Genomic DNA, 144,179 nt, shown 5'->3' on the forward strand with positions numbered 1-144,179 from the left:
GTCTGGAATATTATGGCCAGGTGTGTTGCCTGGATAAAGCATGCAAAGGCAGGATATGACATAAATTCTGCTTTGGAAATCATGTATTTTTGTTTTTAGCACATTTACAAAGTCAGGTGCCTCTATCACAAAAAGCTTTATTTTTTCATAGATCATCATCATCATATCTGTATTTTTTTTCTTTTGTCCTTTTTGTTACAATTGCATGTTAGAATTGTCCTGCTACGTTATTATTATGATTACACATGGACTAACTCTAACATCATCGGGAGCAACTGACTTGGACATTCTCACATACTGCCCCTCTGGAAAATTCTAGGAAGATGTCCAGAGATCAGTGAATGAAGGCAGCTTCAATGATGTTATCAAAAGAGAGAAAGGAAAAGAGGGAGAGAGCACATAATTACTCTTTTTATTTTTGGCATCTGGTGGCAGCTAATTAGCTAGTTCACTGAGGCACGATTAGCAGGATAATAATGTAAGAGAGCTTTTTCCAAAAGACAAAGCATGAAGGCAGCAGGTGCAGGTGAAGCTGGAGGAGGTAGAGGAAGAGTCACCTCCTGGAGGAGGTAGAGGAAGAGGCACCTCCTGGAGGAGGTAGAGGAAGAGTCAACTCCTGGAGGAGGTAGAGGAAGAGGCACCTTTGTGCCTAACATTTAACTGATGTGTCTATGGGCACATGGTGTTAACACCTGTCCTGAGAGATCCAATCACAAGTGGCCAGTGTTAAAGGGATAGTTCACCTAAAAATGAAAATTCATTCATTATCTACTCACCACTATGCTGATGGAGGGGTGAGTGAAGTGTTTGAGTCCACAAAATACTTTTGGAGGTTTAGGGGTAAACAGTGTTGCAGCCAAATCCATATTCTCATATCCACATTTTTACGTTTGAAGAATTGTTCTCCATTTACTTCCATCATATTGAATTTGGCTTACTTACAGTAAGATGGAGAATTGTGGTGATTCTGGTGTTGGTGTGTTGTCTCTGTCTCCCCCTTCTGTTCTGTTCTGATCCTGCAGGTGGTGTGTGTGGCAGGGGGTGTGGCTGGCTTCCTCACTGCAGCTAACAAAGCATACCTGCAATCATTCACCCATCATCCCCTCCATAAAAGCCTGGTCCTGACTCCACTACTCTGCCAGTTAATTCTGTCTAGTCCGACTCCTCGGTGTGCCTTGTTGCTGCTCCTCGGTTTTTGTTTTCCCTCGTGCTTGTTGTCCTGTGGATTGTTTGGCCAGCCAGCACCCTGCCTCCACAGCCTGCCTACTTTTGTTCTGGTGACAATTAAACTTTTCATTAACATTAAAACTACTCTCAGTGTCTGCTTTGGGGTCCAACAAAGAACCAACCCTAACAGAGAATGTCCCTTGTACCGTTCTAACACACTAATTAATGCCTACCGCCAGGTGATTTTAGCGGATGTTAGTGACCACCAGCGGATGTTAGTGACCACCAGCGGATGTTAGGGACATGTCTTCAGTTGTGTAGCTTAGCGTCATCCGGTGTTTCGGCCTTTAAAACACAAGACCCCCTCTTCTATGGCAGGCCCATATTATGCTAAGCTTTCAGTCACCTGGCTAAAGCCTCATACCTAATGTAGAGATGAGAATGGTGTAAGTGTCTCATGTAAGACAAGGATGACTGTCTTTCTATCATTATTTATCTTCTATACACTGTAATCTCATTGTGGTATTTTGGAGTATTTTGTTGTGACACCTCCACTGTCAGATGTTATGTCTTTACTGGGTGGGATTTTCTGTCCTGACTGGCTGCTTTGTTGCATAGGGTGAGATGGATGATGGACAGTCTCTGGGGGGCTTGTAAGCTCACAACATTTTATCGCTGTTGCTGTCCTCTTGCAACCAGTCCGAATCCTCCGGTGGGACTAAAACTTGATCCCAGTCTCCTAAATAGTTCAGAGCAGCACATCTGGTCAAGGCCGATGATGCTACCAGAGTAGTAACCAAATGACTGACTGGCCTTTGGCTTAATGAAAACATCAATAATTATACAAAGTCATAATAACCTACATACAGCGTACAGTATGCTGTATATGTTGAAATATTGATACTGGAACTGTTTTCAGTCTAATCCTATTTTCAGCCAGGACCAGCCAGGACTGAAAGATGCTGTGTGTTGGGTGACTGTTTACTGTTGCAGTGCAGAAAGTTATTACTTACATTGTGTTGGACTGAGCCAACATGATCGTATCATCTCTTCTCGGCTGGAGAATGCCCGCTCATTCAGGGCTCACTGATCCTTCCTAGGCCTGTCCACTCCTATTACATCTCCTCCAGTGAGATGGGGGCACACTGTCTGATGAGCGCATAATCACACAGATCTCCCCTCATCATATGTCTCGGTCTTACCGCTCATGCAACATATGCAAAAGCCTGCAGTGTACTTAAGGACAGCTGCTGAAGCCAAGATGTGCATGTTCCGTTTTTGCTTCACTACAGCTGCCAATTCATAGATCAATGTAAAACTCATAGATGTACTTAATACGTAAATGGTTTGTATTTATATAGAGCTTTTAAAGTCTTTCTGACCACTCAAAGCACTTTTACAGTACAGTTTGCCATTCACTCATTCACACACATTCATACAGTGCATCTCTTAGCAGCACTTTTTTTTTTCCCTATGAGGGCAATTCGGGGTTCAGCGTCTTGCCCAAGGACACTTCAACATGCAGATAGAGAAGACTGGGATTGAACTGCTGACCTGCTGGTTGGAGGACGAGCACTCTACCCCTCAGCCACAGCCACCCCGAAATGAAAATATTCACAGCATATATATGCCACAGGCACTGTGTGTATAATACAACCAGTTACAGTGTCATCACTATGAATCCACCAGATGTTTTGGTCAGAACCTGTTTGGTGAAATCACCACTTCTCCACTTCACTTTTCTCACGTCATGTCAGTGAGGCCAGATGATGCCTGTCAATGAGATATAAGTCTATATATATTTATTTACCTGCAGTAGCTTAGCTGTTATGAGCCTTGATGACTTTCAGGGACAGCAGATTTCATATTGAGCCAGTGATGATGCCGGAGGGTATGTTTTGCTGCATGGATTCAAACTTGTCTGTAGCTGTCCAGTGAAACTCCACTTGCTCTTTTTGTATTAAAACTACAATAGGACATAAGTACGTGTAACAAAGTACAACGATCACTTCTGCTCACTCTGCCTGGCATCTTGTGCATATGTTGTTAATAGCATTTAACACTTTTTTTTGCAGAGCTCTGTGGAGTTGTGTGTTTTGCATCAGGGGAGCAACAGAAAGTTCCATTTCTCACCAAGTTATTATTGGTATTGTGCATTTTTCATATGTTCCTGCAGTTCGATCTTTGACACAAAAACATCACCTTAAATTGCTTTTCGTTAGATTTATATTCAGAGAGAGAACTCTATAAAACAGCCCTGTCTCTTTCTGCCACTGTTTTCTTTCTGTCTGTTTTTCTTGAAAAGAAAAATCTCATTTTGGATATATGAACATTTGCTGCAGTTTAACCACTTTGCTGAAATGGCTTGTGCAATTTTCTCTGCAGAACAATGTTTGCAGATAAAGTGAAGCGATAGCTAAAAGTCATTACGGCCACATCAGACCACAAGATCAGCCCTTGTTTTCTCAGTGCAGGAAGCTACAATCATTGGTAACTTGTTTTGTCATTTCAAAGTGGCGTTTGACACATCTAGGGTGACCTTTTCAAATTCAGTCTGAGATGTCTCAGACTTTTGGACCTCACTGTGTGGAGGAAATCCACAGCACGTTTAGTTCAAAGTAAACTTGGATATGTTCAGAGATCAAAGATAGATCGATGTAGATTCAATCTAATCCAATTACAGTCATATGTTTATCAAGCAATTAGATTCATGTTCAATTCAAGGGAAATTAATATTAGCACTGTTTCAGTATTTGGATGGAGGAGAGTTGAATTTTATGATGTAAGGCCAAAGCAAGCTTCTTCTTTTAGCGTGCATCTTCTTGCAGCTCATCATCCCTCATATATTGGTAGTCATGGTGTCTCAAGTGTTTCCCAGGCCTTCATGCTTTCAAACCACAGAATGCACTTTATCTGTAGCGTATCTCTGAACCCTCTGCACTGCCTCCTCTCAGTATGGAGAAGCTGAGCAGCAGCAGGAATACAGACATCCTTTTTTAAATCGTGATGTTTTTCTGTATGTGTGAGATTTAATGTTCCACTATTTACACCTTCTGTAAAGTTCACATAATTGTGAGACAATTATTGAAGACAATTTTTAATCATCATTTACTCTTAATCATATGTTAATTTGATGGTAGTACAATCTTAAAGTGTTATTGCTCTGCATTTTTGACAGCCATTTTACTGGTTACTTTGCAGATACAGATAACAGAATAGATATAAAATGTTACCTTTGCCTAATAGGTTATGTTTTCTGTTTAAGCAAGATTGCATAAAAACAACTGGAAACTTGGCAAAAGGATCTGGTATGGGTCAAGGACGAGAGCACAGTTTGTTTATTTTTTCCATGCTCAGACCGCTCTGTTGGCAGCATTGTTTGTGGAAATCAGTGATGAGAGTGGTTAACTATGAAGGACACAACATGCTTGACATGTAATTGATCTTTTTCCAATGAGGATGATAAATGTGTGACTGACGTGGGGATTTATAGCAGTGAATCACTCTGCAGCACTGAAAACAACCCATAACAAGTAACTATAGTTTTTTAAATAAGACCCAAAACCTGCTATCCAAGTTGTTCCCAAGCAACTTCCAAAAACAAAAAAGGCCAAAGTCAAGTGAAGCGGACCTGGCAACTCTGATGCTGATGGTTCACTTCTAATAATTATAGGCAGAGTTGTAAAATACTGGTTGAGGAGGGAGTTACATAAATCCCACAGGTAGACGATATAACTGCATCCAGAGTTGTCTCACTGCATCTGTATGTTTTTTGTCACGATTCTGCGCCCTGTTGAAGAACTTCTGGAAGACTTTTGTGGACGTTTGATTTATATTTTTGACAGATCTTTCCTTTTTTTTACTTCCTCTCTTTTCCTCCTTCTTTTAATTTGTTTTTAATCAGAGGAGTCATGGCAGAGGGGTCTTGTGGTGTCCTAGGTTTTGGATTGTCTTTGGTCCTCTTGTTATATCCTTGTTTTTAGTTTCTTTCAACTTAGTTATTCCAGTCATTCAATTTTTTTGTGCTTTATAATTTAGAGCTTTTCCATCCTCAGCCACCCCCAGGCCTAACCCTCACCCCAACCCTAACCCAGAGAGGCTGCCTCTCTGGGTTGTGCCCCATCGTCATTTATCCATCCTCCATGTTTCAGGAATTCATAATGAATAAGTAACTGTGACTGTGACTATTTTACATCATGGTTCATTCTCTACAAACCAGGGTTTTCTTGGATTGGGAATTATTTTCTGTTATCATTGACTTGCAAAAAAACGTACACAACAAGAATTGAATGCATAAACAAACTGATGGTAACTGCTGTGGTCCACCACAGTGTTTTCCTCCTGTGAATGGAGAATATCACTTGAGAACATTGGATTTTTTAAATCCCTCCTTTCTCTCATCTCTGTCCCTGTGAAAAACTGGTGAAAATGTCAAAAGGATTTTTCCAGGGGAGAACGGAGCATGAACTCAACGACTGTCCTCGTCTCGGTTACTATGGATTGTTCATTTCATGGTTAATCAGGCAGACTGTTTTTTCCCGACTGCACACTGGGGACACATTTAATAACTTTAACATGACTTTTCCAATATAAATTTAATTTCAATCTTTCTGTTGAAATAGAAAGTAGATACCATATCACCAGCTTTCATTTAATTTACTCCACAAAAAATCTAATAGAGCACAGGACTTTAGACTTTATATTATTCTTTATATTATATGACAAATTACCATTTAGTCACATGACGTGACAAGAAAACTTCTTCCAAAAACAAAATCTTGCAGTTCAGTCCTTGATAACGCACTGATATGATTTTCAAGCAAAGTCGTTGCCATGGCGACACATTATTTGATGACACACAGAGCTGTTTCAATGCTTAGCATGCTTAGAAATTCACATTTGCACTTAGTTCACAGGACCTAAATGTGGAAATTGATTGAGTTGTTTAGCATTTGGGTCAAGCAAGGTTCTCTGCTCATTCCCAGTAAAAACCTTCAGTAGCTTCTGCTATAGGTTTCACCTAGATTCTTGAAATATGGCAGAGTGACAGTGTCATGTACTTCTGGCTCTTAGCAGCCAGCAGAGTTGCTGTGTGTGTCAGTCTGTCTGTAAAGATAGAGGATATGGCTACTCCCCAAAAATGAAGCCTAGTGGCTGGCTGCACTATATCTCATAAATCTTTGCTTCTGTGGGAGGAAGTAGTACTTTGTGCTGTCCATCTTTTTACAGAGATGGAGTGTGTGTGTGTGTGTGTGTGTGTGTGTGTGTGTGTATGTGTGTGTGTGAGAGAGAGAGAGATACTGACAGCAGGGGAGAAGATACCAGAAGGATGGAGGTTATCAGTTCAAAGTCTTTGCCCTGCTGTCTATTTGTATTCATCCCTAATTAAAGAAAACTAAAATTTAGTGTCTTTCATATGAATCATATATCACAAGTTCATATGTGTGTAAAAACACAGTCAGCACTACATGTGACTTCTGTTATTGTTACTTCATTTCACTCAGGAGCATTTTAGTCTCTTTCTCTTATAGTTGTCAGTCCAGTAGAAATATTACAGCATCTTTCATTTTTCTCTCCAACTTTTGAAAGTTCAGTTTTGTGGTAAAAACGCTACATTGATGTTAAGTTAATGACAAAGGATTAGTTATATCCCACAAAATCATTGTAAGATGTTTGTCAGTGCAGACGCCTGGGACTGGAAGTATTATGTTCAGTGACAAAGGCAGCACTGTTTGACTTCATGTCAGGAGCAAAACTAGAATGGCACTCAGTAAAGCCAGTATCTCCATCAAGGCCTAACAAGAGTGTGTGATTCTTATAGTAAGAAAGGAAAAAATGAAGTGGTTATAAGTTATAAAATATTTATTTGTTATAATACATATCATTTCTTATACTACAAATAATTCATATAAATTTGTATATTACATATAATACATTGTGGCCGACGCCTGCCGCCCCTGCTTCTACGGGTAGTTCCCCCGGACGGCGGCGCACTACTGCTCCAGGGTCCCAGGTGCCCGTGCGGTGGCGCCCACCTTCCAGGCCTCCCGAGAGACGCCGCATCCTGCGACATCCACCTGCTCGACCTCCAGAATTACAGTATAAATATAAATATAAGTATAAATATAAAGTCAGGATTAAGAGTATAATAGTGCAAACAGTATTGTAAACAGTTGGTGTACAGCAGTTGACTGTACACAGTGCAAATGGTTTGTAGAGTTTATATATATAATATATATATATATATATTTAGTTTATAAAGTGGCTTGTGCCATTTGGTTTGTGCATGGTGGGTGGGTGGGGGAGAGGAAGGGCAGAGGGTGGGGGGGGAGAGGAAGGGTGGGGGGGGGGGGGCAGAGGGCAGAGAAGGAAGGGGGGGAAAGGAAGGTTAAGGTTTAAGTTAAGTGTTGTGTGAGTGAACAAACAAAAAAGCAGCATCATGTGAACCATGGATGTCGCTGGAGCTTCTGCAGCGTAGCTCGGTTCTTTGGGCTGATAGCCAAACACATGTTCAGCAGCAGCCGACACTCTGAGAAGAGAGATGACAGAGGACAAAGAAAACATTAGATAGACATTAAATCTAATGATTGTTTTTTATTTCTCCATTGATATATTAATGAATTTATCAAAAATAAAATGAGGAAATTGTAATTTATATTCATTTAATCATCTCCTATTAAAAATAAACAAATCTGACAGAAAACAAAGTATGCACTGCACTGCATTATTATTCCACAACAAAAAAATAGCCCAGTCTGAACTGCTAATCAGCTTTTTACAGTCCCATACAAAATCTCTCCAAAAGAAAATGAGTGTAAGAGCTTGTTCCACTAAAGTAAAAGGAATAGATTGATGCAAATCAGAATCGATGAAGTAAATATGCTCTTCTCAGGTACTCAATTACTTACCATGGGATAGCTCACTGCTGATTCGAATGTTTCTGTGGGTGAAGTCACTGGTGGTAAATGAAGTGCCTCCATCCACCATGTTGAAGAGCAGGGCACCCAGCTGCCATACTGTGGATGGCCCGGCCTCATACATCTGATGTATGAAGTACTCTGGAGGGGCAAACGCAAAGGTTCCTACAGTATGCAGAAGGAGACAGAAAGAAACAAAGGATGAGGAACAGGCTGCAATTTAAATGAAAGTCATCAACCAGAGATGAACAGATGAATGACGAGCAGGAGAGGAAGTACTGTACCAGAGAAGGAGCTGCAAGGCCTGTTTGCAAAGCAGGAACAGCCAAAGTCTATGATCCGTACACGTGGACCATCTGAGGTGTTTTGGATCAGCACATTGTTGAGCTTGATGTCCCGATGGAAAACGCCCTTTGAGTGCATCTCGATGGCTGCCTCCACCAGCTGCTTTATGATGATCTGAAACAGAGATAAAGAGACAGAGGAGTTAGAGCGGTGAACAAGAGACAGCTTTTCAACAGACAAGCCACGTAGTAACCGTTCTGTAGCTATCCCTTACCATCATGTCAATTTTTTCTCAACCAATAATGAAGCTATATAAGTTACAACTTCAGAATGAAGGGAATATTTCCATAAAGAAATAAGGCAATAAATTAAAATATTTAACTTTGGTTGGAAACAGATAAACTAGTGTGGGGCAGCTTGAACAATCAACACCAGCTGGGAAACCCGTCACACACAGCCACATGTTGGTTTTAGTACCTTTGCCTCCCCTTCGTCCAGTTGGCCACCTCTACACTGGACGTAAGTTGATAAATCAACAGCAGGGACTGGCCTCTCCATGATGATGATAATTCCCTTGTCCAGATTGTACCATTCTATAAATGATACTGCTGCAGATTTGACCCGTGATCCTGGTGCGCCTGCTACTCTGACCATGACGAGCACCTCAAGAGGGATCATGAATTTCCCCTCATTTGAGACCTGAAGGAAAACAAAATACAACATCAGTGTTTGAGTGAATGAGGTTGTGTTTTCCTCATCAACAAAAGAAATACAAGGAACAAAAACATGAAAGTATTTCAACAGTTGCGAATGAGACATCAGATTCAGTCACTTACCAGTGTTACAGCCTTCACATGTGATTTGGGAATGTATTTGATCGCCACCTACAGGACAGAAACATGTGTGCTTAGGTCAGTACAGGTGATAGGGACTGTGTATATGGGCTGTAGGAGAATAGATTATTTTTACTTACTGGTAATTTATCACTCTCTCTTATTCCAGCATAAACTGACCCGAAGCCTCCTTGTCCAAGCTTCCCAAGCTGCTGGTACTTTGCCTTGAAATCAGCTATAAACACACACAAACACATGTTTAACAATAGTTACAACATTTGTGGATCACGCCCTCTATCCATAACCTCTGTATGTTTAAACTAAGGTTGGCCTCTGTGCTTTAGGATATTATTATTTTTTCCTGCTCTGACACTAACATATGAATCTAACACTGATCTCATTACTTTCATGCAAACTGCAGCAGTGTCAGTCTCTTTCACACCATTACCTTACCTCTACTGGTGCGGCCGATGAGGAGCGTGCTCCAGTTTTCCTCATTGGAAGATGAAGGGTCTCCGGAGTTCAGGGAGAGGTCGGGGTCATCGTCCCCACTCCTCCGCCTCTTACCACGAGGTTCTATGTCGGTGGAGGCCTTTCTCTTCTGGGCCTTTGGTCCCTCACTCTCCACCGACACCTCACTGTCAGTGAAATGCCAACTCCCCTCAGTGATGTCCACTGAGTTGCTAAGGCAGCAAAAGCTCTCTACAAAAGACACATGAAGAAATCTTGAGTCCTTTCAACAGACAGTATCTGAACATGGAAACATTTTCTGAACATGGGAACTGCAGTTTGAATAAAACATTCACGAGCAACTCATTGCTAACCTCCATGGTTTTCCTGCAAAATCTATCACAACACTATAGTGTACCCCAGATGATCAAGTCATTCTTAGTGTAATTTTAATGTTGAAAATCTTGTTTTATTAAAGCTAATGGCAAAATTTTACACTTAAGTAGGAATATTCAAATTTCCCATACAAATCAATGTGTTACAAGAGTTTACCTGATAAACTGTCAGAAAGAAATTGCTGCACAAACCTACAGTGCATGGAAAATAGCTGCAGCTGCAGACCAGGACTTACCAGAGAAATCACAAGAGGGAACAGTATAAAGTGAGCTTGAGATGGAAGACATGCTGTGGTTTGATCCTGCTCCAAACAAATCTTTAAGAAATGGTTTCTGACAAGATGCCAAACGTGTGTCTTCACTCTGCTGACTTGCTGAATGTGACTGAGTTTTAGTATGTGCTTGAACTAACTAACTGTCCATTGAAGTACAAATCAATGGATTAAAGGATGTTATGTTTCAAAAACACATTTTGGAACGCGCCAGGAGCGCGCGCGGAGCAGCTCGCGCAGCGCCGCGCTCCTGCTCCTCGCGCCGCGCTCCTCGCTTCCTGAGGGGGAGGAGAGCTACGGTGGCCCTCATGCGTCTGACCACCGGTTGACCTCACCGAGCTGACTTCTCTGCAGTGATGAAGATCCATGTATTTACTCATGTAGCCTGTGTATTTCCTATGTAAACAGTAGTTGATAGTTTATGTAGAAAATATGTCACCGCGCTGTGCTAGTGATTTATTACTGACGTTAGGTAGCAGAATTAGCTGAAAGCTAACTCGGGCTAACAATGCTAACGCGAGCTAACGTTTGTAAACAGACTCGTGCCGCCTGGTAACCGGAAGAAGGCGACACGTGTCTTCTCTGTTTACACACTGAAACAGCTGAGAGCTGTACTGAGGTGAGGAGAGAAGAGGAGGAGATCCTGGAGCTGCAGCAGTGAGGAGGAGAGACTGAACCACGGGGAGCAAGAGGAGAGACTGAACCACGGGGAGCAGGAGGAGAGACTGAACCACGGGGAGCAGGAGGAGAAACTGAACCACTGGGAGCAGGAGGAGAGACTGAACCACGGGGAGCAGGAGGAGAAACTGGACCACTGGGAGCAGGAGGAGAAACTGGACCACTGGGAGCAGGAGGAGAAACTGAACCATGGGGAGCAGGAGGAGAAACTGGACCACTGGGAGCAGGAGGAGAAACTGAACCATGGGGAGCAGGAGGAGAAACTGGACCACTGGGAGCAGGAGGAGAAACTGGACCACTGGGAGCAGGAGGAGAAATTGAACCATGGGGAGCAGGAGGACAGACTGAACCACTGGGAGCAGGAGGACAGACTGAACCACTGGGAGCAGGAGGAGAGACTGAACTACGGGGAGCAGGAGGAGAAACTGGACCACGGGGAGCAGGAGGAGAAATTGAACCACTGGGAGCAGGAGGAGAGACTGAACCACGGGGAGCAGGAGGAGAAACTGGACCACGGGGAGCAGGAGGAGAGACTGAACCACGGGAAGCAGGAGGAGAGACTGGACCACGGGGAGCAGGAGGAGAAATTGAACCACTGGGAGCAGGAGGAGAGACTGGACCACTGGGAGCAGGAGGAGAAATTGAACCACTGGGAGCAGGAGGAGAAACTGAACCACGGGGAGCAGGAGGAGAAACTGAACCATGGGGAGCAGGAGGAGAAACTGAACCACTGGGAGCAGGAGGAGAGACTGGACCATGGGGAGCAGGAGGAGAAATTGAACCATGGGGAGCAGGAGGAGAGACTGAACACGGGGAGCAGAAGGAGAGACTGGACCACTGGGAGCATGAGGAGAGACTGAACCACAGGGAGCAGGAGGAGAGACTGGACCACGGGGAGCAGGAGGAGAGACTGAACCACAGGGAGCAGAAGGAGAGACTGGACCACTGGGAGCATGAGGAGAGACTGAACACGGGGAGCAGAAGGAGAGACTGGACCACTGGGAGCAGGAGGAGAGACTGAACCACAGGGGGCAGGAGGAGAGACTGGACCACTGGGAGCAGGAGGAGAGACTGGACCATAGGGAGCAGGAGGAGAAATTGAACCATGGGGAGCAGGAGGAGAGACTGGACCACTGGGAGCATGAGGAGAGACTGAACCACAGGGAGCAGGAGGAGAGACTGGACCACGGGGAGCAGGAGGAGAGACTGAACCACAGGGAGCAGGAGGAGAGACTGAACCACAGGGAGCAGGAGGAGCAGCAGGAAGCTACAGGTTTGTGTTTTTATTCCATTGATATCAACAAGAACAGCACAACACAAAGTGTTTTCATAGCACAGCTCTGTGTTCACATCTCACTGAGTAATGACTGTAACATTAGCTGTGCAGTGCACATCAGTAATAATTCTATCAGCGCTGTATAGCGACAGCATGTTACAGGAATATGTTGTTATTGTTTTATATCTGTGGGATCAAAAACATTACAGCCTACAACCCCTAATAACTGGCATGATCATATAAGCAACGTAATAAAGAGCTAATAATAAAGCCTTATCTGAGTTTCTCCTGTTTATGTGTTCAGACAAGAGATGAGTGTGGAGCAGCACAGGAGCTGACAGCTGCAGACATGGTGACCCACCTTCTGCTGGAGTGTCATGGTGTTCTTATGAACTGTAGGGACACACCTTTCACTTCTCCCAGCACTGCTTAGAAGGTTTTTATGGATATATTCACAGGCAGTATGATGTTACTGTGTAAGACCATATTAGATAGTGTGGAGATGAAAACACTGTTACCACAGCATATCAACATTTTATTTATTGGCAACATGGCTCTTTAGGCCAGGGAACCTGTCTTGTCATCCCCGGCTGCAGTATTTGTCCCTCTGAAGGCTTCATACAGTTCCACAAGTACTCACACACCTGCATATAGGTGTATACGGATATAATTATGGTTTTTATTATTACTTCTATTGAATCTTTTTAATTTAATTGTTTTTCTATATCTATTTTCACACATTTGCTGTGCAGTTATTTTTTAATGAATATATTCGTGAATATTTGTTCAACTGATATAAAGCCGGATCTGAAAAAGGTCTGTTCCGTTCCTTTGGATTTTTGGTGGTTGATTTGTAAGTGCACTCCTCAGATGTTGATGAACGAATTATTCAAGTTGAAAATCTTTACTGATGTACATTCTATAATTTGTTAGACCAAAATGATGTAACAACAGTCAATGGAAACCAAAATCATTAACCCATTCAGGGCTGCATTCAAAATCATACAGAAAATCAAAGAAAAAAAAATGAAATCACAAGGCGATCCAACTTGCGTGACTTTTATCACAGCAACTCATAATGTTACTCAGTACTGTGTAAGACCCCCACGTGCCTGTGTGCACTCCCGACAATGTCTGGGCATGATGCTCCTGATGAGTGGGTGGATGGTGTCCTGGGGGATCAAACCTGATCAGGCTGCAGGTACCGCCTCATGCTACCAGTAGTGACAAGGACACTAGCAGAACATAAGACTAAAGAAGAATTAGTCAGGAAGGATAAAAGGGAGCAGCTGTCTGTGGCCAGCTCATGTCAAACCATTCTCTCATTAAGGGTTGTCTTAAATTTGGGTCTCCATTGCACCTGTTGTCACTTTAATTTGCACCAAAGCAGGTGAATCTGATTCGTTATCACTTGTGCTTCCTAATGGACAGATCTATATTCCTGAAATCAACTGACTTGCTGTTATACTGTTATGATTAAGTGTTTCCTTCATTTTTTTGAGCAGTGTATTTTCCTCCATTCAACGTCTTTTCTACAATAAATCTAAAAGTCCAGATACATGGACAATTAATAGTAGAGTAAAAGAATGATTGCACTTTGTTACATCCCACCATTAACTTCAGTGTCACAGATTAGTTTCTGAGGTAGGATGAGAGAAGGGAGAGAGCAGAGCCTGAGACACCCAGATCCTGAAGGGAACCACACACACACACACTAAATGGTTTATGCTTCTTCAATATTCAGCATAACAAGTGGTATTGTGAAACTGGATTAGAACACACACACACACACACACACACCTTTAAAAGGTGAAGGCTTGTTTTATAGTTATAAAGGAAAGCTTTAGGTTATCAATCAATCGATCAATCAAATTTTATTTGTATGGCCTGTATTCACAGATCACAATTTGCCTCATGGGCTTAACAAGGTGTGACATCCTCTGCTGTTCAACCTCGACAAGAGTAAAGTAGAACTACAAAAAAACTACTTTTCTCTCAGAGAGAGTCACGTGTGAGGAATCCTCTCCCAGGACAGAAGTGAAATGGGGAGGGAGCAGCAGAAACGTATTTACAATCAAATCAAATTGCTGTCGCTTGAAACAACTGATCATTGCAAACAACCTGCTCACAGTTGAATATGGACACTTCCTCTTTAGGCAACAGCCTGGCTTTGAAAAGTTGCTTTGTGTATTTAACATCCATGCTTCTGGAGACAGTTGGTTATCTGAGTGTATGTACAATATGCAGCCAGTTCAACATACCCAGGACAGCTTTCATTGTTCGGCTTCACTTAACATTTAATCACTCGTCCTGATAACCTGTAACTGTTTCAGTTAACTCTGGGTTTTCTTATCCAGCTACATGTGCGTTCAAGTTACAGAGGTGGATTAGTTCATTACGAGCGACTTCATCAAGATCATGAAAAAAGTTCCTGATGTGATATGCGAGGAAACGCTGATATCTGCTGCTACAATCAGAATCCAAAAGTGACTTTTAACAAAGTGAAATATGAGAATCTAGAGAAATATTTAACTGTGAGTGGATACATTTTTAATAAAAGACGTCAGAGGCTTTAGATTTTATTTATCTTAATATTGATCTTATCTGCAGCAATAAAATAAAACCGTAAAAGCATCAGCACTGTCTGGTCTGAAGTCAGAATCAAATGATTTTATCAAATTAAAATTGTGAATGAATCCTCCATCTGTTGATTTTAAACCATCCCAGTCTGTGAACATTTCTGCTACTCTACTATTTCTAACTTTACTATAAACTCTCTTATCATTGACTATGATCGATGGTTTTTCAGTGATCTGATTGGCCAGTAGTTGGGCCGTTGACAGGTTTTAATCTGTTATCATGAATTGAACCTGGTCCGGAGCAGGTTAGCGGATCAGCATAAGTTACAATGGTGATTTTCCCAAGTGAACCAGCTTCGTAGGACTGAAAACTCGTTACCTTGATAACTGCAAATCCTTCTTCGTAGTACAGGCCCTCGGTCTCTGCTCAGTAAAACCAGCCTCCTGTATCAGTGAAGGCAATGTATATACCCTATTACAAACAATTGCAATATAATATAGAGTAGTATATGTTGAGGGATGAGAGGGATGAGTTTCTCATTTCCTCCCAACTCTCTCAGGCAACTTGGATTTGTGGCCTGCATATGACCAGAACACAATTGAACTTTAATAACCTCAGTGGGGCCAAAGCAGAGGCATAGCTGTAAACAACATAAGGAAATGAGACATTAAAAACAATGCAGGTTCAAAACATGAATGAAATGACAACCAGATAGATACCAGTGAAAGGTTGAGGCAACACAGAGATCAAGCACAGTCAGTGAACCCACTTTGCTGCCATCTAGTGCAACAAAGTCCACATGCAGCACAAGAATGAAATAGTCTTAATGTGGTAGTTTGCTGCAGCAGTAGTAAATATAGTGGTTGTCTCTTCCTTAGAGGCTGTAGAGGACTGACTGATAAGTCCAACTCAGTCCAGAGATTTGAGAAATATTAAAATGTTTTTTATAATTTATTACCTGCTAGATCATTTAAACTCGTGATGTTTGGGAATGCTCTTTAACTATCATGATTTCATTTGTGCATTCAACCTGCTTTTGTGGTTAGAAAGTTTTATTTGCCTCAGTTCAATCAATATTTTCTGTCACTATGTAATTGCAAACCAAAATTGTAAACTGCATACCATTAGTCCTAATTTGGTGGTCGACTGTCAAAGGTTGACTTTGTAAAACCCTAACCTTTTTGTTTTGTTTTGCGCCTCCCTTTTGGCACAAATCTTCACTAAGATACATTGATTCACTATCAGATATAGTGTTTGGGCTATTTAATACCTAGAAATTAACAAAAGGATTGTTATTATTGTGTGGCTGGCTGTAAGACACTGTTTTCACACTCAAAGCTGTAATTTAAATGACCCACTTCATATATTAAATCAAATAATATTGTGGCCCATAATTAACTTGAGTATTTCAATTGTATGCTACTTTATGATGCAATGTTAAATATGACATGACTGATGATTGGATTGAATTTTGGTTATTAAATTCAGTAACCTCCAGAGGGAGCTACATGAACACTGTATCTGCATGTGACAACGGTGCATGTTGCTACATGTAAACTAGATCTTACTCTGAGAGCATTATCATTTGTAAGGTGTTACGATGGCCACATGCTTCAGTGTATCAGAGAGAGAAAATATTCTAAAAAGAAGCCTTTTGTCTTCAGTTAGTCAGATATCTATTCTTATTCACAGAGCACATGATGATTAACCTCCATGTTATCCTGCCAATCAAACAGTCCCAGCAAATCATTCCTTGATTGATAATGTGGATGTGCAGTGCAGACTGTAGTGTTATTTCAGAAAAAATGTCCTTTTCATTGTGTGGACTTTGCTGCAGTTAATTATATATTGATATTAATTGCATGGCATGCCACAAAATACTGCTGGTTTACAAATCGTTCCTGTGAAGGGCATCATTTGCTGTACAGTGTTACAGGCGGCCTTCTGTCTTCTGTTTATTGGACGAGGGTTGTCCATATACGATGCAGAGCCTGTAGGAAATGTTCTCCTATCTCAATATTGATCTTATCTGCAGCAATAAAATAAAACCGTAAAAGCATCAACACTGTCTGGTCTGAAGTCAGAATCAAATGATTTTATCAAATTAAAATTGTGAATGAATCCTCCATCTGTTGATTTTAAACCATCCCAGTCTGTGAACATTTCTGCTACTCTACTATTTCTAACTTTACTATAAACTCTCCTATCATTGCCTATGATCAATGGTTTTTCAGGGATCTGATTGGCCAGTAGTTGGGCCGTTGACAGGTTTTAATCTGTTATCATGAATTGAACCTGGTCCGGAGCAGGTTAGCGGATCAGCATAAGTTACAATAGTGATTTTCCCAAGTGAACCAGCTTCGTAGGACTGAAAACTCGTTACCTTGATAACTGCAAATCCTTCTTCGTAGTACAGGCCCTCGGTCTCTGCTCAGTAAAACCAGCCTCCTGTATCAGTGAAGGCAATGTATATACCCTATTACAAACAATTGCAATATAATATAGAGTAGCATATGTTGAGGGATGAGAGGGATGAGTTTCTCATTTCCTCCCAACTCTCTCAGGCAACTTGGATTTGTGGCCTGCATATGACCAGAACACAATTGAACTTTAATAACCTCAGTGGGGCCAAAGCAGAGGCATAGCTGTAAACAACATAAGGAAATGAGACATTAAAAACAATGCAGGTTCAAAACATGAATGAAATGACAACCAGATAGATACCAGTGAAAGGTTGAGGCAACACAGAGATCAAGCACAGTCAGTGAACCCACTTTGCTGCCATCTAGTGCAACAAAGTCCACATGCAGCACAAGAATGAAATAGTCTTAATGTGGTAGTTTGCTGCAGCAGTAGTAAATATAGTGGTTGTCTCTTCCTTAGAGGCTGTAGAGGACTGACTGATAAGTCTAACTCAGTCCATAGATTTGAGAAATATTAAAATGTTTTTTATAATTTATTACCTGCTAGATCATTTAAACTTGTGATGTTTGGGAACACTCTTTAACTATCATGATTTCATTTGTGCATTCAACCTGCTTTTGTGGTTGGAAAGTTTTATTTGCCTCAGTTCAATCAATATTTTCTGTCACTATGTAATTGTAGTTGTGGTAAATACTGCATACCATTAGTCCTAATTTGGTGGTCGACTGTCAAAGGTTGACTTTGTAAAACCCTAACCTTTTTGTTTTGTTTTGTGCCTCCCTTTTGGCACAAATCTTCACTAAGATACATTGATTCACTATCAGATATAGTGTTTGGGCTATTTAATACCTAGAAATTAACAAAAGGATTGTTATTATTGTGTGGCTGGCTGTAAGACACTGTTTTCACACTCAAAGCTGTAATTTAAATGACCCACTTCATATATTAAATCAAATAATATTGTGGCCCATAATTAACTTGAGTATTTCAATTGTATGCTACTTTATGATGCAATGTTAAATATGACATGACTGATGATTGGATTGAATTTTGGTTATTAAATTCAGTAACCTCCAGAGGGAGCTACATGAACACTGTATCTGCATGTGACAACGGTGCATGTTGCTACATGTAAACTAGATCTTACTCTGAGAGCATTATCATTTGTAAGGTGTTACGATGGCCACATGCTTCAGTGTATCAGAGAGAGAAAATATTCTAAAAAGAAGCCTTTTGTCTTCAGTTAGTCAGATATCTATTCTTATTCACAGAGCACATGATGATTAACCTCCATGTTATCCTGCCAATCAAACAGTCCCAGCAAATCATTCCTTGATTGATAATGTGGATGTGCAGTGCAGACTGTAGTGTTATTTCAGAAAAAATGTCCTTTTCATTGTGTGGACTTTGCTGCAGTTAATTATATATTGATATTAATTGCATGACATTGCCACAAAATACTGCTGGTTTACAAATCGTTCCTGTGAAGGGCATCATTTGCTGTACAGTGTTACAGGCAGCCTTCTGTCTTCTGTTTATTGGACGAGGGTTGTCCATATACGATGCAGAGCCTGTAGGAAATGTTCTCCTATCTCAGAGATAGTTGGCAGGCACACAGCCGTGGTGAGAGATACCACAGGAAGGGGAAAACAGATGGGATGAACATGCAAAGGCTGGGGTAAAGTGTGAAAACATATGGTTTCAACCCCACAGTTCATCCAAGTGGCACAATTCAAAAAATGAAATTAATTAAAGTGAGTGATAAGTCATTCATCCAATTAACCGTATAAACCATATGAAATTCCGATTAAGATTATCTTTAGATCTGTTATCTACTGTCACTTGAATTAATACAGCAGATGATCTCACCCCTGCTGGCCTATAAGAACTGGGCACCTGCTTCTTTGTGGAGCTAAGTTAAACAGACTGGCTCTTGATATTTGTGACTCTGAGAAGCTCTTAATGTTCCTGTAACTTTACTGTGGTTTATAGCATTAGACTGTGGGAGCTGGTGGATTTGTGTTCTTTGTGTGTGTGTGTGGGTATGTGTGGGAGGGGGGGTGTCTTGTCGACACCTGCTAACGTGTGTGTATAAATGTAACTTTTACGAGACTAGGATCAGTCATTTTTGCTCTTGTGTTATTGTTTCTGAACATTTGAAGGAATATGGGAATAGACCCCAAAATTGCATTGATACAATATACTTATACATTTTTCATTGATAAATACATTGTGATTTGTTACCATTGGTCATCATAACTTTAATCAGAGGCACTGTTGTTAGCAGCCATAGAGCCTGTTGATCCTCATGATGTCCTGCCTCTGGCCGATCTGGACGTTGGGGTCTGGGTGGGGGTGATGCCGTCCCTCCATTTTAACAATCAAACACTGACTGATAAAAAAGAATGACACCACAGTAATCATGTTGCTTTACCTTTATTAAAGACATTTTACACTTGTTGATGATGTCACATATTCTGTTGTCTGTCTGTTTGACAGAATGTGGACAAAGGAAATGTAACCTTCATCATTGGTACTTATAAATAATAGCTGCTTTATCAGTAACACAAATCTCAAAAAGGAAACTGTGAATTTGTTGTATCTGGTATCAGCATTGTTGTTAGCAGCCATAGAGCCTGTTGATCCTCATGATGTCCCAGTAGGACATGCCCTGCCTCTGGCCGATCTGGACGTTGGGGTTGGGGATGGGGGTGATGCTGTCCCTCCCGTACTGGATGGAGAAGGCTGTTTTTCCATAGTGCATGATGGAGGAGTAGTCGTAGGGAGTGTTCAGGTTGTTGGTGGCCTGCTTGTGGAAGTTGTAGGCCATCCGCTGGTTGATGTTCCCCCAGTTGATCCTGACGTAGTTGTCGCGGTCGCTCCTGGTCTGCTCGTGCTGGAAGCCCAGAGCGTGGTTGATCTCGTGCTGGATGATGCCGTGGTAGACGCAGCCCTGCCTGTTGAGAGAGAGCACCTGTCTGCCTCCCACTCTGCCCAGAGAGGAGAAACATCCGACTTTGTTCTCGATGCTGATGTAGTCGTACTGGTTCTGACGGGGGACGAAGCGGATGCAGGTCCGGCTGTGGAAGGCCTTCATGGCGCGGTCGATCTTCTGCCTCTCCCAGCTGGTGAACTCACTGCTCACGGTGAAGGGGATCATCACCTGACCGTTGGAGGCTTTCTTCCACTGGCAGCTCTGGGACCAGCACATCATGGCGTTTCTGGTTCTGGGAGCGAGCAGGTCTCCTTCCAGCAGGATCTCATCGGTGGCGTTGTTGGAGGTCAGAATCCTGGTGGTGATGTCCATGGTGTCATCGGGGACGTCTTCTTCAATCACTTCCTCCTGGAGAGGCTGAGCCTGAGAGAGGCCGAGCAGGAGCAGCAGCAGCAGGCTGACAGTGGGAGTCATCTTCAGGGTGGGTGTGCAGGCTGTGGAGCTTCTGTGGAGAGGAGAGACTCCTGATGCTTAATGTTTGACTCAGTGCTGCAGGGTCTTTATACTCTCCTCTACAGGTGTGTCTGCAGGATTATTACGGGCTGTGGTCCACACTGCTAGGCCTAAACAAACCTTTGGAGGGAGGACTCCACTGACAAACCCAGTGTTTCAACATGGTTTGTTATCTCTGGTCAGTAGTTGGATCAACACAGATTTACGTGTTGGGATTTTTAAACTGAACATATGTGGTCTTCAACCTTCACATCTCTTTAACTCAGTCAATTCAAAAACACTCAAACACTCCACACTCTTAAAATCAAGATGCTGTTCATTTGGCACAAAGGTTCATAATTTCATACTAATGGAGAAAAGTCCCTTTTCATCAGCATTCAGAATATTTATCTGATAATACAGTAACCCAGTTGATCACTGTGAGAAAAAGAAGCACTTGAAGTAAAAGCAGCATAAATTAAATTATTTCATCAGGATATAAATACACAAGCTATACAACACATGGAGTTAGCTAGCCTCAGATTGAGCTTCTCATTGATTATAATTACATTTGAGTCACTAACCTAAACGTCTGAGTTTCAGAAGAGTGACAGCAACACATCCATGTCTGTGAATGGGTCTTTGACCAAAATATAAGGTGAAAAGCCCCATCAAATATATTTTTCAAGAATGCTCTCTCATAACCACTGTACAGACTCTCGCTCCACGTCTACAAGATGGCAGTGTTTGTAGCCGGGATATTCTGGCTTCATTTCTAGGAGACACGTTGTCCATCTTTAATCTATAATCACATACTACAAATTTTTACAGAGGCAAACATTTTATTTCTAAACCTTATATGTCTAATGGAAGAATTCTCTTTACTTACATTTTCAGATATTTTATTTTTGTTTTACCTAGAATTTCGTACATATTTTGCTTTTATATTGCTTTACACTGAGTGTAGTCTTGTTGAGGGTTAAGGACAGAGGATTTCACACCTTGTTAAAGTCCTATGAGACAAATTGTGATTTGTGAATATGGGCTATACAAATAAAATTTGAATGACTCCGATTGTTGGAGGGTATGTTTCTTGTTCTTCAGATAAAGTTTGGAATAGTTTGCTTCTTACCGTGTAACTCAGATATTCATAAGCATTTTATATTTAAACACAGTGAATTATATATTTATTAATTGAGACATTCTTTGTCATTTGTCAAAAATGTTGCCTTTTCCTAATAATAACTTGGTCCAATCAAAAACAAACACCATCCAGAATCTGTTACAGAGTCTTTCCAAGAAAATACATGAATAAATCGTTTTTTTTAAGTGTGATTCTTGAAACACTGGGTTTGTCAGTGGAGTCCTCCCTCCAAAGGTTTGTTTAGGCCTAGCAGTGTGGACCCCAGCCCATAATAATCCTGCAGACACACCTGTAGAGGAGAGTATAAAGACCCTGGACAGCACTGAGTCAAACATTAAGCATCAGGAGTCTCTCCTCTCCACAGAAGCTCCACAGCCTCCACACCCACCCTGAAGATGACTCCCACTGTCAGCCTGCTGCTGCTGCTCCTGCTCGGCCTCTCTCAGGCTCAGCCTCTCCAGGAGGAAGTGATTGAAGAAGACGTCCCCGATGACACCATGGACATCACCACCAGGATTCTGACCTCCAACAACGCCACCGATGAGATCCTGCTGGAAGGAGACCTGCTCGCTCCCAGAACCAGAAACGCCATGATGTGCTGGTCCCAGAGCTGCCAGTGGAAGAAAGCCTCCAACGGTCAGGTGATGATCCCCTTCACTGTGAGCAGTGAGTTCACCAGCTGGGAGAGGCAGAAGATCGACCGCGCCATGAAGGCCTTCCACAGCCGGACCTGCATCCGCTTCGTCCCCCGTCAGAACCAGTACGACTACATCAGCATCGAGAACAAAGTCGGATGTTTCTCCTCTCTGGGCAGAGTGGGAGGCAGACAGGTGCTCTCCCTCAACAGGCAGGGCTGCGTCTACCACGGCATCATCCAGCACGAGATCAACCACGCTCTGGGCTTCCAGCACGAGCAGACCAGGAGCGACCGCGACAACTACGTCAGGATCAACTGGGGGAACATCAACCAGCGGATGGCCTACAACTTCCACAAGCAGGCCACCAACAACCTGAACACTCCCTACGACTACTCCTCCATCATGCACTACGGAAAAACAGCCTTCTCCATCCAGTACGGGAGGGACAGCATCACCCCCATCCCCAACCCCAACGTCCAGATCGGCCAGAGGCAGGGCATGTCCTACTGGGACATCATGAGGATCAACAGGCTCTATGGCTGCTAACAACAATGCTGATACCAGATACAACAAATTCACATTTTACTGTTTTACTGTTATTAAATAAAAGCCACTGTAATCTATGGTACCAATGGTAAAGAATACACTTTATTTAACCACATTTTGTCAAACAGTCAGACAACAGAACATGTGATGCCAACAAGTCTAAAATGTCTTTAATAAAGATAAAGCAACATAATTGCTGTTGTGTCCCTTTTTTATCTTTGGATTGTCAATATGGAGCAAATGCAATTTTTTTTAGCAGAAACTTACATTGACTGAGCAATGTGATGGATTTCTGAATAATTGTTGGAATATCTTCAAAATACTTTGAATAGGAATCTCTTCCACACTTCATCTTTCTCTATTAGTTTCCAGTTTACTGAAGAATATGAAAAATGCCCTGAACAAAAAGTACTCAGGGTAACATGACAACAATGAAACTTCAGAAATTCAAGAGGAAACAGTAATAAGGCATGAGGACACGTGTAACTAAAGAATTCTTTAAACACAAATAAAAGATTTTGAATTGAAAATGTTGCATCTATATATATTTCCAATATGTGATCATAGACTATAGAAAGACATAGGACACATCTCCACTTCCTCTCACTATCCAGAAATGAAGCCAAAATATCCTGGATACGAGCGCTGCTAGTTAGCGCTGATGACATCATTTGGAACTAGAGTCTATGCAGCAGCACTTGAGGGATGGAACTGCAGTATCAAGGTCCATCTTATACATTTCATCAATAAATCATGAGTCATTCTCAGCTGTCAAGTTTCACCTGTTTTTATAGCATCAAATAACTAATTAAACCAAACTTACTGGAAAAAGGAGCACTTGAACAGACATCACTGACATTAGAAATCTCTCAATGAGAAACCCTTTTTGAAAAATGTAATGAATGTGTTGTTTGATTTTTTAGTCTGGTCCATGTCCCATCCACCAACATTGAGGAGGCAGGATTCATGACCTGTACTGCAGCCAGCCACAAGGGAGCAATCAACACCTTGTATCTTCATATTTATGGATTTGTCATGTGAACTGTCTTTACATACTGTCTGTGAACGGGATGCTTACTGTACAACTGAACTGAAATGTGACATGACTACGACTAAGAGCACTTGGCTGTAATAAAAGTCCCTGAAGCAATCTTTAGATCAATGTGGGAACAGGACTCTTTGATAATGTCATATGTCTATGGTACATTACCAGGACTTTTAATAGGCTCTGCTCTCAATGTATATTTATATTAAATGTTTGATTGTTTAATTGGCTCACGATCAAATTTAACTTGGGAGAAATGCAAAGCTAAAGTCTCCGTGTATGTCTGTGACTCTAAAGAAAATAAAGACAATTCAAAAAACAGTTTTGGACATTCTGCATGCGCTTTTGACACGGCCCCTAACATCAGCTCGTCATTTTCTCATCTGCTGTCAAACCCCACAGTGTACAGGCCTCAGCACTACATGGTGACGTAAAAATAACACGTGTGTAACATCAGCTAAGTTCCCCTGATCTTAAACCACAGCACTTCCAGCTGGTCAAACACCTCCCTTATCTTTTGGAGCACCTCAACATCTACACAATTGATTGATTACAACCTTTGTTCAAAAAGTCATGGTTCATGGAGTCAGAGTCTGGACAGCAGCAATTGGAGGATGAAGCCAAGGTAACGAGGTCCTGCAGACTCGCAATCGACCAATAGTGCGACAGTCTCAGCTCATGATCTTCCACCACATTTTTATTGCATCAGTTGTTTTTTGTCATAATAAATACCCAAATGACAGAATGTCTTTGAGAAAAAATTATTTGATGTGTACTTTGCCTTTTTAGTTTGGTCCACGTTCCATCCACTAACATGGAAGAGGCAGAATGTATGGCCTATAGTGCAGCTACATTTTGGAAACTCCAGAGGTTTAGCTCTGTGACTGAGGTGGAATAAATGAGGCACAATGAGGCTACCTAACCTCCCCTCTGCATTTATAGTGCTTTATTTCCTCATAGTTCATTTTCTCCCTAAAATGACAGTGACCACCTGACAATGCAACAATGATGGAGCCATTTTTCAATTATTCTACAGGGATTTTTTTAACCTTTAAACATCAGGGATCCTGCTTCCAGTATAGAAGTGATTTATTTTGATTGTAACAGAATGTGGATGTCTGTGTGAGAAGAGTTGCAGATTTTGTGACAAAGGACAAAGGATATTTCAATGAAAATAAACATATTTATCACTCAGTTAAAATTTGGCATGCTTCTTTTAAAGTAATATAAGATCCTATTGGCTGAAGATCGTCCTTCAACAAGTGTTTAGCTTTAAAAGTTAAACCTGTGTTGATCCAACTACTGACCAGAGATAACAAACCATGTTGAAACACTGGGTTTGTCAGTGGAGTCCTCCCTCCAAAGGTTTGTTTAGGCCTAGCAGTGTGGACCCCAGCCCATAATAATCCTGCAGACACACCTGTAGAGGAGAGTATAAAGACCCTGGACAGCACTGAGTCAAACATTAAGCATCAGGAGTCTCTCCTCTCCACAGAAGCTCCACAGCCTCCACACCCACCCTGAAGATGACTCCCACTGTCAGCCTGCTGCTGCTGCTCCTGCTCGGCCTCTCTCAGGCTCAGCCTCTCCAGGAGGAAGTGATTGAAGAAGACGTCCCTGATGACACCATGGACATCACCACCAGGATTCTGACCTCCAACAACGCCACCGATGAGATCCTGCTGGAAGGAGACCTGCTCGCTCCCAGAACCAGAAACGCCATGATGTGCTGGTCCCAGAGCTGCCAGTGGAAGAAAGCCTCCAACGGTCAGGTGATGATCCCCTTCACCGTGAGCAGTGAGTTCACCAGCTGGGAGAGGCAGAAGATCGACCGCGCCATGAAGGCCTTCCACAGCCGGACCTGCATCCGCTTCGTCCCCCGTCAGAACCAGTACGACTACATCAGCATCGAGAACAAAGTCGGATGTTTCTCCTCTCTGGGCAGAGTGGGAGGCAGACAGGTGCTCTCTCTCAACAGGCAGGGCTGCGTCTACCACGGCATCATCCAGCACGAGATCAACCACGCTCTGGGCTTCCAGCACGAGCAGACCAGGAGCGACCGCGACAACTACGTCAGGATCAACTGGGGGAACATCAACCAGCGGATGGCCTACAACTTCCACAAGCAGGCCACCAACAACCTGAACACTCCCTACGACTACTCCTCCATCATGCACTACGGAAAAACAGCCTTCTCCATCCAGTACGGGAGGGACAGCATCACCCCCATCCCCAACCCCAACGTCCAGATCGGCCAGAGGCAGGGCATGTCCTACTGGGACATCATGAGGATCAACAGGCTCTATGGCTGCTAACAACAATGCTCATACCAGATACAACAAATTCCCATTTTACTGTTTTACTGTTATTAAATAAAAGCCACTGTAATCTATGGTACCAATGGTAAAGAATACACTTTATTTACCACATTTTGTCAAACAGTCAGACAACAGAACATGTGATGCCAACAAGTGTAAAATGTCTTTAATAAAGATAAAGCAACATAATTACTATCGTGTCATTGTTTTTTATCTGACAGTGGTTCTTACTGCCAAAATATCTCAGTCATAAGAACAAACTTCCATTCACTGAGCAATGTGATGGGTTGCTCCAAATCTGTTGATCATCTGTAAAACACTGTGAATAGGAATCTCTTCCACACTTCAACAAGTCCTCAGAGTGACAATAATACAATTAAACTTTAAAAGCCAATGTTGAAAATAATGTCAAATATCTACTAAGTTATAGGGAAAAGAATCAACGTGTAAAACATGGAACGTTTAAGGAAAAGTTTAATGGAAAAGTCCAGGGAACTTAACTGATGTTACACAGCTGTTATTTAACTTCATCATGCAATACTAAAGCCTGCCTTTGTGGGGTTTTACAATAGAGGGGAAAAGATGAGCTGAGGTTAGAGACCATCTCAAAAGTAAAACCGTTTTTAAAATGTCTTAATGTTCATGTGAGTTACAGGCATATATAGAGAGACTGTAACTTTGCATTGCACCCAGTCAATAATTGCACCCCATTTAAATTCAACCAAGTCTTGCCAGCATTCAATTCAACAGTTATATATATAATCCAAATACAAAGATGGTTCAGAGAAAGTACTCAGCTGTGTTGATCGTTGTCTTAAGTAAAGTCAGAAGATAATTGGTTCTTATTTTGCAACCTCTTGCAATGAAGACACACAGTTTTCATAACAACGTGGATGTGTGAAAGTAAAATGTACTTAAATGTTGATTTAATGTCATCTGTATGTTGGATTGTATGAAGGCAGTACTGCATTCATGTGGTGCTTTTTGAATCTTATGGCAGCATTCTCTGTGCAGCAGAGGTCACATGATGGCCTTTAAATATGTTTGTGTGAGTTGAGATGTCCTCTCTGATAAAGAGACCACTTTATTTGGGAATTCTGTCTTTCTGAGTATACTTTGCCCCGTACTTGATTTTGCTCCTCTGCGAAGGAGGCTCAGTTTGATACTATAACAGCTATACCAAGTGTCCATAGACAGCAGGCATTAATTCTACCTTTACTATTCATTCCACTGACACTAATCTTATAGGAAATGAAATGATCATGGAATTTAATATTTGTACCACAGTGGGATCCCTGTTTTATCTCCTGAACTTTATGTTGGTTCATTCTCATGCCAGTTTCTCTTCAATTCCCAGAAGTGTAGAGGAGTGAAACTGAGCTCAGTCAGTAACTTAATCAAACCCCAGGTTTTTTTATTTTTTATTCCAAGCATTCAATCCACTCAGGAATTTGAGGTCCCTGTGGTTCACCACACTGCCTCGAAAAAGTATTTAAGGAGCTGACTTTCAATACTTAACTGGGCAAAGGCAACTGTCATAATGCATTAACAGCAGCAGAGGGCAGCATGTATTTATAATGGAACCACTATCACTGAGAACTTCACCACTAATACAATTTAACATGGATAAGCTGTACAGGGTATATGAATGATGCATAGTGCAGTATCACTATCAACTATAGTTGTGATTATCAAGTGAACACATTCTCAGCTGAGTCTGACACAGATGAGGCGCTTGTTAAACCCATAAACATAAATACATAGATGCTGGAAGGAGAGCAGCAGTTTGTCTGCATACAAATAACAACAAATATAATTTTGTCATCCTGTATTGTTTTATAGGCCATAATAATAATGATAATAATAATATCTTATACTACTGTACTACTGTATAGATTTGTGTAGCCTAGTTCTATATCTCCCCCTATACTGTATTACTATAATATTTAATATGATTTCTACTGTATTATATTTTGACATTTTTTACTATATCATGTTAATAATACTTGTTTTAATATATGATACAATAATGCTGTATTCCTGAATTTAGGCAAATGGTCTTCGTCAGTCATTTTCTGTTTAGGGTTTATCTGTATCTTTTCAATGGTATATAATATAGAAAATAAACATTGTATTAATATTTTTACTTTTTACATTTTACTCACATTTTACTGGTTGGTACAAGTCCGTCTGACATTAAACACTCCACTCATCAGTATCTTACAATGCTTATATCCGAACTGTCGATTCCAATAACTAATCTAAATAAATGTGTTTGTCATATATCCATTTGTAACTCGTAAATGAGATTGATTAATTGATATTTAATCCAGATAAAGATCCAGCTGAAACTACCTGTGTCACATCAATGAAATCTGTCTGCTTGGCGCAGACTTTCCTGGACTTGGATGCCCGGTGCAATGGAGTTGCTGTGTTTGAGAAAGAGGGAGAGAGAATGATGGTAGGAAAGATAAAGAGCAAGGCTGAGAGAGAGCGAGAGAGAGGTTGAAAGTGCATAGCAAAGAGTGCCACATACAGTTCTACAATGAAGCAATGGTAGAAAAAGACTAAGCACAAACTTACCTTATATGTTATTATGTAAAAGAAACCACTAATGAAACTGTAATGTGACAAAATAGACAAAATCAGCCCACAGTCTAGAGATAATTGTGAAACATTCCTGTGACACCTGCTGTTAAAACAGATTACTGTGAACAGAGAGCAGATCCATCATGTGCAACACATGCGTTTCCTACAATGAGAAGTCAATATGTGTGAGACTGAAACTGTAAACTGTGCTGCTACCGCTTGGTCTCCTGTGTAAAGTCATCAGCTAAAATCACAATTGTGCCACAGATTTGTGTCGGACAACTTATTGATTCCATGTTAACCCTCAGGAGGCTGTAGTCAGCCCAAGTATGGGACAAGAATAAGGGAGGGACAGTTCAATTTAAATGGACTGACACAAATATGCCAGGCATGTACATCTCTGCCTACAGTAGGAGCACTGTCAAGCTTTGCATCTCATCAGCCAATGTCATTAACTGAACTGAACATTAAAGGTTCAATGTGTAGAATTTAGTGGTGAATTTGCATGTTGCAGCTGAATATCCCTCCCCTTCCAAATATAAAAAAACCTGTGGTAGCCTTCAGTTTTTATGAAAACTCAAAAGGTGTTTAGTTTGTCTGGTCTGGACGACTGTTAAAAACATGGCGGCCTCCATAGAGAGGGACCCCCTCCTGATGTAAAAATAAAGTATTTAAATATCAAGGGGTAATTCTAGGGTAAAGAAATAACAATTTGTACAATTTAGATGAAACCCATGAGTGAGAATATCACTAGGATTATTTTATATTCGGTTTCTGCTCATAGATCCCTTACACCAAAATCTTACACATTGGACCTTTAAAAGTTATGGTTAAAGTATGGTGTCCTTGTTTCGAGTCAAATTACATTGTTGAAGCTTATGGACACTAAGATGACACCACAAGAGCAGTATGGAGGGATGTTTATTTTTTTCTGTTGTTACGTTTGAATGCTGTTTACCCCGGAAACTCCAAAAGTGTGGACTCAAACACTTCACCCGCCCCTCTATGTGAATAGTGGTCAGTGGATAATGAGGGAATTCTGGAATTTTGGGTGAACTATCCCTTTGAGATCAATTCAAGGAGTTGCATTTCAACCCAGTAACCTGAGTCACAGTCATTTTGCAGTTCGGTGTAATATATGCCACATGTATCATGTCCCAGAATTTATAACCAAAGAGATTTAAACTGAATGATCATTTATTTCATTCTAATTTAAAAGCTTCTGTGTCTGATGAAAGAATTCTTTAGTTACATGTGTTCTCATTTCTTATTACTGTTTTCCCTTGAATTTCTGATATATTTTGTTGTATTTTCAAGATTCTTTTTCTGTTAAGTAGTTTTATTGTTGTCATGTTACTTTTTGTTCAGGGCATTTTTCATATTCTTCATTAAATTGGAAACTAATAGAGAAAGATGAAGTGTGGAAGAGATTCCTATTCAAAGTATTTTGAAGATATCCCAACAATTATTCAGAAATCCATCACATTGCTCAGTTAATGTAAGTTTCTGCTAAAAAAAATTGCATTTGCTCTATTTTGACAATCCAAAGATAAAAAAGGGACACAACAGCAATTATGTTGCTTTATCTTTATTAAAGACATTTTAGACTTGTTGGCGTCACAGATTCTGTTGTCTGACTGTTTGACAAAATGTGGTTAAATAAAGTGTATTCTTTACCATTGGTACCATAGATTACAGTGGCTTTTATTTAATAACAGTAAAACTCAAACAGGAAATTGTGAATTTGTTGTATCTGGTATCAGCATTGTTGTTAGCAGCCATAGAGCCTGTTGATCCTCATGATGTCCCAGTAGGACATGCCCTGCCTCTGGCCGATCTGGACGTTGGGGTTGGGGATGGGGGTGATGCTGTCCCTCCCGTACTGGATGGAGAAGGCTGTTTTTCCGTAGTGCATGATGGAGGAGTAGTCGTAGGGAGTGTTCAGGTTGTTGGTGGCCTGCTTGTGGAAGTTGTAGGCCATCCGCTGGTTGATGTTCCCCCAGTTGATCCTGACGTAGTTGTCGCGGTCGCTCCTGGTCTGCTCGTGCTGGAAGCCCAGAGCGTGGTTGATCTCGTGCTGGATGATGCCGTGGTAGACGCAGCCCTGCCTGTTGAGGGAGAGCACCTGTCTGCCTCCCACTCTGCCCAGAGAGGAGAAACATCCGACTTTGTTCTCGATGCTGATGTAGTCGTACTGGTTCTGACGGGGGACGAAGCGGATGCAGGTCCAGCTGTGGAAGGCCTTCATGGCGCGGTCGATCTTCTGCCTCTCCCAGCTGGTGAACTCACTGCTCACGGTGAAGGGGATCATCACCTGACCGTTGGAGGCTTTCTTCCACTGGCAGCTCTGGGACCAGCACATCATGGCGTTTCTGGTTCTGGGAGCGAGCAGGTCTCCTTCCAGCAGGATCTCATCGGTGGCGTTGTTGGAGGTCAGAATCCTGGTGGTGATGTCCATGGTGTCATCGGGGACGTCTTCTTCAATCACTTCCTCCTGGAGAGGCTGAGCCTGAGAGAGGCCGAGCAGGAGCAGCAGCAGCAGGCTGACAGTGGGAGTCATCTTCAGGGTGGGTGTGGAGGCTGTGGAGCTTCTGTGGAGAGGAGAGACTCCTGATGCTTAATGTTTGACTCAGTGCTGTCCAGGGTCTTTATACTCTCCTCTACAGGTGTGTCTGCAGGATTATTATGGGCTGGGGTCCACACTGCTAGGCCTGAACAAACCTTTGGAGGGAGGACTCCACTGACAAACCCAGTGTTTCAACATGGTTTGTTATCTCTGGTCAGTAGTTGGATCAACACAGGTCTATTAGGTGGGAGTTTTTAAGGTAAATACTAAATGTGGTTTGAAACCAATAAGAACTTCTATTATTTTAAAAGAAACACACATTTAAATCGTACATTTACTTTTTGATATTTGTTTTGTTCTTTGGCACTTCACAGAGTATCAATTCAGTAAAATTGAAAGTACACAGACACCATCCGAACTCTAACCAAGGCATTTTAAGTCTAACCGTAAACACAACAACAGAATCCTGTTTAGTTGAAAAAGGATCATTCATCATCACAAGAATAATTGAGCAAAGTGTCTGATTATTCCAGTTGATCATTGTCCAAGTTGAAGCACTAAGAGTGAAAGCATTGTGACTTTTAATGATGACTTGCCTTAATGTAAAGAAATAAGCTACATGCTATGAAACACAGAGGTGTAGTAGCCTTAGATTATGCATCATTTTAGTATCATTACATTCACAAAGCTAAAGGTCAGAATTTCAGAAATGTGAATACCATATCATCAAGACTAACAAGTTAACAGTTGCTAATAAGAAACAAACATAGAGTACAACTGAGGCTGATGGAAATATTCTGATATATCTGGTCAAAAACCCAATGGGCAAATTGCATTTCTGACCTGTTTGTGGGATAAGATGAATTCTTAAATCATTAAGGTCAATACGATGCAAACCATGAATGTTTTTGAACAAAGGTTTTGGCCAATCCATGAGTAAATGCTGGGATATTTCACCAGATAATGGAAGGCTTTTAGTGGTGCTAAATGTCAAGGGATCACTAAATGTATGAGGATCGTCCTCTTGGGTCCATGAATGTCTCAACAAAATTGCACGAACATGGATCTGATTATTGATGAGATATTTAATTTAACAAACATAGTGGATTGACTGACCAACACAAGGAGAGACAAAGACTGGCCTGACAAATATCAAAAAGTAAATGTATGATGTAAATGTGTTTCTTTTAAAATAATAGAAGTTCTTATTGGTTTCAAACCACATTTAGTATTTACCTTAAAAAACTCCAACCTAATAGACCTGTGTAGATCCACCTACTGACCAGAGATAACAAACCATGTTGAAACACTGGGTTTGTCAGTGGAGTCCTCCCTCCAAAGGTTTGTTTAGGCCTAGCAGTGTGGACCCCAGCCCATAATAATCCTGCAGACACACCTGTAGAGGAGAGTATAAAGACCCTGCAGCACTGAGTCAAACATTAAGCATCAGGAGTCTCTCCTCTCCACAGAAGCTCCACAGCCTCCACACCCACCCTGAAGATGACTCCCACTGTCAGCCTGCTGCTGCTGCTCCTGCTCGGCCTCTCTCAGGCTCAGCCTCTCCAGGAGGAAGTGATTGAAGAAGACGTCCCCGATGACACCATGGACATCACCACCAGGATTCTGACCTCCAACAACGCCACTGATGAGATCCTGCTGGAAGGAGACCTGCTCGCTCCCAGAACCAGAAACGCCATGATGTGCTGGTCCCAGAGCTGCCAGTGGAAGAAAGCCTCCAACGGTCAGGTGATGATCCCCTTCACCGTGAGCAGAGAGTTCACCAGCTGGGAGAGGCAGAAGATCGACCGCGCCATGAAGGCCTTCCACAGCCGGACCTGCATCCGCTTCGTCCCCCGTCAGAACCAGTACGACTACATCAGCATCGAGAACAAAGTCGGATGTTTCTCCTCTCTGGGCAGAGTGGGAGGCAGACAGGTGCTCTCCCTCAACAGGCAGGGCTGCGTCTACCACGGCATCATCCAGCACGAGATCAACCACGCTCTGGGCTTCCAGCACGAGCAGACCAGGAGCGACCGCGACAACTACGTCAGGATCAACTGGGGGAACATCAACCAGCGGATGGCCTACAACTTCCACAAGCAGGCCACCAACAACCTGAACACTCCCTACGACTACTCCTCCATCATGCACTATGGAAAAACAGCCTTCTCCATCCAGTACGGGAGGGACAGCATCACCCCCATCCCCAACCCCAACGTCCAGATCGGCCAGAGGCAGGGCATGTCCTACTGGGACATCATGAGGATCAACAGGCTCTATGGCTGCTAACAACAATGCTGATACCAGATACAACAAATTCACAATTTTCCTGTTTGAGTTTTACTGTTAAAAGCCACTGTAATGGTAAAGTTTAAAGTTTATTTTATCACATTGTGTCAAACAGTCAGACAACATGTGACGCCAACAAGTGTAAAATGTCTTAAATAAAGGTAAAGCAACATGATTACTATTGTGTCATTGTTTTTTTATCTGACATTGTTTCTTTTTACCAAAAAATCTCTTCTGCCGTCATAAGAACAAACTTCCATTCACTGAGCAATGTGATGGGTTGCTCAAAATCTGTTGATCATCTGTAAAACACTGTGAATAGGAATCTCTTCCAGACTTCAACAAGTCCTCAGAGTGACAATTATACAATTAAACTATAAAAGTTCAAATTGAAAATAATGTCAAATATCTACTAAGTTATAGGGAAAAGAATCAACGTGTAAAACATGGAAAGTAAAACATTCTTCAATCATACACACAAGGTTTGAAGTTTAAAGAAAAATAGATACAATTAAGTTAAATCTGACATGTAATCAATTATAGGATGTTGAGACATTTTACAGAGTAAGGGAAACTTTTGACCAGCTGGTGATGCTCAAGGAAAAGCCCAGGGAACTTAACTGATGTTACACAGCTGTTATTTAACTTCATCATGCAATACCAAAGCCTGCCTTTGTGGGGTTTTACAATAGAGGGGAAAAGATAAAGATAGAGTTACAGACACATATATAGAGACTGAAGCTTTGCATGGCACCCAGTCTATGATTGCACCACACCTGGTGGTGATGTCCATGGTGTCATCGGGGACGTCTTCTTCAATCACTTCCTCCTGGAGAGGCTGAGCCTGAGAGAGGCCGAGCAGGAGCAGCAGCAGCAGGCTGACAGTGGGAGTCATCTTCAGGGTGGGTGTGGAGGCTGTGGAGCTTCTGTGGAGAGGAGAGACTCCTGATGCTTAATGTTTGACTCAGTGCTGTCCAGGGACTTTATACTCTCCTCGGTTCAGAGTACAGTCTATTCCAAGGTTCTGTTAATGTAGCATAGACACAACATTATGAACGAGTCCTGTTACTACATATATCTGACTTGCTGACAACTATGTTAATGTGTTGTTTTCATTTTGTGTACTCTACAACTAAAACAGTTTCTACTAAAAAGGGATAGTTCACCCAAAAATGAAAATTCACTCACCACTATGACAATGGAGGGGTAGGTGAAGTGCTTGAGTCCACAAAACACTGTTATCCTCCTCCGGAGCTGCATTTGCACATGGATCACAGCAGACATTCAGGCTAAAAATATGGTGTAAATAATGGTGTTTCGAGTCAGATTTGATTGTTGAGGCTTACAGACACTTGGATGACACCACAAGCAGTATGTTCACAATTTACGTCAATTGTTTTGGACTTTGCTGCAACGCTGTTTACCTCCGAAACTCCAAAAGTGTTTTGTGGACTCAAACACTTCACCCAGCCCTCCACAGGCAACATAGTGGTGAGTAGTTAATGAGTGAATTTAAATTTTTGGGTGAACTATCCCTTGTCGTATTACAGCCCAGTGACCTGAGTCACAGTCATTTTGCAGTTCAGTGTGTAATATATGCCACATGTATCATGTGCTTTTTTACCAAAGATATTTAAATTGAATGATTATTTATTCAATACAAATTTAAAATGTTATGTGTCTGATGGAAGAATGATTTAGACTTACATGTCTTCATATCTTGTAGTGCATATTTTGTTTTGTCATGATAGTTAATTTATATATTTAACAATTTTGTTATTATAACATGATGATTTTTTTAAGTGTGTAAGAGAATCCTAATCAGATTGTTTTACAGATAAAGAACCATTTTTGAGCAATCAATCACATCCCTCAGTGATTGTAAGTGTGTGCAAATGACTGCATATACAAGATTTATTCAATTAGAAAACCTGATTTAAAGAAATGATGAAACAGTAACAGTAACATGTTGCTCTGCCTATATTATAGTCATTGTAGGCTTGTTGAGATATATATTCTGTTGTCTGACAGTTTGAAAGAATGATGTCTGATCACTACTGTCTAGACTCAGGGTTCAAATGTAAAAGATGGCGGCATTCATATCTGGGATATATTTTGGAAACCACATCCTATGTATACAGATGCACACATTTTACATTCAGTGATTGTAAGTTTGTACTAAATAATGCATTTGCTCATTTTAACAATCAAACACTGACAGGTAAAAACGATGACACCACAGTAATCATGTTGCTTTACCTTTATTAAAGACATTTTACACTTGTTGATGATGTCACATATTCTGTTGTCTGCCTGTTTGACAGAAGTGTATTCTTTACCATTGGTACCATAGAGTACAGTGGCTTTTATTTAATAACAGTAAAACAGTAAAATGTGAATTTGTTGTATCTGGTATCAGCATTGTTGTTAGCAGCCATAGAGCCTGTTGATCCTCATGATGTCCCAGTAGGACATGCCCTGCCTCTGGCCGATCTGGACGTTGGGGTTGGGGATGGGGGTGATGCTGTCCCTCCCGTACTGGATGGAGAAGGCTGTTTTTCCATAGTGCATGATGGAGGAGTAGTCGTAGGGAGTGTTCAGGTTGTTGGTGGCCTGCTTGTGGAAGTTGTAGGCCATCCGCTGGTTGATGTTCCCCCAGTTGATCCTGACGTAGTTGTCGCGGTCGCTCCTGGTCTGCTCGTGCTGGAAGCCCAGAGCGTGGTTGATCTCGTGCTGGATGATGCCGTGGTAGACGCAGCCCTGCCTGTTGAGAGAGAGCACCTGTCTGCCTCCCACTCTGCCCAGAGAGGAGAAACATCCGACTTTGTTCTCGATGCTGATGTAGTCGTACTGGTTCTGACGGGGGACGAAGCGGATGCAGGTCCGGCTGTGGAAGGCCTTCATGGCGCGGTCGATCTTCTGCCTCTCCCAGCTGGTGAACTCACTGCTCACGGTGAAGGGGATCATCACCTGACCGTTGGAGGCTTTCTTCCACTGGCAGCTCTGGGACCAGCACATCATGGCGTTTCTGGTTCTGGGAGCGAGCAGGTCTCCTTCCAGCAGGATCTCATCGGTGGCGTTGTTGGAGGTGAGAATCCTGGTGGTGATGTCCATGGTGTCATCGGGGACGTCTTCTTCAATCACTTCCTCCTGGAGAGGCTGAGCCTGAGAGAGGCCGAGCAGGAGCAGCAGCAGCAGCAGCAGGCTGACAGTGGGAGTCATCTTCAGGGTGGGTGTGGAGGCTGTGGAGCTTCTGTGGAGAGGAGAGACTCCTGATGCTTAATGTTTGACTCAGTGCTGTCCAGGGTCTTTATACTCTCCTCTACAGGTGTGTCTGCAGGATTATTATGGGCTGGGGTCCACACTACTAGGCCTGAACAAACCTTTGGAGGGAGGACTCCCCTGACAAACCCAGTGTTTCAACATGGTTTGTTATCTCTGGTCAGTAGGTGGATCAACACAAGTCTATTAGGTGGGAGTTTTTTAAAGGTAAATACTAAATGTGGTTTGAAACCAATAAGAACTTCTATTATTTTAAAAGAAACACACATTTAAATCATTCATTTACTTTTTGATATTTGTCAGGCCAGTCTTTGTCTCTCCTTTTGTTGGTCATTAGCCAATAGAAATTATATTTATTTTATACAAACCAAATCTAAGTTTGTTATCTGTTTTCATTTGATGAAGGAATATGGAATATGGTCTGCAATCACAATGAATCAACTTTAAGTATAAAAACCATGCAAAGAATCAAGTATTGTGTGTGTATATATATATATATACTGTATATGTAATAATTATTGAATCTAAGGTTCGAATTGTAGAATTTAGTAACTCCTACCCTCTCCTACCAAACATTAAAGAGAACCTGTGGTAGCTTCAGTTGTCATAAAAACTCAAGTGTTTAGTTTGTCCAGTCTGGACTAATGTAAAAAACATGACAGCCTCCGCAGAGAGGACCTGCACTCCATGTAAATATAAAGTATTTAAATATAAAGGGCCCATTCTAGGGTAAAGAAAACAACAATTTGTACATTTAGATGAAACACATTAGTGAAAACATCACTAGGATTATTTTATATTCATGTTCTGCCAATGGATTCCTTTCACCTAAATCATACACACTGGACCTTTAATTTACTTAACATTTTGTTAATTCCACTTGAGGTATAATTAGTGCTTTGTATTGATTTAAAATAAACTGAGACTTGGTCAGAGGAAACTTGCTCACACCACCTTTGTTTTTTGTTTTATGAAACCATGAAGTCCATCACTATTTTATGAATACCAAATGATTTATTGTGTAGTCGAGAAAATATTTTTAAGTAATCAATGAGTTATATGTTCTATATTGTAGCAGTTTAAATCTGGCCATTTACATTCTTTTGTTACAATCTCCAGGTTTCTGGTCAGCTTTGTATATTGTTTCAAACATTTCAGTCACACTTGTGTGAACAAAGAACAGAAACAGGATAACGTCTTTACACACAACTTTACTGTGGTTTCTGTGAAAGTTCTCCAGCTGGCATTTCCAGGGCTCTCAAGACCAGGATCTATTGCAGGTTTCTGAAAGAATGGTATGGTTTTTACATGTGCAACACATAACTGGGATAGTCCAGAAGTGGTGTAAATTTAAACTCACTCAATGAAAATAATCTTTTATGCAGCCTTAAATTAATTTTACGATGTTACACAGTGAGATGGGGCCCTGTCATTGCATTGATGAGACTTTTGGACAAAAGCTATTGTGTTGTATTCATTGGACATGTTGTCAAATCATGTGAGTGTCTAGAGATCTGCTGGTAGTCATTTTACACTTGATGACTCTCAATGAGAATCATCAGCTCTTCATGACATGACACTGAGCTGCTCCAGTTTTCATATTCTGTTGTTGACAGAATGTGAAAATGTTGGAGAGGAAATACGAAATGCAAACGCCTGCTCGCATAAGTAATTTTAACTGTGCTATCCATTATTGAAATTTCCAATGAGGTCAAGAGTCGAATTGACTTCGAGTCTCTATATCAACAACCTGACAGGCAGCCAACAGTAAGAAGGACAGAGACACAGTCTGTCACTATATGTCAATGTTCTGCAGCTCCACATAAAATCACACTGGTTAAGTACAAATAGACACTTGAAAAGCAATATTAAATGAATGTGTACATGTAAAAATGTTGGTGTAAGCCTCTGTGAGTACATTTTATTTTTACAATTGTATTTTTTGGTGAAATTCTGATAAAACAGAAATGACAAATGTTCAGATGTATTCGCAGCTTCAACATGGTCTTTGTCTTTAAAATCAAAGAGGAACTTCTTATAGATCTACTACTACTTCTCAGCATGATTCCAAAACCTACAAAGGGCATCAAAGGCCCTTTAGCCTTCCGAATAAACTCTGACATCATTTACATCTCTGTCCTGGCGATTTATTTGTTTGTTAGAGGATAAATGCACAAATGCATTCTTCTTTCAGTGGACCTTGTGATTATGAGGCATCCTAAAATAATGTCTTCAGTTGGCTTGCACTGCATCAGCAGGCACTGTGGTTGGTCTTAAATCTCCCCGGCTACTCTGAATGACTCTATGAGAAATGGATGCTCTTCCTGCTGAGTCCACAGTTTGCCTGATAGATTGTGCTGCTTCAGATGCTATTGAATTGGTCCTGAATGGTCCCAGGAATATTGCGGAGCCAAAAGCTGCAGGGCGAGTGGTGAGTGAACTTGGCACTCGGCACTCTCTTATTTCACGGTTATGATGGAGGATTTTCGCCCTGTGTGTTTTACCGCTGTCATTTTCATTTCTTCACCGTGACAAACTCGAGAGCAGAGGAACTTCATCATTCAGATCGCTGACACAGAAAAGACATACACTTCAACATCCTTTTGTCTAAAAGCAGGAAAGTTGGTGCTTGAGAAAATTATTGAATGTTTGTGTTTCATACGAACTAATACATGTTTAAATTAATTTGAAAAAAAGCCTAGTGTCAGATTTGCCAAAATAGACCTAAAAATGATATTACAGCTGAGGATGGATGGCTGGCTGGATGGATGATGGATCGAGACATAGATAGATACATTTAGAAATTATGGTATTATGGCTCAAACACAGGCTTCTCAGAAGACAATATACTTTTATAAGAAAAAAGTGTCAAAATGCAGCAGCTTAAAGCTTCAAGTACACATTAGGAATCATGAAATAAATATGGTGCAGATTGTAGTGGTCCCTGAGCATTTGTCCACACTGATAGGATGATGCTTCACGGAGAATGTCTCCATGTAGAACAGCGATAGTGGGCCACTGATGTGTGCAAAGAGTTCTTCTTTGGCAAGCGTTGAATTTTTAACCATCCTGAAGCCAGCTGAGTACGCTTCAGTCAAGCCTGAAGATACAGCACATTATCTAATAACATCAAATCAGGTAACATAATGTGACATAACATAGCATAACATCACATCAAGGCATGCAGAGAGAGAGAGTGTGGGGCAGCTCCCCATGTCCTTTTTTAAGATGTATTAATCCAGGTTGCCTGGGCCTTACCGGGACACGTCCCTCTGCCATGTTTTCCCTGAGGACACTTCTAAATGTCCCTAAATGTTTGTGCCTAAAAGGGATCCTGTGGTCACTTCCAGTGCCACACCATGCAGTGACAGGGCAGAAATTAACCTTCAGACAAAGAAGTGTGGAAACACAGTAAAATGCCTCCTTTTCTCTTCTTTCTGTGCACAAACACTGCTGCATTAGGTTAAAGCATATAAGATTAGAAAAAAGATGATAAATAGTTCTGGAAAAATCAAGAGACCATTGCAAGATCAGCAATGTCTTTGGGTTCACTATTTGTATGAATGTGCCAAGAATAATGTTTTGTTCTATACTTTGCACTGCTGACGACATTTCCCCCTAAATTCTAAATTTAACAGACACTGGAATGACATGTGTGTGTGTGTGTGTGTGTGTGTGTGTGTGTGTGTGTGTGTGTGTGTGTGTGTGTGTGTATGTGTGTGTGTGTGTGTGTGTGTGCATGTGTTTGCTTTTGTACAGATATCTTTGTGAGGACCAATCTGAGACGTTTTGGCTGGTCCTCATTTTCTGTCCCACATTTAATGGACTGTTTGGGGGTTAAGACTTGGTTTTAGGATAAGTGTTAGAATTAGGTTTAGGTCAGGGTTAGGGTTGGGGTTAGGTATTCAGTTATGATGGTTAAGGTTAGGGTAAGAGGCTAGGGAATGCATTATGCCTGAGTGTCCTCACTAAGATAGAAACAAACGTGTCAGTGTGTGTGTGTGTGTGTGCACGCATGTCTATCTAGAGTTATGAGGGGCAATATTTAATCATTTGGTTCAATGCCATCATTGTGAGGACATTTTGACGTTGTGATTGTATTTCACTGTGTCCCCACAAATCCAAAGGGCAGTTTGAGAGTTAACACTTGGTTTTAGGGTTAATGTTAGAATGAGGTTAGGGTAAAGGGGCCAGGGCATGTATTATGTCAATGAGTGTCCTCACAGCTTTAGAGAGACGTGCATGTGTGTGTTTAAGTGAAGCTCTCTCGCCCTGGCTCGGTTTATGGAGGGAGGGAGGAGCATCGCAGCCTGTAGGATGCGGAGCTGCTGAGGAAGCCAAACCAACACCTGTTCCTGGATGGAGCTGTAACATCCCGGATGTGAGAGAGGCAGCGTCCTGTAGTTCTATACGTCGGCTGTAAGAAGCCGTCGCACATATACATGCGTAACGTACGTATTTAAATATGATGTAGCCGATAGGCAGTGGCCGGACAGGCGGTGAAGAGAGCTCGCTGACGGACTGTGCGTAATGCTGAGTGGACAGCAGTATTTCTCGCCCAGTGTTCCAGCCTAGACGGGCTCCTGACAGCAGCTTCGCATTTCCTCTGCAGTGCAGCTCGTCACCAGAGCCCGATGCGCTCCGCCGGACCGAGCCCGTTCACTTTGATGCCGTCCAAGCCGAGCGGAGCCTGAGCCGAAGGATGCAGGTGAAAAACCAGATCTGCACCGAGCGCAGCAGCACCGACGACCCGGAGCAGGATGACAACCAGAAGAAGACCTCGTGCTTCTCCAACATCAAGATCTTCCTGGTGTCGGAGTGCGCGCTCATGTTGGCTCAGGGCACGGTGGGAGCCTATCTGGTGAGTTTCTGTGCCACAGCCACGGTGCTGGTGCGGAGAAGACGCATCGTATCTCAGTGTCTCTCCGGCGCCCTTCAAACATTCTCAGGTAGACGGCGGGTAACGATGCGGCGCTTGCGCTGATGCGGCTAATAACCATGTTATTCTGACCACATTAGAATAATCACATCGTCCAGTGAGCACGGGACGCGGTGCTCTCACTGATTGATGACTTGCTGCGTATGATCCATCAGGCCTATGCACCATCCGCACGACACAAAGCGCGTCACAGCGGCCGTAGGCTCCACGTTGTTGCTGGAGAATTTTCTATGCGTATGTACGGACAGAGGGTGAGAGCAGGTTATGAAACACCGGTGAGGACACTGGCGCATCCAGTCTGCCGGCTCATGCTACAGCCACATGCTTCAGTAACGCAGGAGGCCTATGACACTGGAGGATACAGGCCTATAGGAGATGACGTGATCACCATCAAAGAGAAGACAACACCTTATTTTGTGTTTTAAGAGAAGATGAATTGTTTATTAATTATTTAACACTGGGTTATCTGTGACATAATTACAATAACGTGCTTAAAACGATGCAAGATGCATTGCAAAGGCTCTGATAGTAATGATGGATCTTTATGATGTGGCCAAATAAGTCTCAACCGGAGCCCTTAGTGCATCTGTGGTGACATTTACTAGAGAATCGGCCCAAACACCTCCTGTAAATCTCTACACCATTGTATTCATGTAGACCTTAAAACATACAAGGGATATTCTCCATCTTGTCCTACATTCTAAAATGATTTCTCGATTATAGATGTTTTGATGCTACTAATAATTGCAGTTTGACAAAAGGATGGGGCTGGAAGTAATTTGTATTGATGACAGGAACCTAACACCTCTACTCTATGAGTTATAACGCTTTAGAGGCTACAGTGAAAGACAATTAGAGATGCTTATTAAATCTTTGTGTAGAAGCATTTTTAAATGTGAAATGTCAGTGGTTTGACTCAGTCCAGGAAAATCAACAAAATACCTAAATATATTCTGATTGCCAGTAATACTTCACATTTTGGTTTAAAAATAATGTTTTGTACACCTCGCACGTTTAAAGTACATTAAAATTTTCCTGCAGTAGAAGTTTATCTTTTAAAGCAGCATCCGAAAACAAATGTGCCTCTTTAGCAAATCCCTCTGCAGACTAAAGCACTACAGAGGCACTGTGTGCCCTCTCTCGTATAAAATATTGTTAGTCATCATCTTCTGTTTTCTGTCTTTTTGTCACTCAGCCACTTTTTTTGGTTCACTGTGTGCTTTTATTTTCTCCTCTTCTTTTCAATGCACAATTGTCTTTTAACAAGTACATTACCCTAAAACTAAACTAAACCCTAAAAGAGAAAGCTGTTATAGCTGAAGGTCAGTGGCTGTTCTTCATCAGTATCCAATATGAGCCTGCATACAACTTTTAAAAGTCTTTGCCTTGTCGTGCAGACGTTGTGACCTCTGACCTCCCAGCATGTCAGAATGTTGCATGAACACTGAACACAAACTGAATGTTCAGTAAAGTAATTTTCACAGTAGTTACTTTAACAGTCTTGTAGTGGTGCCAGAATGGTAACACAACTTGCCCAGCGTTCCACTAAAAAGAGCTGTGACATCCATTTTACCATTTTAGAGATGAAGTACAGATTGTTCATTGATTTTTTCCAAACGGTTTTCTGGTTTCTTTGTAACCACTGTCCAGATGTCTCTGGTGGCGTATCAAGGTCAGGCAAAGGACAGAGTAACTAGGTTGAGGGCAATTCTCCTTCAGCATTACAATTCATTGCCTCTTAATAAACATATTGTAGATGTCAGCCCTGTGATGGACTGGTGCTCAGGTTGGACACCACCTCTTCCACATTGTCAGCATGGATTACCTTCAGCACAACCCTTGATGGATGCATATTGTAGATGTAGGACTAGTTCTCCCAGAGACAGGATATTTCTTGCAAAATACCCTTTGAAAGGTATAATAAGTACAAGCTGCTTTTTGTGCGTTCTTAACAAATTAGAAATGGTCTTTTCATACGAAGTACTTAAATTCTCTGTCAGAGCAGAAATGATTGAGTTGAGTTATTGATTAGTTGATCAACAACTTGCTATCAACTGTTTTCGTGACCGATTAAGTCATTTTCCAAGCACAGCCCTGTTCTCCAACTGTTAAATTGTTCATTTTATTTGATTAAATAACGATAATTAAAGCCATTGGGAAATGATAACAGGCATTTTCCTAAAGGAAGGATATTTTATTGAGTAAATAAATAATAAAAATAATCGTTAGCTGTAGCCCTTCTTGGTTAAAAACAACACAGCTATACTTACAAATTCTGATTTCGCTGCCGTGTGAGAAGACAAGCAGGATAGGCAATACTGAAATGAAAGTTAATGGATATTACACATGATCCATCTCATTTTACTTTGATAATCATGGTAAAATTCATCTTTCATGAAAGAAGAAGTATTGGGAATTATACTGCATCTTTCGCTGTGGGTGGGTGATTGATAAAAATGTTTTGCTTGTGAGTCCTATAACAGCACACAGTTGATGTAAGGGCCAGTGTGTCGCTTACACACAGCCAGAACACAGCTAGTACGATGTGTTTGTGTCCGCTGCATAATTAGAACAGCTGCACCAGGTTTCTTGCCTGAAGCCACACAAATGCACTTATCCCCCTCTCTCCGGGCTGGCATCGGCTTAGCCTCGGGGTTGTTTTGGGAGAAGGCGGGGAAGTGTGGGGATGAAGATGTTGGAAGCAGATCAGCCCGCAGAACAGATCAGCTTCTGTGAAGTATCAACAGGTCGCTGGTGGCCTGTACGAGCTCTGGGGGAATGGCAGATGGCTGTGTTTCTACTACTGCCCTTCTACTGAATACCACCTGAAACTAAATGTTCTGCCTCAATATTTTACACAACAATAATACGCAGTTTATAAAATTACATGTATAAATCTGCTTAACAAAATAAGTGGGTTGGCTGTGGTTTAATCAACAGTCCTAAATGACTCAGAGTTGTAAAAACACTTCATAACTCTTGCTCTCTCTCCCTCTCTCCACCAGGTAAGTGTTCTAACCACTCTGGAGAGACGCTTCAACCTGCAGAGTGCCGATGTGGGCGTCATCGCCAGCAGCTTTGAGATCGGTAACCTGGCCCTCATCCTGTTTGTCAGCTACTTTGGCGCCAAGGCCCACAGGCCCCGCCTCATTGGCTGCGGTGGTATCGTCATGGCTCTTGGGGCGTTGCTGTCAGCCCTGCCGGAGTTCCTGACCCATCAGTACGAGTATGAGGCCGGTGACTCCTGGCACGCCGAGGACGGCAGGGACATCTGCTCCAACAACTCCAGGTCAGAAAACCGAGACTCTGGGTTTAAATGTGGCAACCGAGCCAACACCAACATGATGTACCTCCTGCTGATCGGAGCCCAGGTTCTGCTGGGCATCGGAGCCACACCTGTCCAGCCTCTGGGAGTGTCCTACATCGACGACCATGTCCACAGGAAGGACTCCTCACTGTACATAGGTGAGTCACACTGAGCGACAACAGAGACACAATTCTCTTAACGTAGTAGCTATTGTTTTATTTAAAAATGAGCAACCTCAAGCTGAGCTGAGAAACTAAACTAAAACATCTTTATTATTTCTGAGTGAATCCACGGCTTCTTACATTGGAGCTGCCCTCACTGTTGGCTAAAAGCACTGTCGTCAGCTCTGCCGTAATACATGTAGTAGAAAGCTGCCTCAAAGATCACAGAAGCCACAAACAATCATGATGTGATGAATGTGTTGTAGGAAGGTGGTTGCTGAGCTAATAACCTGTATAACAATATATAATGAATCATTCCACTGTAATCTTAAAAAGATGAGCCACAGACGACCAGTTCAGATTCCGACCCTGAACCGGGACCCACCAACACCTTCATGCACACAACTCATCTTTTTCTCTTACATTTCTCTTTCTGTACAGATTAAACTGCATTGCCTTCGATCAGCAGTGTTAATGTTTGAACTGTATCATAAGTGACTACAAATCTATGAGCCAATCTGAATGAGACGATTGAAATCAGCAAAGTCATTTGCAACAGTCATTTGCAACAGTGATTACATTTGTGCAGAAGTGAATGAAATCCTGAACCTGGCAGTCACAGGGGCGGTGGTTTGCTCCACAGTGTCGTTCTTCTCTTCTGGGGTCTTTGATGGGACATGTGACTCCTGAAGCTCATATTTTTTGCAGAAAAATTGTTTATTTACTGGAATCAAATTTGGTATGTAATCAAGAGGCTTTTGAATATGTTGCTGGATGCTAGTACCGTCAGCAACACCAGATGTCTGTCCTTCCTCGGCAGAAGATGAACACAGGTGGGGTAGAATAAATTATGCATAGAGTAACTTTGACCATGACATCGGAAACATAACACTGGCCCTGAAATGTATAGCTCATCATGGATGAAGAATGTTATTGAAGCAGAAAACAGAAAAGATCCTTGTTTTCCGAACGAATCAACTGGAGCAGGTGTATTCCAGGTTAACATTGGATGTGATAAGAAACAAAGGTGACTGGCTCAATAAAACCTGAACAATCACATATATCAAAGTAAATGGGATGAGTATGTTGGCACAACTGAAACATGACTGTGATATTAATCCTTCTCGCTTGCACTAAATGATCAAATGTCAGCAATGAACAGGGGATAATTTCAGAATTACAAGATTACAATATTATATCAAACAAATTTACGGATATAATCTTTACAATTAGTCATAATTAGTTGGACAATGGTAGATGCTATCCTCATCTTGTGGAGCAGATGACAGAAAGAACAGTGGATGGGAGTAATGGTAGCCTGTTGGGTAGCATACCTACTCCAAATGATGGTAAAGGAGGGATGGAAAGGAAAAATCTAAAAATAATTCTTAATTATCTTAATTATCTTGTCAACCCAAGATATTCCCCCAGAGCTTAGTGCTCAGTGCTGTGGTTGTTTCCAGAGTGGATTTCCCAGAGATCACTTGTCAGTCATCATGTTTGGTAACATGATGAATTTGTCCCTTGATTTACTGAAAGTGGACGACGTGTTTCAGTCGATGACTCACTTTCTTGAACTTCTTCTGCGACATTTATTACCGCAGCTCGCGCCAACTGCTCAGCTCGTCTTCATGGTTGGTTCTGAACAGTATCAAGCCTCAGCGTATCCTGCCCTCTCCTCTAGCCCACAGAAAGAAACCCATCGTGTGTCATGCAGCATCACTGCTTGTGTGTGTGTGTGTGTGTGTGTCCTTGTGCCAGTATCTTGTTTAGTGAATGTGATTCACAGGTTTGGTGACATTGTAAATAAGAATATCTCCAATGCACACATCTGCTCCAATTTTCATGAAAACAGTAGAATATATTCTACCTATCCAATTACAGCTAAACACATATCTTAGAAATTGTTTATGTAAAAAACACTTGACTATCGCTGTTATGTTATTGTGCGGCCTCCACATCCAGGAGACATGTCTCTAAGCTACTTTACTCCATTGTATTGACTTGCTCAGATAATTAGGTTAGACAATGGATGGAAATATCCCTGGCTTTTAAACATGTTAGTTTCTTTATGGAATGCCTCTGCCTACCAATACTTTATTTTGCTCTACTTTAATTGCACCACAATGTTGCATGGTATTTAGAGGCTAGTCTAAGCCCTGGGTACTATATGCAACAGCAAATGAGAAATTTTAACGCTCCATTCTTTGATATTGTAGCAGATAAACTGTCTCACTGCTGATGTTTTGAAACAGCTCATTTGTGAACGACAAAATAATAGCTTGGGTTGGTAATCCTGGAATAACTAGCAAGAGCAGGCCACACTTAGCAAGATTGCAACCAATCATCCCACCCCTTCCCATCGGCCCTCTGCTGGAAGCCAACTTTTCTGTGACTCACTCAATAACTTCTGGCTATCGTCTCTGCTTCAGTGGTGTGTGTCTCTCCGGGTGTTAAAGACTCCAATCATGGACAGTGAGAGCACAGTAATTTCAACAAATAACAAGTATTTCATAAAAAAGTACTAACCTACCTTCAAAGAAGGTTGTGAGCAGAAGGTAACTGACTAACCATTTCAGATCCCATTTCCTGTATTCAACGTTGAGAGGGAAGTTGTGGATGTGTGGCCTCTTATTTGTCGGGGCCCTTGAGCAAAGCACTTTAGTCCCCAAACTTCTGTAAAAGTTCAGAGGCCGGTAGCAAAGTACTGTGGTTACACTTTACAGAAACCTAAGAGGCTGACATAACACACATTACAGTCTGTCTGCCAAAGTTGCCAAGGCAACAGTACAGAGAGAAGCAGGGAGGCTTTTCTCTACTGTTCCTCTTACTGCTCAGCGACCTGCGAGTAGCAGCGCTCCATCCGGGCAGATGGAGAGGCTGAAGCAGAGGACTACATGGAAGAAACAAGAGTCTTCTATTATGACCAGGAAATAAACAGAACATGAATTATCTGATTACATATCTGAAATGTATTTGTTCATCTACATTAATAACAATAATTGGTTTAGTCTTTTATTGTTATTAGTATCTTCTGATGGCTGTATAGCCAATATTTACATCAGATAATATGGCACTGTTTCTTACAATAGCTGAAGTTCTTCTGTATGTATCATTATTATTACTTGTAATTTAGCCTTGTTTCAGACTCATAGTTCCATATTAGTAAAAAATGTAATAATACATATGGCAGGCAGGTTGATAAAGCAAGTCAGTCAAATTTGCGAGTATCAGGAAGCAAGAAACTGTAATAATGTTAGAGCATTGTGCAATAACAAATGTGGCATGTTGTATTTTAGAGTTTGTCATATTAATGTGTTGACTCTTTAGCTGCACAGAATCTTCTCTCCAATCTAACTCTATTCAATATGTTCTTCCCTTACCCATAATGCACCATTCCACCAAGTTGTGTTGTAATCCGATTTGTTACTCTTGCTGACTAACAGAACCCAACAAATGCAGATGAAAACATTACCTTCTCGGTGCAGGACATTACTAGTTATTGTTATCAGCCCTGAAATCCCACATCTCCATGTACTCTATGCTCGGCAGCAGATTAGTACAGCACAGCCAGAGTCGCCTTACTATCCCGAGTCATGACAGCCCCTGATGTCCGAGTCAGTTGGTCCTTGTAGACTGTAATTATTCACAGTACAGTTTATGAGACTGAGTCACAAGAGGCAGCTCACATAGGCAACCTTTGTGCAAAACCTTTTCGTGCACGTTGTAATAATCCATTTTAAACAACAAGAACATCTTTATACATATTGCAGCCATAACTGACAACAGTTAACCACTGAGTACATATGACATTTAACACTTGTACATGTTTTACTGAGAAAATGCAAAAAATCAATATTGGGATTATAAGAAATGGATACTGGACCATTAAAAAAATGTTTTTTTTTTAATCCAGCTGGGCTAATGCATGATTAAGCTCCTCCTCTGTGCTTTAAAGTGCTAGTTTTTGGCCCCAGTGAGGCTAGTTGCACCTCCTCTCTGTCATCTCTGCTTGTTCCTGGCCAGTTGTATTGTTCCTACTTGTGTTTCAGTACAGACCTCTTGCAGGGTGAGAAGGCCTGCGGTTTGTTCTGTTCATGCTTTGATCTGTACACTCTCTGCCAGCAGCACTGAGAGAGGAGGAGAGAGGAGAGGAGGGGGGAGAGGGAGGAGATGAGGGACGGACAGAGGATGGAGAGCAAATGAGGCTAGCACAGCACCCAACAACACACCCTACCTCCTGCTTGGCTAGTAGCCAACTCATACCAGATGCCTGATGTTAGACTGTTAGACACTTAATATGTCTATGCTTTTAGAACATTTAAAAGAATGCACTGAGTTTCCGGTGAGATTAACTTCATTACAGGTCACGCTAATATCAGCCGTAGTAGAAAATCAAGACAGCTCATCTGTTACTATTAGTTTTCAGGTGATTTGCTAAACACCAGGTTTCTTTGGGATCGTTTTCACATATTTGGAAGTTTTTTTCAGACAATGGGCGATATGGAAAAAAATCTTATCACTATAACCTTTTTCATATCATTAGATATCAATATATATTGCGATATAAATCAAATCAGTGCCACCGCATTGAGGCGAATTACTCTGCGCATGCAGGTCAACAAGTGAACCTGCTTCTCTGATGTTTTGTAATCACTCGCATGTAGACCTGATCTTTATAAAAAAACCTGCTGAATTTGTATTTATGTTCCTGGATAAACAGTGTGTCGCTTCTTCTGCAACAAAGTCAAATTGTAATTATTCAGCGTTAAGAATGTAGTGGAAAGAATTATCGATTCTGTTCTGTCACTGTATCAATGTTGAGTTGTCCACCTCTATGCAGGAGCCCAAACATTAGCACGTGTGCTGCTGCTCCTACACTCTGTGCTGTGTGTCAACCTAACCTGACGTGGCTCTAACTCTATTCCAGTCACATGATTGGTTCGGGGAGGCACTATTCTCTTTGTCATTGGCCCTTCTTGTTTTCTGTCAAAACATGGATGGAATAGGTTCTATCAATGTTATATCGACCATATTACTTTTGAGAATCTTTCGCGATAATTATCCTTTTCGCTTTATTGCCCAGCCCTACTTGACTTTCTCCACATCTTTGTAGCATTGTTGTAACTTATAAGCCTGTCATGTGTCACAGTCCAAATGTTATAGAGCTGGTGTTAATGACTGGAACGTAATGCACAAAACTAACCATAATTAATGGTGACGCATAATGAATAATGCTGGGTTACTATTTCGTATTTAATTTGCTATATGGAATTTTGTGGTTATGCATAATTTTACTTTCACTAATATTTTGTTTTTCTTCAATGTATAACCCATGAGCTAAATCACACATTCAACATCTCTAAAATGAAAATTAATATTTAATGATTTTTTTTTCTGAATGTCTGAATACAATTTCATGACAATCAAATAGTTGTGGAGACATTTTACCTAAAACCACAAATGTCAGCCTGATGGTGGCGTTACAGTTACATATCTTTATTTGCATACACTGCATTTTGTACTGAAATCTTGACTCTGACTCTGGTAACATGTCCACTGCTGTATAATATGTACTAGCTCAGTGGATTTAGCTTTTCTGTAAGAAACTGTCTAACATCCCCCAAGCTTCTTCCTTTGACACTTACAGATAGTCTTTTATTCTTTCCTCTCCACCACCCCCTCTCTGCACTCCCTGTTTTGACAATCCAGGCCTGTTGATTGCCATGGTTACCTCCCACAATGTGACTGCTGGGTCTTCTGTTATAGCTATAGGTAAATGCATGTAGCCCAGTCCTTATACAGTATTTACAGTATGTGTTCTGTGCCGCTTCATATTTCAGCTGCTTCTTTTTCCCAGTCTCAAGGGGGGGAGCGTTGACAAGCTTGATGTGTGAAGACACATTTGCATTGTAAGAAAATCCCTGAATAATGCAGCACGACAGAAGAGCAGTTAGGAGTCGTTTAGCAAACATCTAACCAGACGATGAAATATTAAAAGAGCTGCTCTCCATGGGCTCACTAACAAACCAGACGATAGACGAGAGGCTGCTGTGTTGTGGCCAAAGCCAAAACTGCCTGAATGAGAGACTGAGGACACTGGGAGTAATAGAGTCCCCCAGCATGCACCTGTCCTGTATCTGCTCTGTGTCTGCAGCATGTTCTGTGTCCATCACCTTTGTTCTCATATGTGTGCGTCCAGTTAGTGTGAGACAGACAGCAGGCTGCAAAAAAGTAAAGAGGCTATTCTTACTGGTTATTGTCCATCAAATTATTGTCTCCGAGAAGGTTTTCACAATTGTAGTTTAGTGTGTTAGCATGCAAATATTTGCTAATTAGCAGCTAACAGAAAATATAGCGTTTACCATTTGCCCAATTACCTTAAGCAAGGTTTAAGGTTTTTATAATTATGATTTAGTGTTGTAATACACCCGAGGCTACGTCTAATATTTTCCCCAAAAAATGTATAGACCAAAACACAATGCCAACCTTATGGTGGTGATATAATTTGGATTTAGCCTCTGGAAACCACCAATTTCATCAATTCTGTGCCAGTCCACTCAGTAAATGTTGACATTTTGTGTCGTTCCACAGTACGTAGCAGTGTCAGCTTGCTAACATATAACATTGTCAATGCGTTAAACTGGAGATAAGGACGTTTTCACAGTTTTAGTTTGATTTGTGAGGATGCTAACATTTGCTGATTTGCTGCAAACATGAAGTACAGCTGAGGCTGATTAGATGACCATTAAAATTTGACCATAAACCACATTAATGGACTAATTACAGTTTTGACTGGATTGCAGTGTTTAGATGGAAAATTAAGGTATCACCTCAAAGTTGTTATAGTTTAATCATTTTAGAATAATTTCATGTGAACAAAGCTTTTACGACAATCCATCTCGTAGATGAGATATTTCAGGGAAAGCCTTGACCTGTTGGTGATCACCATAGACAGTTGGATTTACCGTCAGGGGACCAGGACGGGCTGTATAAAATTTGTACCTACAGTATCTTTCCATCTTTAGTTCCTTTTTTAATAGAAAGCGAAGCAGTTGTAGTAAATACCAATGCAAATTTCTATATGTGTATTTGTATCTATCCACATGGAAGTTTCAAGTGTCTATTTAATGTTTAACTGTGGCCATCAGCTCTGCCAAATACATGATAGAAGGAGGAAATGGCTTGGAAGACCAACCTGCTCCTGAGCTGTGTTGACTATAATGTACAGGCTGGATTGTAATTAGATTATTGATTGCTGTCTACTGCTTGACTGATACCCAAGGCAAAGGCAACCAACCCTCCTATCTATTGTATCACTCACAGAGCCTCAAACAGAAACACATTTTCAATTAGAGTATTCATGCTCTGTGCATTTTTACACTATGTGCTTCTGCTTTACATCCTAATGAGGTTTGGTATGTGGTGCTGTGTAAATGTTTGTATCTCGGTAATGGAAGATGTAAATCTTGTTTTGCTACTGAACGTACATTCTAGTCTTTTGTGAGCACCACTGCAACACCACAGTGCATTGACTCAGAGGGCTATTCAGATGCCTCCAGTTTAATTTGGCGTCAACGGGTTCACATTTCTCTGCTGTGTTACAAGCAGATTTTCCTCTTGGTAACTGATCTGTGAAGTCAAAAATAAAGCTGCATTCATACACATTCACATACATTTTGCTCCAAGCGCTGTGCAGCCTAACAGAGCCAGTACATTCCCAGCCTTGTTATAACAAGTGCGTCAAGCTAATCATTTTACCTTTTCTCTTAGATCTTCTCATTGTACTGTACCTGCACATGATGTTAGACTGAGCTACTGCAGAAATGTGTAACACCTGCAGCACTGTATGGCAGGAACAACACAGTACAGAAGCACAGTACAGAGCTGTGTCAACTGAGTGTAACATCAGCTGAGCCTGTAGAGCTCGAGGGGTCCAGCTCTGGGTCAGCTTCTTCCCTTCCGCCTCATATCTTACCCTCTACTCATCGCTGTAATGCGCATAATGAAGCGCTGTGAGGCTTGAAGTTGAGAGTCCTCTGCAGCAAAAAACCTTTTCACTCCAGTGCAGCTATTATTCTTCCACTGTAGGACAGCAGAGGAAGGAATGGACGCTGACTCAGCACGCACTGTCCGTTAGGTCCGGCTCAGGTTGTTTTATGAGTGCACCTTTTAGGAGCACCTTTGCCAAGATACAAAGTACCAGTGATTGAATATTGCCATAATGTGAGTCTGAGTGAGAAATTATTCATGTGCTGGCAGTGTGACCAGGTAGAGGAGCCCTGTCTCATACAGTATGACCTTGCCTCTGCTGCATTCATTACTGCTGTACATGCACAGACGAGGGGACGGCACTGCCATCAGGTTAGGCTTGAATATCAATACCTCTGACTTTATTAACAAATTCTGTTTCCAACAGCCTATCACCAGCTACATATTTGTTTCAAAGGGTTTTTTTTTAATGCCAGATGCACCTTGACCCAACCTGAATTTGTATAAATCTGTATGAATTCAGTTTAGTCTGACTCGTTTTGTTGTTTTATTTATTTTGAATATGATCAGTAAAGTAGAACCCCTTCATGTTATAAACCATAGAAAAACCCTTGGTATCTGTTCTGGAAATTGGAGGGTTTTAGCACACTGGTGGAATTTATGTTCATCAATTGAAATATACACATTCATTCAAATATACAATTTATTGGCTGATTATTGTATTTTTAGACTCTGTATATTTACATATAATAAAGAAGGAAATATATAAATTGTATTGTATAATAAGAAGGGAAAGATGGCAAATAGAATAATAAGTAAATAAGGAATTAACCATAATATAGTTCAGCTTCCCCACCTCCTTTTTATTCACACTCTCATTGGCCTCCAGATAAGAATACAAATAAAAAAACGCCTTCAGTTGATGAAATCTTTCTTCGTAACAGTGGTTAATTGGAAATCATTTAAAGGTACAGTGTGTAGAATTTATCTATATCTATATATCTAGTGTTGAAATTACATGTTGCAGCTGAACACCCCTCACCTCCCCCTCTCCTTCCAAACATGAAAGAGAACCTGTGTTAGACTACAGTTCAGTACAAAAACTCAGAAGGTGTTTAGTTTGTCCAGTCTGGACTAATGTTAAAAACATGGCGACCTCCGTAGAGAGGGTCCCCTAAATATTTAAATATACTTTAAATATAAAGTACTAAATTATAAAGGGCCTTTTCTGGGGTAAAGAAAACTACACTTCATACAATTAAGATGAAACGTACTAGTAAAAACATCATGAGTATTATTCTACATAAAATATCTGCCAATACATCCCTTTCACCTAAATATTACACACTGGACCTTTAAGCTGCAAATATACTTTTGCTGTAAGTAAAATGTTTATTTAAAAGTCCAGACCAACAAATAAGAGCCTTCATTAAATGACCTGACTCAAGCACATACAATCTGTGTATTTACTAAGGTCAGGCTGTTATTGACATTTTAGAGAAAACATAATTAAACGTCACAGTGAATCTAGGAGATCTTATCTAGAATTCAAATACATATAATTTGTTGAATAGTTGCAGAATCTAACAGCAGTAAGCAGTCTAATATAATATAGTTAATGAAAATAAACATATATATTAGCACAATCAAAATAGAATCATTCTATCCCTATAAATGTACAGCTGAAGAAGCATCTCCGAGGCCAGGTTTGTAAGTGTGGACATAAACTGTCCTTATAATGCAAAAACAAATTACTTGATACAAGTTTGTGTTTTCTAAAATCCAAAGAAATGAAAAAAAGAGAGGCATTTTTTGTCTGGTGAAAATGTGGTATGGTTCAAGGATCAATTTTGGTGGATCCAGAATTTTTTTTTCACTTTCTTAATGGTAATTTTCACGGCTTTCCCAGGGAAAAATGTGGGGATTTTAATTTGAAAAATCAGACTTATTAAGGTGACTAATATGTATAAGTGTGTTAAATCTAGTGACGCCTGATTTAATTTAAGGGTACTGTTGGACCTTGATGGACTTATGCACTCTACTAAGTGTTGTAGTACTGTTGTATATGATTCTGAGACATTTGTAATTTTTCCAGGCCTTGAACAATCCAGAAGAAAATGATATGCTTTTGTATTCAATTGCATTATGAAGTACACACAAATGGGCTGTGAGAAGAAACACCACAAACATTACATTTCTATATGATTATCATTTCTATCTTTTTTGTATGTAGCATCATGTGATCGGCCACAGTGGACAACAAAAGCAAAGAGAAATTGTAAATGTTCTTCAGGGCATTATGTACTCCTGATATACTAACCTATAACTAACCACCCAGCAAATAGTCTGTGCAGTTAGATATCTAGCTGTTGGCTTGATATTACTACACACAAGGACGAACTGTCGGAGCCTTTACAAAGGCTCAGTGGAAGTGGGGTGTCTCTCCCTGCCATTTCCAAATGGCTGGGTCACACAGACAAAGACTAAGCTGCCAGTGTTACATGGATACGGTATCTGAGTTAACTGTATCTGAGGCTCAACAGTTCATAGTCTTTAGAAGATAATAAGAAATGATCCTGTCAATGATACATTTCTGTCACACAAAGTCACATACAGCCGTTTGTCACAGGAATATGAAACAAGTGATATTTACTTGTGTCGTTTTGGCTGAAATTTGTTTTTGCTGCAAATGACTGAAATGTTTTAAAGAAACAAGTCTCCTAATATTCAAGTGTTCTGTCCCTGTCTTCCTGCTAATGCGATCTTCTACCGTGTGTTTTTGAAGTGCAAATTGTCCCATCACAACTAAATAATCTTTTATAGTCATGATGCTGCACCTGATCCTGTGGCAGCTGTACAGCTTCCATCGTTGGTTACACTGAGGCAGAACTGCAGTGACTGCACAGTCAATACGTCCACAGAGATTTACAGTCAGTCTCTAATGAGCAATCAAAAGTTAATAAACCAATCCTGTGAAAATGAGCTTATCTCGGCAGTGCTGATTTTTATTATCAAAGCATTAAAGATTCATGCAGATCATGATTTGAATGCTGTTGTTTGCAAAACATGTCAAATTACAATGTAGCAGCATTTATCTCAAGTAAAATTGGATCAGTAAAAGGATTACTGAGGTTATTAAAAGGTTTTTTTTTAAATATATGTTTGAAGAGTTCTAGAGCCTTTACTGAAAAATATTGGTAACACTGCAGCATTACTTGAAAGTTAATCAATCTCAAATAGTTATTATTATATTATAATAATATATTATGTAGACAACTTGGTTTAGGCCACAACTTGTACACAATTATATTACCAAATGTTTTGTACATTTTTAATTTAAAAGACAGTTCCTAAAGGTCACAGTCTCTATATATGACTCGATATTTATATTTAAACCCACCCATTTTAACTATTTTTATTTATTTTTTTTAGAAACAACATGCATCAGCAGAGACAAAATACATCAATACAGTATTTGAATACTATATATAGATTTTACTAAATAATAATAATAAGTTGTACTATATCAGACTTAAGTCACATTAACTCAAAAGTAAATTCTCACTGCCCTGACTTTTCGTCTCTGAGGAAGTGGCCTCAAATACCAGCTGCTGAGTCCAAACATCAGACTGGCATCAGTCCTGAATGTTTCTCCTGGTGGGTGTTGAGCAGCTGTTGCTGAAGGATAATCTCACAGCATAAAAAAGCTTAAGTGTAATTTTCCTCCATCATGCTTATTACTACCATTAACGTGGGCTGTTTCACTTTGAGGACCACTCCAGGCTCTTCCGTTATTCCCCTCTATAGAGGAGCTGGTAGTGCAGAGCTGATAGTGCTCACAGTGAAGTGAGGGAACGTGCAACTTCAGGGCACCGGGGATCAGACTGGCTGGCAGCCAACATTTTCTGCTGGTTCACTGCTGTGTTTGTGTGTGTGTGTGTGTGTGTGCGTGTGCCAGCCTGCCTGCATCACATACATTATGGATTAGTTGTCTTGTCCTGTGTTTGTCTGTGATTTGACCCCTAGTGGCAGGCAGAGGAGGTGACGCGAGGCTGTTCATTGGTTAGTGTTTGAGAGACTGCACCGCTGTAACCTCTGACCTCATCTGTTACCTTACTCCTGCTCCACTGCTATCAGAGACTATTCTGATATGAACATAATGTGTATATCAACACAACCGTGCAAAACTAATGATATTTCTAATGGCTGTACTCTGTGGTGACCTATTTAACAGTCTGATGGCTGTTGGATAGCAATGTCTTATATTTAGAGAAACAAATAGTCAAGTAGTACATTTTTGTGTTCATCTGGTATGACTGCGAGGTTAGCACTACTTTGGGATAATGCATGAACCTGAGCACAAGACACAAGTGGTGTCAGCAGACTTTTATAGCTGTGAGCAAAGCTTAGTCTTGTTAAAACCATTATTATGTGTATGTGGTTTTATCATTTATTTGTCCATCTTTAGGCATACGAATAAAGGTGGACATATGCGTCCGGGGTAAGGGTTGGGATCTGTGAACATAGTGATTAGAGTTACTAATTGTACAATTAAATTTAAAATATGTTTGAATGAATGTATGAATTATAGATTGGGCTAAGACGCTGATGTTCTGTCTCCTTTTTCCACATTTTCTAGCATCTTTCCAATGTGTGTCTCCTAAAAGGGAATAAAATGCCCCAAAATCACGTGAATGGCTAATATTGTGTTACATTGCTTTACCAAATTTTTAAATAGCGACCAGAAATCAAAACCAAATTTTCAGATTTTTCACTGGTTATAACCACAGCACCAATCACTACATCCTTTTCAGAGGGTCATCTGTGAGGAGGGAGCAGCCTCTTCTGTGCCAGGCTCTTGTTATTAATCACTGCCATTGTTCCACTGAACACCAGCCTGTAAAACTGAGTTCCACCGCCACTCACTCACAGCCCTGCTCAATCTGCTGCTCATTTCAGACCTCTCAGCCTCTGGGCCAAAGCTGGATATCTTTTCATAGGAGAGAATTGAACTACTGTGGTTTCCCCACACTGATAACCCATTTCCTGCTTGATTATTTATGATCCTGCTGGATAACATGGTCTTAGATCAATTAACCTGTGCAACCCATGAGCTGCATATTATAGTGACTAAATCTGTCAGTGGGAGACATCTAGTGAAATTGAACGTCCTTGGCTTGGATTCAAAATCTAATCTTTCCTTCTAAAGAACCCATTTGATTCTCAATCATACTGTGGATTTAACAACAGAATTGTTTCATAGGTAGTTTTCATGTTACAGCATATTCATTGAAAGGGTCAAGTAATAAACTATTTCCAGTCTTTATACAATGCTTCCCTCTGCTGGATGATCAGGTGAAGTGCACTTATAGCTAAACTAAGTTAAAGAAAACTTTAATCGAAGTAAATACAGATTTTATGTACTGATACTAACATGGAATATTTGTTGTTGTTGCTCCTTTCATTTTAACCAACTGACATTCTATATTCTTCTGTCCTTCTGTGTTTTGCAGGTATTTTATTTTCAACTTTAGTTTTCGGCCCGGCTTGTGGCTTCATCTTAGGTTCCGTCTGTACCAAAGTCTATGTTGATGCTGTCTTCATTGACACCAGTGAGTTGGAATTTATGATATTGTTCACTGTTCAATAATTGTATTTTTAATTGACTGTAGGGAAATGAAGAATACTGCAACATAGTATTAAAATAAAAGCATTAAAAAAAGACCTAACAGTCAAAATGTACTCCATTACTTTAATCAATCCAGATCCCATTGAGCTGTTAAATGTCATCATATTGCATTAATCAGCATCCATTCATTGTGGTAAACTCCCCTGCCTCCTGTTAAGGTAAGCTGGACATCACCCCTGATGACCCTCGCTGGATCGGAGCGTGGTGGGGTGGCTTCCTCCTCTGTGGTGCCTTACTCTTCCTGTCGGCCCTCTTCATGTTCGGCTTCCCCCAGGCACTGGACGAGCAGGACATGGACGGTGGAGGGGAGAGTGAGCAGGCCATGCTGCCTTCTTCCCTGACCATGGAATACCAGGGCTCCAAACCCAATGGGACCATCCGGGGCTTTGAGTTAAACAGTGGCCTCTCGGTCTGTGAGCATTTGAGAAGTAAGGGGGGGGGGGCAGAGGGAGCGGATGGTGAGAAAGTGTAAGAAGTGTTGAAGAGAGATAATTAACTACATTTTCTAATTTTCTCTGTTTTCTTCTTCATTGATTTAGTAATCCCTCGAGTCACCAGGCACTTACTCTCTAATCCGGTGTTCAGCTGCATCACACTGGCAGCCTGCATGGAGATTGCCGTGGTTGCCGGCTTTGCTGCCTTCCTTGGAAAATACCTGGAGCAGCAGTTCAACCTTACCACCTCTTCAGCCAATCAGCTGCTAGGTAGGCAAGCCGATTGTTTACCATTAAACAAGAAGTAGGTTAAGGTTATACAGGAAAAAAAGAGAACTAAAATGGCACTCGGTAGAGCACATACCTCTGCCAAGGCCCAACAGTCCCTTTAACTTCAGTCAAGCTGCACCAAAGTTCACTCACTCGTGTATCAGTTCTCTAAATGTGCATGACTTTTTTCATCTACCTTCTCACGGCCCATCTTGTCTTTGTGTAATCTTGCTTACAAACACTACTGAGGAAAACACCAGTAGGATTTTTGGGGGAACAGTGAACATTCCTGTCCTTCTCTCCGCAGGTATGACGGCCATCCCGTGTGCCTGTCTGGGTATCTTCCTCGGGGGGCTGCTGGTGAAGAAACTGAACCTGTCTGCTCTGGGCGCCGTCCGTATGGCCATGCTGGTCAACCTGGTGTCTACTGCCTGCTACGTCTCATTTCTCTTCTTGGGGTGTGACACCGGGCCTGTCGCAGGGGTCACTGTGGCCTATGGCAACGAGTAAGAGTGATAACAGGCCAATGTGAACGAGGAGTCTTGAAAGCCAGCTGACAGTTAGCTGAGCTTAACATATAGAATGGAAACAGGGTGAGACAGCTAGCCTGGATCTGTCCAGAAGTCATATTTGCATTTCCCAAAATAATAAAATAGTCCCTGCATTATCATGTGTAAGAGTCAATCACACAAAAGCTAATTCCTGTCACCATGTAGCTTATCTCATCTTCTTCTATTAGAAACAACATGATAAACATTGTTAGACATTAATGAGTCCACAGTAAAAGCAGGTTAGTGTGTTCCCCTTGTGCTTTGTGTCTGTAATATGACGACAGATAGACGTTTTCAACTTTTACTCAAATACATATGCAGCTGTAAGAAATACTTTCTTTTGCACAATTGATTACATTGTGCTTTTAGAGTATTATTCAGCCTGGTTGTGTTTAATCGAAAATGAACTGATGTCCATGCAGGATCAAAATGATTCTTTTCATTTGACGTGAACATTGTACAACTTATACAAATGTGTATCCTCCCTAACATGACCTTTGACCTCCTCTACAGGACGTTGCATTCCTGGCAGCGACCTGAGTCAGCGTGCATCAATAACTGTAACTGCTACACAGCGTCAGTGAGTCCTGTCTGTGGTTCCAACGGAGTCACCTACCTCTCAGCCTGCTTCGCTGGCTGCACCAAACCAGTGAGTGGAGATGAAAACACGGCAACAGGCTGAATTATGAAATGAAAAACCACGGGACACATTCATACAGTGCAGCAGTCTTCATGTATTCATTCAGACAGAGGGTTAACTCAGCTCTTCCTCTTGTCTTTGTGTCAGAACCTGACCAGCTGCACGTGTATATCCAGCAACAGTGAGGAGGCCGTGGCACTACCGGGGAAGTGTCCCAGTCCAGGCTGTCAGCAGGCATTCCTCACCTTCCTGTGTGTTATCTGTGTGTGCAGCATGATCGGAGCTATGGCCCAGACACCGTCCGTCATCATCCTTATCAGGTATGGCACCTGTGGTTATACACAATCTCCACAAGAGGGAGCTGTTGATATTTATGTCTGCGATCGGGGCAAAATGAAGGCGTCACAGTCACTTTTGTCCTCTTAAATGTAGAGGAGAGACTTGACGCTAGTAAAGACAAATACTAACATAACATTATGTCTTCATCTCAATGGTGATAAAGGAAACTGTAAGGTACAGAGCAGACAGTTGGGTAGTTGTGTGTGGATATCACCCTGGCATCAATGGCATCTATTTTTCTACTGAATGAGTTAATAATAATAATAATAATAATAATAATGAATTGAAATTCACCCAAAATGAAAGGTTTTCTTTGAAAGAAAGTTTTCAGAAGAAATTTAAAAGCAGTAACATTTCTGATCTTATACCATGAAGATTAGTTTGTAGTCGACTGTCTCACAGTAGTGTGTAGCATTAATGTCTTAGTGCATTAATATTATAATTGTTATTATTATTATTATTACAGTAACATACTCCATATAATCTGGTTAAACTGGTGGCATGTTGGCAACCTGACTGATTCCAGACTTCCCTGTGTTCACAGAATTCAGCAACTATTACTATTAATAGAAATAATGGCCAAAAGTACAAAACCAGTCAGGGTTTGCAGTAAACTGGAATTATTCTTTAACTGCAGACGATCATATGTTGAGCTACAAATGGCTGCTTGCTGAGATGCAGAATTTGCATCAATAGAACACTTTGCTCATCCAAGACGTCTCTCTGTTGCAGAACTGTAAGTCCAGAGCTGAAGTCTTACGCCCTTGGGGTTTTGTTTCTGCTGCTGAGACTTATAGGTAAGAAACTCAACATTCACTTCTCATACTCCAGTCTTATTGTACACTTCACATAGTACACTTCTTCTTCATTTATATCCACAGATATAAACAATTATTTCACATTCTGTAATGAGTCTCACACCACTGTGTTTGTCCGTCCTGTGGTTTTACTCTGTATTGTAAACTTGCAATTTTTCCCCTTGGTTGAAATGGACTTCCTCGCTCTGTCTGTGTGAATATAAAGGAAACCTCAACTCTAACAGGTTCTCTGTTTGATCCTTTGACCTGCTGTCTGTCCACAACTCCAGGCTTCATTCCTCCCCCTCTGATCTTCGGCATGGGCATCGACTCTACCTGTCTGTTCTGGAGCTCAGTGTGCGGCGAGAAGGGAGCCTGCATGCTGTACGACAACGTGGCCTACAGGCACCTGTATGTCAGCATCGCCATCGCCCTCAAGTCCTCTGCCTTCCTCCTGTACGCCACCACATGGCAGTGTTTAAGGAAGAACTACAGGAAGTACATCAAGAACAGCGAGGGGTACCTCACCCCCACCGAACTCTTCGCTTCCAACGTGACTCTGGACAATTTGGGCAAGGAGATTACGCAGAACCCGGCCAACAGGACAAAGTTCATATACAACCTGGAGGACCATGAGACGTGTAACAACATGGAGTCAGTTTTATAGTGGCGTTCTGCACAGGGACTGCAGGCTGGAGGTGTTAGTGTGCAACTGACCTGATGTGCAATGTTTCTCTGGTGTATATTGATTTAGAAGAATGTCCTCAGTATGGGTCTTATCTTCTTCTCACCCAAACATCAAAACACAAGGAAAAAAATATCCCAAAATATCCACATTATACTCAATTTCTTCTTTTGTTTTCTGATATATTTTTTTGATTTTGTTTAGCTTTTTTCACTTACTTAACACCCAAGAAGGGATTGACAGCAAACACTGGGAGAGAAAGGAGAAATGACACTTGAACTAATTTTAAACAGGGATGTTGCAGTAAAGTGTTTTGCATCCTGCAACATCCTTCTACCAGGACACCAACAGAATTATTTTCTCTACAGATTTAGGTTTAGTAAAGTTTTCGGTCAAACTCAGAGCTGTGTAAGAAGCAGAAATCCGTTTGTTCGTCAACTTTTCTTTGACAGTTTATTTTCCTTTAGAAGGAAATATTTCTCAGGTCGTCAAGTCAGATAGAAAGAATGAGAGTTAATGTGATTGTTCCCTGTCAGATGAAGCATTTTTCAGCTTATTTTTTTTAGCACTTTTCAAGAACATACAGCTGTAGTGCAAGTGGGATCATTCCATTCAGGGAGTATCACTCTTGTAATTGGCTTAGCAACCCCAACAAATTATTATTTACTCAATTAACTTTAACACACAGAGAGGCCTACTCTATCTTCTGGCCTCATCATTAAAGATTCGGGAGATTAGAGACAGAAAAGAAATAATATCTACTGCTCTACACCAAAACCAAATAAATCGATTTCCAAAGCATCTTAAAATAATTGCACTTTTCTTTAACCCCCAAGTGACATAGACCATCATATTAAGTGCAAAATAAATATCTCACATCACTTTTAACTTCATTGTTCAGTATTTTACAAAATTGCACGGACGTTCTATGACAATATTTATTTTACCAGTGTGGTCATTTACTTTACACCTAAGTGGGGTTGATTTGTTTTCCTTTTAACAGCTAAAACATAACACTGATCGTATTGTATGTTTTACAAAATGACTTTGTCTTTCTTACTTGCTTCCAGTGGAATTTTCCTGTTCTCGTTCTCGAGGGCATTCTGGGACATTTGTTGAAGAAAGAGGAGCATTGAGCCAGTATGTAATAATTATCCCTTTACTGTGTCGTATTGAGGAGGTTTGCTATGAATGCTGGACAAGATTCCGATGTTTCAGAACCACACAACGGTTTTTTTTCTACTTCACACAAATCTTTGTTTTCCCTATGTCCTTTATAGAAATTTGGTACAATTTCCAAAAGGTCATTTATCTAAAACAACTCCAGTCCAATTGTTTAAATGATGACCTTACCTAAGTCTGATGAGGATAAACGACTTAGGTACATGAGCATAACTGAACCTGTTTCTAATGCATAATATTATCCATCTGTCACTCATGTCATTGGCAGATGAAGACAGAAACACAGTTTGACTTGGTGGTGTAATTCCACTCTTTGGGATGTCGCCCTCAGCAGAAATGCATGGAATACATAGCAACACGACAAATAACAAGCAGAGAACATTCTCTAGCGTACGCACATGTACGTAGTATAGGGCTGACACAGGGGGAGGCTGACAGAGAGTGCGAAGACATTTAAGTGGAACGCCAAGTCAACGTAGCGAGACATGATGATGGTGGTGGGCTAGCTGTCAGCAGACACAGCATAGCATGACGCAGCCTGAGTTAGTTCTTTTAGAAGCATGCTGGTAATGCATGTAATGATAAAAATAAAAAAAATACCCAGTATGTCACTAAGTTGCACACACTGCAGTTTGGTGGACATGGAAATGGTTAAATACACATTTAACTCTAATGGCCTGCAAATTCTATTTTTGACCACGGGAAAGCTTTATAATGCATACTGCATTGTGATGCCGACATGAAAAAATACTCAGCTGATTCAAAATCACTCACACTGCAGTGACTGATTTTAAATACACATTGTTTTCTATGGGATTCTGATTTCTGACATATCCAGTTTATGTAGAGTATGTTGTTTTTTTCTGGCTTACTTTGTAAGTATCTAATATGTTTTGCATCAAAAAATATGGACGTTTTTCCAGCTACTCACCATTGCAATAGATTTTATTTTCCAAACATGTTTAATCCCTTTTGGGGTTTGAGACTGAAAAGTGTTTGAATCATTTTGGGAAATACATTTTCACTTTCTTGCCAAGCGATGCAGCGCTACGCCAAAAAGTAGGCATGCACATAATCCCCCCTACCATAAAAAGGTTTCACACCTGTTTTTTGTACGGGTAATGAGATACAACATGTCCATAGACGCCCTCATGGTGGGATTTTATCGATGGAGCCAGGTTAATGGTTTCCCCCCCTCTATTTTTCCATCTTCATCCTAAATTTAGCAGAACCAGCTGCTGGTTGTAATTTCATATTTACTGTACAGACATGAGGTCAACCTCCTCATCACCTGGCAGGAAAGCTGAAGTGTTTTTCCCTCAATGTTAAATTGTTCTTTTATAGTTGAAGTCAACTACTATTTAGTTTTATGCTGCCACCCATGCTTAATGAGCCTTTTGTTTGCTAGTGGTGAAGATGATTTATTCATATGATGTATTTTAGTTTGGCACCTCACTGAACCAACAATATAAACTCTACAGTACATTGATGCAGCTTTAGCATCATAAGAAACACAGAGACATATTTATCAAATAGGGAGAACACAGTTATAGAATACCTGAGATCAACTCTTATGGACCTATGCTCAAACCGGACCAGACTAACATCTGCTCGGTTTGATGTGACAGTGAGAATACAGATGTTTAGCTCTGCATTGAGACGTGAATCTGAGGGGGGACTGGACACTGAGATAGGTTGTCCCTGACGGGATGATTCACTCTGTGCAGGATCATTCAGGACAGACTGAAATGTACAAAAAAAACAAAACAAAATAAATAAAAAACAGGGAGGAGGGCGATGACCAACATCACCTGCTGGTTCGCCGTCTCCTCTTTAGCAACCCCCTCCCCAACAGGTGACGCTGTCTTTGATATCTGTGACGTCCAGTGTGTCATAGTGCTGACTCCTCTGTACATAATAGTGCCATACAAGTGCCAAAGTGACACCATAGAAGTGTTCCGTAACGTCCCGCTGAGAACGCTGTCTCAACACGCTGGAGCTCGGAGCAGATCGTCCAGCTATATGTAGCCTTTCTGTGATATCCCTCCACTTACTTTCACCATATCATATCATACAAAAGTGTCCCGAAAAACATTTTGCCTATAAAATATTGTACATTTGGTCTAGAGAGCAGTATTATTTAGGATGTAATAACTGTTAATATGTAGGACTTTTCTACTAGTGAAGTTATAGTCTAATTTTGTCTTTCCATCAGTGGCAAAGCTAACTGTTTGTTGCTTTGGTCCAAGTACGAAACAATACTTTGCTTGAAACAAGTGGCGCCAATGTTGACATGGTGCAGAAAATATGGTGGAGTGTAGAGAGAGCATCAGCCAAACTTCACTGATAGCAGTCCTGCACCTGTGCCTGGATATGAAGCTCTACTCTGACGGGAGCCCATGTTGTGCCATATCAACCTGTGCACTGTAACATTCAACACTTTCCAAGAAGAAGCCAACATATTGTAGGTCTGTCCAACGCGCTGGCAAAGTGTGACGGCGCTCGCTTGACCTTGTATTCACCTGCGGCGACAGGACTGTTTCTTTTGGCACCTAAATGTGCTTGAGATGTTTTGCCTTGTGATGAGAAAATAACTTTGGAGCATAAAAGTTTTTTGTTTTTTTTACATCCTCTTTTTTTCCCATGATTCTCTTTTGATGACCTTGCCTTTTGGTAACAGCAGGTTGACTTTTATAGCAGATCTTTAGAGACAGAGACATATGAAGAGTTTGCTACCTAAATACGTCACGAGTGGGCATAGATGTTCTGATCTGAGGTCTCTTAAGAGACATTTTCACAACAACATGGACAGTCATCCTGTAAATACGTCCATCATTTGATCATTTTTGTTGCTATTATCATTTCTTAAGGAAAGTCACATTTTGTAGAGGAATGATCTTATTTTGGAAGGAAACTCTTCATATGCAGACCGAAAAATCTTTTGGTTTGAGCATTTAGGCAGCATGTTGCCTGTAATTCAAGTGGAACCATGTGCTAACCATGTTAGTGACGGTTTTAGAGTGATGTGTTTGCTTAGATTGTGGGTGGAAGTCAATATATGAATTTCATGGTTCTTTGCAGTGACGGGACCTTTGACAGGGAGAAGGGCAGTGAAATAAGAAAATATCACTTATATTTTCAAAGCATCAAAAAAGACTTTTAGATATGCTCTATTGCTTCTTTGGTTCTTTTCTTTTCTTTTCTTTAAATTACATAACTTTATATTTAATAACAGCTTTATGTTCTGTATATTTCTTGGAAAAGATTACATGATTGTATGTTTATTGTAAATACATTAAATATACTATTTTTGGTTTTAATATGACATTTTCTGTCTGATTATTGTCAACAAACATCTGAAAAGTTAATCTGTTCTCATCATTGTTGTGAGTTTGACATAAACCTCATTAGTCCGAATCTAATACATTTGATAAATATTTTTCATCTGATCACATTTACATATCATAGTTGCTTCTTATATAGAAGTCTAGAGCCACACTAGCAGCTCTATGAGGCTATGCGTTGGGCTAAATGCTTAGATCTTCATGCTAACACGCCCACTACCATATTTTTAGTATTTGTATTGATGACCTTGATCTATGTTAGTAATGCATGTTAACATATAGTCAGTGGCGCATCTAGGATTATTCCAATCAGGGGCCTTAAAGGGGCCACATGAGCCGATTATGTTAAACATCCATACTTCCTGATACAGTAGGGTGCACATCTAAGTCATTCCTTGTTTACTGTTACCTCTATAACTTTGAGCAAAGCCTCACATCATTGAATAGATTTTGAAATTTGTTCCCTGTTCAAGCATGTGATTTTGAAAATTGTCACATTTATTGTAGTATTGTATATACAAAAAAGGCTATTGACAGGACAAGGGCACGTCAAGGACCAATTAGAGTGCAGCTACCCCTCCCTAACCCCTGCATACAGTACAGCTGAGGTTGACTGGAGTGTCAGGAACAGTAGAACAAAATATTGGACAAATTGTGATTATTGTGATAATCGTCGGTGCCACATGAAAAATGACTGCACTTCATCCTCAGGGGGACATTAGTGTTTGTACCAAATGTCACAACGATCCATCGAATAGACACTTGGCTCAAAACTGCAAATGTCAACCTCACTGTGGTGACAGTTAATCATCAAAGTCTGTGAGATCCATTCTTTATGCAACATCAACATAGGCCCAAGTACAAAATGACCTAATTGATGGATCAGCATAAAATCAGCATTAAACGTTGCTATCCTGAGGGCCACTTGTTTCACATGGTGTTAGCACTCAGCAGTTATTACCAGTATACGATCAGATGCTAGTGAATGTGACTTATTGTCTTTTATCCACTTGATCTTTGGTTCCCAGCCTGGGGGCCAGGCCTCCACATGGGGGTCACATGTCAAAGATAAGGTGTCATGAGATGATAAGATTGGTAGGAAGAAGAAGATGCATTTATGTACATGTGTACGACTTCAAATCTTCATTTTTATCCTGTTAATCACCAAATAGGTTTACTCACTGAGAAGGAAACATCATCGTTTGGCTGAAGAGTTTACAGCTCATACACTGTGATGAGTAGAAATTAGTTGATAGCATTAGATGATTCATTAAAGATGACTCCATTTGTATTTACTTGGTTATTTTATTTCATACACAGACAGCATGTTGTATTTTCCCACATGACATGTAGAGCCATTCTTGCGATTAAAGGCTATATCCACTCAGGTCGGATAGGATGAGAGGAATTTCCTTTTCCTATCTCTATGAACTGAGAGTAGAAGATAAATGGAAATGTGCTCGTGCTTTGCCAGATTCTAATTTCCTGTCATCCAATCTCTGTGGTTTCCACGGGCCTCCCTGTGGTGCTGCAACAGCCAGCAGAGATAATAGCCACGGTTATGGATTGACCAGTGAATACCTTCAAACCGCTGCTTTAAGGGAGCCATGTTCGTGTTTGGAGCCAGGTTGCAGTGTTGCTTTTATGCGAGCGCCGGCTCTGAAAGCTCTCCTGTTTCTCGAGTGCAGACGGGGTCTTGCCAGGGCCACGGTGCAGTGAAATGGAAAGCATGCCATTCCCTGTTCTGCTTGATGCCGAATGACTGTGAGAGGTTGTGTCATGTTCTTTGGCTATTGACTCAATGACTCGGGACTTCACGACAAAAGCCTGAACCCGTGCGGGCTCTCTGTGTGCTGACAGAGAAATGTGTCTTCCACTTGTCTTCACATTGACCCGAGGACTCTGCTGGACTGACGTGTCCGCATCCCCAAAGTCTCACCTCCTGAACCCAGAAATAACCTTTCCACAACCTTGGCTGTCTCTCACGCTCTGTTAGCCGTGGGTCTGACTGCTATTGAAACAATTCACTGAACTTCTCGATATAGCTATGGATTACCGCTCTGTGCCAGTCAACCTATTCAGCTTATGCTACATGGATGACATGGCTGAGAATTCAGCCTTGTGTGGAGCATATTATTCACTGTCACAGTGGGTTGAAAAGTCAAGGCACAGAGTAAGCACAGGTCATTAGCTGGCACTGAAATGAATGCACAAAGAGACAGAGCGTCATGGTCGCTCCTGAGGTTCATCCAGGAAGAGAAATCACCATATGCCCTTTATTTGTTGGAAAAAAAATATTAGGATATGTGGGCTTGCCATACTCCAAATAAATGATGATGTATTCTTCTTTACATTGTATGCATGAGAGTCACTCTGCATATTTGACTAATGCCTTGTCTTGTGACGTGGCCGCGACAGCTGACCTGATTTATTGCAAGGTTCCCCACATCGTTAAAAAAACTAACTCTGACTCAGTGACAACGGCCCAATTATCCCCTTCATGCAGAAAAGGTCCACGTTCAGAAAAGTCTGTGAATTGCAAATCTAGTTGCTGTGGATCCTTGCTCTGCTATGATCTAATAATGTGATCCATCATCTCAGCAGACAGCCCCACACTCAAGGCATGGAGGAGAATCCCACAGAGGATTAATATTGCATATCTAATGTTTGCATTTCCTCATATATATATATATATATATATATATATATATATATATATATATATATATCCTGAGAGGCTGTGTGGAGGAATGAAATCAAAATTACGTTTTTATAACAATGTGGCCTCTCCTTTATTTACATTTCCTTTGTTAAAACATGTTTCTTGAGTGTAGATTTTTGTCAAAACTCACCATGCACAGTCGCCAGACAACACACACTTGACATCCATAACCAGCGCAGATGTCGTCCAGAAAGCTAGAGACTCTGTTTTCAGCCAGGAGAACCAGTTCAAACTCTGTGTATCCTGCTCAGTAGTGGCACTGTTGGTTGAGGGATGGTCTTGTTGCAGAATCATCCATTACCCTGATGAGCTTGCAGCCCCTGAGCTATGACAACACAGCCACACGACGAGCGAGACAGCCGACTGCCACTATTTGTTCCGCTAAGGCATTCATCACACTAATTACCCACGGTGCCAAGCGGCTCCTGTAGCCCGGTGAAGCTTCAGCTGCTCGTTTGGAGCCGAGGTGAGATAGGGAAACATCACACGAGTCTACAGGAGGCCGTCTGCTTTTTTTCATTTTTTTTTTTCATCTGGTTCTCCTGCACATAATTAGCTCAGCACTCTAGAAACTTGACAAATTGGAATGATGAATCTGGCCTCTTTGAATAGACACAAATACATGATCAATCAAAATAGCTGGAGGAAATTTGCTGCTGTGAAGGACAAAAAAAGTGTCTCAGCATTGACCTTACATTTGGCCCTGTGATGGAAAAGTGAGAGGGGTTGTGTCTTTGGTGTATTTGTGTTGCGGAGACGTAGAAGCAAGTCAGTTCTACGAGGATGGTGCAGAGAGAAGTCGCTGCAAAATATCACCATTTCATCTCTCAATTATTCATTATACTTTCCCTCACAATGCCTGTTTCAAAGGACTACACATGCAACCTGCCTCCAAAACAACCAGTGTTTCCCAAATGAAGACGGACCCACAGTGACAGTCTCTCTGAATTACACTCATGATGCTACCTGACCTTGAAAAGCACCAAGAAAGACTTGTGAGGGGGGGTTTTGTTGGGTTTCCATGTCATTCATACAAGCTCTCAACTGCCTATGTGCCTTCTGGCCATCGCACAGCCATCTGAACCAATGTAACATCCAGCCCATCACAGCAGCCCAGCACCACCTCCCTGCAGAGGCTGCATATCAACAGATCAAGGACAAGGTAACGCGTCCTCTATTGACCAAATCCAATCACAGCTACTGAAAGACTTTCACTGCTGCTCATCCACCAGGGGACCTAAAGGACTCACATCACATGTTGGAACACTGTGTAAACTAATGCATATAGGTAATTAAAGCCTGTACTCTTTCAAAAACCTTATGGAATAAATATACGTGCAACTATTTGAATTTCATTGTTTATTGTAATGTTTGTCCTTTTCACCGCTAAGTTATCAAACTGGTAAATTCATCTCAATTAAATTTTATTTGTATATTGTCAAATCTTAATATACATTATCTCAAGGCACTCCACATATCAAGGTTGAGACCTTATAATTTATACAGAAACCCAACAGTTCCCACAATGAGCAAGAAAACCTGTCTCCACTGAATAGTCTGTCTCTCATTCAGTGAGCTAAGCTACTGCTGCAGCAGTTAGCTATGACTACAGTTCAATACAGCAATATTAGCTGGCAAACTAATGTTAGCAAGCGCTAAAGTAATTTGATCATACTAGCAGAATGTAATTCACACCAGGAAATGGTACAAATAAAACTGTAAGAACTAAATGTAAATGTTTTACCTGTAAAATAATGTACATGGATAATAATAATGCTTGTGTTTTCCACAGTAAGAAATGACGTAGCTCACGAGAATGAAGAGTTCCTTTGAAATTCTATTGGAAATTCACAAGGGTCGTTTTGATCCGAAATTGAGGTAATAACACAAAAACCTTATTTAATAAAAAAGACGCAAATGATAAACTAATAACCTTTGGTGTTTAATACAACCTAAAAATAACTCATATTGTGAAAATTACATTTAGCATAGTGGTAAGGCTATTAACAGCTTTACCACTATGCTAAATGTAATTTATATATATTACAGTAAAAAATACAATATGAACCTGTTTAATGACAATGATCTGATCCCAATGTGACACCAGAGTCAAAACATTTAATGAAAGCAGCAATCTGTTAGCTGTGTGTTAACATTGCTCACAGACCTGTAGCCGAATGTGTCTCTCAAGCATGAAATTCACCTCATGGAGGATTCCTCCGCAGCCCTGGTGGAGTCAGGGGTCAGTGGTCTGAGGTTAATGAAAGGTGAGAGACAGCCCAGATGTCATAGGTGAAGCGGAGGCTGAAGTGCCCTAATCTTTCTGACTAAACTGTTGCTGCTCTCTGCCCGGGACCTGACCCTGCTTATAGGAGCCTAAGTGATTTCAACTTTGTTTCAATGGCTGCCAAGGTGAAACACCAATGAGACCAGATCCTGCTCTGGTCACTGTCCAGATCCACTGTCTGATTTTTGGAATATTTAACCCCAGAGGTGGTTGAAGCATACAAAGGACATTGATTTGAGCTAGTTTGCAAAAATTACATCGCAGTGTTCCCTTTAGTCCTTTGTCCTGCTGCAACTGATGCTGTCACTAATTTTTCATAATCATCTCAGAGGTCATGTAGAGTTTTATTTTAAGTTAAATTATTCTTCTTTTGTCAAAAGTATGGTTGTAATATGCCATTTCAAATCATATTAAATTGTGTCTGTATATTTCTTGAAATCATCTTGGGACCGCTGCTTCAGCGCCTCATGACCACTCTGGGGGTCTGACCCCCTAGATTTAGAAACACTGACTTTTTCATAAACATGGAGGGGATTTTCATAACATGAAACAAAATGGAGGATGGTGGTGATGATGATGGACATCCATCAGACAGTCCCTTGGTTTTTCTCAGCCTGTAAAGGCGTTAATGCACCCAGGTATTATGTCTCACCTTCAGGTCGTGGTATGTGATAGCGCAGTTGTTTCCACATGGTCACTCTCCCACCACTTATTTACTGTGAGATCAACCTGTCTTCTCTCTAACTCCCCTGCTGGCTCTCCATGATTTTTTACACTGTGCAACAATTAATCACCAATATCCATAGTTAGTATCTTATGCTGTTGTTCGATTTCCCTAAAATTTAGAATCTCTATGTGTTGACCTCAAGGCAGGGCTGTGACATGTATGTGCACGCTCCCTGAGGCTCTGGCAAAACCATATCAGGAGACGTGCAGCAGAGGATATGCGACAGGCAGCAGTGTACTTTTAGATCACAACCACTCAAGTCATTAACGTAACAAGCTTACACCACACAGGAGTACAACCTTGTCATGAGCACAGTCACAGAAAGACTCTTTATACAATAATAATAACGTCATTAAACCCATTACAAATTATTTTATTTCTCCTTAGTCCACTAGATAAACTCGATACAGATTGAAACACATGTGTGGTACTTTCTTTTTTTAATCCTCTGTGTGTGTGTGTGTGTGTGTGTGTGTCTTATGGCAATGGCCATATTTTCAACAAACTTTTCTATCGGGGGTAGGGGTGGGCAACAACACGTCTCAGGTAACGAATATGGTATCTCCTGAGTTTATGCTGAGTCCTGCCTGCCTGCTGAAGACCGTCAAATCTTCAAAGATGTTTTCATGGCAATGAGCACTGTGGTCCTGTTTTCTACGATGCCACTGCAGAAGGAATTTACAGCGTGCCTCTCCCTGCTCTGACCTGCCAATGCAAATCTTGTAGGAGCAGGCGGCTCCAACTTTTAAAAATAAACTGCGGATCCCTTAATTAGTTGCACTGTTGTCACTGGGTAGCCTGTGGACATGTATGCAGACCTCAAGTGTGTTCAGCTCCTCTGCACTTTACTATTGTAATTTTGTTTTCATCTGACCTCAAACTGGTAGTCGAGTTTATGTCTTGTTTCCAAAACTTGAAAAGATGTTATACTAAAAATATGAGTGCATATTACTGTACCTACTACATATATTGTATGAGATATAAAGTTGATGAAACAAGGAGCTTCTCCATCAGTCTCAGGGTTTGGATTTGATGATGAAGCTTCATGTTGAGTATGATACAGATTACCAACTGTATTATTTGTTAATGGTAAGTACTGTAAAATCTCTTCTTTATGGTTATGGTTGACTAATGTGTGTGCTTTTGCAGACACAGCAGGTTGCGGCCATACTCCGCCCCACTCTATCGCCGGTTAGCTCACTTCAACTCCCCACTGGTAACAAGTCTTAAAGGGCATCAGATCACCAAAAACATGGAGGGATTTATCATCTTTAAATCTGTGATTAATGTTAACCAGGCTCGTCACTGGGTAGAACAGGCAGGGGAGAGTTCAGTGAATGAAACTGTGGAGGAATGAATCATCCCGTGTGGCAAACACTTTAGCCCCGACCTTCCACTGTTGATTGGTCTTGGACGTCAGCCTTGTGTTTTGTTCGCAGGCAGGGCAGCAGTGGCTGGATGACTGCAGTGCTGGCCGTCTGGAAGAACATGACAGCACGCTCAGCCGCAGGACTCATGAGTCAACAGTGGAATGGCCGTGCAGACATGTTCACCCAGCAATGACTTGCTATTAAAAGGCTTCCATGAGCATCAGGATCATTCAATCACAGGAATACAAGAGCGCAGACAGTGACACCACTGCAGAGACACATCAATCAACAACGGTAGGGACATAGATGTCAGGGTATGTATGTGTCACTCTTTATATAAGTGCATTAAGTCTGCAATTTAGTTTGTGCAATCATACATTATGGTGTGTGGTAGGTTTCAGGTTAATGTTACTGCTGCATGTTATACTGTGCATCATAAAACAATATACTGTAATATAACTTGTGCTTGTTATAACAAGTGTGTACTCAATGTGTATCTCAATGGGACACATGTTCAATCTTACCTCCAATAAGATACAGGAAAAACATACAAAACATAATGCGTTTGTGACACTGCAGGGAAAGTGCCTTTGGTGTTAAGTAAGTAATGAGAGTGGATACGATCAGACTATTAGATTTCATATTGATTTTAGACACACAGCATGATGCAAATGTTCATTTTTGCATTTGTATTTAACATTTAATGTTTTGGGTGGTTGTCAAAATCTTTGATAAATGATACAGAAGGAATTTTTAAAAATACAGAAGGGGCAGGTATGAAAACTAATAACATAATTTAGGCCACTACAGGTTGTCACAAATATTGGTAAAATGATCAATCAATTAATCACATTTTATAGTCAATAGTCAATAATCACAAATCTCAATTTGCCTCATAGGGCTTAACAAGGTGTGGCACCTTCAGCTCTTCATCTCCAACAAGGGACCACTACAAAAAATTACATTCTAACAGGGAAAATAAAATGTAAAAAGCCTCAGAGTCACAAATGAGGGCTCCCTCTTCCAGAACGGACAGAAGTACCATATATGCAAGAGATAAATTATATTTAATTAAAGAAAACATTGCCATGTAAAAACAGTTTTAATTCTTAGGGAAGTAACTTGCTTGTCACTATTTACACCTTCACATTGTAAATGTGTGAAAAATGAATGGAAATTCCATTTGACACATGCAAATTGAAAATATGTATTATATTCATATTGCATCCTAATAATAATAATATTAACAAGACAAAACAGAAAATGATTGATCCATATTATTCTCTCTTCTTCACTGAATGGTTATTTATTCACATTTGGTTTATGGTAAATACTCATCTTGCTGAGCACTCAAAGCTCTTGACAGAACAATTTTGCCATTGACTCAAACTCAAATTTATACAGTATGCATCTATATGCAGTACTATTATCACTCATATACTTGTCACAGGAGGCAATTCTATGCCCAAGGAAACTTCTGAAAGCAGAAACAAGAAGACGGGAAATTAAATCGCTAACCTTCTGGTTACCTGCTGAGCCACAGCCACTGGTTTATTATGCACCAGTTTCTGAAAAAGGGTTTATTCTGGAAAGTAATAAACTATTATTTAAAAATACTGCAACAAATGTCACACGTGTGTGTGTATGCTCAATAAACACATTTAATAAAGTTTTACGTACCATTAGGAATGTATCTCATCAAGCCTTCTAAGTTCAGTGCACACTGTTCTATATAAAGTCATTTCATGTGTAATTTCTTGATGGCACTAGGTGGCATCAAATTACTGCAGTTAGAATCTGCAGCTCCTGTCTCTTCTCCTATAAGACTAGTAGTGTGAGTATTTATCACACAGGGTGGACGACTCGGCTATGACAGATGTCTGACAGACCAACACACACACACACACACACACACACACACACACACACACACACACACACACACACACACACACACACACACACACACACACACACACACACACTACAGGGTGTCCTGCTTAGGCCCCCGCGCTGCCGCTGCTCCCAGACCAGCTTCCTCTGGCGCTAACCCCGCCCTCCAAACAGAGACGTCATCAAAATCACAGCCGTGACGTGTGGACGCACCATTCTCCTCATCCGTCCCGGAGCAGAGCATCATCAAAATCATCATCCATCACCCCCTCCCTCCCTCCCTCCCTCTCTCTCTCTCTCTCCTCCCTCCCTCCGCTGTCTTTTTAATGTAACTTCTGACTGATCGGGGGAGCAGGCAGCGTCTGGAGAGCCTGGTCCGGAGACTCCATCACTGAGGAGGGATCTGCTCGGCTCGCACGCTATTCTCATTAAAGCTGGACTCAGCGGACAGGGAGGATCACACTTCAGATGTGTTTGGGATACCGTGGTGGATTTGGCTCAGTGTTGTGCGTCTTCGTGTTTCCTCGGTGGATGATATTCTCTGCGTCTGAATGAAGCTTGTTTTTTGGATGTGCCTCGCGCCCAAGCTGTTTCTGGTGACTGCGCATTCTTTATTGGTGAAGTCGCGCGTGATCTTTTTATTAGCGTTATCTTATGAGCCTTATTCACGTTACATTCCAGGAGTGACTATTTCAAATTTACCACACGATGCCGCAGTTTCAATGAGCGCGTTTTAGTAGCCCACGCCAGCAAATCCCGTGCGTTGATTATTGCGTAAAAATAGAAAAAGTTGGGCGCGCAAAGTTTTGGTGACGGTCGATATGGCTATGGTGGCGTGGAGAAGCACCGAGGGCGTCGGGGACACCCAGGGCACCCTCTCCTCCCCGGTGTCCCAGGTCGCGCCTCTGTCTCTTCCCGGGGAGATGACGGGACACATGAACCAGGCGCCCTCTCTGGATTTACCCCCGGCGGCTCCCCAGGGCGCACCGCCGCCCAACCTGTCCAGCGCCGCCACCGCGACCACCACCACCACCACCGGCGGCGGCAGCAACAATAACAACAACACCTCCTCTTCCTCCTCCTCCTCCTCGTCCATGGACAAGCAGCAGAGCCAGCAGATCGAGTGCATCGTGTGCGGGGACAAATCCAGCGGGAAGCACTACGGACAGTTCACGTGTGAGGGATGTAAGAGCTTCTTCAAGCGCAGCGTCAGGAGGAACCTGAGCTACACCTGCAGGGCCAACAGGAACTGTCCCGTGGACCAGCACCACCGCAACCAGTGCCAGTACTGCCGCCTCAAGAAATGCCTCAAAGTCGGCATGAGGAGGGAAGGTACGCGCTGGCATCCTCCTCTTGTTGCTCTGGGTATTGACACATGAGCCGCTCAGCACCACACCTTACTGTCCAGGACAATGTTCGGTGTCACACAGCACCGCGTGTTTGTCCACATTATTTAGTTTGAACACTAAACTCTAATTGTGTGCATGCTACCTATGTGTGTAGGCTAGCTCTCTGCATCAGTCTGGACTCAGGCATGTTGCCTTTGTCTTGTGCGCAGACTCCGGTTATTTCTGATGGAGCCTCTCATATATATTATTATTGTGTTTGAATTGTGGTGTGTGTTCTGTGTGTCCTCAAATCACAGATTAGTGCGCTCAGCTAGCATCCTGTAGCATGAGTGTGTTATTGTGGCTCCTCCTGTGTCCGTTTTACGCGGCCATTGTGTGTCTGAAACAGTCCGGAGCTGCGTTAAATGTCACATGTTCGAATACCCAACCCGAGCTGCGACCTTCTACTTTAGATTCCACGTTTTTTTCGTTTAAATTGTCGCCTTTATCTGCGTGAGGTTTTCGGATTATGTGTGCGCGTGTGGGCTGTGTTTATGTATGTGTAAGTAAGTGTGTGTGTTTGTGTGTGTTTGAGCGTAGGCTATTCATTATGCATGCTCGTCGTACAGGCCCGAACGTAGCCGACTGAAGTCCACCATTACAGCCTCCAAAATAGCAGAGTTACATAAGAAATGTTTCTCTTATTTTAAACAAATCCAAATAGACTTTAATAAAAAATTAAACACCTAATAATGATACAAGTAAATGAAAGAGATTGAATCACAGACGCTTGGTGTAGGCTATTAAAAGAAAAAAATTAATTTGACTCGCCATAAAAAACAAATAGGTATCTACGGGTTTGGCCTTGAATTTAAAACATTAGTGGAAAATAAAAAATACCCACAACTCAGCTGAAACACCTCGCAGGTCGTGGCCTACAAACAGCTTGAATTATATATATATAGCCGCTGAATGTGACATGTCTGTCCTGGAGCTGCCTGAAAGTGACTGGTGTCCATGTCTGAAGAGCCAGTCCACCATGGGCTACCACTCAGCTGTAATGGCTACAAAAAGGGGGGGAGAGAGAGAGTGCGTGTGTGTGTGTGTGTGTGTGTGATATGATTTTTTTACAGCTTTGATTAGCATCTCAATTTTAAAGATGTATTGAACTATTTCTGTTTCCATCTGTGATGCTTTTTTTGACTTTTTTCTTGTGTTTTCTTGTTTGCAGCTGTCCAGAGAGGCAGGATTCCCACCCAGTCTTACCACGGCCAGTTTGCCCTGACGAACGGAGACCCTCTCCAGTGTCACTCCTACCTGTCGGGGTACATCTCCCTGCTGCTGCGGGCCGAGCCCTACCCGACCTCCAGGTTCGGCTCTCAGTGCCTGCAGAGCAACAACATCATGGGCATCGAGAACATCTGCGAGCTGGCGGCCCGCATGCTCTTCAGCGCCGTGGAGTGGGCCCGCAACATCCCCTTCTTCCCGGACCTGCAGGTGCCGGACCAGGTGGCCCTGCTCCGCCTCACCTGGAGCGAACTGTTCGTGCTGAACGCCGCCCAGTGCTCCATGCCCGTCCACGTGGCCCCGCTGCTGGCCGCCGCCGGCCTGCACGCCTCGCCGATGTCCGCGGACCGGGTGGTGGCCTTCATGGACCACATCCGGGTGTTCCAGGAGCAGGTGGAGAAGCTGAAGGTGCTGCACGTGGACTCTGCGGAGTACAGCTGCATCAAGGCCATCGTGCTGTTCACCACAGGTAAACCCTCTGTCTGTCTGTCCGTGCCAACATGGAGGCCTCGGGCTGAGCCCACACTGGAGCTAATCACGTTTGAACAAAATCAAAGTAGTTAAAGGGAGAAAGAAAAATAAATGTATATGAATATATGAGTCTATAGCTGCGTTGTGCACAACATGGCAGAGTGGGTGAGAAAAGCGTCACACATTATAAACCATTTTGTAACGGAAATCACCATCAGTAGAATAAAATATGTTTTCCTATAGAACAAATATTCAGTCAATGATGATGTTGGGAAAACTTGTGAATTGGAACACAAAAGCTGGTTAAAATCCCTGAATAGCCTATTTAACTAGTTACCATTTAAGAATATTGCTGTTTTTCTAAATAACGTATACAGCCCTGCAGAATGTGTATATTAGTTGAATAATACAAATAAATAAATAAATGTCCCCTAGCTGTTTAAATTATAATTTGGGGTTTTTAAAATTAGGGCAAGTTTTTTCACATGGGGTTTCCCCGGTTTAAAAATAATACATAAGTAAATTAATAAATACATTTTATTTTCCTACAAATTAAAATGTGATCCGACCTCCAGGGTCATTATACAGGCAAAAATTTAACGAAAAAACAATAAAATAATATTATATCTATATATTTTTTTTAATTATGTTTCCTTTCTAATTAAAATAATTTTCTTCATATAACCTACGTATTTTCTTTACTGTTGAGACCTACATTAATATTGTAACCCCATACAGCCTTAAATAAGCATATGAGTCCTATCAGAATTATAAAGTGTGTTTTTATTAAAACATTTAAGGGGCTGCTTTTGATATTAGTTGAGTTTACAAACAGCATCAAATCCCTGCAGCCCCAAAAATGTAAAACACTAAGAATGAATCATCCAGTGAACAAATGACATTGGGACTGACTCTTTAGCTTCTAATATTTAACATCTAATATTTTATTTTATTGTTGATTATCCTTTTGTAAAGTATTTTATTAAATAAAGATAAAGAGTGTTTACCTAATTCACATACAATTTCCTCCAAATAGAAAACCACTAAATTAACTCATCATTTGTCATATTTAAAGTTTGTTTATTTATTTATTAACTTCATTCTGTTGCTTCAAACATGAATGACACAAATGCTATATATTTATTCATACTATATATTTAAATATTTAAATGTACAGTTTACAGAAACAAGTACAGTACTTACAGTTAATGCTGAGACCTTGATGACTGTCATCACTGCAGTGATGAATGCATACCAGTTATTTGCTTTTTTTTTGATCAGTCACATTGTTTGACGGTTGAATCCAAAGGACAAATGATAGTGGAGTAAACAATAAAACTATGTAGGTCTATTTCAGGCACCATGAGCACATCCAAACACGTGTCCTTAAACTGGGACACAGTAGCCGTTGTTTAACCCCTGCTGCCATCCGGCCTGCAGCACTACAGTACAAACACAGGGTGTACACACGTAGTCTGTGGAAATACTACATGAAGGAAGGAGCGCAGCCGATGATGCGGCTGGACTATTGATACACCAGTATTGTTTCCTTATCTATATGTTCTGCACATCTTTATTTGATTGGAGGATTAGCGCCATCTTTGTTTCCTGATGGCAACAGATTGATGAGATATCAACTCATCACACTAGGTCAACTTGAGGCAGATTTGTTTTCAGCACAGTAATGATCCTGAGGGCAAATTTTACAGATTTTTTCCTCCTATTTTTTAACACCCGTGCACTTGTATTATTACCTGACCATGTTTGACTGACTGATTTACTCTGTTCAATATTATACACAGTCAGTAATGTATCTACTCTACTGATCTCTTACTTCTGTAAATGAGGGTGAACCAGATAAGCGGCCATCTGCTGTCTGTCTTCTCCTTTATTTTCCTAATCAGAGCCGTTATACCACTCAGAGATAGTTTAGAACGTTTAACTGATATTTGTTTCTGGTAGATTTTATATAGTTCACCCATTTTTCATTAAACTCTATAGATTACCCACTGATTTCCTCCTGTCTTTCCTCTGCTGTGTAGTCACTAACCTTATTAGAATATTACTGCTGATCTTTTCAAGGCCTGAGCCACTGGTCTTGACTTCTTCTCCTTCTGTCCTCTCTGTCTGTAGATGCTTGTGGTCTCTCGGATGTGGCCCATGTGGAGGGTCTGCAGGAGAAATCCCAGTGCGCTTTAGAGGAGTACGTGAGGAGCCAGTACCCCAACCAGCCCAACAGGTTTGGGAAGCTGCTGCTCCGCCTGCCTTCCCTCCGCACTGTCTCGTCTTCTGTCATAGAGCAGCTTTTCTTCGTGCGTCTGGTGGGGAAAACCCCCATAGAGACTCTGATAAGGGACATGCTTCTGTCCGGCAGCAGCTTCAACTGGCCTTACATGCCCATTCAGTAGAGGAGAAGGCGGCAGTGGTGCTGCTAAGGTCAGGACAGGTCTCACACCTCAAATCAAGTCATTTCAGAGACTGCAGCTTAAAATCTGTTGATTTGAACAAGGGAAAAAACAAACTGCCAGTGAAATGAGATAATTACAGAAATTTTCAAGTAAACTTTTTTATTTAGTTTTAACATTTTTCTTGATTCCTGAGGAGTGACCTGCCTTATGCTGTTTTTCATGTTTCCAGAAAGATCTGTGAAACAAATTCACCTTTTGGGCAGTGAGGAATCATCAGACCACACTGGCAGAAGTTTTAATTTGTTCAAAGAGGGGAAAAAATATTCATGACATGAAATGATGGACCTTTTTTACTCAGTCTGTTTTTTTTGGGATAACAAACAATATTTATTCAAACCCTTTGTGTATATTTATCGTGCTTGTAAATTATCTTTTTAATGTTTCATGTATTTTTGACCCGGCCAGTGAGAAAACTGCAGGGATTGTCTCGTGTCGATCTGTTTTTTTTTCTTTTGTCTGTTTGTTTGTTTCATACCTTCCAGACTTGGCACTTTGGACTAAAGGAACATTTCAGAAAGATTTAACACAAGTGTTTGAAACCCAGCCTAAATGTGTACCAACAGATCGGTGAGATTAATGCTGTGTTTTAGTCACTTTGGAAACTGCACTTCTCGTGATCAGTGTTAGGTTGCGCCAAGTAATGCATTACTTGTTAATCTTTGCATAGATAGTATCATTACGTAATATTTCCTGCAATATTTTACTACTTTCTGGCAGATCAAATTATTTCTTACATTTCTACTTTTTTGCATTCTAGAAATAATATGACAAAAGTTTATTTTTTTCTCCCTTGAAAGATCAGAAACCATATTTCTCACCATGTGTATGAATTTAAAAGATAAATTCAGCTTTTCTTTCCATGTCTCATCTGAACAAAGTTTATAATGAGGCTAAATGTGGCAAAAACAAATAAGAGGTTGGAGGCTGAATGTTTACTGAGCTGTACATTAATGTGACATTTTAATATTTAGAGGCGTTAAATGAAAAAAAAATGTTTTCTTTTCTCATATAATTTTTTACAGTGAAAAGTAATGACATTACTCTAGCGGATTAATGAGTGATGCATTACCACACACTTCTAATTCATTTATGTTTCCAGGTGTTTTACACTGACTGTCTGAGAGAGATTTAAGGAGCCCTGGTTCTGATGTATAACTGCAGTGTCATTTTGGGGTAAATGAACTGTGCACAACTTCCCAGGTCAACTCTATTTCATTAGAATTCATGCGTTTATGAGCCCAGGCTGCTGAATGGCACAATAGACCACTGCAGGGTATATTTGCTGAATTGAAAATGTGTGTATATGTGTGTGCGTGCATCTGTGTGCGTGTGTGTATGAGTGTGTATTTGTGTTTACTTCTTTTTGACAACCACTCTGATGTACTGTGAAAACATATTGGTTAACATATTGGTACCATATTAAATTATAACTCAAGATTTATAAATAAAGTGTATTTGGTTTATTTTGCCATTTCAGTTCTGTGTTGTTTGTGACTGCCCCCACCCCCCACCCCCCACGCCAACTAAAAGAAAATGTGTGTTTTCTACATGTGTGTGTCACTAGACACATGAGTGTGTGCAGAAACAGAGTGAGAGAGTGAAAGTCCCACATAGCTGTCTGCTGCTCTGGAGCCTGTTTCTGACTGTAATGTTGTCACTAATCAGACATTTGGATCAAACTAATTGTTCTCCATTGAGAGGCTTTATGTGTGTGTCAGGATTTATTTGAATTTGCTTTATTTGAAGACCTCCTGCAGGAAAACATTTAACTTGTCTCCAACTGTAACGCTGGATTGGGCTGATCAGGCAAACCGACGGAAACACATTCAGAACTGTGAAACACGTTTAGGAACATACTGTTGACCCTGCATTTATGTTAAGTTTTGCCCAGCTGATGCAGGTTTTAAATCTTATGCTGGTTTTTCATATCTTATTGTCTAACTGGACCAAATTAATCAATATTCAAAGTGTGTACAAAAGTGATACATACAAAAAACACATTGTCTTATATAGTCCAGATACTAAACTTATGATAGAAAACGATATAACCTCCAGTTATTCAGTGCCAAAGTATAAGCAATAAAATGTAGTTAAAATCTATTTGAATCCGTTTTCTCGACTTATCACTGAACACCTCTTAACAAACACTCAGTTCTACTGTGCAGTGATCCATTGATTGATAGAGGTGGTTAAACTGTGCGTGAGGGAGGAGAGCAGCATGAACATGGATTTCTAATGGTGTCTGTGTTGGCAGATTGAGGGACAGAGAGGATTAAAGCAGCTTCTTTGCTTCTTAGCGGACAGAGAGCTAATGAGGGGCCCCTGAGTGCTCTGTCACTGCAGTTTACCCTGAGGAGGATGAAGCTGGGCGCTCCACGGCCCCCGAGCTCCCCGACGAGCCGGAGGGCCAACATGAGAACATGGAGCACTTTCCCACACAGGGACAGGTCCACACGGAGAAACACGGAGGAGCAGTTCATTAGAGGACCCTCAACTGTTGCTCCAGTGGAGGATCATGTGAGACTGGTCCAGGTCTACTGTTTGTGCGGAGCTGAGGCCGGTCAGTCACCACACGTTGTTCACACTCAGCCAATCAGCTGTCAGGACAGGAAGCGACCTACAGATATATACAGATATTCTTAAAGTCAAATGAGGACTTACTATTCAACTTAAAGCATATAAACACTGTTATATGGAATAAGAAGTAACGTTTATCAAATCAAATAACATGAATCTAGCTGATATGAAATTATACAGTCACCCTAAATGTTTATTTCAGTGTGTGGGATTTATCATGGTTGTGGTTTTTTCTGAATAAAAATACGATGATACAATTCTTCAGCGTTGTTGAGGACGCTTCTGGAAATTAGTGGAAAACTAAAAATGTGTTAAGGACGAGTTACATGTGGCAATTTAGCTTAAAATGATATATTTCAGGAGTGAAATTACAGTGTGACACTATAATGTAATGTAATGACTTAGAAATATCTAAGTCATTACCATCAAATATTGTTGAGGTGATATAGGCTATATGAAGTTATAGTAATAAAGTGCATGGTATTGATCCCTCACTGTTTCCTGCTGTGTTAGCTGAAGATACGCAGACGAACAAGTTTTACTTCACCCTTCTGATAATTTAGCTTTTCAGTCGTGCAGTAAAATAAGACCCAGTCTCATAGTATTACCTGTGTAAATTACTATGGAATATTAAATGAATTATACTGGGTCGTGGCTGCTCTACTGTAGTTTATTTGTCAAGTGACATGAGTGCTGGCTGCAGCTTCTGAAGTCATTTCATTCTCATGTCTTAAACCGACAATTACCACGCTCACATATAATTAGCCGGTATTTCAACACGCATACACACAGTCGGTTTTGCTTTATCCCAGATTGATATAATGGGATAATACATAATAAATGACCATAAATAAACAAACAAATAAATAAATGTGTGTACAGAAGGAAAGAAAAAATACAGCTTTTATTTAGTTTGTTTTAACTGTGACCAAAGTTATCATGGCTACATTACCTGTTGGAAGTGAGAGGAGCTTTACAGTGGTGAAAACCTGAATAATGAAATCACATTTCATCTGCTTTCGAAGTTTTATTTGGCTTTAATAAGGAGACGAGGGAAATCCGACTCGTCCGTTTGCTTTGTCTCTCGGGTTCCCGTTTTTATTTTTAATAATTCGTTGTAGGTTTTTATTCTCAGTCTTTGGTGGAGTTGAGCTCGTTGTGCGAGTCATGTCCTTTAATAACTCTAACGGAAAACGTTCAAAATATATAAGTTGATAATTATGACAGAAAGAAAATGTCCGCTGTAGAATAGTGTGCAGCCTCGGGGAAAAGAGCTGTGGCTTAAATGTGAGTTGAGACAGAATTGAATTCATCCCACCGTCCATCTTATACATACGCAGTGAGGGGAGTTGCAATGTTATTTCTTTTATTAATATTTCTAAAGGTGTTTTTTCAAGTTTACACAGTGACGCTGTAATAAGCTGCTTCATTCCTTCTTCCACAGCTCATGCAAAAAGAAAACTTTATTTTCTTGGATTTATTTTTTTATTTTTATTTCATTATTATTATTTTTCATCACATGTGTAAGATATTTCTTTACATTTGTATGCACAGTCTCTATCGTGAAAAACAATTCCAAATGATAAAAAAGGATGCACAATACAATTAGAACACAATTTCCTGTAGTGACTCGGAGTGTGTGTGAGGCTTGGGCCCTAAAAGAAAAATCATTTAACTCTGTAGTATTCATGACTTGATATTTACTCTGCAGTATATTAAATAACACATATTATTATTGTGTCGTGTTGTATTGTATTTGTATTAAATTTAATATCATATACAATTATATTTCTCTGCATCTATGTTTATTTAATTATCAATTTTGGGGGGCTTTTATTGTGAAGATTGTATAGGCAGCAAAGCGCCGCAGATAAAACTATGTCCGGTTCAGACCAGTTGTACACTTTCAAACTTATATTATATTACTTATATTAAAAAAACAGACCACTGCTCGAGACCTGGACCCAAAATAATGAGAATAATACAAACAAATAATCTCTGAAGCAATCATGTCAAAAAGCTTTTCTTTTGTTCAATCTGTTTCTTTTCTTTTGCCAGATTTTTATATTCATTTTTTTCATTTTGCCACAACAGGAGTCTAAACAACCACATTAAATATTGTAGAGGCCATAAAGTAAAAGCTGCTGCTCGTGTCACTACGTCAGACTCTGGACATTCAGGACAATTCAAAGTACTTTGCTCACATTGAGCTCCATCTTTACTGGGAGCTGCCATTAAACAGACCTGAAGGCTAATTCATCCGAGTACCAGCTTCACAATTTGTGCCGAAAGAAAATCTATGAAACCTCGTCAGATCAGAGAAACACCTTCTTTCATCAGGTGATCAGTGGCTGCACTTACAAGACACATTTTAGTCTTTGCTTCTCTGAAGTAGCTGCGGTCAAACTCAAAATCATTCTTTCATCATCTTCATATATAAATATATACACACACACACACACACACACACACACACACACACACACACACACACACACACACACATCACTCACACACTCACACATATAGGAATATTTAAGTTGCTGAGAAAAGAGAACAAGCTCATGCCTTCTTTCTTTTTTTTTCTCCTCCTTGTCCCCAAATTGCCCTTCTAATCCTGTTCTATGTGTCAGACTGACATCACGCCACCCTGGCTCCCTGCTCTGATGTCTTCAAGCTGACACTGTGAATCAAGAGGTTCCTCTGGCTCCCTCCACTGACCTTTGACCCCAGGCTGCCCTTTCCCCTGACACTGGCTAAATTGAAGGGTGACACGATCACGACGAGTTGTTCATGAACGACGAGCTGAGGGGAGTCACGCCACCAGTATCTCGTACAGTCAATGTTATCATTTTGTGTTGTTTACCAAAAGCTGATGAGTGAGGTCACTGTATTAATCATCTTTAAAGGAACATTGACCTCAAACGCCCACTGACACAATTCAGTTAGTGCTTTGCTTTGAATTGGGTCTTATCCGCCATTTTTTTCTCTTCTCTTTCTCTCTTCAAATGTACAGTGAGGCAGGCTCAGCTTCAACGATTGTGCCACGCCTCAGCGAGCCCATCTGACGCGCATGGAAACAAAAAAATCTTAAAAGCGGTGAATATGGGAAGAAGCCTGTATGCTGAGGAACCCCCTCGCAAAATATTTCTGCAATGGGGGTGGGGGTGGTGGTGGGGGGGGGGGGAGACGCACCAATCAACTCAAGGACTGTACAAAGAGCGGTCTGTTGTTGCTAAGAGACAGATGCAGAATAACCTCCATGAGAAACCTGACCATGACCCTTCCTCCTCCTCCTCCTCCTCTTAAACAGTCTCCCTCTCCTTCCCAATTACTACAGAACATTAAAGCCCACCTCCGTCACATTAAAGCTGCAAGCGAGGGAGGTGGGGGTTGTTTTAAGAAGAAGCTGCACATGAAGATTTTAGTTATTTCTTCTGCCACCAGAAACAATCCAGTTTTAGTTTTTCTTTTCTTAGCAGACAGAATGAATGTGGTTTTGGGTGCAGCGGGCTTGAACGGTTGTGATGTTGGTGTGCTGTGTGCCTGCTGGTGTGTGGGTGGAGTTTAGGCTGGATAAGAAGAGGGTGGGGCGCACAGGCAGAGGGAATCTGTCGCACGAATGAGAAGATGAAGACCTGACAGAGAGGTGGCAGGCAGTTCAGTTTAGACGAGGCCCGTCGATTAGTGCGTCGGTGGCTGACAGGTGGAATCCCAGGAGAGCGCCAGTCACTGCAGTCTGCTGCCAGGCCGCAGCCGCAGCCGCAGCAGCAGCAACGCCACCACAGGAGACATCCATTGCAGGGGCGGGGATTCGCCGCAGACACGGTGGCACCTCATTGGCCTGGTCCTGGCAGCCCGGCCTCCCAGTCAGAGCCTAGATTAAAGCTTTATTGTAGACAAAAAGCAGGGCGAAAGTCATGTTAATCCCCCCCCACTAATACATTGCTATCAGTGATCTGTTTTTACAACACGATCCAAACAAGCTTCCTGGAACGGGTATTAATCTAAATGAGGGCACAATAGATTTTTGAGCCTGTGTGAAATAGTCTTTTTTTGTTTATTTTTAATACTTACTGGTGCAGCAGTGCTTGTGACACTGAGCAGCACAGTGATCAGAGGGCCTCTGCTGTTGCTAAGATCCATTAAGATGCAAATCTTCCTGTTTGGACAGTTTTTTTTTCTCTCTGCAGGCTACTGGGGTGAGAAGGATAAAAATCATACTGGGATAAGAAAAACATGCCAACAATTAAATCAAACAGTATGGCAGCATCAGAGAGTCTGAGACCAATGCAGGATTCACTGGAGATCTGGTTTTATGAAGACCTAAATGAAATGTTGCCTTCTTGTTGAAGATCTATACATGTAGTTTATAGTCTGTAAAAATAGTCATGACAGATAGTAGATCCATTTTTGATAAATAACTTATTTTAAAGGTTCTGAAATATCAGTGTGGAATATCACTATTACTCTGTTATTGACACTAATTTAAGTCCAATCCATTCAATTGAATTTTATTTGTATGACACCAAATCACAACATACATCACCTCAAGGCACCTTATAACATAACAGTTCACACACCAAGCAAACAATTGGTCTACTTAAAGCTGCCATAATCAATGGTTTTCTTAATCACAACACTATGTCAGATGAAAGTTCACTGTGAAACATGATGTGTGTCAGTCATAGAGAGCAGCTCCTCTCTGATTAAAGGTCCAGTGTGTAAGATTTAGGTGAAAGGGAACTATTGGCAGAAATTCAATGTAGAATAATCCTCATGATGTTTTCATTAGTTCATTTTGTCTAAATTGTATGAATTGTAGTTTTCTTTACCCCAGAAAAGTCCCTTTATATTCATATACTTTATATTTATATGTTTTTTACATTAGTCCAGACTGAACAAACTAAACACCTTTTGAGTTTTTATGACAACTGAAGCTACCACAGGTTCTTTTTTATCTTTGGAGGGGGAGGTGAGGGGATTTCAGCTGCAACATGCCATTCTGATACATATTTTCTAAATTTCACACAGATTCCACCACTATGGTTAAATCAATAACAGTATTGATGACAGAGAAAAAAGGGGAAAGTCTCACATAAAAAAACTTGTATCACAGCTGATTCCTGAGAGTTTCAGCTCTAATGACACACTACAACATCCTGACGATCTGCTGTGAAATCACACATCTAAAAAAATAAAACATATCAATCATGTGCAGCTAAAATACTTACACTGGTCGCGATAAGCACTGTCTATCCAAATGTTGTAATTTGGGCAGTTTGAATTATATTTTATTGCTTTTAGTCGAATTTTTAAAAGATCATTAAACAGGTTGAACAGCTGCTTTTCCGTCTCTCTCAGTGACCTCTGAGGACAGCGGGCCACAGAGGGGACAGCGTGACACCAAACTATGAGATGAATGTCTCAGTGACTGAGGGCAGGGGGCAGTGATTCGTGAGGACCCTATTAAGTCTGTAGAGACGTGTCGTGCACTGATAACACGGGGGAACCCTCGTGTACATTTCTCTGCTGTGTTTGCCGTTGCCTACAGCGTAGCATTGTTCCTAACCCCAACAGAGACAGAGAGACTTTGATTTCCTACTCAGCACTTGTAAATCCTCAATGATCATTCATGGGTCACAGGAATATTGTCCGTGTGCTGTGACCTCTGACCCCTTGATCCCCTGACTACTGGTTGTTTGTGATCTCGCTGTGGAGGAAATTGGATGAGAGTGAATGTGTAAATAAGCTTAATGACTCAAATGTAACTTGTTTTAATTCAAGAGTTATTTTTCCGATTGTGATATTCTTATTGCTAAGGACTGTTTTGTGCTGGGACATATGGGATGGGGGTGGGGCGAGCAGCAAGGGATAGAAAATGCAACACAATATGCAGCTCTGCAACCTGAGAGTGTAAAAAATAAACAGCTTGAATGTTGTTAAACTTTTACAAGTTTGTGACAATCAACTGCTGCAGCCTCAGCTGGGAATCTCATAAAAAGTATTAACTGTCCTCTGTCATAATTAGCACATTACATTTTTAAGTTATTTACAAAAATGTGTTTATTGAGGTCGTAGTGACCTTGACCTTTGAATCCTGAAGTCTAAGATGTCAACACAAATGAGGTGGAATGAATCCACAAACTAGCATCAGTTTGTGGATGGGGTTTGCGTGCAAAGTATCTCCCTTTAGATGTGTTACGTAATGGGAGGCTGTAAGCTGTTATATAATAAGAGACTAAGTGAAATGTACTTAAAATAGTGGGTTCCAGGATTTGATTTTCTGTCACATCCAGAATTGTTTTTTTTCTCTTTAACATCTGTAGGAGAGCTAAAACGTTAAGAAAAAAGTCAATAGTAATTTCACAATGTTAAATTGAGCCTCATCCATGTGGACTGTGGTTTAAAAGGTCATGATGTGAAATGTGGCGGATTTATTTATTTTGATACAACAGTGTTGTTGTTTTCATAAAGAGGCAAAAATGCATAGAAATAAAATATTATGGGGAAAGAAAGAAAGACACATTCCACTGTTGCAGTCATACAGAATGTTGACTGTGATGTTTTTGCTCTGAGACAGAATTTATTAACTTTTTATCCAGTGTTGTGCATTCGAGCTTCCCATAGCTGGCTCCTCAGAGAGAGGCTTCTCTTGGTGGCCTCTCAGTGTGTGGAGGAATGTATCTGAGAGGAAACAATAGGCATAAAAAACTGAATATGACATGGCTGACCCAACTCAGAGAGGGAATGGGTTTGGGTTGAGCTCACTGGTGGAAGAAAAAAAAAAGAGGAATGTGTATGCATTTTGGTGTCATTTTTCATTTATGCTGACACACAATGGAGTCCAAGTAATGCAATAAACAAGCTTATATATATATAATCACTGATTTTGATTGGTTGTTTTGTTTGTTTGTTTGTTTGTTTGTCAGCAGGATGAAGCAAAACAACTGAACAGATTTTCACGAAACTTGGTGGAAAGATGGAACATGGGCCAAGAAAGAACCAAATACATTTTAGTGTCAATCTGTACAAAAGGGCGGATAAAGATGTTTTTTTTTTCTTTCTTTAACATTGTGAGATTGGCTGTTTTTACCCTGTTTCACTGGGAACAATTCGTGAATCAAAAAATCCAGACTATTAAACAGACTGAATTTGTGCAATTCTGTGCAAATCAAAATTTGATTTTACTGGATGGGTGAAAGCTTTTTACTCAGCTGCGGTATGGAAGCATTTTGGCGCTGATATCTGGATAAAGGGGCGGATCCAGGGATTTCTTTAACATTGTGAAATAGGACATTTTCTTGGAGGTGGGAGTTCTATCGAGTGCCCAGTTTACACATCAATGTAGAATCACTAAATATTATGGGGCTTTTGTTGTCTGAGTCATTCACATATTATGTTCCTCAGGAGGTTATGTTTTCATCTGCATGTGTTTGTTTGTTAACAGGATTACACAAGAACTACTACACTTTAAATACTGAACTTAGTGTAAAGACATGGAATGAGTCAGGAAAGAACTCTGTACATTTTGGTGCAGGAATTTTTTTCACTTCCTTTAACATTGCGAGATAGGACATTTTCCAACTCAGGGAATTATGTGTAAATCATGATGAAAAAACATATGTTATGATGTTTATGAATGTGTGCAATTGTGTGCAGATCCAAATAAAAATCTGTGAATCTAGTGGATTTGATTGTGGTTTCATAGAATAGACTTTTTCAGCCACTGTATGTAAACAGATTCATCAGCTGGATTTAAGACACATCTTTATTTGTCATGATATAAACTGTTAGCCCGTTAGATAACTTTCAGTTCAATGTTATCCAATCTAAAATGTTGCAGATCATTCACTTTGTATTAGTAACTATGGAACCCCTCATTAAACAGCTGAGTAAAGTGGATACTCTTTTTGTATTTCTGTTTATTTATATCTGTAAGTGTTGTTATTTAGAGCATTACAGAGCCCAGAGGATCTCACTGTGCAGATGATCTGTCAGCTCCATTCACACAGCCAAACACAAAGCAGGGCCTCTCTGTTAGTTGCATGATGAAGTTTCATCAGGGCAAACCTTATAAATAAATACTGTACTTCTTGTCACAGCAAATCAGCGAAGGAAAATCATTTCATCCTCATCAGACTGAATCACATTCTGTCATCGCTGGTTTGAACTCTTCAGCATATACGTGGCTTCTCTCTGCTCAGGGTATTTTTGGCTCTCTGGCGATGCTCAGAGACAAGAGCGAGAGAGAGGGAGAGATAGTGATGGCTGTCATGGGGAGGGTGAGAGAGAAAGAGAGAGAGCGCGAGAGAGAAAGAGAGGGGCTCTCAGGATTCCCCTGGGCGGGCAGTGTGTGTGAGATCTGGGGCCCCGGGGCCCATTGGATGGCTCACGCTGAATGGCTGCCCTGGTGAGGTGACCAGGCTCATTGAGAGCAGGTTACGAGGGGAAGGGAATGCTTTTGCACTACGTTTGGCCCCCTGACCCACTGTCCAACGTCTGGCTTGGCAGCTTTGAAACCCAACATATTTATTTGCAAAGCTCTGAAGAGAGAGGGAGGAGCAGCTGTCAGAATAAAGTCATCGTCCTGCTGACAGCTTCATCTGCTGTTGAAGGGCAGTTATGACAGGCACACAATGTCGCTGCGTTGGGCGGCCCTGGGCGAAGGACTGTCACATGTGGACATGCTGGAAATCTAGCAGCCACCTCCCCTCTCTCTCACTCTCTCTCCCCTCTCCCAAGCCCCCTTGAATTATTTCTTTGGCCCAGTTAGAAATGTTTTTCATCTCGGTGTACGAGGATGTCAAGCGGGTAACATGAGGGAATTCTTTTGTTGTTTTTATCACATCAGAGACAAAACATCAGGCAGAAACGTATCTGTAAACCACATGTGGTTATATCTATAGAAATATCTATTGGAGAATCATCCACAATCCTTAAATCGAAATGTGTTTTTTGAGCTTTTTATCTGAAAATTTAAAATATATGACACTAGATGCAAGTCTACAGTAACTGCACCATGTGTCTGAATTGTGTCTGGCTGCACACTGAGGAAATCTGGCAAAGAACCCACACAAAGGTTTAAACAAAAACAGCAAAGTGTGGACTTTGTCTGAGCTGTGTAAACCAATCCATAAAGTTCTGTTTTCACCCATTACATTACACTACATATCATTTAGCTGACGCTTTTATCCAAAGTAACTTACAATAAGTGCATTCAACCACGAGGGTTCAAACCCAGAACAGCAGTGGCTGCAAGAGCTGAGCAGCACCCCTGTTCCTTTGTTTGTTTATAAGCAAGATTACACAAAAATGAACAGATTAAACCTGGTGGATGGGTCAGGCAGATCTAGATCGGGGGCGGATGCAGGATTTGTGAGATAGATAAAAATCTGGATCTGGTGGATTTAAATGTGGTTTCATAGGGGTGTAGGCTTTTTCACCTGCTTTAGGGTAATGAATAGGGCTGGAAATTTGTGGCTGGCCCCAATGTGCAGCTGACAAACTCAATGTGGCTTGTTCTCATTTACAAGGAATGTTTGGCCCTGTTTCACAGGGACTGATTCATGGATCTTGATGAAAAAAACCAGAAACATTACAGGAACTGATTCCAATGAATGTGAAAAGTTTGGTGCAGCTTGATTGACTGTTGGGCCTTGGTTGATGTATGAGCTCTACTGAGAGCTATTCTAGTTAGAGGTACTTTGAAAAAAAAATTAACTTACTGGTGTCTTTTAAGAAAAGATGAAGACGAAGGAAGAGTAAGATGCACAAACAGCAACATAAAGTGTCAGCAGAAGAACCTGTGTGTACAGATCATCTACAGGTAATTGCATCAGCAAAGCTCTGAGTGGTAAAGCAGTGGCGCTGCCAATAGCTGGCATGCTAATGCACACGTGGGTCATTCAGCATCCTTTCATATCAATAAGTCATTATCTGAGCCCTGCCACTCACGGGCATCCTGCAGCCCTCTCTGCAGCGCCGACAAAGACGAGGGAGGGGGCAGGAGGAGGAGGAGGCTCCAGCACTGGACCGCTGCCCTTGTATGAGGTGTTATTCATGCCACAGAGCAGCGGGAGCAATCATCCACACTGAAATCAGCACCAGTGTGGGCATGTTTCTGCAGGCACTGGTCTAAAAAGGAAATGTAATCCAAGACAAGATAATAATTCTCAAAAAGCGACACAGGGACCTCCCCTCCCATTTCTTTTAAACCTCCCTCCACTTTTAAACTTTCACTTCTATTTGCTTAATAATATCTATTCACACACTATCCCTATAATCAAGATGAAAGGAGCTCTTTCTTAAGTTATTGCTGTGTGGGAGCTGAGGTTAATTTAGGAGCAATTACTCTCGGTGCTGTTTCTGGAAACATACACATATTTTATCTACTTGTAGAAGAAATACATGATAAATATTGTTGGGGCTGAATACAGAAACTGCTCTGGGCTGATGTCTCCAATCTCCTCTGAATGAAAGTAATTTTGTTCTTTTTTCCTTTTTACAGTTAACGTTCTTCTAATTAAAACCTGGACTTGAACACCAATTATCATATAGTCAAGGATGCTGCTCTGTGTTTTTATTATGAAGTATAAGGTCTCTGTCAAGGAAAATAAATTAAATTATAGGGCATTAATTATGCAGTTAATTTTGTAATTATTTTTAACTGCCTAACTTATTTAGGAAGTGCAGTTTGTAGAGCAGGTCCATGAGTGTGAAGAGTAATCAGACACAAAGACTCGGGGGATGAATTTACATTGACAGCTGTTATATCAACCCCCAACTCTATGATCACTGCATATCATTACAAACTTGATTCATATTTGGTATCTACAGCAAATACATATTTAAAAAGCAGCAGTCTGATATGTTTACACACTACATTTTTCACAAGGTTTTTGATTCAAACACTGAAGATCCTAATTAAAAACTATGAAGTCTAGAAGTATAAATCACAGCAGTGTTGGGATCAAGCTGGAGCAAGGACGTGCCACTCTGATGAATTTGCTGGAACCACCAACACTCAGTCCAATCAGGTTCGGACAGCGGTGGTACACAGCGGAGCTTAATCACCTTTGGCTGTGTAGACAATAGCTTCACAGAGCGCACAAACCAACAACACACAACATTCTCATTGGACCCTCATCAAGTTACCCACTGAATTAACATGAAGCAGTGACGCATGATGTGACCTGCCGCCAGCAATTCAATTCAAAATACTATATTCATTAACAAGAAGCATTTCAAGGCAAGCAAGAGGAAGTGTGCAGACAATTCATCCAAACACGTAAGGGACAAGACAAATTTAGAAATACAAACAAGTTCTGGAAAAATTACAAAAATGTCTCTTCAAAAAATCCCAACCCAAGAATGGATACAGTTACGCTTGCACTGTTACTCCTCACTGTTGTGGTGGCCTCTGGAATAAACCCGGACCTCTTCCTGTTTGATTTACACACAGGCTGATGGCAGCTACTGAAAGTTATCATAGATGTATGTGGCGTCACTGATAATTACAGTCAATGTTGTTTTATAAACAGTTAGTGTCACTTTAAATGGGAATGTTACCTGAACGTTTTCTACAGTGCTGAAAAATCAGTCAAACATACAGTATACAAAAAAAAGGATCTGCATTTGATCGGCTGAATTTTGTGAACATCCATCCTTTCAAATATCTTGATGTCCCTGATACCAGCTCCCTATATTTTGGCTGCAGACATCTCTACTAGAAACACTTAATTCATTTCAGTTATTTGGAAGGAAAGTGGCTCGAATTTAATTTGGTTCTTAAGGTTTCTCCTGCTGTGCATTGACAAATAAAATGTACTTCTTAGTACAGCAGTGCCAAAGAACTGGTGCTTTTCAAACTAAGATGGCCTTGTCTTTTTTACATAAGCTGTGTCCCAATTCTGAGGCTGCATCCTTTGGGGGCTGCATTTGAAGAATGACTGGATGACAGCAGCGTGACTAGGCTGTCTCATTTCAAAGGTACCTTCAAAATTCACCCTTCCATTCCCAGGCAAGAACGAATCCAATGAGAGGATCCTCCATGGATCAACTTGTCCCAGGATTCATTGTGCACCAGTGACAAATCACTTTACAAGAAGAAATTTGGCAGCGAACAATGACGACAAAACAGAGTGAGAAGAGTTCAAATTTGAAGGTAACTCTCAGGCTTCATCTCAGTCAAGTAGCTAACAGTAAAATTTGTGACATGAATAATCAGACATCTTCAAAATGTCTGTAACGATGCAACAATTAGGTTCAGACTTCACGGACTCTGAACATGTGACCTTTGAAGACCGGGTCCTCCTGATGATGCAGGCTGGGATACGTTGAGACCAGGGATGGAGGAAATATGCAAATATTTTAGTTAATTAAAAACATGAAGAAATGGACAAAATTGCATAGAAATACATTGTGCGCTTCTTTGCACAGGCAGAGCTGTATGTGGCAATTAAATTGTACCCATTTTTCTAATACATTTTTATCAAATTAACTTTTTATAAACATGGGCAGCACATGTCCAAATTCATTTGAAAAGATAAGTACGGTTCAATTACACATTAAAATCAATTCAATAAATTAGATTAAATCTTTTAACGATTACTGGGGGTCAGAATCAGTTTTCCAGTGTGTATTGTATTATTACTCCAAGAATAATATTATATTAATAGTCATATTATGAGAGAATGCTGCAGATGATGCTACTGAAACATTATATTGGCTGAGCCTCGTCCTCTTCTGAATCCATTTCAGAGGTTTCTTCTTCACCAGTGAGGCTGCTGCTGCAGGAGGCGGGCCTAATTTTACATGGCATCTCTGATTGGATCAATGAACCTATTCCCCTCTCATTGTTGATTACTTATAAAAGCATAAAAATGATGTGAACATCTAACATGCTGATAAGTAAAAGAGAAAAGTACCTGGAAAAAAGTACCACAAATAATACTTCAAGCAAAGTAGGCTACAGATACATAAATAATATAGTTAAGTACAGTAAGTAAGTAAATGTAGCTACAGTGTTGGTCTGTTCCAGAGAAGAAATAAATACAGAGGAATGTTCACGTCCACTCGCTGCCATCGAAGAGCTGAACAGAAGCTGGACTTTGTTGTGACATTAATCGTCCCCCATACACGTCCAAACCAAACCCTCAGCACCATCTCCACCATCAGCTCAAATTACTGTCCACCTCTAATTGATATGAACAATAACAGAAGACAGCTTGTTAATGGTGAACATAATTGTCCCAGACAAAAGGCCAAACACCGCAAATCACACTTTACAGCCAGAGCGAGCGGAAGGCGACGTCTGGGCCGCAGCCAGCAAACGAGGAGAGACATTTCACTGCAGATATCCATCTACCACCTGAATCACATTTCATTACTGGGGCGGCCATTAAACAGAACAGTGCTCCATGTTCACATTCAAATACACAACATGTGGTTTCTGCTCTGAGATTTTAGTATGTACAACATAGGAAACATAGTGTGTGTGTGTGTGTACGTTTGTGTTTGTGTTTGTGTGTGTGTGTGTGTGTGTGTGTGTGTGTGTGTGTGTGCGTGCGTGCATGCAGCTTGTTGAGAGAAACTGAATAAAAAAGCTATTAACCCAATGAACTATATTCAAATGTCAGATTTAGACATGAAGCAAATCAAAGGGTGTGTGTGTATAAAGAGGGTATTTGCTCTAAAGCTCCATTATTGATCTAGAATCCATGTCCTTGATTCCTAATCTCCTGTGGCGTCCTTACTGGCGTGCTGTTCATTAGGTTCATTGCATTGGGTGCTATGAGAGAGAGCTGCAGTCTGCTGGAAACGTTAACTGAGGTAGACAGGGCTTAAATCCTCCACTGTGGCGACGACTGGCTCGCCACTCTCTGTTTCCAACACACTGCAGAGAAGAGGAGGGTTAACTATCAGCTATAATGTGTAACTGAAGATCAGCTTCCCCCCGCGGCTCCACTCCCCCCTTTCCCCCCCACCACCAAACTGCACCCTCCTCCCCTCCATCCCCTGCTGCTGTTGTTGGGGTGGTCCCTGTTTCTGCTGTCAGCAAGCCGCTGGTCTTTCAGCCGCCCTGCTCCCTCCCTGCTTTTTCTCCCTCCCTCTCTTTTTTTTTTTTTTGCCGGTCTCTTAGGCGTCACAAGATTACTGAAGCAGCGCTGACATCTCTATCAGCCTGACCTAACACTCTGCCCTTTTCCTCCCACCCCCCATCTCCTCTCCCCCCCCCGCCTACGCCTGCACTCCAGGATCCATCACACTCTGGCCTGAGCCACTCACTGACACTACTACTACTATTACTACTACTACTGCTGCTGCACATACAAAAACAGAGGGAAACAAAAACTCTGAGTGCACAGAGAAAACTACAACTGCTTAGACAGCACATGAAACAAAAAATCCCATAATGTTTACATACTCAGCCCTTCATTAGCTCTCTTTCAGTGTTAGCTGGGAACTAAAATACTAAAGTATTTTTAGTATCATCTTTATTCTGACTTTTTACAAATACTGTAAATGTATCAAAATATGAAGGCACTTCTGGATTTTCTCATCTGGATTGTCACTGAGAATATATATATATCCTTATATCATTATACTATATATAGAATAAAGCTATTTAGTGCACTACTGTGAATTTACCATTATTATACTCCTATTGATATTGTATACCTTACAAATACAGTTTACATGTGTTGTGAAAGGTGCATATTATGTTATCTGTATTTTAATCTATTTTATCTTTTCTATTTCTTATTTTTACCTCATTCGGACAATCTGCTGCTGTAATGACTGAATGTTACGGTGTGGGATTAATATATTTTATCTCATCTTATAAGCAGTAGTGGAATTTACCACGATTTGATTTTTTGTATGTAAGTGAAAATGTGGTTCAGCCAAACACAACAGTAAAATGATATAGAAAAATGCATCTGTGATGATCCAGTAATATAATTCTACTTTGAATACTTTTAAATGGGATAGTTGAAGCATATTTTGTTAATAATAGTCAAGCAATACTCAACTTTTATTTATATTGCGACTGAAGTAAAAGATCTGATGTGAAAAGTAGTTTCTGCCTTCAGTTTTCAATCTGCTTTCATCCACATGAAAAATAGATCACAATGTTGGAGACAAAGCACAGCTGTTATTTTGGTGGGGGGGTCTGTAGGCATGAGGCATTTGGACTTTCGGGAGGTTTACATGTTGTTGTGAAACTGTGGCTCTCGATCAGACCACCAGTAAAGTGAATTGGATGAAGGAACAGATGTAAAATTCTTGATGTGCCATATTTTAGATGAAACACAGCTTGTTATTTCATGCAGGGGATGAAATCGTTCCTGTGGCCTGACCGCTCCTCTGGAACCACAGTCCTGGGACAGCTAATGCTTGATGTGTAATAATGGGATTTTGACCACAAATAATGGGACAGATGTCACACATGTCCATCATAGGTGTCACTGAGGCCGTGAACAGTCCGAAAAGTGAATCAAGGAATGTGACTGGGTCAAAGCCACAGTCTGTGTCCCTGAACGTTCCCAAAGAGCGCATGTACTTCATCCGACGGGAAACTAAAGCAGCTGTCAGACAGATGACAGCAGTTAAATCATCTCTAAAACTGATCTGACTCATTCAAAACACAATGTCTGCATTTATAATTTGCTATATGTGCTGAAAAGTGTATTTGCACAGTGAAATGTTTCGTCTTCTCTGCCCGATGTCCTGCACTGTGTGTGTCAGCGTGTTTATTAGCCGTCAGTATGCCTCAGCTCCGCTCACAGAAAAACAAAACGCCTGCATTATTGTTCCTGCTGAATGACATGCTTCTTATTCTGCTCTATTCAGACATATGACCAGTTTCTCTTTTCATATGTTATATTGAATTTCCCCCACTGAATGCTTCCTTTGCTCACTGGCTGCATTCATCCAATCACCCCCCAGTGTTGGCTTTTGAGATTTGTAAGGGGAATGATTTTCATCTGCAAACAAACTGCTGTTCTCGATAGAATTCCTGCGTGGGTCCGGCCAGAGTGTTGTTATTAAGCAACCTAAAATGACACAGTCTGCTGGGGGGCCTGCCAGTGGAAAGATGCTGTCTATTAGCTGTCAACAATGACCACTGGCTCTACCCTCCCATGGGACTGGCAAGCAAGGCATCGTCTCATCCCGAGTCTGGCTGAGAGATCACACAGGCCCCATTGTCTCAAACAGCCTGGGGTCTTATTGTAGCAGTGCCTCTGGGAAAGGACGAGCCTTCACGTCCATGCTCTGCTAAAGAATGGGCTTTCTGCAGGCTAAGGCCATGAAAACTTTAAGGGATGAATCTGGGGGAACACAGAGAGGCTACGGAGTAGATTTGGAAATGGGGGCACCCCTGCTTAGACGAGTTTGGAGTCCCCATCCAGACCTCCCCTCTCCCTCTCCCAGTGCTGACCTCCCTTCTCCACCTCTGTTTAATAATGCCTGGGCCTTGGTCATTATTTTGGGCAGATGGAGACGGGGGCAGCCAGTGAAAGGAGCTGGTGTCACTCCTGAGGAGAGGATGGTAGGGATGACAGAGAAGAAAAAGCGAATCAGAGAAAAGATCAAAAGCAGAAGCTCGCCTTTCACTCGCCTGAAAGCGCTAAAGAGGATAAGGAACGATCGGGCCCGGGGTCTCCTGTCCTCTCTGGCAATTAGACTCAGCTGATGGAGAGAAAGGCTTGAATGGCAGGGTTCAAGGCCCTCTCTAGGACTCACACAACGGGAAGGAGTTTTTTCCCCGACGCCTCCTTTATCTTCCTCTCCTTTCAGAGTGTCAGAAATGCAGCTGAAATATCTCTCCAAAAAGACAGCACAATCCCCAATGCCAAACCTTAATCACAGAGGCTGATGAGATTGAGAGAGAGGGAGGGGGGCGTTTGAGAGAAAACACATTCTTTTCACAATTCATCTTTACACTTTATATGAGGCCAGGATTCAAGGGAGGTGTAATAGGTTTATATGTGATAATTAAATCGAACAAATTAGAGCTCATATCTTCTAGAGACAAGAGGACATATTACAGCCAGCAAATATTGTTAAGAACCAACAAAACATTCATTTCTTTACATTTAAAAATGTACATGTTTTTGAAAGAGACCTGACATTAAATTAAAATCATTCATCTGCCCATTCAGTTAAAATGAATAAAACGCAAAGTAAACAAGAAACTAAAAGGTGATTAAGTTTAAACCCAGATTCATTAAACAATAGAAAACAAATTTAATGAGAATACATAATATATTTGCATTTATGCGTCTGTAAACAAATGTTACTGGCATACACACTGAGTGTCCCTGATGGACGGGCAGCCATGATGGTTTTATACAATGGACTGGACTGTTCGACACAATTTAGTATTCTTCTTTTTTTTTGACTAAAGAGCCGTCTCGGGCACGGCCACAGCAACATGTCCCACAGGAACCTATTACCATCTTCTACATATGCAAGAGTTCCAATAGGCCGTCTATCATCCTCACAGAGGGACACACAGCCTTTGCTACAACTTTAACAGCTTGTCATGAAAGGTGCTCAGGGAATTTCAATTACGCAGGTCATCAAAAACTAACACTATTTGGGTCACACAAATTTGGCAAATTTTTTTTAATACGTATATGCTTTGATAAAGGTTGTTGAAAAGACATTTGTAGATCACAGGGACATAAAACCAGCTGAGGTAAAGGGTAATTTGACACAAAGACAAAATAGACAGAAACACTTGGCGGATTAGATGCTGTGTTTAAAAAGTAGGTTTGTCAGGGGAGTCCTCCCTTAAAAGGTTTGTTCAGGCCTAGCAGTGTGGACCCCAGCCCATAATAATCCTGCAGACACACCTGTAGAGGAGAGTATAAAGACCCTGGACAGCACTGAGTCAAACATTAAGCATCAGGAGTCTCTCCTCTCCACAGAAGCTCCACAGCCTCCACACCCACCCTGAAGATGACTCCCACTGTCAGCCTGCTGCTGCTGCTCCTGCTCGGCCTCTCTCAGGCTCAGCCTCTCCAGGAGGAAGTGATTGAAGAAGACGTCCCCGATGACACCATGGACATCACCACCAGGATTCTGACCTCCAACAACGCCACCGATGAGATCCTGCTGGAAGGAGACCTGCTCGCTCCCAGAACCAGAAACGCCATGATGTGCTGGTCCCAGAGCTGCCAGTGGAAGAAAGCCTCCAACGGTCAGGTGATGATCCCCTTCACCGTGAGCAGAGAGTTCACCAGCTGGGAGAGGCAGAAGATCGACCGCGCCATGAAGGCCTTCCACAGCCGGACCTGCATCCGCTTCGTCCCCCGTCAGAACCAGTACGACTACATCAGCATCGAGAACAAAGTCGGATGTTTCTCCTCTCTGGGCAGAGTGGGAGGCAGACAGGTGCTCTCTCTCAACAGGCAGGGCTGCGTCTACCACGGCATCATCCAGCACGAGATCAACCACGCTCTGGGCTTCCAGCACGAGCAGACCAGGAGCGACCGCGACAACTACGTCAGGATCAACTGGGGGAACATCAACCAGCGGATGGCCTACAACTTCCACAAGCAGGCCACCAACAACCTGAACACTCCCTACGACTACTCCTCCATCATGCACTACGGAAAAACAGCCTTCTCCATCCAGTACGGGAGGGACAGCATCACCCCCATCCCCAACCCCAACGTCCAGATAGGCCAGAGGCAGGGCATGTCCTACTGGGACATCATGAGGATCAACAGGCTCTATGGCTGCTAACAACAATGCTTCTGATTAAAGTTAACATTTAGGAAAATAAAGTAGCTTAATGACAAATACAAGTTTTTTCTTATATTCTTTCACAACTAAGGCAAGAGGATATTGGATTGAATGTAAAAACATGTCAATGATATGCAACTCTAATAAATTTAAGCAAAACCAATGTTTTGTTTCTTTTAATAAATGTAGTTTTGCTATTATAAAAAAATATTCTTATGTAAATATGCTCTTGCATGCATTGGCAAAAGCGCAGACAAGAAAACTGACAGTAGCACTAACAGTCTCTATTTTAACAGCAAACCCATGAACACCCAAACCAACACAAAAAGTGGTTTGTCTAACTAAGCAATGTTCAAATTCAAAGCTTGAAGAAGCTCATTCCTCTGAGCTACAGAGCTCATTGAACAGAATTCATACTCCTCCCAAAATACAAACAAAATGATCACTCAAATAGAAGTGAAGGTTGGTTCAAATAGCTGGTTTTTAAATGATAAATAGTTAAAGACAGAGATACAAGTTGTAGATGGAATGATGGAACCAATTCCTGGTTGTACAAAAATAAATTTACTAAACTGACCTCAATACAGACAGTTCAACTGTATACTATATCAATAAAATGTACCGATCATATTATTATATAAAAACAATAATTAGAAATAAATTAAGTACAAGTGGACTTGACGTGTTCCATGGAGGTACATTTGACAAAAAAGAAAGAACTGCTTCACACCATTTCGTCAGAAAAATTTAGTTCAGCATTCAGGGAAATTATTTTCCTTTTTTAAAGTATTATTTTAAGTTTTGTTTTCCAGTAATGCACTGGGGCTTGAGAGGTACAGGCAGGTGGGAAAGGTCCAAAAATACTGCGAGACAGTTTTGACTTTTCCATGAGGTTTGCTATACTAACGAAAACATAACTCGATCCAGCCTGATCCTTAAATACAACAAAAATCTCAACAGTTCAGGTTTTTATTTTCAAAACAATAACCTTCTAATGGTGTAGATGTAATACATTTAAATAATTATGCAAAGGAACAAGTGAATCATTCCCATCCTGAGGATCAGTGGATGTTGCCTGTTGTGGAGAGCAAAAGCTATAGACAAAAATAAACACTTCAAAAGATTTAAATATGGCAACAAACTGAAAAACACGACTGTGATGTTCAAGTTTTTCTCAGAGTTCAGTACGAGGTCTGCTGTCCGCTACATCATTTTACTGTGTAAGTCAGTGAGCTGTGTGGCACAGTGAACTTTTAATCTATTAACAGCTGAAAGTGTGAGAGTCTTACACAGATCTAGCACAGACAAACAAAGCTCAGACAAAAGGCCGATCTAACGTCACTATATTGGTTTGTCTCACACAGTCATGTTGCAGCTCCTCTGTCACTCAGAGCTCTCGGCTGTTCGTAGCCTCAGGCTCTTCTGGATCAAGAGCTTTGATGTCGGTCTACTCTGAGAGGCCCCGGTCGCCCCGCAGCCTCTGGGCAGCAGCTCAGTCACTACACACTGCGTCTGTGATTTACCTGCACCCAGACTCCCTGAAGGATTGTTGGCACTGAGGGGGGCGGTGGGGCGGCATGTGGACGGTCTGCATGTGAAAATCAAGCTCATTACATGAACAACACACAACTAATGATTGTTGACTGAAGAGAAACTAAATATTTTTTTAAATTACGACGTGCGATGACAAAATGGTCGATCAGAGATAAGTTGAAACTGTTGACTGTAGAATCTTTGCTGACAAAATGAATGACAAATTGAAGCTATTTTTGAAATAGCTCATTCACTTTCTTGTTGAGAGTCAGAGAAAATCAGCTCTCTGTCTCAAAGTAACTCCACCTGCTGCCAGCACCTCTAAGGAACTCATTCACACATGTCATTTGTTTAACTTGCACCAAACTGAACTGTTAAGATTACACCGCTCAGTTTTCGGTGATTTAAGAGACTTGGCTGTTCGCAGGAACTTCCTGTAGCTTCGGTTTCATCAGATCTGAAGCCAGTAGATTGGTGACTATAAGACTGTGGAATTCTGTCTGCTGCTAGGAAGAAAATCTCGTGGAAAAAAGTCATTTACATTCGCTTGATGTTCAGTCCGACTATGGAGAGAATTGTGGGACAATTATTATTAGACGGGTGAGAAGAACCTGCCCACTTATTAATACCACAGTACTCTGCCTTTGTCATCGCATTGAGGTTGAAGTTTCTAGTTCAAAATGATTCTTGTTTTATGTAGTAATCAGGAAGATGGAGGCAACATGGACTATATAAAAAGATGGACGACATAACAGCTCCCCAAAAGTGAAGCCAAAGTGTTTAGATTGCCAATAAGTGGCTAGTTGCAGTATGGGTTATAAAACCCCACGTCCTCCATGCCACCACATGAAACAAACAAAACAATCAAAATCTTGTCAAATAAATGTTTCTCTTCAATGGTTGCTGTCTCTTTAGTTCTCATCACACTGATGTTTGTCCAAGTTTGGTTCTAATTAGTTATTTGATGATAAAAATAAAGTTGAGCATCTATTTTGATAGCTGACACCCGGTGCCTCAATGCCATGCTCCATCCTCCGCCTCCTCCATCATGTGCTGTAGCTCATTTCTGGACAGTGGAATAGAGAAGCGTTGTCCACCTCTACATACAGCCTATGAGTGGTAGCCATGCTACTAATGCTGCAGCTAACAGAAACAAACCACCAGTGATTCATTTTCCATTTGATAATCTGAATAAATAACACCTTTCCTGGTGATGGTCGTTCTGAACCGAGCACCAGAGAAAATTATTATAATCTGTTGATTAAATGCAAAGTGATCTGGCCTCTGTGACAGCAGCGCCAACATTAATACCACTTGGACACACTAAGGGGGGAAAGGTTGTCTATTGCCACTTTAAATTCATTAACCTCATACTTTGCTTTATTTATCCCTCTAATAGAAAGCAGAAGTTCATTATAAAGTGTGTTCAGCTGCGCAGGTCAAACTGCTCACTCAAACCCTGCAGTCTGAAAAACTCCTCTTGATCAAATCCCATTAGCAGTTGTTAGCTAGAGGTCAACAGCAATGATGGTTATGGTGATTCCAATGCTCAGAAAAATGTCCTCATCGTTCTATCTATTATGATGTGTGGACAGAGAAATGATAAGAAGAAGACAGAGGACATAACACTGTACAAGCAGCTCTAGAGATAAAGCGGGTCGTCCACTAACCAGAAGGTTGGCAGGTCGATCGCAGCGTCCCCCACTGGGGACTCAGTGTGAGTGATGTCTGATCGAGAAAGTGCTGCACATAGATGCACTTTATGAATGTGAGTGTGAACAGGTCAAGACTGGAAAAGAGCCACTTAAAAACAGACCTGTTGCTGGGTAAACAATACTGCAGAGCTTGATATGATCTGAACAGTTTGATTAGAATCAGCCATCAAAGTGTAGCTTAAATCAAATCCCTGCTCCTCTTGCATGTTCTATTCCACGATTTCAAACCAGCAGCAGCCTGAAGGTGAATAGTCACAGAAGTAGAGACAGAGAGAACCACGAACCAACCAACTGGGCCGTCGGTGTGGAAACAGCTTCCTGCTGCTCTGCTGTTTGCTCACTGGCAGTGTCCTATGTTTCCAATCATCGAACCAAACAAACCACCCACACATGTACACACAGTCCAGTCCAAGTTAAGAATGGCTTAATAGATAATACTGGACGTTTACTGTCCACACAGAGCCTTATATGAAGCTCCTGTCTCTGTGCACACGCACGCACATGCACGCACGCATGACTGTTCTCAGGTTCGATACCCTGTTGTAACAAGTCTTTTGAGACCTATCAGCTGCTGTATTTGTGGCTCATCAGAATGCATGTGCCACCTCACATTAGTCCCAACGTGTGGACCATGATTTTACTTGGTAATTCTGAAGCGTCTCGCTGCCTATACATATTCATGCTGGGCCTATAAGTGTCAAATTGAGATGTCCTTCCAGTGTCCTTGACAGCGGGTTATTAATATTGAATACTTAAGTCAACATTATAACTAGATGAGGAGATATACAGGTCATCGCCTGCCATACGTCTTCTCCATACTCTCCATCCTCCAGACAAATGATATAATTGTATATGGTGCAGCACTGTGGGATAAAATGTGTATAATACAGTTAAAGGATATTTAGTTTATCTCTGTTGAGGAGTTGTTACTTAGTGAATTTAACAGTGAGAACAGACATCACTGGACTCAAAGCTCTGATGTCTCAAATAGCTACTCAGGTCAATCATCAAATACTTTCATGTGCAGGACATTTGTGTAGCGTCTGATACAAAACTAGCTGATTCTTATTGTATTTTATGAGAGAAGTTTTCTCTAATTTTATTCATTTCCCTCTGCCCACGCGTGCTGACTTAAAAGCCATAAATCCCAGGGTATTGCTCTGAGCGCCAACATCTTAACTATTCCAATTCTCCAATCCCTAAATTGGTGCGGCTGTTGTTGCTTGTGGCAGGTTTTTAAAAATCCTGCTCCTGTGTGGTGTGCAGCCGTACCGGAGGTTTGTCTGGCTGCTGCACTTGATAGGATGCTGGCTCCAGGCATCTCGTCACGGCAGCTGAGAGGAGGTCGCGGAGGTCCTCCTGCTTGTGGCGACGCCCAAGGGCCATCAACACAGCAGGGAGCCCGGGTGCCAGTGAGGTCTCGAACAGCCTCGCCTCGCTTCATGAAAGCCTAATGAAGAGAGGGGGCTCGGAAACTGTGTTGTTCAACGCCCACAATCCTGCAGCACAGGAGCATGGAGAGGATGAAGAAGCCGTGCAGGGGAATTCAGAGACGCAGCACAGAGCAGAAACAGAGAGGAAGACAAAAGATGATACACTGTGCCATTGTGTTTATTGCTGTTAGAAATGAAAAACACAGTCTTCATCAGTGAATGTCATCAATAAATAAAGTTAAGTGAGTACAAACAGACTGAAAATCTAAAAGTGAACGCAGGCACTCACTTCTGCATGTAAAAATAAATCAATATCATCATGTTGAAGGAAAATGAGTCAGTTAGTACTGAATCAACACACATCTATATCCATTTAAATGTGAAGCCAAGTAATGCAGGCATATAATGCATGACATTTGCTACACAATACATGTACGGTGTGAAAGGTTGTAAAAGTTAATGTGACCTGAAATTCATTTACATTGAAAACCACAGTCCAAGCATGTAAAAACAGCTACTTTAAGTTTTAAGTAACCAATTGTATTATACCAGCTACAATGTTTCTGTTTTTTTTTATGGTGATTCGTGTATATTATATGTATATTTGTATATGTAAAAATATACACACACAACTGTTACTTTACATATAGTCTCTAAAATAAAAACTGATATTTCAGTTTGTTTCAGGAAAACAAAATTTGGGACCAGGAAAATACTACATATTAAAAAAAGTAGCCTCTGATTAAATACCTAAAAGAATAAACTGTACATCCAGTAATACATACAATCTTTGAAAGTTATTTCACAAGCTGCTCCAGAAATGCACAGTAGACACTTGAGTAAAAATGTGGTGAAGGAATCTCTGCAGGGTCTTTGGCGTGGATGTCTTTGGTTGAAAGGTCTTTAGGTGCTGGCGCATATGAGCGGTGCTGAGCGGCGTTCTCACCACAGTGGATTAAGATTCAAACCTAACACACACCCTGAAAACAACAAAAAGTGAGAATCCACTGGAAATGATCTACAGAGCATCAGCAGCGTCAGGTCCGTTTACTGGATTTTCTTCTTCCGGTTGCTTCTCACCTCACTGTACTGGACCTGCAGGAAATAAGACGTGGTCTCATTATCCATTAAAAGTGAAGAGGTTAGTCTTTTTGGAACATTTCTTTTCAATCATCTAATGGTGCTTTTGTTCCATTACTACTGCCCAACACTTTATTTTCTTAGGTAGTGTAGCATGATGTTGTTGTGCACTGAGCAGAATGACTATGTCCTGTTACAGACAGAACAGCAGCAGTCAGTGGTGAGACTGCAGAGAGTCAGACACAGACCCAGGGGCATGAGAGAAGGAGAGGGACGACACAAAAAGGGGTCAAACAGCTTAGAGAGAGCAGGAGACAGAGGGTGAGGAGGAGAGGACGGCGTTTAAAAAGAGAGGGGACAGAAGGGAGAGTGGGAATAAAGGAAGAAAAGAGGTCAGCACAGATGGAGGAGGAGAGATTTCTTGTGAATACTTTATAATGTTAAAAAGAAAAATCTGTTTTTTGGATACAAGGCAGCCATTTTGGATCTTAAATGCAAAATCCTGCAGCTTGAATTTCGTGTGGCAATTTTTATATTAAAGTTAGGATTCTTCTTCGATACCAGCTAAATTCAGTTCATTATAATAGTTCTTATTGGCTGAAGAGAGCTGCAGGAGAGGCAGTGAGCTGCTGGCTGACAGTTCACACTCGTGCTGAGTTCAAACAGGAGACACCAGGAGCAGCGTCTCCTGTCTCAGCCTGGGAACAGCCCGCGCTGCAAAGACCTCCACCAGGGATGTATCATGACCAAAACACAACAGAAATTATACGAGGCTACGTAATTATACAGATGAAGCTAATTATACATATAACAGTGAGGAATGCCTGGGAGTTGTGGTAGTAAAATGGAAAGCCAGCGGGCTCTGGGATTTTGGGCTTCCTGGCCGGTTGATCCGGCGGGGCTTACCTTCTGCACATCTGAAGGAACCCTCGTCAGGAAATCAAGCACCTCATTGTTGTCGATGCTGTACGGGTTCCGTAGTTTCTTGGTGAATTTATTGATGCCTAAAACAGAAATTCACACCAACATATCATTAACGCGAGTCTGTTTTGGCTGCACTCTTTGTTTCCACACAAACAAATCCCTGCAGAGGAGGCACACGCTGTCCAAGACATATCACTTCTAGTGCTACCTGAGTCTATTGTCCTCTCGTTTTACTTTCACTTTACAGACTGCAAGAGTTACATTATACACCTCAGTCATTCAGCTAGTGTCTCCAGTCATCTAAGAATAGAATGTGTTGCAATTCATCATTTTAATCGTCATCTATTGTAAAGAGATAAAAGGGAAGAAGTCACAGCAGCCAGAAAATATACGGAGAAAAAATAAATCATGTGAACTTGTAAATCCAGTAAATAATAGAACGATACAAAATAACTAAAGAATAGTTAGTGGATGGATGAATATGAGCTGAAATGAGACAAACCACTCAACAACAACCATCAGGTCTTGACACTCACCCCATATTAAAACTATGTAACGTATGGGGATGAAGTACGTGAGGACTGTTGCGATGATGAAAACCAGCAGGGCCAGACCCGACAGGAACGGCACAGACCAGTTGAACGTGCTGACAAAAAAAAAAAAATTGAGACATCAGTATGTTTGTTCAAACCTGATTCATTGATTGAACATTATGATCCACTAATAATAAATATGAGTGAGGCCCCTTTGACTTTTTAATTTTTGCACTGGACAATGAAGTAATTCTGATAAAATATTCAATACATTCAAATACAAATGAACAATTACAATCCCTTTCACACTGTGATCATAAAGATCTGAGATCCCTGCAGATTGAATTAAAATAAATATTTGATCTTTGGACCTCAAGTTCTTACTTTTTAATCCTCTCCCCGAAACATGCGATGGCGTCCAGCAGGTTCTGAAGCGTGATGATGGTTTCTTGTACCATGTGGATTTTCTCCATCAGCCCTTTCCTCTCTGACTCCTGTATAACAGCAAACAACACACATCGTCAACGACTCTCAGTTCTTCTCTTCGGTCTGTTAGGTGTTGGGAGGGATAGTTATTTTTGGGCCAAGTGGATAATTTTTTTATAAAACCACCACAATATAAACTGATTGATCAAGTGGCAGAAGTATAAACTGTACTGTATTAGTATTTAATTTAATCTGTAATTTTTAAAGTAACAGATGCAGTTTCTCAAGTCTCCAAAGAAGGAGGAATAATTAACATTGTTGGATACATTTTGTTTTTACATGCTCCACTTTTAAACAGCAAGTCAAACTATTTAAAAAAACAAACAAATGTTATTACTTCAAATGTGCACACAGGATGACCGTCAGCATTGTATATGTATATATTTTATACAGCTCAAGTACAAAAGATTATATTCTATATCTTAAAACTTTTGACACTGTTTGGTTTTACCATTAACAATAACAAAAATGAAAAACATCTCAATTTTGATTTATATGTGGTGCTAATTTGTCGGCTCAAATAATAGGAGCTGATCTCGGGTCAGATTTGTCTGATGAATTTGATTGTTGAGACATTCTCAAGGCCTCAGGTTTGATTCTTGCAACACTGCATGATGACGCTCGTTTCTGAGAAAGAAACTAAGACAGTGAAATCGACTCGTTCAGCGTCGCTCTGAAAAAGAGAGTCTGTAAAATGTGAAAATACAGGCTGGTAGTTTGAAAGTTTGTCCTTTTGAAGTGAACACTCTTTAGGACGAGACTGGACTTCACATTATGAAAGAGAAGGCTGGTCCAGACCCCACGAGGGACTGACGACTTTCAAGTAAAACAGAGGAGAGCAGTTCCTCTGAAGATGGCTGCGGTGAGAGCCAGACCTCAGACAGAGACTCGGCCACATATCAAACACAGAGGAGGGTTACAGGACTAAAGAAAGGGGACAGGGTCTGTGGGGATGTTGGACTGGTGGTTGTGGTTACTATTGGGGGGGGTATTTACTGGCTGAAGCCGTGGTCTTTGTCACTATGTGATCTCTGTGATATGTGTTCCCCTCTGCTTGGAAACAGTGGGCGATCGCTGGCTCTGTGCCATCGAGACGAGCCTGGGAACAGAGCTGCAGAGGGGATCAAACCTGGGATATTCCAGATGCACAGTGACTATCAGTCTGAAAAACCACATGCAGGACAATTTAGCTTCACCTCACACAAATATCCATCACTGCAATAAACCACTTCAGGGTCACGTTCCCACTGGAAGCAGCATGAGAACCGCTTTACATCGGCCAGACGCAGGCCATTCAAAACATTTACAATAACCTGCTGCCGTTCTACAGAAATATTTCATTGGCTAAAAGCTTTGTCACACTTTCAACGCAAACTGTCAGGAGGTGCTTTGAAAAAGCATGTCTAAGTGCTGTCATTAGTTCCATATTGATGGAATTATAGGGCGTGTTAAGCTCAGGGACTTTCCCCAAAGCAGCAAAATCTTTCTCCCCTCCCCTCTATTAGCATATGAATGTGTTGTGACATGTGGAAACGGGTTGGTGAGGTCTTCATTAAGCCCAAATTTCTTCTGCTCACCACAGGTTTACAACGAAATACATCCAGTTGTTGGCTAGAATCAAAATGCATCAGATTTGTAACTAAATAAAGAGCTTAACAAAATGGATCAATAACAGGTTATAAACAGATTCGGCTCTAAACATGAAATACAGAAATACAGAGTCAACAAAGAAGTTGGAAAAATAAAAGCCAGCACACGTACGCACCTTCTCATCGTCCTCATCCTCATCCCCCAAATCCATATTGTCCTGTGAACAGAAGAATCATAAAGGAGAGGTGAGATTCTCATGATCATACATAATAAAGTCATCACACCTCAGAAACACAACTGATTGCTCCACATATATATTTTAAATCTGTAAATAGACAATTAAAATGTAAGTGTGGTGAAAATCCAGTTTTTCTGCTGACTGCAAACTCACAGAAAATAAGTTACTATGTGTTAAAAATCTGTTTGGATGTATCCTTGTGTCGCACTATGTAAATAAGAAAAAACTATATTAATCTAACGTCCTTAAACAATAGATTTGATCAATCAGTCTTACGATGAGCAACATTCTTGATTATTTGATGCAACACATTTTTTTACCAATTTTGTTGTGTCTGGCCCTGTGATTCACTGGCGACCTGTTAAGGAGGGTTCCCCTCGCTGCAGCTACCCCCACAACCATCAAGGATAAGCCGTACAGATGATACAATGTACAAGTCATATAATTATACTTAAATAGTCAATCAAAGCTTATCCTTGATAGTGGCATTTAATTTAGTAATTAGTATTGATGAAAATAAATATTCATTAAAACAAATATTTAATGAGAAATCACATTTCATCTTTGCACTTGATGAAAGATGAAAAAGTTATGAAATGATAAAATGGAGCTGCAAGTTACTATAATAAGATTGTTAATAATATTTAGGCAGGACTCAGGTCAAGAAGTAGAACTGGGCCCCCAAAAAAGAATGGTGTGTTAATAAAGGACAAGCTCGGCAAATTAGCTGAGGATATAATGCCGTGTTGCATCATTCACTGTTATTTTATTATTCTGTGTTATGTAGAAAGGTGCAGCTGGTTGCTATGGAAACGAACCAGCTTTTTGAATAGCCAGAACAAAATGAAGACGGACGAGGCCGACGGAGCTGCTCTTCACTCACCAGGTCGTGGCTTACGTGACCGGAGCGTATCCGGAGGTAGTTCCTGAAGATGAGCAAAACCAGGAAGAAGGGCAGCATGTAAATCTCCCAGTACCACACTGTCACCACAAACACCTGCAGGCAGAGGGTCACAGAGGTCAGAGAGGAGGCTGGTGAGGGGACACGACTATTAAGTCACATTCAGAAACATTTGCAGTGAATCCCTGCTGGCTAAAGGTTGATCCCCTCCACAACTGATTACATAAGCAGTGATCAAGCTGATGCAGGCTGCACTGCTGCTATCACAGCCCAGCTTCCGACATACAGATATTCTGCAGACGCTCACCAGGGCAGACTCTATCTCCAATCCCTGCGTTGGCTTTGACACTAACAACCTTAGTCTAATTGCTCTCATCTCATGTACATTAGTGGACTGTCATCAACGTCCATAAAGGCACTTATGATGCACATTCCACCTGTGTCTGTGCGTGTGTGAAATGGATGAGAAAATAAAGACACATGGCTTGTGATGTCTGGACTGCACGGCTAAATGGAGCTATAAAATAATCCTGTCAGAGAGGCAGCGCCGGCCAAAATGGCAATGAGCCAAAAGGCGTGGGGGGGCAGTTTACAGGTTTTTAAATGCTAATAAAAATAGAAGTGAACATCTGGTAAAGACATCACTCTCCTCTGAGGCACCAACTGACATAAAAGATGGCAGATCTCCCCCCACTCCCTCTCCTCCTCCTCCTCGCCTCCTCGCCTCCACTGCCGCCGCCACCATTGGCTTTAATGTGCAAAAAGCCAAGCACGCTCTTGTCTGTGTTATCACAAGCCAAACCAGGGCCTGGGAGAGGAGATGAAACCAGTCCCTCACTGAAAGGGTTATGTTTTATTAGCAAGGACCAAGCTGGGGACAAGAGGGGAAAGCCAAGTCACGCTTTGGTGGAAATGTATCCTCGGCCCATAAAGATTGTGATAACTGCGACGCATTTCAGGTTGAGAGGCATTACACAGTCTTCAACAGCAAAAGAAGGGATCTGGAAATACAATCCAGATCAGAGAAAATAAAACATGTGAAGGGCTACCAAATGGAGGGGAGAGCTACTGAACTGGAGGGTCGCAGCACATTATCTGAATGCAGCAGGATTTCCACACCAATTATTAGGGAAGGGTTTGCATGACACAGAGGTAATCCAAGAGCACTTGATCCACTGAGGGAGGAGGGGTGTGCTGAATATTTATCTGAAATCATTGACTGGTTGGCAGTAATGACTGGACGGCAACTTATTCCCAGGGATTGGACAACATATGCAGAGCGTCTTTTCAGGACCACGAGACAGAGAAGTTATTGCTGTCTTATAGAATATAGATAAAATCATTATTTCCACAAGTGGGACACATACATTTCTTTATACTACCAGAGGATGGGGTGGAAGCTCACTGCTGACTCCAACTTCCATGTGGGAGTTATGTTACTGTTCTGCCTCTCAGCATTGTGTTGTTGTTTTCTTCTTTGTCTTAGAAAGCCTCTTTGTATTTTGGATGACCCCTCTCCTGTTGTGTGTTTGGGTGGAGGCTGGATAGAACTGGAGGATGGGGACGTGCGACTTGGAAATCGGCTGTTGCTTTATTTTGCGATTAACAGTACAGATGCTGTTTATAAAAATAAAAAAAATAAAAAAGCAAGGCCGACCATCTTACCAAAAAAAGCGATGAAAGTCAGTGATGTATTATACTGTAGTTCAGAGGGTAATGCACTGACACCACCAGGACTGAACTGAGACCTAATAAGTGCAGCAACTAAAGCTGCTTGCACGAAGGTGTGTGACCCAGATGTTGCAGGTGGTTTGTCACAGTATCCTGTCGTATACAGTGAAGCTTTCAATCATTTCTCTTATGTGTTGGTATTAGGCAGGAATCTAGTTGTCCTCGGTGGGGCTTAAAAAAAGCAGGGAGCATTAGTGTGAAAACAGGAGTACAGATGGTACTGTATTTCCAACCCTGAGATGCAGTGGGAGGATGTGTGTGTTCATGCTTGTACAATTATAATTTCAGTGTGTGTGTGTGTGTGTGTGTCTGATATTCAGGCAAAACTACAGTATAGGCCCTAAGAATCAACACTATTTGTAATAGAGAGGAGACTTGGTATTCTTCAGAATTATTATAATCATATAATATTTTGCCAACAAACACTGACGTTTCATTGTGAGCACATGTACATGAACTGTGGTACAAATACTTAAATAAAAAAGCAGTTTCTGGTGTTAGTACGCACTGGGCCACAGAGCTCCAAGATTATAAACCACATTCACGACTTCAACTTAAAACACAAAGAGTGGCTTGTGTTCAGAGAACAGATCTGGGCTCCAGCTCCCGTTCTTCACAGCAAATTGAACAAACTGTACTATTGGCTGGTGTACAGTTTCACTTTGAAAGTCTCATAAGAAAGTCTTCAGATACTGAGAAAAGCTTTAGTGCCATCTACAGGACATGGGCTGTAAAAACATAAAGAACTCTGAATGACCTTGATGGAGCTCAATCTGAGAGAATAAAGTCAAAAAGATCAGCCCCCATTTTAATAAAAACATAAGGGCTGTTTTTGTGTCTTTACACATGTCCAACGCTTTTACTGAACAATAGACTGATGGAGAATCTGTCTTATCTACGAAGACCCAATTAATTGGACTTCTGTCAGTAAAGGGGGGTCTAAGTTGAACTGAGCACAGATTGGACAGAGGGTTAATGAGTTGTCAGGGAAGTAGAACAAAAATAGACCGTCTCTACTCCACTGGGACTCTACTCTCCTCCAGCTGAGGCTCAACTCTGCATCCACGGCACACGCAACACTGAGAGCGTCCACGCTAACACGGAGCCGTGGCTGAGCCTGCATTTTCTGCTGAGCCCAAGACCGCATTGATTAAGATTCGCGCTGGGAGAGTTCAAACAGGGGTTGAACCAGAATGCAGTTGTCTTCTGCAGCCTTGGAGGGAAAACAGAGGAAAATGCAGATAAGTGTGTTGATAAGCAGTTAAAGCTTCTCACCAGGAAGGCGAGCAGGCTCCTCTGAACGCTCTCCCACTGGAAGCAGCTTTTGATGTACTGCAGTGTCGACATGATAGCCCTGTACAGTGTCTGAACACGCAGCACGTTCCTCGCCAGAGCCTGAAAGATACAGATTATAAACATTAATATGAATGTCATTATTTTTTCTATTTTGGATAATAACAAACCAAATGATGCTCTGATCACGTCAAACAGGGAACATTCTGACTGTGAGCTAGTGAAACAGTGAGAGTAGCTGGTGGGTTTTGGCATGAGCCATTGTGGTCAAGGGGGCAAAACACGTCAGTAATCTGACCTGATTTTGTCAACCAAGACTTTCAACATTTAAACAAACTGAAAACCTGCACGGTACAATCCGGGTCCTCCGTGTGTAAGCCAATTTTGGCGTTAGTGAACAACGTATTGTCTCGCAACAATGAGTCTTTGTGAGGAGTACAGACAGTCAGGCACCCCGTGTCACAGCCTGTCATGCACACTGTATATCAAACTAATGTAGAACAGGAGACAAGAGCTCTGTCACAGTTGGGGTCAATTAAAGCTCAATTCAACTAATTTGTGGGCAAAGGGAAGCCCTGCTTCTGGAGTTGTTGCCTTTTAGAGAAAATCAAGGCTAAAGGTATTCATGTGCTGATAAAAAATATGCTAGTCTAGTTGTTCAACATTTCTTCTCCCTTTCTCCGTCTATAAGCTCTTTAATGTATTATATATATAAATACATTTCTCAAGAATGAAACAAATACAGAAATATTTTTGGAGTGTAGAGACCACCACGGTTTGTTCCTTCTAACATACATTTTATGGAGTTTCAGAGTTAAAGAGCAGATGCACTATATGAATGTGTGTGTGAATGGGTGAATGGCAAACTGTAGTGTAAAGCGCTTTGAGTGGTGGATCAAGGCTTGAAAAGCTCTCTATAAATACAAACCATTTACCATTTAAAATCACCGGTTATCTTTATATTCGAGCCATTCACCACTTACTTTCTTAATCAATGGTTTTTCTAAGCTCATAAAGGGTGAGGGGAAAAAAGAAAGAATTTGTAAAATCTAGTACTCCAGTGATTTACTACCATATAACATGAAGCGATACAAGTTTGAAAAACATTTATAAAATTCAAAGATGAGACACTGTTACCATTTTTAAACTTCAAAATTCTGATGCTGATCATTTTTCTGTAATTTGATTCAATCGAATTTAACATTCACGATACTGCTCTGCTACTCCTATCAAAAAAGGTATGTATCACGTATTTATATTTTCTGACTGCATGCAAACTGATTCCTCAACCCTGGAATAAACTTGTCTGAACTGTGACAAACCTTTTTAGAAAATTTGGGATTATCCTCCATGAATCTTCTCTCTTTGGGTTGAAAGGTTCTTATACTCGCTCTGACCTGTTAAAAAAAATGTGTAAAGAAGCATTGAGAAGCAGATAGAATCAGGCCCATATTTTATATCCATTATGTCGGACTCAACCTTTCCTTACAGGGTTAAAAATAACATCCAGCTCCAGAGTGATGTTTCCCTTCGACAGCCCACCTAAGTCCTCTTTCTTCAGTGGGTAAGTGATCTGTTGTCCCCGGCGGATCTGCAGGACAAAAAGGGCATCAGGTGCTGAACTCTGCCATGAACCTGACCATCAGTCATGCTGGATTACATCTTAACAGGTCTTCAACCCACAGTATTGTCATCACCCTCTTCACTTTCATTTAGGAACGGAGTGTTAATAGATAAGTCGATAGTCTGTATAATGGACTCTTAGTGAGGTGGTGTGTACCAAGAGCAGGGGGATGGCAACTCTTCCCAGGAAGTCTGGCGCCTTGTCTCCATCCTCATCAAAGATGGTCACCACCAGAACATCATGAATGTCTTTGACAGGGCTGCAATGAACAAGGTCAGGTGATCTTTACAAACCAGCACTCACAACAGAATCAGGTCACAATTTTTCAACTTGCAGTAAAACAGCAGATACAACAAAAAGCACACACGTCCTTCAAAGTGCAAACATCAGATGGTATTTATGATAGAAGACAAAGTGAAACTGACAATGTGAAGACTTGGTTCCACTCGGGGTGGAGGCTCTTATAGATGGTGTGAGACTGAAGTCTGTCATTCCCCAGTTCCAACACACAGAACGGGTCACTCTTTCCTACAGAACAGGACACAAAACGTGACACAACACTTTAACGCTGGGGTCCTGCCATCCACTGCACTGAAACAACAACCTTCAAGAATGAACTTAACATAACATCAACACACCGTTTAAATCAGCAGCCAGTACATCTGCAGCCTTGATAACTTTGACTTGAAGGAAACCAATGTCTCGGAGGTTTTGCAGAGACCTTTTCAAACTCTGTGGAGACAGTAAATGGACAAGAAGCATTTGAATTAGAAAAGCTTTAAAGAGAACATCAAATTTTGCACATCATCTACTAAGTGATGCTATTTCGTACATGGAATAATTTGACCTGCATCAAAATGCACACAGCATTGGATTATCATTAGATATATGTGTAAGACTTTCGTTCCCTTGCAGTACAGGAGTGAGAAACAGTGAAAGCATCTAAACTTAATATATGTTGAGAAATCATTGAAATTCTTCCCTGGATATGATATCTGTATCAAAAGCTAAATCCTTGTTCCTAGGCCTCAAGTTTCTATTAAAACCTAACAGATAATAATTTATTGTCATATTCATAGTCTGTATTTTCCTTAAATGTCTGCAAACTGGTTTGCACACTAGTAGATAAAAAATGTACATAACATATGCAGATAAAGGCTTGTCGGTAAATGCAGGTTTTTTTCCCTAAACAAACTGCTACATAAACTGAGCACTGAGACACTTTTTTAATTTTAAATAATATTGTATGGGACATTTACATCTAGAATTAAAGAGACATGTTAGACCAAATATTTGCTGAAAGAATGAAATGACTGAGGTGAATTAGAAATGTTCAGTATTCCCCTGAGAACATTAATACACCAACTTGCCATGTTCTCAAAGAGTCAGTGCATATAAATGCACTGATATAGTCAAATCAAATGCTTGACATTTAATCACAATAAACAATATTTATCATACAATTCTACATTCACACAACCTTCCAATCACTGCATTTTATTTTTTAAACAGTCTCTAGCATGTTTCTCTTTAGCTCAGCAGTGACAGAGCAGGACTCCCTCAGCACTTTGCCAGACAGATACTGCCATCTTTTGGTCCTTCAACACAGAGCAGAGGAAATGCTCTCTTCCAACAGACACTCAGAGAATCATGTCTGGATTTCTTGTCATTTTTAAGAGAACTGAAAGAAACTCGTTTTTACTTTTATATTAAAATTAAATACACATTGATGATGAGGGAATACACAGCACAGAAATACCTACATAGTTGTCCAGCTTGTTCTGTTGTTCCTGAGGTTCTTCGAGAGGTGCAGCGCAGAGATCAGAGATGGAGACTCCGCTGCACGTGTTCAGCGTGAGCAGGAAAACCAAACGTCCCCTCCCCGGTACCAGTGAGTTTGTGAACAGCTGCCTCTGATTGAGAGGGACCCTGGAAAGGTTCACATCACACCTGCACACACACAAACACACACAGCACAGTCACAGTCATGCACACTGTGACATATACACACAACATTCAGACATAAATGCATCTGACACGATAAAGATGTTTCAAATTACAGCCACTGAATCTCTTCTTTGATATCTCACAACGTCACTTTCGGTCAAGGTGAACAACAGACCAGGCATTTACAGAATCATACTTCAGTTTATATCTATTACACATGAATAGTTGTTCACTAGGTTCAGGCAGTTCATGGCCTTGTGAGGCGCATCATTAGTTTTTAGACTCATGGAATAGCCACAAGTCATGTGTAAACTGAACCTGTGTGTTTATATGTGCACAACAGACGACATGTCACAGAGCTGAATCCAGACTCACGTTCCCAAACTCTCCTCTGTCCTTCGTCCTTCCTTGGACCAGAGCTCCACCTCCAGGACTTCTGGACTGTCCACGAACTGATTGAAGGTGAACCTCTCTCTCCACTGAGGATTCGCCACTTTGCAGTGATTCTGAATCAGAGATAGCACGAGAATATTATAAGATGCTTTCACCATCACTGGTTTGTACTTTAAAACAATGACGGTAGGAATTCAAATTCAGGCAGGCAACATTGCCTCTATAATCTCTTTAATAATGTTATTGTACTCATTAAACTCATTCTGCATGAAGTTATTATTATTGTATGAGTCAAATGTCAGAATCCACTTAACCTCATAATGAGTGAGTGGTTGTGCAGATGTGTCCGCACAGCTCATATCTAGAACATTAACTAGCTGAATTATGTCCAGATTGTTAACTGTGTTGGTCAATGTGATTTTCCCACAGACCGGTTAGTGGATGTTTGCTGTTACGCAGCTTTAGAAATTCCCACTGCTCATGAAAGTATAATGAATAATTACTGTCACTTGAACCTGCATATGAATAAAGGAAAAGAAAAGGAGCAGCGCTGCTAATTAGCATGCAGCCTGGATGTGTAATGGATGATGTTGCAGAATAATAAGATAACCATCAATGACAACCACACAACCAGCAGCACAAGAGAGTGAGCATCACTGTAAGACACCAGCCAGCTGTCTGGAGGAGCAGCCACGTGAGCTAGAGAAATTGTATTTTATACACTAAAAGAAAATCTCTTCAGGACTCTTATTACCTTTGTTTTCCAAGACTTCCTTTTTACATTACATGTATTAAAACAGAGGGATTTTTAAGGATATAAGGACATTTCAATTTCAACCACTTTAATTGTATTTGTATAGCCCATACTCACAAACCACAATTTGCCTCATTGGGCTTTAGGCGTGACATCCTCTGTTCTTAACCTTCGACAGGGGTGAGGAAAAACTACTACATTTACTGTGGTGATGGGTCTGACAATGTGAGATCATTTTACACATTTAACAATAAATCTGTTCAGCATCAGATCAGAGTTAGAGAAACACTGTTCTCATATCAGGGCACCTCCACCATCATGGCTTTGCAGGTCAACATCTGTCATTATTGTCAAGGCATTAACTGTAATGCTGCAAATGTATCTTAAGCAATCATCATAAATGTATTGAAACTAACTAATCTTCATGTATAAAATTAATGCAGAGCTCCTTTATTATCATTATAATGATTATTTCAATTTTGAGTCATTTTTTCATTGGCTGTATGTGTTGGTGTAGGTGACTCTTACTCTTCCAGGGAGTTGAAACATTTACAAATATATTCATTTCACAAAAAAATATTATTTAAGTGGATGTGAGAACGAAAATATGAATTGTAGTCAATATTAATGGAAGTTTGAGAAAATAATACAATTCAAGGGGGATGAAAATAAAAATAAGGGTTTATGGATTAAGGAATCAGTAGTATGTGTTTTGATAGGAGTAGAACGAGGGGTGGCGAGTGTGAGAAGAAGAAGGGCATTGGAAAAAAGAAAAGGGAGGGCTTAGGAATGACAAGGACAATTCAGGTGGAAGTGGAGGGAATGAAAAGCATCAAACCTCCATCCAGTACCTTGCTTTTGTATCTCTGCTCTCCCAGTCTGAAGCGAACAAAGAGCTGACCTCCCTGACTGTCCACTGGCAGCTCCTGACCCTCCACCAGAGTCACCAGCACCACAGACGTCCACAGCTGACTCTTCTTCAGCGTCTCTGACAGACGACAGCTCTGAGAGGACACTCCTGACTGAACGAGAGGAGACAAGAGGAGACGAGAGGAGAGGAAGAGGGAGAGGATTCCCCAACACCAAATTTTATCCAATTACTTTAAAATGTTCTTTTACATTTTTACTCTGTAACAAAAATACATTAAGTAAAGATTAACTACTATATCTACACTATTGAAATTAGATGAATAAATCCTCCAGATCAATGTTTTGAACATCATAATCAGCACACTACAAAGATGGACACTTGACAGAATCATTATTCCACTTCTCCTGTAAAAATCTATTTCAACTTCATTTCACTGAGAGATTAGGCAAAGCTATAGCCCAAAGCAGCAGTAGTCTCTCTTTCTCTCTTCCATACACAGCACAGTAGGAGGCCGAGCCATATTCTAAGATAATAAGCTCAGCTTTCATGAAGACACAACGCTGCAGGGAGATACATTTAACACAGATTTAATTAGCGCAGATCAAGCTGACACTGCTGTCTTGTCTGACTCTGTTCTGCCTCATGCATAAGCAGAAAATCATGTTTCCATTAGCATGCTGCACTGCATGCACTTGGCAGATGACAATGCGTATCTGAAGTAGCAGGGGGACAATGCATTCAGAGCAATTTATTAGGTACACCCGTTTAGTAATGCAAACACAGTCACGTGGCTGCAACTCATGAACATGCAGACACAGTCAAAGGTTTTTGATTTGGGATGAGCAAAGAAGCCTGTTTGGAGCATTTGAAGATGAACTGCCATTGTCCCACTGAGACGTTCATGCACTACAGAGAGCAGTATGACAAGCAAAAAGCATGTATATATGTATATATATGTGTGTATCTTCTATTGTAAAAAAATACTTACATCTCTGAATACTTTCCAACATAATTACTGTCTGTAACAAGTTTAAAAATAATTTATGTCGTTTCATTCTTTAAACTAGAATTATTGCCCTGCGATTGAATGCCTACCTTTGACCACTAAAAGCAAATCAGTTAATCTTTCAAAAAGCAGACTTGGGATATCATGTTCAAGAGGCCGAAAACATTTGTGAGGTCACTGTGACCTTTGACCAACCGAATCTAAACACCAAATCTGTGAGTCTAAGTGTATGTGTCGTACCGAATCTGAAAGGATGTGAAAGATAACAATGCAAAAGAGGTCACTGTGATGTTGACCTTTGACCTCCACATTGGAAGCAGTTCATCTGAATCAATTCCCTCAAGATGTTTTTCTTTGAAAATAATTAATACATTCTTCTCCTTATAGATGACAAGTTGAACTAATAAGCAATAAATCACACTCTTCTAACTGACTTTCTTTCTACATCAGCCATGTGATGGCTGATGTAGATAATAAATTACTTTGAGAATTAATAAAGTACGTTTGCTGACTTTCAGGATCCCCTGTGTCTGTGCTCATCTATCCTGCCACAATCCAACAAACAACCCTTTTTAGCAATTGAAACATGGTCGAATCATTTCTAATTGAATGTGTGGGATGATGTGTGGGATTGATTAAAATAAACTCAGAGTTGTTCAATCACAACAAGGCTCTATAGCACTGATTAATGAGTTATAGCAAGTTTTTGATACACAGACTATACTTGGATCACTACAATTTTGGTTTTGGAAATATTTTGTAAAACAAATACCCAAACACTTGATGCTGTTTTACAGTCAAGAAGAGATTCTGCTCACTACGAGGCAGGTAAACCTAATAAAGTCACCACTGACAGTTATGCCATGTACCTGGAGGTATCAGTTTGTTTAACCTGCGCCGTGTCAGAAGGAGCCAAACCATAACTATGATGGTTGAAGCTCTGGGTTTGTCTTTTTTGCATTTAGCAGAAATATGTAAGAATGTTCAGCAAAGTTAATATAACTAATGTCTGTACAGCATTTTCCCTCATTCATGTCTTACCCTAATACTTCGTTTTCGTATTTGGGGCCACCGCTGCTGACAGGAGCATGCATGTTAGGTGCAAAACAGAAACACTTTGGTTAGTTAGAGATACACAGAAACAAGCATGTAATGAATACAATGTGCAGCAAACATCTATGGCTTGAAAACATGCAGTAATTACACAGTACATGTGAGCTTGTCATACTTGGCCTCTTTTACTGTCTCCATCTCTGACTGACAGACTCATGTCCACCAGCACGGTGCCCATGTCCTGCTCCAGGCTGTTTGGGTCGTCCAAGGACAACGACAGCTCATTGACTCTGGAACAAAAAGAAAGTACAGTTTCACTTTAAGTTAAACAGATCTACATTTGGCCAATGTGTGTGATTTGTTTATTATTGGTTGTGGACAAGAGCATATTATTGACCCTCTGGGTCTTTAGTTGAAATGGCCGCAATTCATAGACAAAATGGTTGGGAACCTCTGGTTTAGTAAATACTGATTTTATAGTAAAACCACAATGTCTTTGTTTATACAGCCCTCCCAGTTATTTCTAATTTAAAATGTATACTCCTACTTTAACAAGAAACTGTAGTATTGTCATGGCAAAGGTGTTTTGGGGGTGATATGAAGAGCATCTCCATGTCCGCTTGAATCTGAAGACACTAATATCAGTATTGGCCTCAGACCTTCAGTCTATAACCTCATTCACACCATACATACTGTGAATGGTCCAGCTGCTTCAAACTCACCCAGCAAACTGCTAAGGTACTTACTTGTCCATCTCCAGATCACTCAGGATGACAATGGCAGAGCCCATGAAGTCATCAGTTGTCAGGTCACGATCGTAGACCTGCGTCATGTCAAACAACATTGATACAGAGAGTGAGCTGCTGTGGAACCTCGCACACTGTGACGACATTTGTCTTATTACTGTCAGTGATGGGAAGAAACTGAGCAGGCATGTGCTCAACTGTTCATATAGCAACACAACACAAACTTTCATCAAAGACATGATTCACTGGAATGAAATGCAGCAGAGAAAAAAAACATGCAGGAACATGCTTGATAGGTGGGTGAAGCAACAGCAGACTTCAGGTTAAGTAAGGTGGGAGCAAACATTCTCAAGACATGATGGGAACTGAAGAATAAAACAATGTATGTGCTGTCCCCAAAGCTCTGTGAAAGGTAAAAAGCCTCTGAACTTCAGATGAATCAGACTAATTTTGCACCTTCACAAGACATTTTCTTATCCAATGTCACTAACAGGACATTAGCAGGTTCTTATTATAAAACAATGAATATATTTAAGCCACAATGAGTGACAGAAGTTACCTTGATGTACAGTTTCTGATTCAGATCCTTCACAGGTAGAGAGAAGGTCTCGTTCCATGTGGGGTTGAGGTTTTTATAAACCACTTTGCTTTTGTAGAACGTTTTCCCATCAAATTTGAATTTGACGTAAGGGTCACTGGTACCTGGAAATGGTAAACAACATCAAAAAGCAGTGTAGATTATTGACTGACTGATTTAACCTGAAAAAGATTTTGGAGGATTGATTGATCAGATCAGACCTATTAAGGTTCTATTCATCACAGACACACGCTCCAAAACATTAGACAAAAAAAAAGGGTTTTAATTTTACTTTATAAATCAAAATATTTCTCGTGAGCTATAATTAAAAATTGGTTCTAAATTCACTAAATCTTTGAAAAGTAAGTTGCCCTTCTTCTAATTTCCAAACTATGCTGCTAAATTGCCTTTTAAACTTTAAAGTCTTAACTTCTCAGGAAATGCAGCAGTTTCCAGTAAAGGGGAGGGCCATGACCCTGCTCACAGTGTGGTGTCACTTTTTGTCTGTATAGAGGATGTGGTTTTTTTCATCCTCGACAGAGGAACCACAATGTCCTGAGACATCAACCAATCAAATGTCAGCTTCCACTGTCAAAGAGTAACGGCAGCTGAACACTTTGTTTTTTGTTAGTTAACTTGACTGTGATTCCTATTTCAACATTTCTAATAATTATTGTTCAGCTTTTGTGACTGTGATTTTTACTATTATGCCACTTCAGCTCAGAGTAATGGACGTACAATCTTTGATTAGCTGTTCTGTCAATCGACCACCTGAGGGCAGCAGACACTAAGATCATGCCTGGTTCTCTGTGTGTGTTACATCACAATATAAGCATGGCATTATGACCCCTCTGAACACAAACCAGCACCGTCCATCAGTAGCATATGCTTTGGGTGCAGTGCATATAATCTGAACAAAGAGAAAAACAAAAGATTGTTCATGTGCTGCTTTAAAAAGACCATATGGGTTTTCAAGGTTTTAACAATAATGTGGTGACACCAAATCCTCCTGCCCCTTGATCCTCCGCCTGCCTCTCCTGCATTATCTTTACCCACAGCCTGGTTGTGTAAATACAAGCCCATGTGAGAAAGAGAATGAATCCAAATACATGCTCAGAGTGAAAAGCCTGTAGTACTGAATGCAGGGTGTGGCTCAGCCAGGTTGTAATGTGCTGTATGGATTTCTGCCCTGGCTGTTACATGAGCCGCACAGCTAACCTGACACCCGGCTGTGTTTAGTGTCCATGGAGTCAATAACACTGTGTGTATTATTCAAGCAGACATTCCTAGCTGTCATTAAGCCAAGGCTAAACACACAAACTGAGGCCTATGCAGGCAGAAGACGCACAGCAGCAGAGGACGCAGTGACGTTTGAACCTGCCAGAGAACACTCCTCTGGAAGCAGATAATGTCAACAGATTAATGAGCATAAAAAAAACAAATATAAGATAAGCTGAGATAAGAGTTGATACAGCCTGAGTGATCAAACATGAGAAAGAAGCTGAGCTGAACTAAAATGTGTCTCAAAAGATAACATACCTCCACCGAGACACAACCCTCCCCTTAAATTCATAGAGTCATAGATATCAGTTTGCTAAATGGGTCTGATTTTTTCCCTCATGATCCAAGAAGTATTCCCTGGGAAAAAGGTGAAATGTTGAAAAATGCTCAAAACACTAACAGACAAACAAAACAAATTGACAGGGGTGAAAACAAAACGTCCTTGGTGGAGGGAATAATAGTAAAAGCTCTCACAAAGTGGGACAGCTCGGCACATCAAGTATGTGATGATGTACATTGATGATGTAGGTGAGATGAAAAAGAACATGTCAAGTGAGAGTTATACTACTCTTAATTACTCTTAATTTCACTAGAGAAATTCCTTAGGTTACACCCAGCACAAATATTAAAAATTATGCTATACATTATTTAAAAACCCTGTCACAAATTAACTAATTTCCTAAATCAACTAATATTAAGACTAATCATTCCTAATAAGTCAACTTCATTCCCCACAATCCTCAGATCCATGACAGGAGTATAAAACCAGTTGGGAAAAATGCAGTGTTCAGTTTAAAAGTAGTTTTGGAGCTGAAATCTCCAGGATGAGAATACATAGGGACAAAAACAAGTTAGAGTGAAGTTAAAATAATGAAGATCTTACTAAACACTGAAAAATATAAAGTCATGACTAAACATATTGGCTTGTGCTGTTCCGTGCAAGAGCCCAGTTCACTTACTCTGACCATTAAAAAAATGATTCCTGTCACGGTCGCTGAAGATCCTGTTGACTCAGCGCTGTTTGCTCAAGCTCAGACTCTGTGTGTGTTTTCAGGTATTGTAGCATCTTAACTGTACATGTACCTACATTAGATCGAGCCACAGAACAGCTGCCACCTTCTGCATGTGATACTACATGATTATACAAAGACACAGCTGCTGCGTGCACTCTACTGTATTGATCATACATGTATGTAAAACGATCTGTGTCCCTTTTTGTGAACATCCCTGTGTCACCTGATCACCATCATATGCGGACATGATAGAGCTCATATAGTGGAAGTGTAAACGTGATAGTGATAGAGCATGTGCAGTAGTTTAAGGTGAGGTTCTTACCACAGCGGTCCCTGATGACCAGGTTACGTCCTTCCTTCAGGTTGATGGTGAGTAGGAAGGACCTGGAAAGATCTCTGGTGCTGTCCGACACACTACGGGTCTCGGTGCTCATCTCACCCTGGACACAAACACCAAAACATTATCGGTATTTATTCTAGAAGAAGCTAAGCAATACTATATCTCATTTCATCCAGACTTTATGAGCAAGTCCACAGCAGTATCTGAATATGAACACACAAGCTCAATATAAGCAGGCAACTCTTCAGGCTCTCAGCTTCAGCACATTCAAATTAAGATAAAATAATGTATATTACATTAATGCCAAGTCTCAGGTTTTATTTGAATAGATTCATGTCAATATAGATAGAAGTTTTTGGAAGAATAAGCCCTTTAAACATACTAGTGCAGTGCCTGTTCTAAACCTGCCTGTTTGGAAGGGCTGTTTTCTTGGCCTGTAGATAAGCTGGTTGCAGTTTTCTTTCTGAAACTGTAAAAGTGACCCGCACTAACTGCAAATAAAGACAGGCTGCACAAAGAAGGTGACACAAAAGATGTCTAAGTTTATCAGTGTATCTTACAGGATAATGTCAGAGTGGCCGTCTGTCAGCTGAAGAGGAAGTTTGGTGATGCCGCTGGACAATGACCTTAAACACTGAAGTCAATCTACTACAGAATGACTGAATCATAAGAAAATCCTCCTTTTGAGGTGGTCCAGTCAGAGTGCAGATGTTTACCCAGTAGATATAACGTCCAATCACTTCAGAGAGTCGTTCACTACAGACATCCAGACCTGATATGACTGAGCTGAAGCAGAATGGTCTTGAACTCCTTAATGTTGTGTTTGATCTGCAGCTGCTGGAGTCTCATCCTTATGTCTGTGATTAGTCTTCATTTTTTGTGTGTGTGACCATTGAGGAACAGCCAAGTATGATTTTCATTTTATGAACGGTGCATCAGCGGTTTTACTCGACATTAAAGAGTCTTGAATCTTGTTATCACTGTCACAAAGGTTTCACCAATCAGTAAATCCAAAGGTCACCTTATATTCCCAGCAGCACTTTGGTTGTTTACGGTGTGTGCTCAGCAAACACATGACCTATTACATGTGTTAGTGTGTAAATAGTTTGAGCACATTATGTCACTTGTGAAATTCAGGTCATATTTTATTTACCAGCTCGTCCCAAAGAGTTAATAAAACTGAATATATATTAAACATAAATTAGACATTTGACTGTTGTTTTTATACAACAACAAAGAAACAGATAAATGGTTTTCTGCATTTGTAGACTATCTATCTTCCCTGTCCATGCAATGGATTATTTAATCACTCTCCACCAAACCAAGCATCTTTTACTGAATAAAAGTGCAGTTGCCTGGAATCACCCGGTGCACACAGTGTCCCGATCCTGACACAGCCATAAAAGCCAGGGTGACACAGACTGATTACTGAGCCACACACAGCCTACAGTCCCATCATGTCCCGAACACAATAATCTGGAATTAAACTTTGACATCAGTGTGTGTGTCAGCCAAAGCACAATGCTACTGTCTGAACCATACCGAACAATAACACCAGCACAGTCACTTAAACCCTCACAAACCTTTTTAGCATCTTGTTTAATTTGTGAGAGAAATCATTAGTAGAAATAATAAATAGCATCAATTCACCTCAGTTCAGGAACACACAATCACAAATGAAAAAAATCCACCACCTAGTGAACAGCACTTACATTTTGCTCGTCTCCCTCCTTTAACACTTCACGAGTGAAATCACGATTATCATACTGCGGAGACAAACATAAATATATGTCAAAAATCTACCATGTGACATAAAAAAATATTTTAAAAGAATGATGAAAAAGGAAAGTTTCAGTTTGCTGATCAGCTAAAGGTTCAGGGACTGATCTCGCTTTAGGATTTCTACCACAGGGATAAATCCTCTAAGCATTTATTAAAAATTCCTGTATCCTGGCGACTGAACAGAGTTAAACCCCTGAATATGGTAATGAAAAAAGCAAGTTTGCTTTTCTGTTCTCTTCTGCCCTGTTGTTCAGCTCAGTAAATTCAATCCTGACTCTCGCTGTCAACTTAACCATGAGGGATAGGGCATTTTCCCCTAAGGCAAATTGTGCACATGTTTTGTTTTTTTTGTTTTTTTTATTAAAAAAGGTACAGCATTATTCCTTGATTTTCTTTTTTTTTTTTAGGGATGTGTCCAGAAATCTCCAGTATAATAAACCTTCCTCTACCACTGAAGAAATAGTAGAATGACAGTCCCTTTAAAACTCAATCAAGCCAAATTTCACACACACTTAAAGATATCAGTTCCCTTAACATGTCTGAAAATGTGGAAAAATGCCTTATCTTACGATGTAAAATAGAGTAAAATAATAATATCCTGCACCAACACTTCTTCTGTTCTTTCCAGACACATACCTTATATACACCTTATATAACATGAGCAACTCATTGAGGTAATTTCCCACGTAATCATGACAAAAACTGCATGGATTTAGCTTCTCAAATGTTGTGATTTGCTGCTTTTACGATTGGACAAAACTTTGGACACAACAAACATCGTGAAGACACTTTGGGCTTGGGGAAGTGGTGATAGGCATTTCTACAGCATAATCAAATTATTGGTTGAGAATATGATCTTGAGATTAATCCCCAATAAAGGTAAACAATAGTTGCAGCCTTTTGTAAAATGGTTTAAAAAATCTGCCCTACAACATATAATGCAGATTTAATTAATGCAGGAGTAATCATCTAATGGTAGAATTTATAATCATGCTACAGGTATCCTTTTTCATCTTAATAGTTCATCTTAAGTCAGTGTTTTTAGAAATGAAGACAGAAATGGTGATTTTCCTGTTTTCAGCAATGTGGTTTGAACACACACTCACACACGACCTGTTCTGTGGCCCCAGGGCAAAAATAAAATGCTGGATCTCAACGGCGTAGTTAGTTTAAAATCACGCACAGTCAATGCACACTCGGAAACATGTGAGTGTTTACTCTCAAAGCATCTGCTGATTGCTTTGATGACTTGACTTATAAATTAATGATTTCTTGTGTGTGCCCCCTGTAAAATGCAACATGTAAAAATAAGCAGAGCTGGTTGCTGATGACATGTCAGCCCCCATTTTCACTTATTTGAAAGAATGTTGGTGATCCCTCCACTTTTGCTATGTAGCCAGGATGGTAACCGTAGAGTACTTTTTTTGCATTATCCAAGTACTTGCAGTTCACTACATGTTGCTATACAGTGTGAATACATCAATGAACTCTATTTAGCAAGTATGAGTTAATATGCAAGGTGAGATTATTGTGAGGCTACATAGGCAGAGGAGGGCTAACTGCAAATGTCAGAATGCTAAAAAGCTCACAAATAGATAAACATGCTCATAATTTAAAGGTGTTTAGATGTTCACATTTTAGTATGTTGTGTTAGCTTTAGCATACTTAAATTTGCTTATAGCACTAAAAAAGGTACAGCCTGATATTGACAATGAGTGAGTACTGAAACAAAGTAAAACAACAATAATGCATGATGAAAAGTTCAGGAATGAACAAAGTACAGTTCATTCTAAGGGGGAAGATGACTGTCTGTACAAATGCAACAGCATTCAATCCAATGGTTATTGACCCATTTCCCTACAACCTAATCATTTTGTAAGATGCTGAACTTAGTTTACAAGTGCTTGAGTTTATTTTCCATAATTTAAAAGTGAGGACAGGATTCAACTTTAACTATCAAGGGTGTGGCGGGAAGTCTTAAGACAACATTTACTATTTGCTGTTATGATTCAGCAGCACTCTCGCTTCATTGTTATTTCTGCACAATCAAAATGACCGGCATCTATTTCACTTGTCCAACTGCATTCTAACCACACCCATTCTAGGTGCACTATTAAGGAAACCAATCCAAAACAGCATGTTTTTACACTTTCCATGTGTTTATTAATCAAAGTCTTGTTGACCCTGACATTGAAGACGCAGGGAAACTCAGCAGTTCTCACCTACAATGGAATTAATTGCTGAGGCAACACCTGGGGGGAATCTTATGTAGATGGGGATGACTCAGGACAATCATTTTCCTTTGTTCAATGCATTGAACCATGGATTTACTGATTTATGAGCTTTGATAAAAATCTTATGTTCACAAAAAGGTGTCTGTGTTCAGTAAAGAAAGGGGGGCAGCTATGGCTGAGGGGAAGAGTGGTCATCCTCTAACCAGAAGGTTGGTGGCTCGAATCCTTTGTGCAAGATGCTGAACCCCAAATGGTAATGATAATAAAAAGACGAGGTTAGATCACTGTGGCATACACGTCCCAATGGCCATCTCAGAGGAAAATCAAATTTGCCTTGGAAACAAAACATTATAAGAAAATATATAAAAACATGACACCATATTTCTAAAGTATCTGCAGCCTTAAAATCCTATACTATGCACATTGTTGCTCGAGTGGCACACATACTATGCAGAGGCAAAAACACAACATGTCCAATCATGTCCAACAAAAAACCAATGGATGGGCATTGAGTCAATTATGTCTTCATATCATGAAACCAAGTATATTTAAGTTCTGTTAAAAACTATCGTTATACTAAAAATTTTACAACCTGAAAATTAGCAGTCACTGTGCTAATTTTATTTGTACATTCGATGATTCTACTGATTTATTACCTTAATGACACTCAATTGCTTTCACCATACAAGCATACTAGAACAATTCTTTGCCCTTAACGTCACTAGATGAGATATTTGACAAATATCCTTAAAATTCCTATTAATACCAATCAGAGCTGGAATTTGGTGCCTGTCCTCAAAACCAGGTAGTCAGGGTCAGAAGTGCCATAATGTTAAAAAGATGTGAGTCATTATATGCCATGCTGTGGTTGTATATAAGACACAGCCAGTTTGCTCACAGCTGCTGGAGATTATTAAGCAGGAACTCCCATGTCATCTCTATCCAGCTTAAAGTTAAACTTTGTATGTTCTATGCAAACATACCTACCTGCCAGCCACCTGATCACAGGCACTTCACCCTGTTCAACTACTCAATCTTGTTTGACTGTCAAAGTGTCTGTTAAAATTCCCACAAATGTATTGACTGAAAGACAGATACAAGAATTTTATGATATATTTGGAAATAAAAATTATTTTCTGAGTGCTACCATCCAAAAAAATTGCCATCTTTATTAGGCCATCTAAAGGCCTGTTTATGCATTTAGGAACTGGTCTGTTTTCTTTTAATACTTATGCAACTTTTCATATGAATGGTCTGTACCTGTGAGCTGTCCTCTAAGATGTCCACAGAGGGATGGTCTGGGCTATAGACAGTCATCATCTCCGGCAGGACCAGCTCCTCAGGCTCCATGCCCCTGACAGGTCCGTAGTGTGTGTCCGGAGAGTTCTTCTCCACCTCACCGAGACTGTTGCACGACTCTTGGGAGGAAGCCCAGTCTGTACAGTCTGCAGGCACGTTCAGTATGTGTTCACTCCTCCCAACTTCTGCACCAACTACTCTCATGTTCAGGCCACTCCCAGCTCTTTTCTGGCTTCTTGAAAGCATGACAAGAGGTGTGGAAGGGTTACTGTAGCTGGGAGTGTATTGTTGGACCTGTGGGCTGGAGGAGATGCCAGCATACTCTTGCCTCATGTTCCTCATGTCAGGAACGGAGGAGCTCATCCGATGGTCCATGGCGTGCTGAAGGTGGGCAACCTCCTTGTTTGGGCTCGTCTTGTCTCTCCGAAGATGTGGCAGCATCTTCTTGCGGAGATGGTGTAGCATGCTCGGCTTCTTGGAATCCATGATGTAAGGGAGGTTCAGTCTGTGTCTAACATCTGAACGTCACGCACAACTACAGTAAAAAAACAAAAACAGAAGAACAGAGAAGTCAGTCACAGTCTTATGCTTAATCATGGTGCTTATAGTAGATCTGAAATCAAGCAACAATCTTCATAAGGGCTGGGTAATAAATCAGTATCACTAATTATCGCAATGTGATTTTTATCAAGCAATATAAAAAATATATCAATATAATGCTTATGCACGAAGAAGATGTATGTAACAACAGAATGAATTGACCTCAGATTTGTAAAAGGTTTTACCGTTTATCAAATTCTCCACAACCCTCACAATGTTTTTATATATTCTATTATTGTGAGCCATTGAACCAACCCAGTATTTGATCAAATAATCAACATCAATTTACTCCTTTGAAAAAAGATATTTCAGCCTTTTATGTATTATTATTTTGTTCATATTTACAAATAACACATAATCACTGGATAACAGATAATACAGTAGTAAGAAACACAATCAGCATTATAGCACTATTTGAAAGTTTTCAATGAGTCAGATACTCACATCATATACTTTCATACACCTGTATGAAACCTCTTCATAGAGAAGTGTATCAGACAAAAGCAGCCAAAAATCACGTGCTTGGCCTGTGTTAAATATACTGTAGCAACATCCAACTGCAGACCCACATCTGTATAACACTCTGCAGGGAAATGGGTAAATATAACAGTCAGCGCATATTATGAGGCATCTCTCATACCACTTACATTTCAAGCTGTCATCTCTCTGAATGTTCAGTTATACAAACAGCAGCAGTACTTGCTCAGAACTGCAGCCGCTTCAGACAAATCCTGATTTTGTAAAGCAACAGTCCAATAAGCCTCTTAACAGCTTCATACTTTGTGTTGTCATTAACTGCAACTGCTGACCTGCCATGTCATGTCATCAGCTGATAAAAAGGAAGTGGAGGAAGACCGGGGAGGAAACAGATGAAGAAACAAGGCAGTGCTCACTGCTCAGTGTTTCGCCAAATATTATGACACATGTTAAGGTGTCAAACCAAAGATAGTATCTGAGAATGAGAGCACAAAATGTTTTACATTTGACACCTCACCTGAAACAGTAACAGTGAAACAGCAACAACTGACATCATATTTTGTTCAAATGGTTTTCCAATGCATTATTTAGCATATAACCATGTATATCTATATGTATTTTGGAGTAAACTGGTAAATCTAATGACTGATATCTGCAGCCCTGATTCACAATTCTCTCGCCTGACCCAGATATGAGGATTAGATGGTGAATCAGTGAAACGGTGAGAGACAGAGACAGCAGGCACGGGAAAAGGAGGTTGGCCTCAAATAGGCCATACAGCCGTCATGACTGCTGTTTGTTATTTGAATGACGACCTATTGAAGTTAAAGGAACACAATACAGTTTGATCAAGCCCAATAGAAAAATTATGAAAAATAATTTTTTTATTATTATTTTCTTATTTGGGTAAACAGACTCCGCCACAGAGCATTAACTTTATACAAATGTATTTTACTTACTGCAATAAACTGCAATTGCTGCATGTTTCCAGCTTTAATGATGTTTGAGATTTGCCTTTTCTACAACTGCGACTGCATCTCTGCTAACTTTATCATTGGTCTGTTTCTCTTGGGAAGCTCGATATCCTGCATCTACTTGTATTTGGTTGGAATTTGCCATGACGCTTGTCAGAGATGACATAACAGCTGCATGTGTTTCGTTCACCCCGACCATGACCTGACGGCAAACAGCCAGATGGGACCACCCTTAAGGAAAAGTTGGTCTATGTTCTGTTATTTTTTCTATGTTGTTTTCTTTTATCACAATAAAAAATAATTCATGAATAGCCTCATGGGCTGCATCAACATATCTCATGTCTGCATACGGCCCAGAGGCCAACCGTCTAGTCTGCTACAGACATGTTGTGTTGACATGGTTACAAAATGTTCATGTTTATGTGACCTCAAATTAAAATAAATCCCAATGTTGTGATTTTAACATTTTCCAACTGTTTTTTTTTAGCAAAGGTTTTGTTTGTAGGAAATTAGATAAACCTGTGACATGTGTTTTGCCTTCAGCTCACACATCTTAGTGTCCCTGACTCTGAACCAAGGCTGCAGGGACTGAAGCAGAGTGTGAACACTGGAGATGAAAACTGATAACTCTACACATAGCTGCTTTAAAGGCTCAGTGTGAAGGATGTAGAGCCATCTAACAGTGAGATTGAAATCTGTAAACAAATGAATACCCATCACACCAAACCCTCCTTTCCTAAGAGTGTAGGAGAACCTACAGTGGCCTTGAAATATTGTAAAAACTTGAAAGGTCCCCTTTACAGTCTGTGTTTAGTTTATCTCACTGGAACCATGGAAGAGGACCTGCTCCTGATGCTGATATAAATGGCCTAATCTGAGGTAACAAAAACCCAGTGAGCCATAGTTCACGTGATTATATACTATTCACAAGGTGAGAATATCATTGTTTAAGAAAAAATGCCTTTCTCTCATCTGTTTAACTGTTCCTATAACTTCTAATATAGCATTATAACAGATTTCATTTGATATTGGAGAGTTTTTTTATTTTTATTTCCAGACTCTGTCCTGATCTGGTTGAGGCCTAGAGGGGCTACATCTGTCTATGCTTCCAGTATGTAAGCAGGTACCTGGAATGTCTTTACAGGTTACAGCAGACAAACAAGTAAACCTGCACAACAGCACAACCAGCTCACAGACCACTTCCGCTTCTCACTGCATTCCATTGTTGAGGCGTTACACTGCAGTTAGTTATTCTCAAAAAACTGGTTACTGACTGAAGTGGGGATCAGAGCTGTGGTGGTTTGGTGGACATCAGCTGTGAACTTAACTTTTCTCAAAAGTATAAACAAAGACACTCAACATCAAGAATTGACTCTTAATAAACCCAATAATGTGAGCAGCCCAGTTATGAAGTATTGCAAAGTCACGAGACTAAAAGAGGAACATGGCAGCAGAAAAATGATCAAAACACACAAACAAACAGGTCTGTGGAATAATTATGTGAGTGAGATAATCAACCAGGTGGCCACACTGCATTGTGGACCATGGCCTTCCTCTTATCTGCCAGTCAAACCAGAGGGATCAACAATACTTAAAAGGTACAGTGTGTAGAATTTAGTGACATCTATTGGTGGAATTGCATATTGCAGCTGAATACCTCTCACCTCACACTCCCCTTTCAAACATGAAAAAGAACCTGTGGTAGCTTCAGTTGTCATAAAAACTCAAAGGTGTTTAGTTTGTCCAGTCTGGAATAATGTAAAAAACATGGCGGTGTCTTGGCAATTCTACAATCCCACTGTGACAACGAGGAACAAGACAAAAATCTCTAGTATTGTATTGTCACACTTGAATGCTCAGAGCATGGTACACAAGACAAACGTTGGTTTGTAATATGCACCCCGATGGGAAGCTGGTTGTTACATTACATTCTGCATAATCAACATGTTACATTTCCCTTACAGCGGCCACCGTAGAAAGGACCCCATCAATGTATATACAGTATAAAGTATATGTCTGTTATTTGTCTGGACAGACATCACACTGATGCACTGACAGGGCGCAGGTTCATTTTCATTTCCTCAATGGGGAGGAGTTCATATCCCTTCAATATTGATTTCTAAAAATAAACAAAATGGCAACATGACCAACGTGACTTGCATCACAAGTATTTATTAAACCATGATTTAGATCAAGATAAACAAGCAACCTTAAGTGCAGGGGCCAATGTGAAAGTGTTAAACAAACATGAGATTCGGTTCGAATCCTGCATCCGACGGCCCTTTACTGCATGTCATTCCCCCTCTCTCTGCCCCCTGCTTCCTGTCTCTCTTCAACTGTCCTGTCCATTTAAGGCATAAAAAGCATAAAAAAATATACTAAAAAAATGAATAAATAAAATGTATCCAAGTAGAATATCGCTGAAAAACTGCTGATTCGACTGATGAAATGTTTGTTTTGACTTCTTTACTGATGAAATTAGAGATAATACGATGCCAGCATCAGAAATGCCACAGTCACTGCAGCAAGCACAAAAATCTACGTACGATCAGAGACCACATCTTTAAAGTTTACTAGTTTGAAAGAACTGCAACTATTCTTTTCCCAGAACAACAGCTGTGTTGTACAGCCACTTTAGTGGTTATTTACAAGAATGTGTTCTCTGCTTGAAATTAAAACATTACTGGAACATTCAAAACTTAAAAGGTCTTCTATTTTTCTAAACTGTGGCTGCACTTCTTGTGTATTCCTAGATTTATCAATTTTGGTTCTTTTCCGGTTATGACTGTATAATAAAATAAATTCTATGGCATCATTGTTTCTATGTATTTGTTACCAACGTATAAATTGGTATTGTTTTAAATACACTGGTATTGGATCTGTACTCTGTATCAGCAAAACACAAAGTCTAGGTATTAGAATGTTTGTCGGGAAAGGAAAAATGGCACATGAGGCAGAGCTGTTGAGGACATCTGACCTGTATCGCCCCATCTGTCTGAAGTGTGGAGTTAAAGTTATTAGTAAATACTAATTTTGAAAACTCAATCTGAACTCTAACAAACTAAAGCCTCAGTCGTTTTTCTTACAGGTGCTGGAGCAAGACCACACGTGTACCGGTGACTCAAATAAAAACATGCATGTCTGCACAGAGCCTACCGTGTGTCTAATCTCACTCCAAAATGAGGTCACTGACTTCACACAGCACCTCAAATAAGAGATGATATCGTTTTGAAATGATACTGTGTTTGTTAATTTCTTATATATGAAAGAACAATGACTGACTCGATCCTCAAAGTTTTACTGATTTGAATAATAAACGAGCAGTGATTTATTCTGCCTAAAAAAATGATGCTTAATATCAGCTCCAGTTTGACTTTGAATTGATTTCTGTCAGAAATCTCATTCTGAAAAAGCTTAATTCTGCATTATGTTATCTACAAGACAGTTACTTTAAATGCTGTCTTGGGTCGCAGCAATTTTTTTTACATTATTGGCATTATTTTGTGTGTATATAGACAACATAAATGCATTATGTGGGCTGAGTTTCACAAGACTGGGCAGTCTTGTCAGAACAAGACAAGAAGCCATTTCCTGCATTTTTAGTTTGTGGTTCCTTCACTCGGATATGGAGCAAGACTGCAGCTCAGTGAAGAAAACAAAACAACACATTAGAGAACTCTTGCATCAATTTAAAACATCTGCAGTTAATCTGCAGTTCTGGTGGATTACGAGTTGCCATTTATTTCCTCACAAACCTTTTCACTTTTGTAAACAGTTTCAGTATGAACTTGTAAAAAACGTGTGTGAGGTTGGTAAACTCAGGAACTTTAAAGAGTGCAGCCCAGGATGTTTCAAAAGTTGGTCAAATAGATTTCAACTTGTGAATAACACACAGCTCAAGTATGAACCAGCTAGGTGAAGTGAAGCGGATGGATGGAGCTGCACTGACTGGATCATATGAGGGTTGATGTTAAAATGTCTTCTCACCTCATGCAGCAGTGTCGTGCAGTTGAACCACTGGACTCATAATACCTTTAGTTTGAATTGTATCAAATATGAGTTTTACCAAAGAGAAAACCTTTATAAACGTAGAAAGACTCTTTGTCAGTGTGTGTGTCAGGACACAGACAGTCGTAGTGTCCAGATGTCTGAGCAGAGTTTAACATTAACCTCAGTCAGAAGCTAAAACTCAAACAGAAGATGTCTGAGGTGAAGCGGTGGAGAGTCTCACCTGTCCGCCGGGACCGCGCTCATGCTTCCGGGCAGACAGGAGACTCACCTGGGCGGCCCCAGCTCAGAGACCCCCAGTCAGCTCACTACACCACCCAGAAAATAAAGAATAAAGGAAGAACTTGTACCTTACTTCCCGCTGCTGCGAACCTCCGACGAGTGTTTGTCATGTCCGGTAAAGTGTTATGGACAGAAAGCCAAACAGCAGCAGCTCCTCTCCGCTCGAGCAGGAGCGTGTGTCAGTCACTTCCTCCTCCGAGACTCACATCACACATCTCAGCCAGGAGAGATTAACACTTTCACAATAAAAGCTCTTCCGCTGACCGCGTGCAGCAGAGAGCACCCTGGGACACGTTTAAAAGTCTGAGTATGATAAAGTATAACATCATGTACGGTGTGTTTCAATATATTACCGCGTGTTAAGTCGAGCCTGGACATTCTAATATTTTACAAATAATATTATGGTACTGATCCACTAAATATATAATTCAATTTGGTTTTATTCGACTCTTCCAACTCTGCATTTTAAAACTCTGAGATTTTATTGAGAATATAAATATTACACTGTCACAATTACCAATTTACCAGAACCATGTGAGAGAAGAAAGAGACATTTTAGTTTGGTTCATGCTGTCCAGTACATTCACACAGCAGTTAAACCATAAAGACTCACATCTGGTCGCCATGTTTATTACTGACTTCTCCTTGTTTACTTCCATAAACAGCATGCTGCGTGTGATGTCTTGTTCTTCTCCGCATGTGGGTCACATCAGGTCCATGACCAGTTCTCATTGATTGGGGTCTGATACTGGCCACATTTTAAAAGATAATGTGAACAGATCCATAAAAAAAATCAGATCTTGAAAAATGGTGGGATTTATGACCTGCACTTCAACCAGCCAACAGGTGGCACTCAAGAGGCTTTGGCTTCACTTTGAGTGAGCTGTCACGTCATCCAACTTTAATTACATTTGATAGTTAGGACAAACAAGTTCTATGCTTGACATGAACCTACAGTAGGTGCTCATTGTTTCTTTAGCAAAGGTGAGTTTACGTAGATCAAGTTACCCTAAGCAGAAAAAAATCAGTTAGGAAGTTCTATGGAACACTGCACCTTTAGTCAACAGGATCATCATGCAAGGTGTGGTCCATGTTTACCTGAGTCATTACTTGCTCACTCCTAGATATGAGATATGCTCATTTAAAATCGGAAACATAAAGCTTTTTTTATTTACCAGATGTATTTCTATGGCAGTATTTTGTGGCCCACAGAAAAATAATCCTCTCAAACAGATGTTCACTCACATCATTCCCATTAACCTTGGTACATTTAATCCATCCACCCTCCAACTCTCCACCAGTGACGGAGTGAGGTCACTGCGGTTTCTCTCTCCATTTGAATTAGCATCATTCCATTGCTCCTCTCTTTCCCACAAGCGTACACACTTTACTTTTCATACAATTATAGTGATCGGCCAATGTCTTGCATTTATCATACCAGAATTATACATTTCAGATAAGTTTATCCCATTATCTTGTACCTTCCAAGAACTGATACTAGACTAAATTAGGCCAGTGTAGTTAACTAACAAAATTAATAAAAAGATGAAAGATGTCACCTGTCGGGACGAATTATTTTAATTTTATCAGTTGTGCTGCTTTAAGAAAAGTAACACACATGACCTATGCTTGTAAGTTACGTCTGCACGGTGACATCTTTTCACACAATGGGTCAACATTACGTGGCAGTTAACATCAGTGCTGACACTACCAACCAGAGGTGTTAAACATGTGACATCCCACTGCTTTCTGTTCTGTAGCTTCCATTCATATCTTCCATTCTGATGGGTCACAGTGATTCAATCATTGTTCCAGTTCTCTTCCACCTAACACCTATAGATCTGTTTTCAGGTAATGTTTTATTAACATCCTGAAGCTCCTGTCTTTTTTGCAGCAGGGTGTTAATGATCATGACATTTCAGACTGCACACACTGATGTTATCTATCAACACAAGCCTCTTCTGTGTTCAGTTAGTTTTTCCTCCTGTATTTTATTCCTCTCCTGTCTCGTTCTTGCATTCCCACGAATCCCAATCACCACCACTTCCTCTACAGTCACCACTCTACATCTGGCACATCCTTAAATCAGCTGCTCTTCTGTTGAGGTTGGTATCATTAAATAACAGAAATGTTGTTTACGAATATTTTTACAAAGCCCTGTATTCTGTATCTGTTTGTGAACCTGAAATGATTTTGTCTCCTGTCTGCAAAGAGGTGCACCAGGAATGCTTTACAACGTTTTCCCTTGGCTCTGTCTGTCTCAGTCTATCTGTTCACACTGACTGATAAGTTTCCCATCCACTTATTGTTCCGTGGAACCACTGTGGTTTTTCTTGCAGCTTTTGCATACTGCACCACATTCACTACTTTGTACTCACCAACATGCTCCATTTTTTCTTCTTTGATTTGCTACTCAGCCCCACAAACGATCATCAAAGTCCCATCACTGAAATTGTCAGCATTGTGCAGATTGTGTATTGCACGATGAAAAAGAAACGCCTGAAGTGCTTGAAACATGTGCAGAGGACTTCAATTTATCCAATCAGTCCCACAGAACTCTTTCATGAAATCGCCCGTCCTGTTGTGACATTCATGCACATCACTCTGTGTGCATGTATTAACACATATGTGCACTAACCTTTGTTTAATCAAAAATTAAAACTCATTTTACATTATAACCCAGTAAATATTGACCAGGTTGGAGTAGTTTCACTCTGTCTGATTTTTTATTAAGTTTAATTCCTACATTGTGCTTTACCAGGCGATGTTTCCTCATACACAAGCAACCACAGCTGCAAGGATAACTGTGCAACTTTGTTATGCATGTTATGCATGCTTTGTTATACTTCAGTTTCATGGTGGTCACTTGATCCTGTTCTCTAGGTGCCTGGTGTTTATTTCTCTATTGTTATCAGAATACATGTTATTTTTCTGCAATTATTAAAACATATTAAAACAAATCCCATCACATGTGATCTCATGCTCTCACCTCATCAGTCTTTCTTGTTGTCATCCTGGTCTTGGTTTATCATGTGGCCCTTTTGTGAAAATAATCTCTGAGGGGCAAGACTTCTTTAATTCATTAAAATATGTTTTCTAGAGAGCCTTTAGCTTCACATTATATTTTGAAGCGAATTATGCAACAGAAACCTGATGAGAAAGGAAAGGATGATGCCTTGAGAAATGGCAATCAACCGCAAAAATATACTTTCTGAAAAATCTGGTGGAGGTGTCATATTTTAACCAGGCAGATACGACAGACAAATTAACAATATACAGTTACAACAAAAAGTGATATATATTAAAGATGCTATATACAAAACAATAGAGACACATTTCTGTAGTACACACAGAACAAGTGTCCATGGCTTTCAATTTGAAATCTGACTGTAACATTGTCTTTTTCTGTGCACAATATAAAAACACTCACAAACGACATTTAGAAAAAGCAGCACACTGCTTTGGCTGATATAAATACGTTTGTGTGAAGAGAAGTTACAGGGATGATGATGCGGACGGAGTATTGCTTTCATGCTGGACTCAATGTCTCAAACCCTGAGAAGATCGGAAATGAATTGGGTGACACCCAGTGGGAGACATCCAGAAGCACTTCAATGCTTTCACAGCCAAAACATGAACAAACTGACAGACGATAGTATGGCCATGCTCTTCCGTGCACAGTGATGCATCCCACTGGATAAAAAATGACAGATTGTACTGCAATTGGACCCACACTTTCAGTCTGTCATGACAAACACACTTCAAAAGGATGGCATATTATGTGTATGTAAGTTCCACAGAAGAATTAATTGAACTGATAATTCTGACAGATCAACAATATCATCCTTCTCCCAGATCTGATCATCCCGACAAAACAGAGATAACTTAATGAAAAATAACAGAACACATCAATAAAATCTACTTTTAATTTGCATAACAGTGTCCTTCCTGTGTTTGCCCTGATGTCGTGTGGCCATGAGACTGCAGGGTCTATGTCACCCAGCTGTCCATTCGCATTCGTTTGACCGTCGGACTCTCACCGCCCTCTGACAGGCTCACAGGGAGCGAGTGGAAGTCCGGCCGCTGCTGCTGCTGCTTCTCCTCCCTGTCACTGCAGCCCT

General features: G+C 40.8%; 13 protein-coding genes across 22 annotated transcripts in view; 7 read left to right on the plus strand and 6 right to left on the minus strand.

The window, feature by feature from the left end:
• Nucleotides 1-7,011: 7,011 nt before the first annotated feature.
• LOC109624853 (serine/threonine-protein kinase pim-2-like) lies at nt 7,012-10,763 on the minus strand. Of its 2 annotated transcripts, XM_020079769.2 has the most exons (9): nt 10,284-10,763; nt 9,656-9,904; nt 9,343-9,437; nt 9,206-9,253; nt 8,847-9,068; nt 8,369-8,543; nt 8,076-8,249; nt 7,615-7,696; nt 7,012-7,253 (listed from the first exon to the last, which is right to left on the minus strand). In XM_020079769.2, exons 1-9 carry the CDS (start codon nt 10,333-10,335, stop codon nt 7,061-7,063), a joined length of 1,290 nt encoding a protein of 429 aa, XP_019935328.2. In that variant the 5' UTR covers nt 10,336-10,763; the 3' UTR covers nt 7,012-7,060. The 2 variants fall into 2 exon arrangements, with proteins under 2 accessions (XP_019935328.2, XP_069389109.1); XM_069533008.1 differs by having other exon boundaries at nt 7,012-7,696; nt 10,284-10,758.
• LOC138411767 (golgin subfamily A member 6-like protein 22) lies at nt 10,628-16,813 on the plus strand. Its single transcript, XM_069532466.1, has 3 exons — nt 10,628-10,643; nt 10,944-12,270; nt 12,578-16,813. Exons 1-2 carry the CDS (start codon nt 10,628-10,630, stop codon nt 11,855-11,857), a joined length of 930 nt encoding a protein of 309 aa, XP_069388567.1. The 3' UTR covers nt 11,858-12,270; nt 12,578-16,813.
• A 2,884-nt stretch (nt 16,814-19,697) lies between these two features.
• On the minus strand, nt 19,698-20,729 carry LOC138411873 (high choriolytic enzyme 1-like). Its single transcript, XM_069533243.1, has one exon. It carries the CDS (start codon nt 20,684-20,686, stop codon nt 19,898-19,900), a length of 789 nt encoding a protein of 262 aa, XP_069389344.1. The 5' UTR covers nt 20,687-20,729; the 3' UTR covers nt 19,698-19,897.
• Nucleotides 20,730-22,163: 1,434 nt separating this feature from the next.
• On the plus strand, nt 22,164-23,225 carry LOC138411866 (high choriolytic enzyme 1-like). Its single transcript, XM_069533162.1, has one exon. It carries the CDS (start codon nt 22,244-22,246, stop codon nt 23,030-23,032), a length of 789 nt encoding a protein of 262 aa, XP_069389263.1. The 5' UTR covers nt 22,164-22,243; the 3' UTR covers nt 23,033-23,225.
• Nucleotides 23,226-25,536: 2,311 nt separating this feature from the next.
• LOC138411847 (high choriolytic enzyme 1-like) lies at nt 25,537-26,584 on the plus strand. Its single transcript, XM_069533083.1, has one exon. The coding sequence runs from the start codon at nt 25,604-25,606 to the stop codon at nt 26,390-26,392; it is 789 nt and encodes a 262-aa protein (XP_069389184.1). The 5' UTR covers nt 25,537-25,603; the 3' UTR covers nt 26,393-26,584.
• Nucleotides 26,585-30,667: 4,083 nt separating this feature from the next.
• Nucleotides 30,668-31,615, minus strand: LOC109646984 (high choriolytic enzyme 1-like). The gene has a single exon (XM_020112754.2). The coding sequence runs from the start codon at nt 31,542-31,544 to the stop codon at nt 30,756-30,758; it is 789 nt and encodes a 262-aa protein (XP_019968313.2). The 5' UTR covers nt 31,545-31,615; the 3' UTR covers nt 30,668-30,755.
• Nucleotides 31,616-32,974: 1,359 nt separating this feature from the next.
• On the plus strand, nt 32,975-34,014 carry LOC138411921 (high choriolytic enzyme 1-like). Its single transcript, XM_069533547.1, has one exon. The coding sequence runs from the start codon at nt 33,051-33,053 to the stop codon at nt 33,837-33,839; it is 789 nt and encodes a 262-aa protein (XP_069389648.1). The 5' UTR covers nt 32,975-33,050; the 3' UTR covers nt 33,840-34,014.
• A 2,072-nt stretch (nt 34,015-36,086) lies between these two features.
• Nucleotides 36,087-37,119, minus strand: LOC138411907 (high choriolytic enzyme 1-like). Its single transcript, XM_069533474.1, has one exon. It carries the CDS (start codon nt 37,059-37,061, stop codon nt 36,267-36,269), a length of 795 nt encoding a protein of 264 aa, XP_069389575.1. The 5' UTR covers nt 37,062-37,119; the 3' UTR covers nt 36,087-36,266.
• Nucleotides 37,120-41,523: 4,404 nt separating this feature from the next.
• On the plus strand, nt 41,524-63,039 carry LOC109644157 (solute carrier organic anion transporter family member 3A1-like). The gene is made up of 10 exons (XM_069533646.1): nt 41,524-41,982; nt 45,066-45,525; nt 59,034-59,132; nt 59,368-59,637; nt 59,749-59,913; nt 60,221-60,419; nt 60,978-61,113; nt 61,252-61,424; nt 62,176-62,240; nt 62,531-63,039. The coding sequence occupies exons 1-10, from the start codon at nt 41,824-41,826 to the stop codon at nt 62,905-62,907; spliced, it is 2,103 nt and encodes a 700-aa protein (XP_069389747.1). The 5' UTR covers nt 41,524-41,823; the 3' UTR covers nt 62,908-63,039.
• A 13,677-nt stretch (nt 63,040-76,716) lies between these two features.
• Nucleotides 76,717-83,480, plus strand: LOC109645183 (COUP transcription factor 2). Of its 2 annotated transcripts, none has more exons than XM_020110724.2 (3): nt 76,717-77,815; nt 79,010-79,534; nt 81,670-83,480. In XM_020110724.2, exons 1-3 carry the CDS (start codon nt 77,272-77,274, stop codon nt 81,942-81,944), a joined length of 1,344 nt encoding a protein of 447 aa, XP_019966283.1. In that variant the 5' UTR covers nt 76,717-77,271; the 3' UTR covers nt 81,945-83,480. The 2 variants fall into 2 exon arrangements, with proteins under 2 accessions (XP_019966283.1, XP_019966284.1); XM_020110725.2 differs by having other exon boundaries at nt 76,721-77,782.
• An 18,991-nt stretch (nt 83,481-102,471) lies between these two features.
• LOC138411975 (high choriolytic enzyme 1-like) lies at nt 102,472-103,503 on the plus strand. The gene has a single exon (XM_069533842.1). It carries the CDS (start codon nt 102,552-102,554, stop codon nt 103,338-103,340), a length of 789 nt encoding a protein of 262 aa, XP_069389943.1. The 5' UTR covers nt 102,472-102,551; the 3' UTR covers nt 103,341-103,503.
• Nucleotides 103,504-108,183: 4,680 nt separating this feature from the next.
• On the minus strand, nt 108,184-140,282 carry LOC109625191 (multiple C2 and transmembrane domain-containing protein 2-like). Of its 8 annotated transcripts, none has more exons than XM_020080325.2 (23): nt 140,127-140,276; nt 133,679-134,252; nt 130,115-130,168; nt 128,385-128,502; nt 125,751-125,893; nt 125,192-125,268; nt 124,621-124,735; nt 124,434-124,466; nt 122,367-122,537; nt 120,744-120,874; nt 120,185-120,371; nt 119,060-119,153; nt 118,847-118,949; nt 118,578-118,680; nt 118,287-118,388; nt 118,120-118,194; nt 116,780-116,899; nt 113,756-113,869; nt 112,810-112,851; nt 110,943-111,052; nt 110,562-110,671; nt 110,008-110,105; nt 108,184-109,116 (listed from the first exon to the last, which is right to left on the minus strand). In XM_020080325.2, the coding sequence occupies exons 2-23, from the start codon at nt 134,201-134,203 to the stop codon at nt 109,069-109,071; spliced, it is 2,673 nt and encodes an 890-aa protein (XP_019935884.2). In that variant the 5' UTR covers nt 134,204-134,252; nt 140,127-140,276; the 3' UTR covers nt 108,184-109,068. The 8 variants fall into 8 exon arrangements, with proteins under 8 accessions (XP_019935884.2, XP_069390050.1, XP_069390106.1 ...); XM_069533949.1 differs by having other exon boundaries at nt 140,132-140,267; XM_069534005.1 differs by lacking the exon at nt 124,434-124,466 and having other exon boundaries at nt 140,127-140,282.
• Nucleotides 140,283-142,928: 2,646 nt separating this feature from the next.
• Nucleotides 142,929-144,179, minus strand: part of LOC109624768 (myocyte-specific enhancer factor 2A-like) — a 39,129-nt gene continuing 37,878 nt past the window's right edge. Inside the window, exon 10 of the mRNA XM_020079669.2 lies at nt 142,929-144,179. This exon is cut by the window's right edge and continues 209 nt beyond it. Coding sequence (XP_019935228.2) covers nt 144,049-144,179 — 131 coding nt within the window. The 3' untranslated portion in view covers nt 142,929-144,048.

Source organism: Paralichthys olivaceus, chromosome 1 (genome assembly GCF_024713975.1).
Source record: "Paralichthys olivaceus isolate ysfri-2021 chromosome 1, ASM2471397v2, whole genome shotgun sequence".
Lineage (NCBI taxonomy): Eukaryota > Metazoa > Chordata > Actinopteri > Pleuronectiformes > Paralichthyidae > Paralichthys > Paralichthys olivaceus.

Bases quoted from the DNA above. Each gene is read 5' to 3' on its own strand.
- LOC109624853 (XM_020079769.2), bottom strand. From the start codon at position 10,335: ATGTCTTCCATCTCAAGCTCACTTTATACTGTTCCCTCTTGTGATTTC. The intron at 9,905-10,283 runs GTAAGTCCTGGT...TGTCTTTTGTAG, and splicing joins TCCCTCTTGTGATTTCTCTG to AGAGCTTTTGCTGCCTTAGC. The intron at 9,069-9,205 runs GTAAGTGACTGA...GTTTTCCTTCAG, and splicing joins ATGTGAAGGCTGTAACACTG to GTCTCAAATGAGGGGAAATT.
- LOC138411873 (XM_069533243.1), bottom strand. From the start codon at position 20,686: ATGACTCCCACTGTCAGCCTGCTGCTGCTGCTCCTGCTCGGCCTCTCT.
- LOC138411866 (XM_069533162.1), top strand. From the start codon at position 22,244: ATGACTCCCACTGTCAGCCTGCTGCTGCTGCTCCTGCTCGGCCTCTCT.
- LOC138411847 (XM_069533083.1), top strand. From the start codon at position 25,604: ATGACTCCCACTGTCAGCCTGCTGCTGCTGCTCCTGCTCGGCCTCTCT.
- LOC109646984 (XM_020112754.2), bottom strand. From the start codon at position 31,544: ATGACTCCCACTGTCAGCCTGCTGCTGCTGCTCCTGCTCGGCCTCTCT.
- LOC138411921 (XM_069533547.1), top strand. From the start codon at position 33,051: ATGACTCCCACTGTCAGCCTGCTGCTGCTGCTCCTGCTCGGCCTCTCT.
- LOC138411907 (XM_069533474.1), bottom strand. From the start codon at position 37,061: ATGACTCCCACTGTCAGCCTGCTGCTGCTGCTGCTGCTCCTGCTCGGC.
- LOC109644157 (XM_069533646.1), top strand. From the start codon at position 41,824: ATGCAGGTGAAAAACCAGATCTGCACCGAGCGCAGCAGCACCGACGAC. The intron at 41,983-45,065 runs GTGAGTTTCTGT...TCTCTCCACCAG, and splicing joins GCACGGTGGGAGCCTATCTG to GTAAGTGTTCTAACCACTCT. The intron at 62,241-62,530 runs GTAAGAAACTCA...CCACAACTCCAG, and splicing joins TCTGCTGCTGAGACTTATAG to GCTTCATTCCTCCCCCTCTG.
- LOC109645183 (XM_020110724.2), top strand. From the start codon at position 77,272: ATGGCTATGGTGGCGTGGAGAAGCACCGAGGGCGTCGGGGACACCCAG. The intron at 77,816-79,009 runs GTATTGACACAT...TCTTGTTTGCAG, and splicing joins TCCTCCTCTTGTTGCTCTGG to CTGTCCAGAGAGGCAGGATT. The intron at 79,535-81,669 runs GTAAACCCTCTG...CTCTGTCTGTAG, and splicing joins CATCGTGCTGTTCACCACAG to ATGCTTGTGGTCTCTCGGAT.
- LOC138411975 (XM_069533842.1), top strand. From the start codon at position 102,552: ATGACTCCCACTGTCAGCCTGCTGCTGCTGCTCCTGCTCGGCCTCTCT.
- LOC109625191 (XM_020080325.2), bottom strand. From the start codon at position 134,203: ATGGATTCCAAGAAGCCGAGCATGCTACACCATCTCCGCAAGAAGATG. The intron at 118,389-118,577 runs GTACACACCACC...TTTGTCCTGCAG, and splicing joins TTGCCATCCCCCTGCTCTTG to ATCCGCCGGGGACAACAGAT. The intron at 111,053-112,809 runs GTGCGTACGTGT...GCTGTTATACAG, and splicing joins AGGATGAGGACGATGAGAAG to GAGTCAGAGAGGAAAGGGCT.